Raw genomic sequence first — 144,179 nt, 5'->3', positions numbered from 1 at the left:
GGTAGTTTTCCTCATTTCTCTCTCAGAGGATTTGTCACTGATGTTCAGAAATGCCTTTGATTTATGGGTGTTGATTTTACATCCTGCTACTTTGCCAAATTCATTTATTAGTTCTAGAAGTTTTCTGGTGGAATTTTTGAGGTCTTCTAGGTATAGGATCATATCATCAGCAAACAGTGCTAATTTGAGTTCTACTTTTCCTATAAATATCCTTTTAATTTCTTTCATTTGTCTACTTGCTGTGGCTAGAGTTCAGGAACTGTGTTAAATAGAAGTGGTGAAAGAGAGCATCCCTGTCTTGTTCCAGTTTTAGAGGGAATGCTTTCAATTTTTCCCCATTTAGAATGATGTTGACCTAGGGCTTAGCATAGATAGCTTTTAAAATGTTAAGATATGTTCCTGATATCTTTAGTATTCCTAGAGTTTTGAGCATGAAGGAGTGCTGTATTTTTTTTTCACATGCTTTCTCTGAATCTATTGAGGTGATCATATGGTTTTTATCTTTGAGTCTATTGATGTGATGAATTACATTTATTGATTTCCACATGTTGAACCAACCTTGCATCCCTGGGATGAACCCAACTTGATTGTGGTACACTGTCTTTTTAATGTATTTTTGAATTTGAGTCACCAGAATTTTATTGAGAATTTTTGCATCTATGTTCTTTAGAGATATTGGTCTGAAGTTTACTTTCTTTGATGTGTCTTTGCCTGGTTTTGGAATGGGTAATACTGGCCTCATAGAATATGTTTGGCAGTGCTCCCTGTTTTTTTATTTCATAAAATAATTTGAAGAGCATTGCTATTAGTTCTTCATTAAAGGTCTTGTAGAACTCAGTTGTGTATCCATCTGGTCTTGGGCTTTTCTTGGTTGGTAGGCTGCTGATAGCATATTCTATTTCATTGCTTGAAATTGATCTGTTTAAATTGTGAACATCAGCCTGATTCAATTTGGACAAATCATAAGACTCTAGAAATTTTCTATTTTATATGAGTAAAAATTTTCAAAATAATAATTTTCAAAATACAGAATTATCTTCTGTATTTCTGTAGTGTCTGTTGTAATATTTCCTTTTTCATCACATATGTTAGTAATTTCAGTTTTCTCTCTTTTCATTAGCATGGCTAGGGGTTTGCCAATTTTATTTATTTTTCAAAGAATCAACTTTTGTTTTGTCAAATTTTTCAGTTGTTTCTTTCATTTCAGTTTTATTGATTTCAGCTCTGATTTAATTATTTCCTGTCTTCTACTGCTTTTGGTGTTGGTTTGTTCTTTTTCTAGGGCTTGGAGATGTAATGTTAGGTCATTTATTTGTTGATTTTTTCTGCTTTTAAGGAATGAACTTCTTGCAATGAATTTTCCTCTTAGTAATGCCTTCATAGTGTCCCAGAGATTTTGATATGTTGTTTCTGTGTTTTCATTTACCTCTAATAATTCTTTTAATCACCTCCTTGATATCTTTTGAAACCCATTGTTCATTTAGTGACATATAATATCTCCAGGTGTTGAAGTAGCTTTTATTTCTTATTTTATCATTGATTTCTAATTTCATTCCATTATGATCTGATAAAATTCAGGGTAGTGTCTCTACTTTTTTGTATTTGCTAAGAGTTGCTTTGTGGCATAATATACAGTATATTTTAGAGAAGGATCCTTGTGCTGCTGAGAAGAAAGTGTAGTCACTTGTTGAAGGATGAAATATTCTATATATGTCAGTTAAGTCTAAGTTATTGATTATATTATTGAGTTCTATAGTTTTTTTCATTCAGCTTTTGTTTGGAAGATCTATCCAGTGGTAAAAGAAGTGTGATAAAGTCACCCAGAATTATTGTGTTGTGGTCTATTTGGCTCTTGAACTTGAGAAGAGTTTGTTTGATGAACATAGATGCTCCATTTTTGGGGCATATATATTTATAATTGTTATGTCTTGTTGATGTATGGTTCCCTTGAGCAGTATGTAGTGTCCTTCTTTATCCCTTTTGATTAACTTTAGCTTGAAGTCTACTTTGTTTGATATGAGGATAGAAACCCCTGCTTGCTTTTGCAGTCCATGTGAGTGATATGATTTTTCCCAACCTTTCACCTTCAGTCTGTGGATGTCTTTTCCTATGAGATGAGTCTCTTGGAGGCAGCATATTGTTCGGTCTTTTTTTTTTTTTTATCCACTCTGCTAGCCTATATCTTTTGATTGGTGAGTTTAGGCCATTAACATTCAGGGTTATTATTGAGATATGATTTGCATTCTCAGCCATTTTTGTTATTTAACTTGACTTGGTTTTTCCTTTAGTGTAATACCTCCCTCTGCTGATTATTATTTCCTCTTCATGGAATATTTTGCCGAGGATGTTCTGTAATGCAGGCTTTCTAGTTGTAAATTCTTTTACCTTTATTTTATTGTTTTAATTGATTTTATTTTTTAAATACATGACAGCAGAATGCATTGTAATTCTTATTACACATATAGAGTACAATTTTTCACATCTTTGTATATAAAGTGTGTTCACGCCAATTCATGTGTTCATACATGTACTTTGGATAATGATGTCCATCACATTCCACCATCCTTGATAATCCCCTGCCTCTTACATTTCCCTCCCACCCCTCTTCCCTATCTAAAATTAATCTATTCCTCCCATGTTTCCCCTCCCTACCCCACTATGAGTTATATCCAAAGGACTTAAAAACAGCATACTACAAGGACACAGCCACATCAATGTTTATAGCAGCACAGTTCACAATAGCTAAACTGTGGAGCCAACCTAGATGCCCTTCAGTGGATGAATGGATAAAAAAAATGTGGCATATATACACAATGAAATTTTACTCAGCAATAAAATAGAATAAAAATCATGGTATTTGCAGGTAAATGGATTGCATTGGAGAAGATAATGCTAAGTGAAGTTAGCCAATCCCCCCAAAACAAATGCTGAATGTTTCTCTTTTAACATTTGTTTATTATTTTATCATGAAATCTAAAACTTAATTTGCTGTATTTAAGATTCTTGGTTGACATCCTGTTTGTTTTTTTCCAGAGCTTGGTATATGTTGTTCCAGGATCTCCTGGCTTTGAGGGTCTGGGTTTAAAAATATACTGAGATACGAATTGTTTTCCCCCTATATGTGATCTGATTCCTCTCTCTTTCAGCCTTTAAGATTCTGTCCTTATTCTGTATGCTAGGCATTTACACCACATAGATACACACCAATGTGCCATGGTGTAGATCTATTGTGAGTTTGTACATTTGGTGTCCTATAAGCCTCTTTTGTTTGATTTTCTAATTCATTCTTAAGTTTGGAAAATTTTCTGATATTATTTCATTGAAGATATTGTGCATTTCTTTAGTTTGAAACTTTGTGCCTTCCTCTATCCCAATTAACTCTTAGATCAAAAGTGATACTATCCCATAATTCTTGGATGTTCTGTTCATGGTTTCTTACTATCCTCACTGGGTGGTCAACTTTATTTTCCAGATTGTGTACTTTGTCTTCATTATCTGACGTTCTGTCTTCCAAGTGATCCTGTCTATTGTTGATGCTTTATATTGAGTTTTTTATTTGCTTTATTATTTTCTTCATTTCAAGGATTTCTGATTTTTTTCAGTCTCCATCTCTTTCTTAAAGTAATCTTTTGCTACCTGTATTTGCTCCTTTATCTCTTTGTTGGTGTGATCTATGGATACCTATATTTGCTCCCTTTTCTGTTTATTGGTGTCATCAATGGTTGCCTGTATTTGCTCTTATCTCTTTGTTGGAGTGATCAGTTTTTGCTTGTATTTGCTCATTTAGGTCATTCTTTAATTCACAGATCATTTTAATTATGAACGTTCTGAACTCCTTCTTTGACATTTCATCAACTGCGCTGTCCATGGGTTCTGTTATTGTAGTATCCTGTTTGTTTGGGGCACTTTCCTCCCTTGTTTTTTCATGTTGTCTATGTGTCTTCCTTTCTTGCAGTGTGGATCTGAGATATTAAAATTTCTACCATATAATTTTGTAGTATCCCTGCAGATTATCTGTACCTCACCTTGGTGTTGGGCTTCCAGACCCTACCGGTGTCCCATGATGGATACTACCGCAGCTAAAGATAGGGGTGACAATAGCGGAGGTAACTTGAGATAGCAGTGGAGGTGCCCCAAGATGGATGCAGTGTCTTTCAGAGATACGGCTGACAGGGTGGGCCTTACACTGGCTTTGGGATGCCTGCTCCAGATGCAGCTGCTTTTAGGCCTTGTCTGTTATCCCAAGGTAGAGGCTACTATGTGGTGAAGGCTATGGAGTTGTCTGCAATGTCCCAAGATAGAAGTGGGTTAGGCCTGAGCTCTCAAATATGGTGAGGTGGCAGACCTGGGTCTACACTGGTCCTGGGTTCCCTCACAGGTTGGTGGAGGTGGATCTGTTTCTGAGCTCTGTCTGGTGTCTGCTGGTCGGTGAAGGTGGTCTGGTTCTGTATTGGAGCCAGAGCTCCAGCTGAAGTCTGCTGGTGGTGAAATGGACCCGGGCCTACCCTGGGCCTGGGCTCCTGTGCAGGTTCTTTTCATATTTTTAATTGGTACATTATAATTAAATACAATAGTGGGATTTGTTACATATTCATACATGCACAGTAGAACAATATAATTTGGTCAATTTTGTACCCCAGTATCTCTTCTTTTTCTCCCTTCCTCCTTCCTCCTGTTTCCTTTTCTCTACTTTACTGGTTTCCTTTCTATTTTCATGAGATTCTTCAAACCTTTTATTTTCCCCTTCTATTTTTTTTCTCTAACTTCCACATTTGAGAAAAAACCTACAACTCTTGACCTTCTGAATTTGATATTTCTTTTTCATAATACTTTTAAGTTCCATCCATTTTCCTGCAATTGAAAAGAATTTTATTCTTCTCATTGGTTACATAAAACTCAGTTATGTATACATAACCCATTTTCCTTATCCATTCATCCATTGATAGACACCTTGGCTGATTCCATAGTTTGGCTATAAACAGGATACACACATGTTGTTATGGTATGATGATTTAAATTCTTTAGGATAAATGCCAAGGAGTGATATGGCTGGGTCATATTGTGGTTCTATTCCCAGTCTTTTGAGGAACCTCCATACTGATTTCCAGTGTTTGTACTAATTAACAATTCCACCAAGAATGTAAAAGTGTTCCTTTTCCCCTACATCCTCTCCAGCATCTATTATTGTTTGTATTCTTGATGGCTGACATTCTAATTGAAGTGAGGTGAGATCTCATATAGTTTTGATTTGCATATTCCAGTTAATATGTGGACTATTTTATCATATATTTGTTGTTCATTTGTATTGTTTAGTTCATTTGCCCATTTATTAGTTAGGGTAGTGGTTTTTGTGTGTGTGTGTGTGTGTTTGAGTTCTTTGTGTATTCTGGATATTAATCCTCTGTCAGAAAAGTAGCTAGTAAAGATTTTATCCCATTTCGTAGGTTTTCTCTTTTCACTCTTGTTTCCTTTGCTGTGTACAAGCCTTTTAATTTGAGGCCATCTCATTTATTAATTTTTGGTATTGTTTCCTGAGCTTTAGGAGTTCCATTGAGGAAGTTATTGCTTGTGCCTGTATGTTGGAGTGTTAACCATAGGTTTTCTTATAGCAGTTGCAGAGTTTCTGGTTTAATTCCTAGATCTTTGATTCATTTTGAGTTGAGTTTTGTGCCGGGTGAGAGATAGGATGTAGTCTCATTCGTTTGCATATAGATTACCAGTTTTTGTAGCATAATTTGTTAAAAAGTCTTTTCTCCAATGTATATTTTTGGCACCTTTGTCAAATATAAGATGGTTGCATATTTTTGGATTCGTCTTTGTGTCTTCTATTCTGTTTCATTGATCTATGTGTATGTTTTTATGCCAGTATTATGCAACATTTTATTTTTTTGCTATAGCACTGTAACATAATTTGAAGTTCAGTATTGGGATGCCATCAGCATTGCTTTTTAAAAACTTTTTTATTAGGAATATTTTTCTTTTTTTAAATTTACATACATGACAGTAGGATTAATTTTGACATAATTACAAAAACATGGAATTTGTTCTAATTCAGTCCCTGGCACTTCTGCTTTTCTCTCTTTCTTCCTTCCCCTGTTCCTTTCCCTCTGATTTTTACTGCTATTTGCTTATAGTTTTTTTTTTTTAATTAGTATCTTGTGGATGTACATTGTGGTGAGATTCACTGTGGTATATTCATATATGTACGTAGGAAAGGTAGGTCAGATTTATTCTATTATCTTTCCCTCTCTAATCCCTCCTCTCTTCCCTTCATTCTTGTTTGTTTAGTCTATTGATCTTTCTTCTATCCTTTCCTCTTATTTTAGATTATCTTCCACATATCAGAGGAAATATTTGATCTTTGACTTTTTGGAACTGTCCTTTTTCACTTAGCATGATAGCCTCCAGATCCATCCATTTACTGGCAAATGCCATAGAGTCATTCTTTTTAATAGCTGAGTAATACTTAATTTATGAATACCACTTTTTCTTTATCCATTCATCTGTTGAAGGGCACCTAGGTTGACTCCCTAGCTTAGCTATTGTGAATTGAGCTGCTGTGAACATTGATGTGGCTGGAACACTGTATTATGCTAATTTTTAAGTCCTTTGGATATATACGGAGGAGTGGGATAGCTGGGTCACATGATGGGTTTTTTTTCCTAGTATTCTGAGGAATACTCCATACTCTGCTTTCCAGAGTGGTTGCAACAATTTGTGCCCGTTTCCTTATGTCTTTGCCAAGGTTTATTGTTACTTGTTGTATTCTGAATAATTGTCATTCTGACTGGAGTGAGATGAAGTCTCAGTGTTGTTTTAATTTGCATTTCTCTAATTGCTAGACATGTTGAACATTTTAAAAAAATATACTTGCTATTCATATATGTCACATATTTGTTCTTTTGAGAAGTGTCTGTTCAGCTAATTGCTAGACATGTTGAACATTTAAAAAATATACTTGCTATTCATATATGTCATATATTTGTTCTTTTGAGAAGTGTCTGTTCAGTTCCTTTGCCATTTTATTGGCTGGGTTATTTTTTTTTCCGGTGTTAAGGTTTTGGAGTTGTTTGCATATCCCGAGTATCAATGCCCTATCTGAGAAGCAGGTAAGAAAAATTTTCTTGCATTCTGTAGATTGTTTCTTAACATACTTAATTGTTTCCTTTGGGGTGAAAAACCTTTTTAATTTGATGCCATCCCATTTATTGAGTTTTTATTATACTTCTTGTGTTCTAGGAGTTAAGGAAGTCAGTTCCTGAGGCAACATGTTGGAGTGTTTGGCCTACATTTTCTTCTAGCAGGTGCAGGGTCTCTGCTCTGATACCTAGATCTTTAATCCACTTTGAGTTGAGTTTTGTGCAGGGTGAGAGGCAGGGTTAAATTTCATTCTACTACATATGAATTTCCAATTTACCCAGAACCATTTGTTAAAAAGGCTATCTTTTCTCCAGCATATGTTTTTGGTGCCTTCGTCTAGTATGAGATGGTGGTATTTATGTGTGATTGTCTCTGTGTCTTCTATTCTTTTCCATTGGTCTTCTCCTGCTTTGGTGCCAAAACGATGCTGTTTTTGTTACTATAGCTCAATAGTACAATTTGAGGTCTGGTATTGTGATGCCTTCTGCTTTGCTTTTCTTGCTAAGGATTGCTTTGGCTATTCTGGTTCTCTTGTTTTTTTTAAAGTGAATTTCATGACTTGTTTTTTTCTGTTATGGTTGAGGAACATCATTGGAATTTCAATGAGAATTGCATTTGATAGAATTGCTTTGGCTATTCTGGTTCTTTTATTCTTCCAAATGAATTTTGACTGCTCTATTCTAGTTCTGTGAAGAATGTCATTGGTATTTTGATGAGGATTGCATGGAGTTTATATAATGATTTTGGTAATATGGTCATTTTATAAGTATTAATTCTGCCTATGCATGAACATGATAAATCTTTTTATCTTCTAGTGTCTTCTTCAGTTTCCTTGATCAGTGTTTTATAATTTTCATGGTGGAGGTGTTTTTAACTTCTTGGATAGATTTATTCCTAGTATTTTTTTTAGGTTATTGTGAATGGAATTGTTTTTCTCATTTCTTTTTTGGCAAATCCATTATTGGTGTATAGGAAAGCTATTTATTTTTGGATGCTGATTTTTTATCTTGCTGCTTTCCTGAATTTATTTGTTAGCTGTAAAAGACTTCTGGTAGAACTTCCTGAATGTTCTGAGTGTAGAACAATATCATTTGCAAACAGTGATAATTTGACTTCTTTCTTTATTTTTATCTATTTTATTTTCTTCTCTTGCCTAATTGTATTGGCTAGAATTTCAAGTACTATATTGAATAGGAGTGTGAGAGTGTACATCTTTGTATTGTTCTGAATTTTAAAGACAAGTGTTTTCAGTTTTTTCCTCATTAATTATGATTTTGTCTTTGGGTTTGTTTTATATAGCCTTTATGATGAGGTATTTCTGTTCATAATGCCTTCAGCATTTTTATCATGAATGGGTAATGACAGAGGAAAATTATAAGCTATCTTTAAATAAGCAAACCAATAACTTGAAATGCTTTCAGTTTAATTTTAGTAATTACTAAGCCCAGTTTTCTAATTTAATAGTACTAAAGACAATGAATTATTCATGAAGTGATGATTTTTATTTACAACAGTGATACATTTAATATTGTGTTACATGAAATATTATTTGTAAATGACATTTCAAATTTAGTGATGTAACTCTGGATAGAATCAGTTCAATCTAGAATAAACTGAAAAATAACCATTGTCTGTCATACAAGTATGTTCTCATGTATCTGCATCCTCTTTGGAAATGTAAGTATTTACTTTATTAAATTACCCTTTTACCCTTTACCCTTTTACCAAGAGTAAACTCGAGGAAAGTATGGAAATCAGGGAAATACACTGAATATCATCAAATTGTGTTCCTGATACATTTCTAAGAATATTTGTGTTTACTTTGAGGAAATAATTATAAACAATAAAATTGAATAGAGAATTTTTCAGCTATTTTTAAAAATTGTTACTTTAATTTAAAAAAATGTTTCAGCTGGGGGTGGTGGTGCTTTCCTATAGTCCTAGCAACTTTGGAGGCTTGGTCAGGAGAATTGCAGTTCGAGGTTAGCCTCAGCAACTTGATGAGATCCTGTCTCAAATTAAAAAGCAAAAAAAGGATAAAGCGTCTTTGGGTTGAATCCCAGTACTACCAAAACAAACAAACAACAACAACAAAAGAAAATTATCGAATGCTGGAGTTCCTGTCATGTTCAGAAGATGTTTCTTTATTAGTCAAGGGACAATTACTCTTTTGTATGATTCATAAGTACAAATAAGTAAGGATGGCCTTGTTCTGAGAATAAGGATTTTATGTTGAAATTAATGTTTGTGCATAACTCCTTATAATTCTCACTAAGAAGAATATATTTATAAAATTTTAAATAAGAATAAATAACAGGGATGCTTTCTATAAATAGCTTTAATGTTCCTCATTGATATCCTTATTACAACTCACTGCCTTCTTTCATGAAGGAAAATTAATTACATTTGACAGTTACAGATTGTCACTATGAAGTCAGCATTCTTACTTTTTCCTTGGCAACATAAGATGAGAACTCCTTGGGGAGAAGTGTAATTATGAGGAACTTTGTATTGAGAAAGGTACTTCAGCTCCCTAGCCTTAGTGTTAAAAGAGATCAAGAGCAATGATAATTTTCCAGGCCAATATCTTAGTTTCCTTTGAGTCTTCCAATATATATATCTACTAATATTTGTAATAATGTCTTCTGCCTGGAATTCAGCTGTTTTACTGTGTTTTAGTTAGCTTTCTCACTGCTGTGACTAAAAGACCTGATCAGAACTATTGTAGAGGAGGAAAAGTTTTTTGGGGGGCTCAAGTTTCAGAGGACTCAGTTCATAGACAGTAGGCTCTATTCCTCAGGGCTCCAGGTGAGGCAGAACATCATGGCAAAAGAGTGTGGCAGCGGGTGAGGGGAAGTGGCTCACTTGATGATCAGGAAGCAGAGAGAGAGAAAGAGAGACAGACAGACAGACAGACTCCACTCAGCAGATACAAAATATATACCCCAAAGGCATGCCCCAGTAACCCACTTTCTCCAGCCGCCCCCCATCTGCCTTAGGTTACAAATTAAAGCTCTTATAACCCAGTCATTTCTCCTCTAAAGTTTCTTGCATTGTCTCACAAATGAACTTTTGGGGGGCATATCACACCCAAACTATAACATACAGTTTCATCCAAGTGATAATCAAGAAGTAAATATAATTGAGTTCTGGTTAATCAAAGAAGAGAAACATCCCCATTGATAATGTGAATTTATATATTATCTGTTTGCCATTTGAAACCTGCTAATGTACTTATCTTCTTGGAAGATGAGTGAGGAGCAGAGGGTAAGGAAAGCAGAAAGAAATGGCAGGCAATGTCATTTTGGGGTTAGGTGAGATGAAGGGCTGGTACTCATGACACCCCGTATTTTTCTGGCTAAATTTTTATTGCCCAGGATCACAACCACAGATACCTGTGATGGTGTCTCTTCATTAATATTTTCCACTGAGTCTGCTATTGTTTTTGGCAAGTCCAAAGGCATGGTGCTTTTCCATACTTTGCTTCAAATCAAGGCAGTTCCCCCCAGCAACATGGATTCCAGTCCTTATCCTGCCTAGCCCTGGAAGAACTATCACAGACAAGTGGTGGTGTATGGGAATGGTCCTAGGTTGAAATGCTGCTCCCACTTCTTCCCCAGGTTCATCACTGCAGTCCTTACTACAACTTACTATCTCCTTTCTTGAAGGAAAATTCCATTTGATCCTTATTATGACTGACTTTATGAAGTTTAGCATCCTCATTTTTCCAGCATTCTCACTTTTCCTTGAATCCAAGCTTCTTTATTTCTTATATGCCTTTGGTCATTTTCCAGAATCCTGAAATGTTTGTTTCTTTGACAGTTTTATCATTGTCATTTGAGAAGAATTGCTGAAAGCAATCTGATTATGATTCTATATCCTTTTTTTTAATCCAGAGATTGAATCCAAGGGTGTTTTACCATTGACCTACCATTCCCAGTCCTCTGAGACAGGATCTCACTAAGTTATTGAGGATTTTGCTAAATTGCTGAGGCTGACCTTGAACTGATCCACCTATCTTACCCTCATGAGTCACTGGGATTATAGACATGCACCACCCTGTCTGGCTCAAGATTTCTACTCTGTTCTGTTATTATCATACTGTGATATTAGTATTTTACCCCTTACTTATCAATGAAAACAGGTATATTTCATTCTGTGAACATGATTCCAAGAAATTTGCCCTTTTAGTTTCTCCCATTTCCATCTGTTCATTTGAAAAATATGAACTCCAGATTGGGCTTATTTAATAATTGAGAAAAATAACTAGCTGTTTAAAGGATTCTTTTTATAAATATACTTAAGTGCTTATGATTTTGAGCTAAAAGATATTGGCTTTGCATATGTAAATACTTAACCAAAACTAGGAATTTTCTGGTAGGTGTTGTAGAGCTTGTGTTAAAACCAAAGAAGAAAGATATTTTAAGGTGTATCATAACTTGCTGTAAAGAGTAGTGTAGTAAAGGTGTAAAAAAAGAGATATATGTTATAACCTTCTTGATGATAGTTATCCAGATTGATGACATTATCATCAATGTTAATAGTTGCAAGATTATTTCTTATAGGGCTTCAAAATGAGTAATTGTAAATACCTGACCAGTCCAAAAATTGTTGTTTTGATTGAATAACTTTTATTTTCAAATTCAGCAAAAAGCTTCAGTAAGCTCTTCTAAATAAGTATTCTCATTTATACTACACTCTCTGCTGTTGAAGGTCATAGTTCCTTTTCATAAGGAGCCTTTTAGGGAAGCTGAAATAGCAGAATGTAAAACTGAAAAATGGACCTTTCTTATAAAGGGCACAGTCCGTAAGTTAAAATAAACAGTATGTGCTAACAGTAAGCCAGTATCATTTTTTAAAAAAAGTTCTTGTAATTGCAGGCATTAAAATTGCTATTACATGCATTTAGAAACCAAGACACAAGTAAAAATACCAGTAATTTGTCTTTTAAGCAGCTGGAATCTATTATATGTCTTCACAGTCTTAAAAGATTTCTCTCATGACTCTAGCTGCTTTTGGTGCTAGGGTTTCCTTTCTTTCAGTGTTTTATTTTAAACTAAAAATAGTATTTAAGGTATAAAAAACAAGCCTGCTCTTTTACCTTAAATTTTTAAAAATAATCTGAAGTAATGATTGAGTTAGAAAATGAGTGATATTTTGATTATTTTGAAATAAATTTGAAAAAATTCACTGAAAAGGCAATATTTAAAATATACTCTTTTCTAGAGGACTTTTAAGACATTTTGGATTTTGAGTAATACTTGGTATTTTTAAGATTAAGACTCAGAGACTTATTGGTGAGATTTTGTTTTTAAATCTGAATTTTTGCACCTGTTGACAATCATTTATAGGTTTATGAACCACATGAAACATCATTTGGAACTTGAGAAGCAGAGCAGTGAAAGCTGGGAAAACCACACCACCTGCCAGCACTGCTACCGTCAGTTTCCCACACCATTTCAGCTGCAGTGTCACATTGAAAGTACACATACGCCCCATGAATTTTCTAGTAAGTTGCAGCTTCATTTAAATGTTGAATATTATTGAATTTGAAGATAGAAACTCTGAGAAAACCTGAGTAACTCTGTAAGAAAAATAAGAAATAGACTCTGGAATTTGGGGGCAAAACGGAAAAATTAAGTTTTAACTTTTAGAAATTTTGAAATAAAATTTGTTACTAAAATTAAAGTCCCTCTGGCAAGTAATTCATTATAGTAATTGCCTTGGCATAATCTGGACATTACATATTGGGGATTCAGAAGCCTCAAATCATATATATCAAATGCGAAATCAGTGTTCTTCATTTAAACTTTAAGTAACTACGGTTGTAGTTAAAATCAAATTTTGAAGCTAAGTAGCTTGAGTTTAAATACCAGATCCTCCTTTTGTTATAGCTATAAGAATTGAGACATGAACTCTTGGAAAATGAGGATAATAGAAATGCCTTCCTCATATGCTGTTATAGGAATCAAGTGAGTTAATTTAGGTGAAGTGTTTAGGAATGTGCTTGGCAACCAGTTAACAAACTATATGATTGATCACTTCTGCTGCTGCTGCTGTTACTACCACTATTTATATAAATTTGTAAAATAATTTTTTATATCTTAAAATGTAATACCTTTTCCCCCCTCTCACTTTTAGCCATTTGTAAAATCTGTGAATTATCATTTGAAACAGAACATGTTCTTTTACAACATATGAAGGATAATCATAAACCTGGTGAAATGCCATATATCTGCTAGGTACATACACATTTTTATTGTGTTCTTTTAAGTGGTGTGTTTGTGTTTTAACTACAAGATTTAAGCCCGTTAACCCAGAGGTCAATACATTTTTTTTTTCAGGAAATATTTCAGGTTTTGATGGTTTACTGTCATTGTTGGAAACAAGCAACTCTGCCATAGTAGTACAAGGGCATGTTCCAATAAAAATTTATATATAGACATTGAAATTTGATTCCATAAAACTTTCATGTGTCATAAAATATATCAGTGTTTTATTCTTTAATCATTTAGGTAATTTGGTTACCAAAATTAAAGTCCCTCTTATAAATAATTTATTAGTGGAAGGCATAACTCATTCATTATATGAGGGGTAGGCAGTGAGCTGCATTTGGCCCACAGACTGTTGCTTGCTTACATCTGTGGTAGTCAAAGAAGAGCCCAGCTAGACATACAGATGGACATGTTTTACCATATAGGGAAGAATGTGTATACAAGGGAAATTTGAAATGCTGTTAGTTATAAAGAACCCTAGCTAATGTTTTGTGACCAGTATTTTTCCAGAATTTGAAGGAATAGGAAGACAAAAGAATAAAAGATTGATTGCCACCACCATAGTGAGGGGTCCATTTGCAGTCTAAAAAGAGTGCTGTTTTGTAGCAGAAAAAGCACTTTATAGGACAGGAGGTGCCAAAACTTGAAAATTTCAGTCAAGGCAGTGATAGATGAACGATCTGCTAAAAACCACAAAACCTAGTTATGTTTTGAGAAGAATTCTTTAATTTTGAAAGATAATTTCTGGGTTTTTATTTTGATGCTTCTGTTAGTGGAATTTTTGGGTGTATAGGCATCAGCAAGAGTAGTAGTACACAGTGTTCTTCTAAACAAATGATCCATCATTTGCTTTGTAATTGCACATCAGTTATAAATTTTTGAATCAAACAAAACCTTCTTTCTATTTCTAGGTTTGCAATTATAGATCATCATCATTTTCTGATGTGGAAACTCAGTTTAGAACATCCCATGAAAACACTAAGAACTTGCTGTGTCCTTTTTGCCTCAAAGTTACTAAAATCGCAACACCTATATGCATCATTATATGAAACATCAGGTGAGATTTTCTAATTCCTGTTTCATATTATCTTAATGAAAAACCAGGTTAAGTCTTGAAACACTGATTAGTTTTATTCTGCAAATGAAGCAGAGTTGTTCCAAATAACCCAATTAAATTTATAATTTATGTTGAATTATTTGTGAAACTTCCAGTTCTTTCCTTACCTCCTTTCCAGTGATGGTGTAGACCATAAATAAAGATCATAAATAAAATTGTGAAAAATGATTAGAAATAGGCAACCAAGGATTGAGGGGGAAAAAACAAGAGAGAAGGTGAGTGAAATAAGCAAGTGGCAGATAGTTAGGTCCTAAGAGTAGATCTGGGAATGATTTTGAAGGAGTTTTCAAGAAGCAGGATGGGGGGAATATTACTTTGAACTGAGAAAAAAAAGATTGTGGATACATAACCTTATTTTCCTATTTCTTTTCAAACTTTATTTCCACTTTCAAAGCTCTGTTATTATGAGAAAATGTGTTGTCATTGACCTAGGTTCATCCTTCACAGCTACAAGGCAAAGGAAGCTGTTGATGGATTGATGTATGAATTCTGCCAGAGAACTGTGTTTAGATCCTAACTTCTTTCCTGGATTACTTCTGCCAGTTCTGCTGTGTAATTTTTGGAACTCAGCATTAGTGCTTGGAATTCTGATGTTATGCTTATTGTGTTTTTTTTTCCTGAAGCCCTTAAATTATCCCTGTTTATGCTAGAAATGTTGATACAACAGTGTTTTTGTCAAAATCAGAACCTAATGGATTTATTGCACCTGATCATATAATCAGGTTTTTCCAACTCATTAAGCATTTCCGTATTATGAATTAAACTGGCACACCAATTTATTCACCATTGGTAATCACCTTGCTATGAGATGCAGTTCTTAGATAATCATGAAATCAGGTAGTAATTTTTAATTGGGAAAGATGATAAAAGTAGCATTTCCAAATGAATTTGGGATCGCTGGTGTTGTGACTGGGATACCACTCATCCTTGAGAAGTTCTGGAAAGATCTTTTATTTGATGGTCCCCCAACAGTATTCCAACAGGTGTTAATAGGGGTTCTCCCAGTATTGTCACTGGTAAATCAATTTGGTAAATGCCTGGATTTAAAAAATTAAACAGTTTTCTTTGTCTGTTTTTTTAAAACAGGACTTCTCAGAGCTTTTAATATGCTAATGGACATTGTAAATCTCCAAGCAAAAGATAAAGTATGTATCATTTCCCAAACTTGTTTAACCACTGAACACTTTATTTGAACATACCTATTAACATTTCTTGATAAAGAGTTTGGGAAACATTGTCCTTCGTATTCTGTATTTCATCTTTAGCCTTTAATTTTAAAAGGGAGAGTAAGGTATAAACTATTTTATTTTGAGTCTTTTTAATGTAACTTTCCCCAGATGCTTTACTAAGCTCTACATTGAGTTATAGACATGAAAATAATGATAAGATGTGTGGAGCCAGTGTGTGGGGTGTACAATGTGTTCTATTTATTTTTTGTGGTGTAGGGCATTGAATGCAGGACTTTGCACATGCTGAGCATGTGCTACTAAGTTGTGTCACCAGCCTAGGCTATGTTATTTAAAATCAAACCTTCATGCCTGGAGCCATCTTGACTTGCCATGGGTTCCTAACTTTTAAATTTTTTGTTTGGGTGTGCCTGGGAAGTAGATAGCCAGCAGTAAAGATAGGGCAATCTATTAGTAAGAAAGAAGGATCATCAGGCATCCTCCAATGTATTTATAATATGTATACTTATTTATGAAAGACTGGGAAACCTTCACTGAGTAGAATTATAAACTTTTAACAGATGACAGTACAATATCAGGTAATAAAAATTGTTGATTCTGTGTCTCATTTTATTATGTTGAAGACCTCACTTGTAATTGTTTCTTTAAAAGATTATATTGTTATGTCTTGAGTAATTTTAGAGCAAACAACCCAGTTTATATGACTTTTATGAAATAATTTAAGAATTTCTGATATATTAAAAAAGCTTATTAGATAAAACAATAAGCAGTTAACATATAGTAATCACCATATGGTATCAGGGTACTTAATCCTCACAACCTATATATGTTTTATAAATGAGGAAACAGGGTTTTAGTGAAAGTAACTTGCCTGATGTTGCATTGTCTCATAAAAGGCAAAGACAGGGCTGGGGATGTGGCTCAAGTGGTAGCGCGCTCGCCTGGCATGCGTGCGACCCGGGTTCGATTCTCAGCACCACATACCAACAAAGATGTTGTGTCCGCCGAGAACTAAAAAATAAATATTAAAAAAAAATTCTCTCTCTCTCTCTCTCTCTCTCTCCTCTCTAAAAAAAATTTAAAAAAAGGCAAAGACAGAACATGACTTTAGAGCACTAGTTTTTACTGCTGTCACGGAGTTGATTTTACATTGGCATTAGATCTAAAGGTAGAAATTACATATAGTAAGAATTACCCTTAAATACCTCAAGACTCTCAAAAAATTCAGTACGGTTATTTTTCTATACTCTGAATAGATCATTATATCTTTGATTGAACATTGTTGTTATTAAAAACTGTGATACTGTATTTTCATCACCCTTAGCACATTAAAATGCATATGTACATAACATCAGAGATGTATAAGTCCACCTCAGGGAATTATAGATTGATGTTTTCTGTCTCAGGATTTTGGATAAATGTGCATTGAATGAAGTAGCAGTCATTTGAACTAGTTAAATTGTACCTGCCGCTCATGTATTTTTCTGCATTAGTCTCTTGCTTTCTGCTTCACTATTTAGTCGTCCAACAAATATTTATTAAGGATGCCTTACTGTATGTCAGGAACTGTTTTAGGTATTATATAGCAGTGTGATTTAGGAATTGGTACTGTAATGGAGAAAGATAATAAATTTGTGTGAATGTGTGTTTGTATATGCTGGTGATAAGTATTGTGGGTAGGAAATAAATGTGGAAAATAAGGAGTGCCAAGCACTGGGGAGGAGGGTTTTCTATTTTATATACAGCATGGGCATTAAAGGGCCTCTTCAAAGGAAATTAAGGAGTAAGCCATGTGGGAGAGGTAACATTATGTAGGCAATGAAGTGAGTATAAACCAGAGTTACTAATAAGATTGGCAAGGAGGCCATTGAAGCTAGAGCAGAGTTAACTAACAGAAGGATGAATTGTAGGAGATAAGGTTGTAGCAATAGAATGCAGGCCAATTTGTATGGACCCAGAGTCACGACTTTGGAAAGCTCCTGGAAGGTTTTAAGTGAGAGACCTAGCATATTTCAAGAATTACCAACAACCATGGAGAGAATAGATCACAGGGCAGAAAAAGACATGAAAGGAAGATAGAAGTTTTTTTTTTTTTTTTTTTTTTTTAAATCATAGTCTGGGTGACTTGCACCAGTATGGTAGAAGTGGTTGGAGGTAATGACAAATAGGAATGTTATCAGTAGTCTTGAAAGTGAAGTTGGCAGGTTTTATTAATGTGTTAAAGAGAGAGGGGGGGCAGGAGGGGACACTGAGTTTTTTGTCTTAAGCATTTATAAGAATGGAGTTTTAATATTCTAAGCTATGGAGAAAACTGAGCAAGGAACAGATTTAGGATGGTAGGAGAGAGATATAGGAAACCTAGAGTTTAGTTTGTCCATAGAGAAGCATATAAGATGTCAAGTAATATTGCCAAATAAGCATTTGGGTAGGTGGTATTTAAAATCATGAAGCTGGATGAGGTAACCTAGTAAGTGATTCTAGTAAAGAGTTCTGGGAAATGAATTCTAGTGAACTTTTGTTCTGTCCTGTTGTTCTGGTATCTGTTTCTTGGCCAAGTTTTTCTCTCTTTTTTCCTCCTCTCTTTGAATACTTTATAAGTGAATTTGTGTTAAGTTGCTTATATCTATGATATAAGATAGTGCATTACACTGCTAGTCTTAAGATACAGCTTAAATTATTCTAACATGTTGTTCTTACATATTGCTTTGGACATTGTGAAGAACTATTTTCTATTTTTTTTAAATTTTAATTGACATATAACAATTGTACATATTTATTGGAAATAGAGTTATAATTCAATACATGTTTACAATGTATAAGTTCAAATTAAGGTAATTAGCATTTCCCTCAAACATTTTTATCATTTGTGTTGGGAACATTCACATAACTCTCTTCTAGCTCTTTATAATAATATATAAATTATTATAAACATAGTCACCCTGCCGTGCTGTTGGATACTAGAACTTATTCTTCCTATCAAAGTGTTTTGTTTTCCAGTGTCTGATCTCCCTCATCCATATCCCTGCACCCTTCCTAGCCTCTAGTGACCACTTTATATACTTCCCATGAGATCAACTTTTTTATCTTGAATGTATGAGTGAGAGCATATGATTTTTGCGGGGGGAGGGTACTGGGAATTGAACCCAACTATACTTTACCACTGAGCTATATCCCCAGCCCTTTTCATTTTTTGAGACAGGGTCTTGCTAAGTAGCTGAAGCTGGTCTCAAACTTGAAATCCTCTTGCCTTAGCCTTCGAAATTCTGGGAATACAGGAATGAGCATTACACCCAGTTGAATATGTGATATTGTATTTCTATGTCTGGCTTTTTTTTTAATGAAATGTTTGCTGTGTGCTAGTAACTTTGCTAGATACTTCTCTGTATATTACCTCAGAGAAGTATTACCTTAAATTTTATGAAGAGTTGGTTGTATTTAAAGGGAAATAGTGATGTATCTGGCAGAGATACAGCTTTGAAGAAAATATTTTGCATGTGTTATTTTAAATTTCTATATACTATAAGCATATGTATATGAAATATATTTTTTATATTATTGAGAATAAATGTGTAAAGGTTTCAGTTGATATTATACAGTAGGAAGAACACTGGATCAGGGAGTCTAGCATTGTTATTATCTAGCTATGGGAGAGGGACTTAGATTTCTCTTGGGTTCTATTTCCCATCTGTAGAATGTGATAGGACCAGGATATTAGGAGGAACTCAGGGAGTTTTCAACTGAAACATAGGTTATGATCAGTTATATTTTATGCCTCCGTATCTATGTTGACCAGTGTAGTAGCCACTGGTCACAATTACCTGTGTAAATTAATTAAATAAAATTTAAAATATTTAGCTCCTCACTTTCATTTGCCACGTTTCAAGTGCTCAGTAACCATTATATGGCTAGTAATTACCATGTTGAACAGCAAAGCTCTAGAGCATTTTGTTATTGCAGGAAATTTTATTGGACAACATTGCTTTGTATAACCATTTTTGTAACTTAACCTTTGAAATATCTAGTTAGATTTACTTGAGTTTAGAGGGTGTAATTTACTTTACCAACTTGTCAAATGATTGAAAATAGCAAAATTTTAAAATGATTTTGACATTTTCTAAAATTAAAACATGTTTAGCTCATTTTCATAGTATCATGTTTTTAAATAATTTAAGTTTATAATTAAAAGCTTTCATACATTTGGTATAACTTCTATTTGAACCTGTTAATAGAACTTTTATGTTTGACTCTATATAGTAACAAATACATTTGATAGTAATATAAGTTTTAAAAAATACTATCTATGATAAGAAATTATAAACTTTCATTAAAATTAAGTTAGAGTAGTTCCAGGACACAGAATTTTGTGGTTATAAAAGTTATTTTTCCTTTTTTCTGTTTCTCAATAGAAAAAAGGAATACATCATTGTACAAAATGTAGACTGCAATTTTTGACATGCAAGGAGAAAATGGATCATAAGACACAGCATCATCGAACATTTATAAAACCTAAACAACTAGAAGGATTTCCTCCTGGAACAAAAGTGAGTTCAAATATGTTATATTTTAACATTTTGTATAATAAAAATTAGCTCTAACCTGGTTTTATCTATTAAATATGACTTTTTAAAAATGACTTCAGATTTTTATTGACTAATTTTAGTTTTCATTGTTTTTATGCTTAGAAAGGAAAGCTTTAACCATTGAGTTCAGTGGTGGGTACTACGTTGAAATGGCATTTCTCCATTAAAAGTGTACGTAGTTTAACTGTTCCTTGGGTCAGGGGGTTGTTTCAATATTATATAGGCTATTTTTGAACTATGTCAGTTTTAGCAGTTAACTCTAAGAGACTTGATATCAGGAATCTTATTTTATTTATCTTTGTATCCCCAATGTCTGACATAGTGCCTTGAATGCCATAGGTTCTCAGATGTTTGTTGAAGTTGTTATCATTTAGTCTACTCTCAGAGAAGCAAGTACTGCTGCTGGACAGCATTGCATTTTAAGTGAGCAAACACATGTCTGACTGCATACTGATGATTGTAATTTGCTTTTCCCTTTCTGCCTTATATACATCTGTTTTCTCTAACTTCTTTACATATAGTCAGCTCTTGAATATTTGCTCTAGTGGAGGAAAACAGAGGCATGGATAATCCAAAGTGAAATAACCCCCAAAACATTTATATTTGGCTTTGGGTACTTACCTTTGAATGTGGGTATGTCTGGTACTTGAATTAAATAAAATAATATAAAGCCATGCTCTGAAGACTTAGAGCAAGAGAAGCTATCCAGCATTCTTCCCTGCAAACCATTCATTTCATGCTGGAACTAGACATGCAGAACACTAATGTAAGCAGTGCAGTCCTCTCTCATTTTTCCCCTTAATAATAATAATAATATTAATGATAATGATACTAAATGTTGTTATGACATCTTAGAATGAGGCTTTCAGTGTACTTTTCATACATTGTATTATTTAATCCATACAATCATTCAGTGAGTAGAAAAGGCAAATAGTGCCCTGTATTTTAGATATGAAGAAGTTTAAAGAGGATATCTTATTTACTCAAGATTACATGGCTTGGAAGGCATAATGTGAGATTCAACCTCAGTTCTTTTGATTCCTGACCTAGTGCTTTTGTATAATACCTAAGCACACGTTTCATAGGACTTCATCATAGTCTGTTCCTCACATGCATGAGGAGAGTATAGTCAAGTGATCAATGAGAATGTTGGTAGGCAATTGACCTTTCCATTGTCAACTAACAGATATAATTGAATATTTTCTATTTTGAACACTAAATGATAAATTTTGTGTTAGTTCCCTTTAAGAGAAGTCTCAATATTAAATTCTTCACACAGTGCAAAAAGTTGACTTAACTCTTTCTTATAACATTTTATAAGTATAAATCCAGGATAATGAGCCTGTAAAGGAGAGGTCACATTTACTATAGATCTATTTGTTTTGTAGTTATGAAAGGGTGATATCAGTAGGCCTTTCTAGAGTGATTTTTCAAGCTTTGTGAAACTTAGACCTATATATGAATTTTTAAAAAAATTATGTCACAGCATAAAAATAGCTATGGAATGTGCTCTTTTGATAGTCATACAATTTTTATTAACTCCTAATTACTCATTAATAACTGTGTTTACACATAACTGATTTTACATTAAGTGAATAAATATCAAATTTAACTTTATTTAATTGTTTTGAACATTTGGAGTAAATAAGACTAAATACAATTGTAGTTTATGTGTACTCTTTCAAAATACTTGATGTTTAAGTGGTTTTTGTACAGTGATATTTTAATAGTAATATAGTGATTTTTTTTTGAAGTAAATATATTCTGCATTCTTGTAGGTTACTATTCGAGCTTCAGTTGGACCTCTTCAGTCAGGATCTTCACCTACACCTTCCATTAATGCAAGCACTTCTACCCTTCAGCTCTCACCTCCAAGGACTAAAAATATAACTGCTAAAAATCCCACAAATCGAATACAAGTAAACCTAATACAACCAAATCCAATGCAAATAAACCTAATGGAAATAAGCCTAATGGAAGTAAATCTAAATACAAATCAAAAATCTCTAATATGCAAAAGAAACAAAGCACATTGGCTAATAGCAATAAAAAAATCCAAGTTAATACTGCATTGAGGAACTTAATGTGATGTTTTATTCCTAATATACAATACCAATTTAAATTTAAGTATAAAAACATTATACTTTAGTTAATTAGAATAGTAATATGGCTCTTACTTATTACTTTTGTTTTAAAATATATTTATACCATTTTCTTTGTGTCTCCACAAGGTGTCGTCGGGGCATTCACAAGTGCATTGAGTGCTGTTCTGAAATAAAAGATTTTGCAAACCATTTTCCTACATATGTCCACTGTAGCTTTTGCAGATACAATACTATCTGTAGTAAAGCCTATGTAAATCATATGATGAGGTAAGAAGAGTTAAACCTGTAAATTGACAACTAAAATTATAGTACAGGAAGTTTTTGTTTTGAAGCAAAGTTATCCCTATTAGAAACTAGTTTTTCTCCTCAAAGAGCCAAAAGGACCTAGCAGTAAGGAACTTTTAAGATACTATCTGATGTTATTTTCCAACATAGTAACTCAAGTAATTACTGGTCTTAAATTGTAAGAACGGTTAATTAAACTAATAAAATTAGGATAGGTTTGTTGGGAAAATAATTTTTCTGTTTTTTTATTTTTCCCTATAGGTATTTAAAAATGGTGATTTTCAAATAAAACTTTAAGTGTTTTAAGCTTATTTAGCATACAAATAAATGTCCTCATTAGGAATATCCTCTTCAAATTAGTCACTTTGAGAGAAGCTGTGGTTTTGTGATGAAATCCAGTGATTACTGCTTCTGCTCATAGAGGAATAGCTGTACCTAAATGTATTGATAGTTGAAACTATTAACCTTTTATTCAACTAGTAGCTGTAGCTTTTTAATTAATAGCTAACATTATTGGAGGATTTTCAGTGATGTTAGGAACTTCATTGAATCTGGTTTTCTTTCTATGGTCCTTCATCTGTCAGGCCATCTATACATACATTTGTTCAGTGAAAAGGAGAGACTCTTCTGGTTATGATGCCACCGTTGGAATTCTTTTTCATTAATTCATTTAATTTATGTTGTTTAAGTACCTATCATTACACTATGCTAAGAAACCCCTTCAGAACCCATATTATTTTCATTTGTATTTCTTTAATAGGAGAATATTTTATTCTATCAGGGTGGATTTTTTATCTTTAAAAATAGTTATTCCATTATAAATGTGATATACTGCTTATTCATAGTGAGTTTGTTACATTTAAATAAACATTAGAATTAATGTATAACTGAGTTTCTTGGAGATCATGACATAACCTCTGTTTTGCTTTCTTATCATTATCAGAAACTGCGTTTCCAGAATTCTCCTACCTTTCATGGAAACTTTAGCCCTTCTCTCTCAGTTTTTCTGCCTTGATGATTGGCCTACCTCCTGGTGTTTTGGCTTCTTTAGTGCCAGCACTTCACATCAGCTTTTAAGTTTTGGGTCCTCTTCATTTTTAGTCTCATCCTATATACTCTTCATTCCTTCTGAATTCTTAATACTCTATGATGTTCAGAGTTTTGACTCTTTTTGCCAGTCTAGCAGCATTCATCTAACTTTATAGTCATCGTGGTCCTCTGTTTCGAATCCTGTTCTTTTCTTTGTCTTCTACATTTTTATTCATGCTCACCTAGCATAAAAGCCAGTTTAAGATTTCAGCCTCTTCCCCTTTCCATCTTTATGTATGCTTAATTCTAGAATACAAGAGTTTATTTATTCATTCTGACTTTATAATCTTTAACTTTGATTAAGACCTATCTCTTTATTTTTCTTTTTAAAGACCTCCTTATTTTTACCTACAGTGTTTGTTTAATCCTTTTTCAGTATCCTAAAGAATTTATTTTCATCTTTCAGTTGGTAACCCAACTTATTAATTGCTCAATTGAAGGTCATCTTTTTCATTTTTCCTTAAATTAGCTCTTTTCAACTCCAAATATTTTTCTTCATCCAGATATTAATCTCAGAAATTAAGCTTGTCCCATTTCTCCATAGCCAGTTCTATCTTTTATTTCCTTCAATTCATCATAAACTAATTCAGTTAACTTGTATCTTCATCCCTATGTCACTATTGGTCTTCTGCTTATAAACACTTTCTTTAATTTTAGGATGAGGGAGCTGTGTCCTTCCTGTGTATTTTCTTTATTTCTTGTCAGCCTTTTTCCATCAACATTTTTCAAAATGTTTGTTGCCAGCTTAATTGTGACTCATTTCTTTACCCTTTTGAGTATCATCCCTACCTATCAACTAACACTGACCCTTTAAAGATTATTGTGTCATGTACTTATCACCACACTTTTCCTCTTTTTTCATTCTTTACTCCTTAACTTTATTTTTAACGTTGTTGCCACTCACTTTTGAAACGTTTCTCTTTAGTCTCTATTAAGCGGTTAATACCATTTTTCTTCTTTTTAGGTAACACCTCTCTTTCATTGCCTGTCTCCAACTGTTTATAGTCCCTTTCTTAGTAATTTTAGCACTTGCACTTTCAGCTTTCAACTTGAAATCTTAGAATTTCAATCTTTTGTTTTTCTAAGATCCAAATCTGTGTTTCTAATTATTTTGTAGATGCTTTTACCCTAGACCCACTGGCATCTCAATAGAACAACAATAAAAGCCAAATATTATTATCTGTCTCAGATTCACATTACTATCATCCCAACTTTTTAAGTTCCATCTCTTTCAGGGCACCATTTTGTGTGAATGTTTAGCTCCAGCTAGAAATAATTTACTGCTCCAAGTTTCTGAAACTCAAGAAGTTCTTTGGATTCACTGTGCATCATGGCTTCCTGAGACTGCCTCCCAACCACTGCAGTATCTGATAGACCTATTGCTCTAAACCAGGCCCCATTATATTTTCCCCTAGTATACTTCTGGGTAGAATGCTAATCTCTTATTCTGTTCAAAACACAAAGCTACCTAAGGATGTCTTTTATTTTGCCCTTAATTTCTAAAGGATCAAATTGGAAAGTATTTTGTGTTTCTTAAACTAAGGTTCATCTGGCCTTCCTTCTCCCATTTATCATAGGTTTCCTTCCTGTCCTGAAGAACTTCCAAATCCATTATATCTCCAACCATTTGCAGTTGGCTCAAGACATTCTTCTTACCCTTTTTCAAACCACCCAAACCTGCATTTCATTGTCATCACATATACTCCTTATTCATTGTTAGCTCCTTTCTCCTTTTTTTTGTTTTGTTTTTCCTTCATTGATACTGTTGTTTCCTTTGCCTTCTCACTGAGTAGCACACCCTTATTTCTACTTACTGCAGATACTTGATCTAGGTTTGAAGTTTTTATGAAGGGAAGCTTCATTTCTCCAAAAGATGTGTACATTCAGTTCTTACCCTATACCATACCAACTCTGTAGCCTTTCAAGTAGTCTTTCTTTCTGGTCTCATACCTGCCCAGTCTTCTATAAAGAGAGACTCTGATCCTCATAAGTTGGCTAATCTTTTCAAAAGTATTTTTCTTCCCATACTTATTTTATATAGTAGTTTTTTCTTATTCTTTATTAGTCCCCATGACACCCTGTCCTTCCCTCCCAGTTCATCTTTCAAATGGTCAATTCTTTTGAATTGTGTACCATTCATCTGATCTGCCTTTCATTTTGTTTGTGTATGTAGAATCTCCTTGAGAAGTGGTCTTTGTATTTATCATATCACTTACTACTTTATAAACTATAAATGATAATCATTATTTATAATTAGAAGAAGCCCCAAACTTAATCTCAAAGAAGAGATTAAAAAATCTTGAAGCTGTTGAAACATCTTTAAAGTCAGACTCTTTGAAGGAAACAGATCATTAACTTCATAATTATAAATTATTTTTTAAAAATAGTATTACTGGGGTCAGTTATTTGAATTATTGTACTTTGCTAATAGCTTGTAAGTGGTAATCGAAATCACCTGAGAAAGTGAAAATTAACTACTATATAATATTACTGTTATTCCTCAAAAAGATATATGAGACAACTTTTTCTTCTACATGTAAGAGAATTAAGTTAATGGACATTACTAATATCTCTTTTTAATAGTATTTATATCACCCAGATTCATTTTCACAAATACTGATTATTACATACTAGGAAGGTACAGTTTGTGTTTTAGTCAAAAGACCTGACAAAAACAATTAGAGAAGGAAAAGTTTATTTTGGAGCTCATAGTTTTAGAGGTCTCTGTCTGTAGATGGTTGACTCCATGGGCCTGGGCCTGAGATGAGGCAGAATATCATGGTGGAAGCAAATGGTGGAGGAAAGCAACTGGGAACATGGCATCAGGAAGGAGAGGCAGAGCACTCTCATGATCACAAAATATATATCCAAAGACGAGCCTCCAGTCACACCCTACCTGCCTACAGTTACCACCCAGTTAATCCCTATCTGGGATCAATGCACTGATTATGTTAAGGCTCTCATAAACTAATTGAGTCATCTCTAAACTTTCTTGCATTGCTCACACATGAGCTTTGGGAGGCATATGAAACCATACAGTTTTCTATAAAGTGTGATAGGCAGGTAGTATTGGGGGTCAAGTCCTTGCTGTTAATTTTTGCTAATTAGTAGGAGAAATATGTTTACCTAGGTTAATGTGATAAGCAGATGACTATGAGAGCACAGAGAAGGTAAGAATAAATTCTTTAAATAAGAAGTAGAGAAGACTTTCTATAAATGACATTTCTCTTAGGCTTTGAAGAAAGATGTTAAACGTTTCCAAGTAAAACGAAAGCTGTTGTAATGATTTGTTCCTGTACACAGAGTTCTGTGTCACTGTTGATTTTTTTCTTGCATTAATTTATGAATATATATTCATTCCACATTTATTTATTAGCATTTATTCTGTGTCAAACCATCTTCTTCTCTTTCACTCAACCATGAATTCTAGGGCAGGCGACTTACCACTCTAGTTATTATATCATCATTCTACAGTGTCTTAAATAATAGGTATACCATCAATATTGTTGGATGTTAAGGAAGTCATTCCTTTTGTGTTTCTCAGAAAGTTAAGTTGTTTCTTACATGGAATCAAGACTATTAAGGAAAATATGGTCAAAGAGGGATTTTGTCCTCAATTTCCTTGAGGTATAATTTATACCTAATAAAATTTACCTATTTGTGAAGAACAATTCAATGAGCTTTTGGTAATTATAGTCATGCAGTTGGGTAGCAGGTTTTTTAGACCTACGTCTTAACACTGTATTTTTACTGTATTGAATAAAAGTCTTAGCCTTTTCTGTTTTCTTAGGTGTGTTTCTGTATTTCTATCAACTTTGTGGAAATAGGGAAGAAAGGTAGCTTTTTCCTCCTTTTTATTTGTGAGTTGTGATTCACTTTTCCATTCTTACATTACAAAAAATTGCAGTTGTAGAAGTTATGTAGTAAATACAGATGAGTTACAGAGGCAGTATAAATGCTTTTTTTTTCCAAAGATAGGGAACTCTAAATCATAACTGGATTCAGACAACTAAAAATTTAATTAGGAACATTTGTAGATATTTGGTTCAAGTTATAGATAGATGTGGAAGCCATCAAAAAGACCCTAAAATATAATTTTTCTCTCTCCTTATCAAAGAATAAATAAAAACAGTATACTTATTTGAAGAGAAAAAACTTTAAAATGTCATTAAAAAAATAACTTATTTTGAACTGAACCTGGTGGTACATACTTGTAATCCCAGTGACTTAGGAGGTTGAGGCTAGAGGATTCCAAGTTGGAGGCCAGCTCATCAATTTATGAGAGACCTAGTCTAAAAATAAAAAGGGCTGGAGGTATATTTCACTGGTAGAGCATGCTGGGGTTCAATCCCCAGTAAACCTGCCTCCCAGTCTTGGACTCATTCCTCTAAGGAAACAATGATTTATATAATTTTTTGCACACAATTTCAGGGCTTCCCAACCCCCGATCTCTCTAAAAACTGTGTTTTTGTGATAATATCTTAAATTCATAAATCTCCAAATAATAGTTACCCTAGCTTGAAGAAATGATATTTGAAATCTTCTGAGGCTGTTTTCTAGGGATTATATTTAGCCAGAACATTTCTGTTCCTTTACATACAGGCATCACTGATGTGAGTAGCCATTTATCTAGTTTGTTGGCTACTGCTTTTCAAACTTTAACTTATATAAGAACCACTGAAAAACTTGTTAAGGCAGTTTCCTGGATCCCACTGCCAGAGATTAATTCAGTAGGTTTGTGAAGAGCCTAAGATTTTGCATTTCTAAATAAACTCTCAGGTGATGGTGATACGGTTTTCTGTGACTTTCAGATATAGTGTGCTAAACTACTTCTGGTTTTCTAGTACAGAAAGCTTTCCTTATTGGCTACAATGTTTGGTTAGTGGTTTTTTGTTCTGTGATTAGAGGAAGCATTAAGTTATGAGTTCTGCTTTTTTTCTTAAACCTCTACTAACAATTACAAAGAACTGTCTAGATGTTTGAATTTACAGATGGTAAACAGTAATATTTAGCTGAAATAGTGTGTACTTTCTAGATCAATTGAATTCTGTTCCCCTGCCTCTATACCAGCATGCTAAGATTATTAAAAAGTTATTTTCAAAAAGTTGATTTCTAATAATAATTCAGATTGTAGCAAAATTAATTTGTTAATAAAAATTTAGAATTGTTTTAAATGTATAATAAATGAAAAATTTAGTTTGTTTTTTAACTCTTTGAGCATTTCCTTTTTACATAATGGTGAGGTATTGATCATCTAAGTATATGCTTAGGGAAAAAAGTATGTGTCATTAGGAATTAAAAGCAAAATGGAATATCAGATCAAATGTTAAATTAAACAGAGTTAATGGTTCAGTATTTATTCTATAGTCTTTTAAAAACTAGAAACTTAAGTACAGACTTGAAATATGTTTATAAATTAATATAATTATTATTATGAAATAATATAATTCTATACTAAAATTATTAAAATGTCTTCTGTCTCTCCAGCTTTCACAGTAGTCATCCAAGTAAAAGGTTTTGTATATTTAAGGAGCATTCTGAAGATCTCAGGTAACTAGTTGATTTTTTTTAATTCTTTCTACTAAACAATGGTTATAATTTACATTCTTTCTTGCATAACAAATTTATTGAAATATAATTCACATGCTGTACAATATGCATTTAACAATAAAATTAATAGGTTATGGTATTGTGCTATATTATACTATACAGTATAGTATAGCATCCAAACCTATAATAGGTTATAATATTATACTGTACTGCTGCTGTACAGCAATGACCACAGTTAATTTTAGTACATATTGGTCATTCCAAACAGAAACCCTTTCCCCATTCATTAGTGGTTATCCCCATTTCTTTTCAACTCTCCCCATTACTAAGCAATCATGAATCTACTTTGTGCCTATGTAGATTAGTTCATTCTAGATATTTTCTACAAATGGAATGATAGACTGTGTATGTAGTCTTTTCCAACTGTCTATAAAGGTTTATGTATATTGTAGCATGCATGTATGAATGCTTCATTTTTCAAAGTGCTGAATGATATTCCATATTATGAATATGTCATAGTTTAGCCATTCATTCAGTTCATTTTCACTTTAGGTTGTTATAATGCTACATTGTGAACATTTACATATTAATTTTTTTAAGGACATGTCTTTTTATTTTTCTTTAGTATATACTTAACATTAAATTTGCTGGATTTTATAGTACATTGATCCTTTTGAGGAACTGCTAAATTGCTTTTCAAAGTAGCCTCATTATTTACATTCCCACCAGCAGTGTATGAGGGTTCTAGTTTCTTCACAATCTTTTGTAACATTCTGTATTATATCTTTTTTGTTATAGTCATCCTAGTTGCTAGGAAGTGCTGTATCATTGTGGTTTGCACTTTTAAATTAAACTGTCTGGGAGTGCCAGTTTGGAAATCTGAGTGATTCCTAATGGATATTATATTGCTCCTTATAAGACCTGAGATATGCCATTAATCTCTTGGTAAATTTATTTCATTGGTGACAAATGGTGTCAAGATGAAATTCTCATGCATTTGCATTGTAAAATGAAAGGAAAAATCAGGCCCACCAACAATATTTGAATATCAAAAAGTTACTTAAGATACCTATTAAAGTGACGCTGTTAATTTTTGAAGCACATATATGAAACCACTGAAATTCTTGAAATCAGTAGTCTTCATAATTCTTTTTTGTTTGTTTCTTTTTCAAATAGAAGTATACATCTTAGCTTCTGTAAAGAAACTATGGATGAATGTTGATAATTAGCATTGGTTATACCACACACTGAATTCAAAATCCATTGAGCACCATTTTTTAAAATTCTGATTTCCTTTGTTTCTTTTTCTTTGTTTATTTTCTGCTTATGTTGCTATTCTCCTTGAAATAACAATATCTTTGTTCCACCAAACTAATTTATTGATAAGTATAGCCAAAGACTTGTTTGATGCTTTGGGTTCATGGAAAAGGAGGAAGAGGGAATGGCATTATGTCTTAGGATCTTTGTGTTTATTATCTCCTATGCATAGTTTACTCTTTCCCAGATATTATATGGTTACTCCTTTATCTCCACTCTGACAGTGATCCTTTCCTTAATTACTGCATTTGAAATTGTATCCACTCCCCCCATGCTTCACTCTAGCACTTTTACCTCCTTTTAATATTTTTTTTCAAAGTGCATTTGCAATACTGTATATTTTACTTTTTGTTTGTCTGTGGTCTGTGTTCTCTTACTACATTCTATGTGGCTTGTGTTTTTTTTTGTTGTTGTTGTTCATTTGTTTTTGTTTTTTTAAGCCTAGCATATAGTAGGCATTCAGTAAATATTTGTTGAATAAATTAATGTATATGGAAAAAATATGTATTTGGACAAAAGGTCCCATTTATGATGCTGAGCCAGTAGCTCACAGGAAGATAAAAAATAATGGTTCAATATTAAAACTTTTAGTCTCATTAGAGTGTTTATTGTATTCAGAGAAATTGATTGTTACTTGAGGTACTGCCTTAATAAAGACTTTTATAAGAATGAATAGGATTTATTGCATTTTAAAAATCAGATTTTAATTTGATTTTTACCTCATTGTTGTCTAGCTCAGATGTGTGTTAGTTTTTTAAACAAATTATCTGATTTTTTAAAGGTCTGGAGTGTTTTTCTCTCAACTACCATTATGTCTCACATTGGAATTGGTCAATTTCTGTGAGTGGAACTTAGCATATTTATAAAATTCCATATCCCCCAATCTTTGTAATTACTTATTGAAATGGAATACTTTTTATTGTGTATATTATGTGTATTATGCATTTATCATGTATGTATTGTAGCAGGTTCTGTGTAGATGATAGGGATAAAGCAATCTTGGAACTACCCTTCAGGGAATGTTGTTCATTAGGTGGGAAATAAAGTATGAACAGAAGTAACTATGGATTTTAATAAGTGCAATAAGTTATTTCAGAGAAGTGAGAGATTACTTGGAATGATCTGGATAGGAATTAGGTTTACTTTGTTTTTAAGGATGAGTGTTTTTTTTAAAACTGGCAGAAGAAGCAGAGGGATCTTCTAGTTGGAGAAAATAGCACAAAAGTGCAGAAATGAAAAAGAGAAGACATACAGAAAGTATGGCTAGTAGTAAATGGATGGAACATGATGTTTGTGTGATAGTAATGGATTAAAGTCTGTAGCAACAATTTTGAGCTTACAATCATATTGGAATGCATTGAAAATTAAACTTAGGAAATTTGGACTTAATTCAGAGGGCACTGGAGAACCATTAGTGTTTTGTGTAGATTCAAGTGATACTGAAGGAAAGTTGAATTCAGGGACATGCAAGGTGAGTTGTAGGTGCATAAATCATTTAGATTAGGGATCTGAATTAAGGTGGTGAAGTGGTATTACATTGTGTTTATGATGTAATATGGGCTCTGGAATCAAAGTGCATAATTTTACACCTGATTTTGACCTTTACCAGCTCTATGTCCTTGGTAGGCTACTAAGCTAACTCTGTACTGTATAAAAGGGTAATAATTATAACACTTAACTCTTCAGGTTGTTGTAAGATTTAGATGAGATGATATGTTTAAAAGCAGCCTGGCACAGATAAGTACTCAATAAGTTGTTAATATTATAGAATGCTTGACATATTAAATGTTTTAAGAAAGGAGAAAGTCATAGGTGACTATGGTTTGAGCTTTAGTGTCAAGTGAAATGGGACCATAAGAAAGTCAGGAGGAGATGATTTGGGGAGAAAGCAGATGATTTTAGATTTGATGTGCCAGTGAATTCTCTCAGTGCACACATATATCATGCTATTAAAATAGAACTTAAGGAGGAGAAATCAGTCTGAAGTATCCTGTTTGTTTGTATTCATATACTGGTGTAACATATATATTATGTAATGAACATCAAATATATGAACGTTGAATGTATATACTTTGTATTAAACTGATAATAACAGTGATCAGTTAAATGATCAATTTTTTCACCTAAACAAAATTTAGGTGAAACTTTGATTTATTAGAGAGATTCCAAAGACTCTTATAGACCCTTAAGTAGAGGAGCAACAGGCAGAGCAAATAAGGAAAACAAAAAGTCATCAAGAACTTACTTTAGTTCTCTCTGCTTTGATCTGCTAAGGCAGCACAATGCTGTCTTATTTTCTCTGGACTTGGGTTTCTTTCTGCTTTCTCTGTACAGACCATCTTTTCTCTACTAATGACTCAACTATAATATTCCCAGACTCACATATTTTCCCAAATCAAGAAATTTGATTAAAAATTCCAATTACAAATCCCTGTTTAAAACAGATTGAGTTAGTCATGCCATCCCTTTTTAAATTATCTATATCCAGTGGAATAGGCAGTAGCCTGTTCTTTACCAGTGAAACTCTTTTTAGTATCTATGAGGGCAGTTTGTTCATAGAAAAAATTGTAGTTAGTTATTTAAGCTAAGTATTTTACATTTTAACTTTCTTTAAGCTTTTAAGTCTCCATACTCCATTTAGAATTTTAGAAATACTCCATTTAGAATTTGAGTACTTTTTAGTAATCACTTTCTAGAGGAACTTTAATTTAATGTAAGATAAAGTTCATTTAAATTGAACAGAGTGAATTTTTTTCAACAGTGACATTTAAGTTCAAATTACTTTAAACAATTTAGTGTCATTTATCCATTAAATATACTTGATTTTCTTTTAAACAGCACTTCAAATGCTTGACCCAACTAGCTCCCAATTGCTTAACATTTTAATAAATCTAATAAGTTCAATTATATTGGCTTTCTAAGTTCTCTGAACCATCTCAATATTTTTACAGTCTTAATAATATTTAAGATACTTTTCAATTAAAAGTCACGAGATCAAACACATTTTAAATATGAATCTTAAGGCCATTGACACATAACTTTAACATGCCAATTATGTTTAAATACTTCAGATAGCAAATGTTATTCAGTTTAATTCAGTGAGTATAAGAACTATTCTAGACTCAGAAAAAGTTTTTCATGATTTTGGGACTTGTTTCCTAACTTCCTTTGAAAGTCCTTAATCATTTCATGTGTTATTTAAGAATCAAGAACATATTGGAGTTCTCCCTGCTTTAACCTGCTAAGGCAGCATGATGCTGTCTTTATTTTCTCTGGACTTGAGTTTCTTTCTCCTTTCTCTGTACAGCACTCACAAGTTTTGTTAAAGAGAATGAGTAGTATAGGCCCCATCAGGTAGGCAATAGCATTCACAGTGCTGGGATGATGAGGATTCCAAATTTGTGGACTCCAACATTTTTATTAACTACGTCAGTTAATTCCATGTTAAATAATAACCACCCTTGAAAGATCATGCTAAAACCTTGGCATGTAGTGGCAGGTATCATACTATACTTCTAAATACTTTATAATTTTCTTCTAATTTTGTCCTCAACTAAATAAAACACTAGATTATAAATTTCATTCAAGTACTGACTGGCTTTTTTTGTTGTTGTGGTTCATAATAACAGTGATACAGTTGTATAGACAACCTCAGTAAATATATATTGAGTGAATGAGCTATTCTCACTTTGCAGATGGGCAGGGGAACAAATAGAATGTGACTTGCCTATATTATTGCAAATTGTTAATGGAACCTAGACTGGTTGTAGGTCTTTTGACTGGTACAAAAGATAAATATTTATAAAACATAAATACTCTATGTAAATAAGTAGTAGCAAAATTTGGACATAGCTGTACCATTTTATAGAGAATCATTTCAGTTACATCAAATTTATATAACAAATAACAAGTTACATTTATTACACAAAAAGATAATTTGTGGAAAAATAATCATTGAACTTGTATATAGATTTAAAAACAGATAAAAACTTTTCTTTTATGCTATTTTTTAATAGGGGCATTACTCTAGTGTGCCTTAATTGTGATTTCCTAACTGATGTTTCTGGCTTAGATAATATGGCTGCACACTTAAGTCAACATGAAACCCATACTTGCCAAGTTGTAGTAGAGAAAGGTACGTATATATAACTGTGCGCTTGTGGATTTTGTTATTTATTCCATTATTTTTGGTCAACCACAATATGAACTCTTTACTAAATTGTTACTCTCATCATAGTTCATATGCTGTTGTAAATATAAAACTTTTCTTCTAATTTCAGTTTCTGTCTGTATCCCAAATTCTGAACATCTTTCTGAGTAAGTTTAATTTTTTTCAGTGCATTTTACTTTGATGGATTTTAGCACTTACTGCATTTTTAAGTGTATCATTAATAGCAATGAAAAATATTTTTTAAATGTTTTTTAAACCTGCTTGTTGAAATAGGTTCCTGCTCTGTGGAGCTCATGACCTGGTGCAAGACAAGTTGGAATTTCCTAAGTTCAAAGTTCTGAGATATTTTCTTATACAAAGCCAGTCAAGCAGCCAAGTTTATGACACTAGCTTTCATTATTCAGCTCTGTTCAGCTTGTAAATGGGTTCAGATTCCTGTTCTACTTTATCTTTGTGTCAAGTTGACATGTCTTAACATACATATTTTTTCTCCAGTTGGTTTTCTCTAAAAATAACTTATTGCTATGGTCTTTTCTTACTTTGCTTAAAATAATTTGTGTTTCTCTCTACTGCACTTGCCTTCAGAGTAATACATTCCAAGTGATATGGTTGTTTGTCTTCTGTTTTGTCTGCTTCTTAATTTCATGTCTTAAGTTTTTGGACCAGATGATTGTCCTTTTTCTCATTTGTTGTCTATCATTGTGCTATCTTTTTTATCAGGTGCAGAATCAGCCCAGAGATTTCAAAAAATATCCAGGGTACACCTGGACAGTGTCCCCCTTCGATGGACACAACTGATGACTGTGTATAAACTATATTATCACCTGTAACTTCATTTTTTAAAAATTGGTTTGACTAAAGCAGGACAAAGCTTGCTAATTATTGTAGGTAATTAGTTGAATTTGTGTGACACTAATAGGTTTTAGCTTAAGCCTGATCTTTCTTTACCATCAAGTTATTCTAAATAGTTGATTTGCCTCATCAGCTATTGCCATGTCACATGTTTATGCTTTTTGGTTACTGTTGAATAGGTCTAATTTTTAGATTGAGTCTATTGTCATTCTTAGAAAATGACTCTTAAGCTATAGAAACTTGGATTCTTGCCTTATTGTCACATTTTGGCAAAACATCTTGCCTGTATTTTAGATGATGGTCAATACTTTGAAGAAGAATAAAGTAGGGAAGAGAAATACAGGAATATGGGGTAGAAATTAGGAGACCACCATTTTAAATCTGGTATCAGGGAAAACTTCGCGGACACATGACATTTTGAGTAGAGGCTTTTACCTATTTTTAAATTGAATTATCTCTTACCTATTGAGTTGTAGGTGTTCTTTATGTACTACAGATAAAAGTTCTTTATTTTTACAATATTTTCTCCCAATCTGTTGCCTAATTTTTGAAAACAGGATTATTTTAATTTAGTCTCCTTTATTCTGATTATTAGTATTTATTTATTTAGTTTAAAATATTTATTCTTAAGTTTTAGATGAACACAATATCTTTATTTTACATTTATGTGGTGCTGAGGATCGAACCCAATGCCTTGTGCATGCTAGGCGAGCACTCTACCACTGAGCCACAACCCCAGCCCTGATTATTAGTATTTAACCAGGAGTTGAAAGCTATACTTTTTTTTCCTGACAAGAATCCTGCTTAGGGGCTGGGGCTGGAGCTTGGGCTTATTGGTAGAGTGCTTGCCTAGCACGTGCAAGGCACTGGGTTCCATCCTCAGTACCACATAAAATAAATACATAAAATAAAAGGTATTGGTTCCAACTAAAACTAAAAAAATAACAAAACAAAAACTATTTAAAGAAAAAAAAAGAATCCTGCTTAGGTTGATAGCCACTCCTAGCAAATTATATGTAGAAATATTCAAATAAAGAAACTATTACACTATAACTTCCCTGAACTCAGGGATGTATAGTTGACATTGCTAAGGGTGTATAGACCGTGAATTCCTGTAAGAGTCCACATAGGTCAGCAAGAGTTAAAAAAAAGAAAGCAAATACAGAAAAAGGACAATGGGCCATATTTATTTGTACCTTCTCCTGCATAAGAATTTATAAAAATGTGAGACTATGAGTCAGTGAATGACATTTTAGGAAAATATATTGTGTGGTTTCCAGCTTTGGAAGCAAGTAAGTAAATGGATGAAAATTTGACTGAGTAACATGGTGGAGCTATCTTAGCAAATGTTAAGATTTTTTTGTAAGAATTTCTTGCTTAATGATAAAGGATGCAGACTTTTCATAAAGAGGATAGAGGCCATTGAGAATACTACTTGATCTTTAAGGATATGATTGCATAGAATAGAACTCCTATCTAGTTCTTGTTTTTTGGAACTGTGATGAACTTCTTCTTTAATTGCCTTTTCTACCTAGCACTTGCTGTCATTCCTACTCCCAGACCTCAACCAGAATAGCAATCTTATTTTCAAAATATTTTGCTAGCATTTTTTTTACATATACCATAAAACTCACTATTTTAACGTGTACAGTGAAGTGGTCTTTAATGTATTCACAATGTGTTATAACCATCACTATTGTAATTCCTAAAAATTTCTCCCACTCCAAGAAGAAACTTCACACCTGGTATCAGTCATTCTAAATTTTTCCATATCCTGGAAACCACTCATCTGCTTTCTTTCTCTATGAATTTACCTTTCCTGGACATTTCATGTAAATGGAATCATATAACATGACCATTTACATATGACTTCTTTTTATATAGCATAATCTTTTTGAAGTTCATTCATAACTGTAGCTAGCATATTATGTGAGTTTCATTCCTCTTTATGACTGAATAATAGTCTACTGAATATATGTACCACGTTTTGTTGATGGAAATTTTGGTTTTATGACTTTTTGATTATTACAAATAATGCTGCTGTAAACATTTGTGTACATGTGCTTTGTGTGAACATTTATTTTTAGTTCTTTTGGATATATCCATTCAGGAGTTTGAAGGAGCATACAGTTCCTCTGTATTTAACTATATTAAACTTTTCCACAATGGCTGGCACCAATTTACATTCCCATCAGCAATGTATGGGGGTTCCAGTTTTTTCCGTACTCTCCCTAGGCCTATAATTTTCTTCATCTCTTTAAATTATATCCATCTGCATGGGTGCTAAGTAATTATTTTATGATTCTGATATGCATTTCCCTGATGTCTAATGATACATAATATCTTTTCATGTGTTTATTGGCCATTTTTATAACTTGTTTAGAAATATGTCTAATCATATACTGTGTCTAAAATTGGTCTCTTTTTTTTCCTCTCTTTCTTCATAAGAGTAAGTCTTTGCCTTTTGCTGTCTCAGAAATAGCTTTGGATCTTCACCATTGAGCTTGGACTAGCATCATAAATTCATCCTGGAAAACTCACTCAAGGCCTACCTGCCATTTTTAGATATGATGATAACTGGGCAAGCAGTATTTTCTGTTTTTGATTGGTGGACGGCTTTTCTTTATTTTCCATTTAAAAATGTTTCAAAAGCATATTTTGATGGAGTTATTGTCATGGCTGTAATTTGGATTTGGGCAAATCTCATTGGGAAATGAATTATGATAGAATGATAACGTATCTATGGTTGATATATTATTGGTGCTCACTGGAAGTGTTAAAGTAGAATCTGGACAACTATTTATTGGTTGTTTATAGAAGAAATTAGTGCATAGTAAAGAAAGTTGAATTATGTGCTTTTTGAGATTCTTTGCAGCTCTAAGATTCTGAAATTTGTCCCAGTGAAATGGTATAAAAAGTATCTTATTTCATCATTATTTTGTACAAACTTTTTTTTTGTAAAAAGTTTGATTCTCAGGGTAATGTAGATTTGCCTTGAAAATGTGGAATTACTTCAATAACATAACAAAGTATTATGCACTTTATTGTTTTTAAGAGATTTAATTTGTTTTACTTTGTTGCAGTTGAGATAGTTTGCTTTCAGTTCTAAAAAAAAGTTTTCTTCTTACAGATTAGCAAGACATCTACAAAAAGAGGCCCAAGCTCAACACAACAATTCTGAATTCACAGAAGAGCAAAAGGTACCATCAAATAATATCTAGATATATTCAATTCCAAATGAAATTGCTCTTGAGTCCATTAAGCAGAAAAATAAACAAAAAACTGTTATATTTAAGTAAAAAAAAATCAGATTGATTATGCTTTGCCTAACATTAAGTGAACATTTATACAGATATATAACTTATCACTTAATGAATTACTTTAGTTAACTATTTAGGCCTTATTTAACTCTAATGGAAGTCATCCACACTTTTAGTTGAAAAGCGTGGGTAACCCAAAGACTGGAGATTGTTCCGAGTCACTTGGAAAAACAGAAGGATTGGGAATAAGTGCATTCCACCTCAATGCTTAACTCTGAATTTTCATAACTCTTTATGTATCACCTCTCAAAGCAAAACAGAAAACACACACAAAACCCCCCAAACCAAAAAACAAATGGAAAAAAATTAGCTCAAGTCAAGAAGTTGGCGTACAGATCTGTCAGCTAAATAAATATATAAGATTGCAAAATGTTTCAGTACTGTTCTTTCTTCCTTGAATTAAAATTTTTGTATATCAAGTTGATTCCCTGATAGAGATTATGTAAAAGGGGATACTTTAAAGTAACTTCATTCTAAAAGAAGAGAAGAAATGGGAGGAAACGACTCCCATTTTCTCCTGGCTCAGAGTAACTAGTTTTAAGTCAATTTTTAATCCTGTAGATAGTGAAAAATATGTGTTAGTCTTTTCCTCATCTCTTAAGAAAAGGCAGTGTGAAAATCCTGGTGACCTAATTCACTCTTATTAATACTTTTCTTTTTTTGCACAAGGGGAAATGGGAGTAATTTTTGCATAACTTTTTAATTAAACCTAAGCAAGTTTTTAGTCCATAGGCCTGTGTTTATTAATTCTTAGTTACAGGAGTTTGGGGAGAAAAAGCCCCCAGAGGGTTAGCTGTATTTCTTGCCCAAATATATTTGTATTTTTAAAATATTTAAAGTCTACTTCAAAAAAATTATGTTACTGCAATACAGCACCACACCCTTTTCATTTCCACCTTAGCTATTCATATTCTTATTCTGAATATTGTTTAGACAGTTTGAAATAACTTAAATGATTTTTCCTTCAGTTTTTCCCCTTTCCTTTAAATTATGTATACATTGCATACCTGTATCACAATAGCCAAGGGGTTTTTTGTTTGTTTTTTTAGAAAGAATCTCACCGTGTTGCCCACACAGGCCTTAAACTTTTAGGCTCCTGCCTTAGCCTTGCCAGTAAATGGTACACATAACTATGCCCAGCTCACAACAGTGTTCTTAACGGCATGTCTGTTAAAAAAAAGAACAATAAAAACACACTTCTATGTAACTTATTGTTAAAGAAATCCTAGATTCCTCAGCAAGGAGTTTGTGGAAGGTCCATTTTCAGAATGACTATGCCCTACTTCACTTTACTTTTCAAACCTATCCCTCTGCTTTCAGTTCGGGATTTTAAGTAATTAAACCATGACAATTTTCCAAACTCTTTGATTTGAAAATCCTCATTAGTCTTTGGGACTGGATTCCTAATGTAGATCTTGTTCTTTTCCTTTAGGACATAAAAGGAACTTATTTTGCTGAAGCTTATAGATTGAGTGTCTCTCTTTTTAATATAGTGATTTTGTATATGTTTTATCACACATAATAGAACATGAGCATATTAAAAGCAAGGACTGTGCCCTATCACATCTGTTTTGTAGCTTATTTTATAAAACAGGTAGACTGTAAAATCTGCACCATTCATCACAAATACTGATTTTGTTAATATTGCCTACGTTTTTAAACAAGTCAGAATTGAGCTTTAATCAGAATTAAATTAGACCATTGTGCTATCTTTCAGATATCTTTTAGTAAATTTCAGGCTTTATGAGAAGATGATTGGAAGGGAAGATGTCAAAAATCCCTTTTCATTGCCATCCCCCTTTTTAATTTTTTTAATTTTCTGTTTTCTTTTTTAAAGTTAGTATTTGGGGGCTAGAGTTCTGGCTCAATGGTAGAGTGCTTGCTTGCCCAGAATGTGTGAGGAACTGGGTTCAATCCTCAGCACCACATAAAAACAAATTAATAAAATAAAGGTATTATGTCCATCTACAACTAAAAAAGAGCTATTTTTAAAACAAATAAAGTCAATATTTTAACTTACAGATAACAAAGATAGTACATATAAATGGGGTAACATGTTTTGATACATGTATATATTGTGTGATATTTAAATCCAGTTAACATTTTCTACTCACTTATCATTTCTTATGTTTAAAAACTTTCAAATTTTTCTTTTTTCTTTTGAAATGTAGGATGCATTTATTTATCCCTCCACCCACCCCTACTGGCTCCAACCCCTGGTAACTACTATTCTACTTTCAACTTCTATGAAATCAACTTTTTTGTATTCCACATGAATAAGATTTTTTGGGTCTTGTCTCTGTGCCTGGCTTACTTCATTAATATAATGATCTTGTTCCATCATGTTGTTGCAAAGGATAGGATTTCTTTATTTTTATGACTGAATAGTATTCCATTGTGTATATATAACATTTTTTTTTATCCACTTATCAGTTGATGGACTCTTAGGTTTCCATTTCTTGGCTAATAGGAATAGTGCTGCTATGAGTATGGGAGTGCAGGTGTCTCTGCAGCTTACTGATTTCCTTTCCTTTGGCCATATATCCTGGAGTGGAATTGTTGGATCATATCATAGTTCAATTTTTAATCTTTTGAGGAACCTCCACACTGCTTTCCATAATGGCTATCTTTGTTGCCCTTTAAATCATATCTAGACCTATCACCAAACCAAACTTGATTTAGAATTGGTTATGGCATATTAGTTTAGAGGAGAATATATACTCATCTCTCTCCCACTTCTCAGCCCTTTGTCTTCAGATTCTCTTCTCTAAAATCTGCAAGGTGCTAGAAAAGGAATAATAATTTATTTAAAGAAGTATAGATCTCTTTTGTAAATTTTTTAAATTGTAGATGGACACTATATCTTTGTTTTATTTTTTTTTTTAATGTAGTACTGAGGATCGAGCCCAGTGCCTCACACATGTGAGGCAAGTTTTCAACCACTGAGCTAAAATCCCAGTCCCTATAGATCTCTTATAAATAAAAATTCTTGATTTTAGTAACTGACAGTTAAAATTATCTTGGGATGTATAGCATTTTTTTTTTCCCTACAGAAAACCATAGGCAAAATTGCAACATGCTTGGAATTGCGAAGCGCAGCTTTACAGGTAAATGGATTTTTTTAATGAATTATTCTAAATTGTTATGATAAGATATTAGACATTCATGCCCAAAGCAATATTATCTCAGAAGGGTTTTATAACAATTGTAATTGATCAGTTGAACTCACACATAAATGATTTAGTTCATACTTTGTACACTGTAGAAATAAAAGATATGATTTTAATTTTTTCTGTTTCTATTAGCTTGAATATTCCAAAAATCAGCTTGGAACTTTTCATTTTCTACCTTTAAAGCAAGAAATATCTTTATTTTAATATTTGATTCTTGCCACTTAAAAGACATAGGGTGTAGTGAAATCTTTGTAATGAAAAGATATAATATGCATATTTTAAATTTAGTCCACACAGTCCCAGGAAGAATTTAAACTGGAGGACCTGAAGAAGCTAGAACCAAGTAAGTTTGTTTTATATTTTTTAGTGATATTCCTTTAGAAAGAGTTTTATCTGTTGTGAATATTAAGATTGTTTAGCACAGAAAGTGATTGGATTTATTTCTCTTACTTTTTGGTGCTTTTAAACTCCTACAATATTTGCATTTTTAATTACCATTTGGATTTCATCTTGCAGTATGGGCAAAGGCACAGTGTGAATAACTGAATGAATGTAAGTTAATGTAGCCTTTTTAAAAAATTTTTTTAGTTGTAGACAGATACAATACCTTTGTTTTATTTATTTGTTTTTATGTGGTGTTGAGGATCGAATCCAGTGCCTCACACATGCAAGGCAAATGCTCTACAAACAGAACTATAACCCAGCTCCTGTACTCTTTTTTTTTATTGAGATAAGATTGCACATCTCAGTGCATTTATGTGACTAGGGAATAGTAGATTTTATTTATCCGACTAAGTAAGATTTTTAAGTAGGGAATCATAAAATCAAAGCATTTTCAAACAGAAAGGAGTCTCAGACTTGTGGTCACATTCTCTATTGAGGAAAGAAATGAAATGATTTGTTTGCCCTGTTTCATTTAAATCCCCAGTAACTGAGCAGGGTCTAGATCTCAGAACATTTGTCAGTCTATCTCAGTTCACACTAGTGCAATCCTTTTAATGTAAACATGCTTTGAGTAAGAGGTAAAAAATTAATTTAAGAACTAAAGAGGGCCTTGCACAGTGGCGCATGCCTGTAATCCCAGCGGCTCGGGAGGCTGAGGCAGAAGGATATCAAATTCAAAGCCAGCCCCAGCAAAGCAAGGCACTAAGCAACTTAGTGAGACCCTGTCTCTAAATAAAATATGAAATGGGGCTGGGGATGTGGCTCAGTGGTCAAGTGCCCCTGAGTTCAGTCCCAGTATCCCCTGCCAAAAAAGAACTAAATAGAATGTTCCTATAAATTCCACAAACTGCCAATATCTAATTCATTCATAGCAATTCTAAAAAAGACATATATTATTGAGATAGCTGAAATGTGATTGTATTACAAATCCAGGGTAGAAAAAGGATTCTCAGAGTATACTGAAGGGGATCTGATTTTCTGTTGTTTGGGTTGGAAAAGAAAAGTTAACAACAACAGACAACAACAAAGGAATGCGTAACGGATTTGTTGTGATTCTGGTGGCTTTTCCACAGTTTTAGATGATCATATTTCATTTCTTCAGAACACCATCCTTCTGAATATGGCAAGAATTCTGATGAACTCTGTCATTTTAATAGTTTTGGTTACTTTATGTAATCCAGATCATAAAGTTTTTTTTTTCTTTGTGGTTCTGGGGATCAAACCCATGACCTCACACATGCTAGGCAAGCGTTTTACCACTGAGCTACATCTCCAGCCATAGATCATAAGAGTTGGAGATGTTATAAGAGACACACTTATATTCAGAAATAGTTCTTATGCCTATATCCAATGTATATAAGGATACTAATCAATGTAATATTTCTCACAATTTTTTGGGTTTTTTTGTACCTAAAACTTTATTTTTCAAAAGCATTAATAAATACTTTGTATATGATTGAGATATAATTTATATAAAGCACAGTTCACCAATTTAACATATCTTATTCAATTTTTTAGTAAATTGGAAGAGTTATGCAGACATCACCACAATCAATTTTAGGACATTTTCATCACCACAAGAAGAAACCCTATTCCCATGAGCAGTCATTCACTTCTTGCCATCCCCCTAAAATTCCTTCCAATTCCCAGCCCTAGGAAACCATTAGTTTGATTTCTGTCTATAAATTGTCCTATTGAAGACATTTTATTTAAATGGACTCATATGATATATAATCTTTTATTACTGGCTACATATAAGATTATTTTGAGAAAAACACATTGATGGCTTTAAATAAAATGTTGCAACAGTTGTTTATACAGTGGTTCTACTGAAAATTATGTTTGTGTGTGAGTGTGTGCGTATGTGTGTGTGTGTGTGTGTGTGTGTGAGAGAGAGAGAGAGAGAGAGAGAGAGAGAGAGAGAGAGAGATAGATAGAGAGAGAGAGAGAGAGAGAGAGAGAGAGAGAGAGAGAGAGAGATGATGCTGGGGATTGAACCAAGGGCTTTGGGCATGTTAGACAAGTGCTTTACCAGTAAACTACGTCACCAGCCCTCAGTTTTTTATGATAAAAATAATTAGGATTTTGCCTTCTTATTCAGTCACTATTTCCTATTAGTTTGTTTCCAAACAAAATTTAAGAATCTTATAGATACACAGAGTGGCTGTAAAGACTGTGGATGTTTATTTCATATATTTATTGTCTCTTCCTCTGAGCATGCTCAAGTACTTCTATTGCCTCACAAGATCTTTCATTAATTGCCTTTTTTTTTTTAGAATAGCATCTATATGCTAAGCACTCGAATCCTCTCAGTTTCATTTTGCTAAGGACAACACCGACATTAGCTTGTAAATCCCAGGAATGAGTTTTAGGGTCACCTGGACCGGTTCTTTCACTATGCTGTTATTAATACCTGTAGTGGTGCTGTACTACATCATTCCTAAGTACAGCTCTCCAGTTCAAATTCCAAAGAAATTATTGATCCATGTATTAGTCGAAGATCAGGTTAAAATCTATTACTTTTTCGGCTTTTTAAAAAAGATTTGGAGTAGAAATGGAAAGAGAATTTTGGAGATTCACTTTATTATATTTTTTATAATGTTTTTCATTTGTACTTTTCCCTTCTTGATAGTTATCCTTTTAGATGATTTTAATCTGCTGTTGCTTCTGAAAGAAACATAAATGAGTATTTCAGTAGGGTAGACTCTGTAATTTGGAATTTATCCAAGCAGGGCACTTGTTGTGAGTTAATTATTGAGTTGTAATTAAATATTTTCTACAAATTGGTATTTAGTAATATTTCAGATTAAGTATACTTATTCAAGCTTGCTTTTTAAAAAATTAAGCCTCTTCTAAGGAAAAATAGTGAATTCTAACTTTTAATATGTTAAACTTAGCTGGTTTCCTTTCTTTTAAAAAAAGTTTTTTTAAAATTTAATTTTGTGCATGTGTGTGGTGCTGGGGATCAAACCCAGGGCATTGCCCATATAAGGCAAATGCTCTGCCACTGAGCTACATCCCTAGCTCTTGGCTGGTTTATTAGGCTGATGTATTCTTTACTTCAACATTTTGAAATCTTTTAAATTCTGTCTGAAAATACTAAAACTATGATTCTGAAAGTCTGAGCCATTTTTTCTTATGTAATTGCAGTAATGTACTGCTGCTTACTCAAGCATATCTCCCCACCACCACCCTGCAAAATTCCCTTCTATTAAGTCACCCTTCAAGGCTTCACAGAATCCCACCTCTCCCTGAAAGCTCTCTCTGCTGTCTCTATAGAGGCATAATTAAACTCTGCCTCCTCTCCTGTATAGGATCATTTTAACTATCCATTGTCAGACTCTCACATGTGTTATTTTTCACTTGTATTTGTTTCAGTCCTCAAAGAGATTATGAATGGACTCTTCCCCCACCCCAGCGCCTATTGAATGCTTTAAGTGTAGTATGAACTTTGCAAGATTGTGTTGAGTTAAATAGATTTGAATGTTTTGAAGGAATCTTTTCCTATAATTTAAAAAATACCCTTTCAAAATTGAGGCAGCTGCCCATTTTTCCTACCACAAAAATGAAACACGTCAGTCACAAAAGCAGAATGCATTTTGATATTTGCCTGTGTGTCATCTTTTGAGGGTTAGCTTCAGGAGGTTGGTAGGTCCGTCCTCCAAGAGCAAGGCTGGGAGTGCTGAATTTTCCATGGTGGAGTAGCATCAGATGTCTGCCATGTAGTGATCCAAAGTGTGTAAGACCTACCAAATCAGCCCATGAATCTCCAACCCATGACATGCTTCATACTTATGATAATATCTTTTGTAAAATTCAAGCTCCTCTTCAGATCCTCCTAAGACATCATTGCTAGTATTGGTAGAAAGAAAACTCTATGTAAAGTTTAAGCTATTTTAAAAGAACAATAGAAGCTGTTATTCCATAGTTGTTGAAAATGTAAACCTATACTACAGTTATAGAAAGTAAAACATAATTTGTTTTTTTAGTTCTAAAGCTATTCACATAAATTAAATGTTTGATAATACTTTAACTTGTAAAAATAATATAACAAAGCTATTATTCTAAAGCAAATACTTCCTCTTCAGAGCTTTGATACTAAAGAAAAGAAAATACTATTTAATTATTCTGTTACAATACAAATGCAAGATAACCACTGAGCCACATCCCCAGCCCTATTTTGTATTTTATTTAGAGACAGGGTCTCACTGAGTTGCTTATGCCTCACTTTTGCTGAGGCTGGCTTTGAATTCTTAATCCTCCTAAGCCACTGGGATTACAGGTGTGCACTACCACACTCAGCCAAGATATTCTTAATAACCAAGATATTTTTCAACTTTTTTGTTTGTTTTTGATGTACTGGGGATTGAACCCAGGGGTGCTCTACCACTGAGCTGTATTTCCAGTCCTTTTTATTTTTTAAAACTTTTTTAGTTGTAGATGGACACAATACCTTTATTTTATTTATTTATTTCATGTAGTGCTAAGGATCGAACCCAGTGCCACATGTGCAAGGCAAGCACTCTACCACTGAACTACAACCCCAGCTCTTTTATTGTTTTATTTTTATTTTGAGACAGGGTCTCCCTACGTTGCTTAGGCAGATGAACTTCTAGTCCTCCTGACTCAGGCTTTTGGTACCTAGGATTACAGACACATGCCACCATCACAGGATCAACTTTTAAAAATTATTGTTATATACATTTTTAATGGTTGATTTTTTTGCCCATTTTATTAAACTCTTATTACAATATGATCATTTCTGTGTTTTTGTTTCTGATATAAGTGAGACATGATCTTTTTGTTACCTGCTCCCCATTCTTGGGTATCTATTCCATTGTTGTGTAAGTGATCAATATTTATTAATATTACTTATTAATATTGAGTTGATTTAATAGTTTAGTAACAATGATCATGCAGAAGTATAGAAAAGATGTTCTTGTATTAAAAAATAAACAGTACTTCTTAGTAAGATAAGAAATATTAGGATTCTATTCAACTAGATCAAAAAGGTCATGGAGAGAGTGAATGTCCATTTTAGATTTTCCCTTGCCATTTTGTATACATTTATTTAGGCTGTAATTCTCTCAATAGCCTGTAAAGGAAGTAGCATTCTCATTTTAGAACTGGGGAGATTAGAGTATTTATGTAAATGTTCAAGTTATTGTTGTAATTGTAGGGCTAGGTTTTGATTTAAACCTTCTACTTTGATCTCCTGCTGCTTCCCCTTTGCTTGTCAGACTTAAGTTCTCACAGTCCTTTCTATGCCTTGAATAAGGCAAACTGTTTCCTACTTGGAACCTTTGTTGTTGCTCCATCCTGTTCTCTAATACCTGGGAAGCCCTTATGCTAGAGCCACTTGTGGATGATTCCTCTCATCTCAGGTCTTGGCTCAAATGTCTTCTTACAGTTTAGTTTCGAAAGGCACCCTGTCTACCTTAGCTACTCTACCAAGTTCTCTCTGCTTTTAGACAGCATCCTGTTTGTATCCTTCATACCACTAAACACATCTTACATTATCTAGTTTATTTATTGGCATATTTATTGTCTACTTTTCCTTAGTAAAGTCTAAGGTCCAAATATGAGTTCTTGATTACCGTGTATCTTTAACACCTAAAGCAGTGATTGGAACATTGTGAGTATTCGGTATGCATTTGTTGAGAAGAAGAAAGAGATAAAGGATGAGGAAGAGCTAAAGGGAGAGAGAATTAAGAGTGAGTAATGAGAATCTAGGTACAAGTTTACAACTTCTTTCTCACTTGATGATTGACTCCTATTGGAATAAGTTATGTAATTACAACCTGTTCTTTTTGAATTTCCTTATTTAGGAATCCAATATGCCATACTCCTTTTAACTCAAATCTGCAAGACTCCAAAATTAAAGTCTGAGTAATTAGAGTAAAAATCATGGGTTGCCCAATTAATAATGCTAAATATTCACCTTGAAATAATTGCAGGTAGTCACTAGGAACCCATAAATTGGGAAATGAAACAATGAATTTCTTTTTTTTTTTAAACAGAGTGAGAGGGGGGAGAGAGAGAGAGAGAGAGAGAGAGAGAGAGAGAGAGAGAGAGAGAGAGAGAATTTTTTAATATTTATTTTTTACTTATCATCAGACACAACATCTTTGTACGTGGTGCTGAGAATCGAACCCGGGCCGCACGCATGCCAGGCGAGCGCGCTACCACTTGAGCCACATCCCCAGCCCGAAACAATAAATTTCATAAAATACTTTTCCAGATACAGATAGAATTGTATAGCATCTGTCTGTAGGCTTACATGCCAGAAAGTAATCAACCAGGACACAAGAGGTGATAGCATTATGTTGTTTGATGACTTCCCTGAGGAGAGAGTCTGCTGTGTGTGTGTGTGTGTGTATGTGTGTGTACACATGTGTAAATATATATATATACACACACACACACATATATATGCATGTATATATGTGTGTACACATATATAATAAATTTCATCATAAAAGGAATATTAGAATTATAACGTTGCTGCTACAAACCTTACCAGTGTGATAAGTATTGAGGGAAATCTACTTAGGATAAAGAATAAGATGTGATTATCTATTTCTCTTTAATTAGTCATCTTCAGTATCAATCTTTTAATTAAAATACTTCAGGAGAAGAGGTATTCTCTTTCACCCCATATCACCTAGGACCTTGTACATTGGAGAACTATTTTATGGTTCATTTTCTATGAGGGCTCTGAGACTTTCCTTGGAGATCTTACAGTACTCTGAAAATACTAGTACCTGCAGTCCACTATGGACATTTTTATTTTGCTAAGACACTCAGTAGTCAATTGCATAGTCTTGAAATGATAGTGAAGCTCGGAATTTAAAATACATATATTAATGTGTGGTTAATACACTATAAAATATGATTAAAAGTATCAATTTAAGATATAACATATAAGACTAACTAATATATAAGACTTACATAACATGTAGGACTAAGATATAAGATATAAGACTAATGTTTGTCTATGTCTTTATTCTAGTCCTAAAGAATATTCTCACATATAATAAAGAATTTCCATTTGGTGTTCAGCCTGTCCCATTAAGGTAAATAAATAAGCATCCATATTTTGTCTTCTGATTTTATTATCTATTTTATGCCTGTTTTTTAAATATTTCTGGATTTTTTTCCCTATCAAATTTGGTATTGGTGATATGACTGATACCATTGGTAGCAATGAAATGATTGACATTGACATTTATATCAACATTAACCTAATAATCAGCATCTTATCTGGGAAGTTAGTGGCTTTGAGGGTTAGCTGGTGTATTAAGTGGAGTAGCTCACTAATTTTTCTGTCCTTTTTTATATGGGAGAATTTTAGCCCCTGGTGAGGAAGAGCATTTAGAATTTGAAGAAGATGAAGAAGAAGGTGGTGCTGGAGCAGGGTCTCCTGATTCTTTTCCTGCTAGAGTGCCTGGTGGGTACAAAAAATGTACATTATATAATTCAAGGTCAGGTGTTTGGAACTTACTTTTGTACTTGTTAGTGGCAGGTAAAACATCTCCAAGTTTGCCAATCTTCAGCAAATTATCACGGCCATTCTGTTAGCGGTAGCTATTGGTTTATTGTGAAAGTATCTTACTATTTGTGTCAGGGATCCTCAAAACATCCCATGTTTAGTGATTGGCTAGGAAGACCCACAGGACTCAGCATATAGCTGTACTCACAGTTGTATTCTGAGTCATTACAACAAGAAAACACAAGAACAAAATCAGCAAAAGGTAAAGGCACACAGGCAAATTCCAGAGGAAACCAAACTTCTAAGAGTCCTCTCCCAGCAGAGTCAAATATGTACTTGATTCTCTCAACATTCTTTCACACCTGTGAAATGAAAAATATTGTCTATTGGGGAAGCACTGTAGAGATTCAGTGCACAAGACACTTATTGGGGTTAGCATGAACCAAAACTACAGACTCCAGGAAGAAAGCAAGTGTTCAGCACAAACCATATTGTTTGCATGGACCATTTAGGCACAGTGATCTTCTTAACAGGGCACGATGGGAATCCTGCTGAAATCCAGGTTCCCAGATGCTAGCCATGGACCAACATTGTAAGTAGGCTTTCTAGAGTAACTGTTTGCTATGTTATTTATTTTCTTTATATATCTAGCTGTTCTTTAAATAATCATATATGATTGTGAAACCTGGACCTGGAGGAACAGATACTAAACAGTTGCCCTTAACAGGGAAATAAAGAATACATAGCAAGTCCTTTTTATTTATGAAGATCTTGACAAGGTTGTAAAATACCCTAGTTAAGCACCCTGAGTAAATTTTTTGACTCTTCCACTTCTATACTTTCTTCTGTTCTTATACAGTGCACAGTTTTTACTTCTGATGAACTAGTTCATTTTTGGAAGTGTAGAAATAACACTGTACTATTGTGATGCATTTTTTTAAAAGACTCTATGCTTTATGATATAATTAAATATAATATACTTATCATCCAGAAAACTTTATAATTAAAGTCAGATTCCAGTAATTTAAATACTCTTTGGTAGAAGACGTTTGAAATATAAACAGTATAGGCTTAGACAAACAAGATACCTGCACTTTTGAGTCTAACATCTGCCAATCAGTAGCTAAGTGACTGTACTTAATTCTTTATAAAAGGAGATGTTGACAATGTCTAATTTGTAGGGTTACAGTGAAAATTAAGGCACCACATACAAAGCATTTGGCATGATACTTTTCATTTGCTGGTGTAGTGGTGGCTACTGTATTTTCATTATCACCTCTAAATGGTGCTAACGTCCTACACCATAGGATTATTGGAAAAATTACAGTCACTATAAAATGTTATTGTTAGTGTTTCTTTGGTACAAGGTAAGTATTTCCAATCTGCTTATCCTTATGAAGAAAGAGCTATATTTTACTTGTCATATTTGTAGGAAATTTCAAGATTGCTGAGATGATGAGGTAAATAAATTTGCTAAAATTTTTCTGTATTTTTTATTTTCTTTTCAAACCACATGCTATAATTGAAATAGATTACAGTTCTATAAATTTCTGGTTTGGTTATTTGTTCACTAGCTATACTTCTGTAGCAAACAAGATCCTTGAAGCAGATGATGCAAGTCATGAAATGGACAGATTAAGGTCTTTATGGGGTTCAAGTTGCTGAGTTGAAAAGAAACTCTGTAAATTAAGTCTATTTGCTATGAAAGATTAAGCCCAAAATAATCAGATTTTTGTATTCTGATATAGCATTTTGGTATTTTATTTCAGAGATACAGAAAGCTAACTAAACCCTTCTATTCCCTGAATTATTTTCCTCAAAGTAAGAAAGAGTACATATAGTTCAATTGGCTATATTTGATTTGCGATGATATTTTCCAGGGCCTGTGTCATTATAAAATTGAAAATGTCATTGAAGGACAATTTAACCTTTAACTTAATTGTAGAATGGGAAAAAAATTGTTATACTGTGGACATCCAAGATTTCAGTCGTGATAAGGCTGTTGTGTCTACATTATCATGGCATGGTGCTTCTAAGAATTATAACATTTTTATTACGTTTATTTTATGTAATTTATATAATTGTAAGTTTGTTGTACTTTTTTTTTGGTACTGAGGATTTAACACAGGGTTACTTTACCAGTGAACCACATCCTCAGCCCTTTTTATTTTTTATTTTGAGATAGGATTTCACTTAGTTGCTGAGGGCCTCACTGAGTTACTGAGATTAGTCTTAAACTTGGGATCCTCCTGCCTCAGCCTCCCAAGTCACCTGGATTCCAGGCTTGTGCCATAGCATCTAGCTTATTGTGATCGTTTTAAAAAAGATTTATTAAGGTGTCCCTTACATATATAAAAGGCATCTTTTCTAGTGTGCAGCTTTATGAGTTTTGACAAACACACATGCTAAACACTACTACTGTTAAGCTAATGAGATGAAGTATAATGTATAAATATGGTATGACCAAAAGTAGTTTATTCCCTTTTAAAATTAAAAATGGATTTTTATCCAACGTTTCTTGAAAAGAATAAAAATTGTTAAACCTTTCTTTGACATTAATATCATTTTCAAAGCCTTCAATTCTCATAAGACAAACAGTAAGTTTTGTGTACTGCTTTAAACACTAACTGGCTTAAGTCCAAATAGTAGTTTAATTTTCTTAAGGTATTCTCAGTAGATTTCATTTAAATAGAGGATATAAATTTATGACTTATCATTTGTTACCTGAAAATTTATTTATCATGTTGAATATTAAAGATTCTAAATGATAAACCAAAGTAATACAAATTAAAAAAAAATAGCTGACCAGGATTACATGCTTATAATCCTAGCTACTTGAGAAATTGAGGCAGGAGGATTGCAAGTTTGAGACCAGTGGGGACAACTTAGAGAGAATTTGTCTCAAAATAGAAAGAACTATGGATGTAGCTCAGTGGTAGGGTGCTTGCCTCACCTGTGTGAAGCCCTACATTTGTTTCCTAGTACCACATGCACTAATTGCCATGACACAATTTTAGACAAAATTTTAAAAAACATTTCTGAGTGACCTAAACATAAGCCTAGCAATCTCAACATTATTCTAGATTTGTATTGGTTATTCATCTTTTATATAGTCTTAGATATGTACAAAAAATGTTTTTTTGAAACTCAAAATTAAGAGTGAATCTTACTTCTTTAATATCAAACCTGTACTTGTTTCTTTCCTGCATAAATATTCCATTCAGAGTTGAACTTGAGAGTTAAGCAAATATGGATTTCATTTTCAGCTGAAGTGCAGTTTTTTTCTTACCCATGCATATAGGAAGTTGAACACTGCAATAAAATATTCATTGCTTTTCCATGAATATTAAGGCATCCTTATTTCACAGAATTTCAGAATATATCTAGGGTTAATCAGTAAATTCCACCAAAGTGTGCAGTTAAACTCTGGCTCTCCGAGCACTTCCTTCCTCTCAAAGTCTCAAATTCTCAGACTGAGCCAAACAGTCAGAGCCAGAGTCCCTCATCCAGTCATGTACTTATGTTGAAAGGAAAGGAAAATACCATTCAATGTTATCTGGTAGTTCTCCTAGCTGTTTTTCAATAGTTTAAAGGCTTGTTAATATTCTATTACTCTCAAGCAGTTTTGGAAACATTTTAAGATTTCTTTTTTATAATTTGTTTCTTGTTTGTTTGTAGTACTGGGGATTGAAGTCGGGGGTACTCTACCACCTAGCTACATCCCCAGCTCTTTGATTTATTTTTTTAGTTTGAAACCAGGATTTTGCAAAATTGCCCAGCTGGCCTCTCCTGCCTTAACTTGCCAAGTTGCTGGGATTACAGGCATGCACCACTATGTCTGGCTCAGTTTTTTTTAATCCATGAATCTTGTCACTTGAAGTCAAAAAAGGTTTTCTCCAGAGCTTTGCAGAAATTGGTTCATAGGAAATGTCTATTGAGTAGGCTCTTCATCAAGGCTCTAAGCAACATCTGGCCTGCTTTTTCTTGAAAGTGCTCTGGCCACTCAAATTTTTAACCCAGCACCTGTAGTAACTCTTCCTTGCATGCTAAATAGCATCTGTGTATGAAACATATACCCACTGATTCATCGTAGGTTTTGTGAGAATATTTATTATTTTTTTTCCAGATATGATGGTGACACTTAAGAATTCAGTCATTATCCAAATCACGTATTTCTGAACACAGAAAAATACATATTTCTAGTACCAGTCAATAAAGAAAATAAAAACAAGAACATACTCATATAACCTATATACAAACAACTTTAATCAGGTATAATTTTTGACAGACTTAGAAATATTATTATTTGAAGCTAATGACCACTAAGATTTTTATCAAACTTTTAATGTAATTTCAAAGTGAACAAACTTCTTATGATTTTACTCTTTATTTTGAAAGGTTGGAGCAGTTCCTCAACTACTAATCAGTTACCACCCAAAAGAAATTGTGCATGTGTTTTCATATTTTCACACAATTTTTATGTGTGTACAAATTGCAGATGTGCAGTACAAATTGCAAAATTTTTCTCTTGCTAGATTTTTAAGACCCATTTCATGTTTTGTGCCATCTACAAAATGTTATGACCAAATAATGATTTGATAATACCATTATTTTAAATTATGTTAAAATTATCCCAAAATATTAGAAAATATTATTTTTATATATCCTTTCTATTGCATTTTAAAATTACAAAGAAATGTGCACTTAAAAAAAGTGTGTGACAGACTTTGAATTGGTAGTATCACACATCTGAATTTAATTACAAGTATGATAAATCTAAAACAAAGAAGACATATATAATCACATACATATGAATGCTTAGTTTACATTTTAGATATCAGGTACATCTCTGTCCTAAAAGTATGGACAAAAATTTTGTACTTGTTATTCATGACATTTAATTCACCAAGCACCAAGTTAAAATGAACACTGACTCACCTCTTATTGAAGTAAATGCCTGTGACAAACATTTGTACAATATTATGTAAAAAGCCAAGCAAATGAAATTACTCAATAAGCAAACTCAAATCTGTGTTTTAAAAAAATATATAATCTTTGGTAATTTTTCTCTTTTAATGTTCTGACCTAGACAATAATGTACTATTTTGGACAAAGACTGTCATGCCATTTTCAATTTTGGACTAGAAATTGTCCTTATGGTATGATATGAGATATAAACAATAGCAATTTTTAAAAAGCAAAAATAAAAAGTTGAAAGAAAAAAATGACTTCCCCTTCTGCATGTGAGGACAGGGTCTTAAGAATCCCACTGACCTTCATATCCATGTCACTCCAGATTCATCTTCAGGCTGGTGGCCCTTTCATTGTCTGATTCTCCATGATCTCTATGGCTACAGAAAGACTATTGAATGTGAGGCCATCCTACTTGATACTCAGACCTTCATTTTTCTCAGCATTCTCTTGGAACAAAGAAGTTGCGGTCGGGGAATGGGGGGTTTCAGATGCTCTCCCATTGTTTTTCTGTACCTGTTGCAGGTAGAGTGGTGCTTCATTGCTTGGTCTGTGTCAGTGCTGTGGGGTGCCCAGCAGAGGCAGAGGCCTTACTTGCACAATTCCCTTTCCTCTCCACAGTGGAAGTGGCTGTAACATTCTTGGCTAGGTCAGACGCTTTTACACAGTTTTTAAAACATTCTTGAGTGAACTCGTCTGTGTTTAACAAACAGCCATTTGGGGGATCCATAGCTACCTTCATAAATTGTTTTCCACAGATGAAGCACAATGAAATAGAGCAACTTGAGTTTTTACCCAAGTACTACCTGTTAATAAATAGTTTCCATCAACAAAATGGACTTTTTGGTGTCCCCTATTACAGTAATGTGGTGAAATGGTTCCAAACCTTCTAATTCATTGTCATTACTTTATCAGAGTTGTCTTTAGATTTAGGCTTAGAATCTTCCTCTCGCAGAAAATCACACTGAATTGAGTAATTCCTTCCAACTCTTTTTGACACCAGTGAGAGCATGCTTGCTCTGGTTGGTGCATAAGAGGTGGTTGGGGCAGATAAGTCAGAAAAAGACGTGCTTTCTGTGTTCAGTACAACTTGGGGCTCACCAGCTACCAATGGCTTCCTTTGTCTTGAAGTAAAAACTGAAAGTGGAATTAACCAAATGAACACAGTCCTGCTGCTCACTGCTATTTGAGTGTTAAAGACCTATCATATTGCTATCTGGGCTACTCAGTCTCTGTCCATTCCTGTGAATGTGCATTGCCCAGTGTACAAAGTTCAAATGTTACTCTTTTTTAATCACTCCCTTACTTGGAGTTCTTAGTGACAGCTCAATAACATTCCTGGGATGTTATTGAAAACTTGGTTTGGACAGCTGTAGCCATTTAGAGTTTTCCATATTTAAAAGTATAAGGCATAAATAGTGGCCTCACAAAAATGTCTATATTCTAATCCTGGGAACCTGTGACTGTTATGTTACATGGCAAAAGGAACTTTGCAGAAGCTTGAGATGGGGAGGTTCTCCTGCAGTTCCTTTTAAGGCTTTAGGGACAATTAAAATAAAGATGTTAAAATGGGACATGATGGTTAAAAGCATGGACTCTGTAGCCAAACTACTGTGTGATTATGGATAATTTGTTTTTCTATGCCTCACTTTTCACCTCTGAAAAATAGAACTAAACTATTGTTGTGAGGATTAGATGAGAGGATTAGGACAGTAAGTGGCACATCACAAATACTCACAAGTGTTAGCTATTTCTTATTTACATAGCAATTCCATGTGGAAGAACATTTCTTCTGATCTCTGTTCTAGATCTGAGAGCAGATGATTTAGCTGGAATAGCACAGTTTACACTGGATTGTGTGTAGTGATTTCTTTCTTATCCTTGTTAGTCTTCAGATTTTATGAATGTACTTGACTTGTTCTCATATTACACTATGAAATTGGATATGTTAATTCTTAACTTATAAACCTTCCTTTTAATGCATTGGCTCAATTTACAACTATCATGGTTTTATCTTTGATGCAAAAACATGCAACCTTTTTCATCTTACCTGGGAGCTATAGATGGTATGGTATTATTTTAGTATTTGATCTTCTTTTATGTTTATTATTTCTTCACTTATTGATATAGATTCTCTAGCCATTTGTTTACTAAAGCATGATAACCTCTAGAACGGGAAATTCAGTCATTCATTCAATAAAATATTTCTTCAATAAAGATCTGTTTATTCCTTGTGCATACTACAAAAGGAACAGTTCCCACACCTTTCAGGATGCTTATTGTGTAGTCAGCAAGACAGAGCCAAAAGCACATGATTATAATTAGAGATGTGCACCAATGTCATAGGTTGGCAAAAAGAAGGGCTGAGGGAGTTCAATAAATCTAGCCAGATTTAGGACTCACTGAGTATGTAGGAGTTGACCATGCAGAGAGAGAGCACATCATAGACCATTCTGAAACACCTTAAATAGGCACCTTTGTATGTAATCTATGATCTTAATTACAGTCAGCTTCCTTCATCATGGAGCACAATGTTTGACATTCTACCTTGAATTAAACAAGAAATTCAGACTTGCAATCACTGCCTCCATATTAAATTATTTGAAGCATAATGATTACATTAAACTTACTGTGTAATCTCAGGCAAAAAGATTGTTGGTAAGGAATGTAGCATCAGCCCTACCATTTCAACTGAAAGATCTAGATGATGACAGGTTATAAAATTGACTCACCCCAAAGTAACAACAAGTTTAATATCAACTTGGAAAAAAATAAACTTAACATCAAAAAGACTTTGAAAGTTGTAAAGCAATCGTCTTTTGACTGTCAAAAAAAGGGTAGTAAAGAGGTAAGACATAAAAGAGGTAACATTCTTGGGGGTTTTGGGGGGTGGGGTAGGGTGGGTTCTTTTTTTTTGTCTTTTTTGGAACTAGGCATCGCATCCAGGATTTTGCAAATGCAAGGCAGACACTTTGCCACTGAGCTACATCCCAACCCAACATTCATAATATATAAAGAAAAATTTTAATTGTAATAACCAAAGCAGAATACATGAGAGGAACAGACAACATGAGCGAGTGTGCGCACGTGCGCACACACACACACACACACACACATTTAAAAATACCCGTTAAATATATAAAAAGATACTCAACTATATTTTTAATAAAAAACCTAAATTAAAGCTACTGTTGGTGAGTCTTAGGGGAAATAGGTACTTATTAATCACTGGTGGGAATAGAAAAATGGTAGAGTTCCTTTGGAGGGAAATTGAGCATTCTCTAACAACATATAAGTACATATTTTTGCCTTAGCAATCCCATTCCTGAGAATTTACTCTGAAGGTGCACCCGCAAAATGCAGGAAAAAGAGGGGGAAACACTTGCATATATACCAGATTCTCTGTTGAGGTGTTTTTTATAATGATAAAAAGTTAGAAATAATGTAGCCATATGAAGATTGACTGAATAAACTATGATACATAGGATGGTGTAGAAAATAATTCAGAAAATCTCCATGAACTAATGAGTGATTTTTAAAAATATATTATTAGCAGAATTTATCAAGGTAGTTCACATTAGCAGATTAAGGGGAAAGATTTCATAATGTTGTCAACAATGCAGAAAAAGTTCTCAGTTAAGTTTGAAATACAGCCTTGATTTTAAACAATTCTTGGCAAAGAACAGAAAAACATCCTTAACTTGATAAAACATGGCTACATGACATTTACAACCCAAAATCATTTAATGATGAATTTGAACAAAACAAGAGTGTCTATTACTTCTTTTCATCAGAATTGTTTTGGAAGCCCTAGCTACTGCACTAGGATAAGAAAAATGAAATATAAAAGGGGGGATGTTCTTTATTTGCATATTTATGAATATATAGAGAATATGCAAAAAAACCTATTCATAACTCATTAATAAGATAATGCGGTTTCTGGATATAAAATCTGTACAGACAAATCAATTCTATCTCAAACAAGTAATAGTTGTTAGAAAATGAACTATTATAATATATATAGTAGTATTAAATAATATCAAGGACCTTATTATAAATTCAACAAAAGAAATATAAGAATTTTATGTAGAAAATAAACCTTTGTTGAAAGAAAGAAAAGAATATCAAAAGGAAAAGGAAACTGGAGTAATCTTGAAATTAGGGAAAAAGATGGAAGAGTGACTTAATAATTGTTATGGTTGGTGAGATGTTGAATTGTACGTTCTCTTTTACTTTTTTCATTTCTCTTGATTGAATTGTTTATGAGAATGCATTTTATAAAAACAGTGAAGTCATTATTCTTTTTTTCATTTGTTCATAATAGTTATTCTTGACATTAGATTCATTTGGACTAATTATAAATGCATGGAATATAATTTGCTCCAATTCAGTCCCTTCACCCTCCCCATCCTCCCTCCCACTGTTCCCTTTGATCCACTTTACTGATCTATTTATTTACATTTTTTAAAATTAGTATCTTATAGATATTCAAAGTGATGAGTTTCATTATAGTATATTCACATATGTGCATTGGAAAGTTAGTTTGGGTTCATTCCACAGTTTTTCCCTACCCACTCCCCATTCCCTTCTTTTTCTTTTATTGATTTTATTTGTTTTAAATACAGGACAATGGAGTCTATTACAATTCTTATTACACATATAGAGCACAATTTTTTATATCTTTGTATAAAGCATATTCACGCCAATTCACGTTATACATGTACTTGTTTTTTTTTTGCATTACAATTTTTATTACACATATATACCACAATTTTTCTTATCACTGTTTGTATATAAAGTAGGTTGACAGCCAATTTGTGTCTTCAGACATGTACTTTGGATAATGATGTCCATCACATTCATTCCACATTCATTAGGAGGCTAATCCCCTGCCTCCTCCCTTTCCCTCACTCCCCTCTTCCCTATCTAGAATCCATCTATTCATCCCATGTTCCTCCTCCCTACCCTATTATGAGTCAGCCTCCTTATATCAGAGAAAACATTTGGCATTTGTTTTTTGGGGATTGGCTAACTTCACTTAGCATTATCTTCTCCAATGCCATCCATTTACCTGCAAATGCCATGATTTTATTCTCTTTTTAAAAAGTTCATTGTGTATATATGCCACATTTTTAAAAATCCATTCATCCACTGAAGGGCATGTAGGTTAGCTCCACAGTTTAGCTATTGTGAATAGTGCTGCTATAAACATTGATGTGGCTGTGTCCCTGTAGTATGTTGTTTTAAAGTCCTTTGAGTATAGTCCAAGGAGAGCAATAGCTCGGTCAAATGGTGGTTCCATTCCCAGATTTCCAAAGAATCTCCATACTGCTTTCCAGATTGGCTACACCAATTTGCAGTCCCACCAGCAATGTATGAGTGTACCTTTTTCCCCACATTCTTGCCAACACTTATTGTTGTTTGTCTTCATAATAGCTGCCATTCTGATTAGAGTTGTATCTTAGTTTTGATTTGCATTTCTCTGATTGCTAGAGATGTTGAAAATTTTTTCATATATTTGTTGATTGATTGTATATCCTCTTCTGAGAAGTGTTTGTTCAAGTCCTTGGCCCATTTTTTGATTGGGTTACTTGTTTTTTCAGTGCTTAGCTTTTTGAGTTCTTTATATACCCTAGAGATTAGTGCTCTATCTGATGTGTGAGGGGTAAAGATTTTGTCCCAGGATGTAGGCTCTCTGTTCACCTCACAGATTGTTTCTTTTGCTGAGAAAAATCCTTTTAGTTTGAATCCATCCCATTTATTGATTCCTGGTTTTAATTCTTGTGCCATAGGAGTCTTATTAAGGAAGTTGGGGCCTAACCCATATGATGAAGATTAGGGCCTACCTTTTTCTTCTGTTAGACACAGAGTCTCTGGCTTAATTCCTAGGTCCTTGATCCATTTTAAGTTAAGTTTTGTGCATGGTGAGAGTTATGAGTTTAATTTCATTTTGTTGCATATGGATTTCCAGTTTTCCCAGCACCATTTGTTGAAAATGCTACCTTTTCTCCAGTGCATGTTTTTGGCACCTTTTTCTAAAATAAGCTGATTGTAATTTTGTGGGTTAGTCTCTGTGTCCTCTATTCTGTACCATTGGTCTACCAGTCTGTTTTAGTGCCAATACCATGCTGTTTTTGTTACTATTGCTCTGTAGTATAGTTTAAGGTCTCATATAGCGATACTCCCTGCTTCACTCTTCTTGCTAAGGATTTCTTTAGCTATTCTTGATCTCTTATTTTTCCAGATGAATTTCATGATTGCTTTTTCTATTTTTATGAGGAATGCCATTGAGATTTTGTTTGGAATTGCATTAAATCTATATAGTGCTTTTGGTAGTATGATCATTTTGATAATATTAATTCTGCCTATCCCAAGAGCGAGGTAGATCTTTCCAGAAATAGTAAATGAATTCAGCAAAGAAGCAGGATATAAATCAATACCCATAAATCAAAGGCATTTCTGTATATCAGTGACAAAGCCTCTGAGAAGGAAATGAGGAAAACTGCCCCATTTACAGTAACCTCAAAAAAAAAAATAAGATACTTGAGAATCAACGAAAGAAGTCAAAGATCTATACAATGAAAACTACAGAACCCTAAACAGAGAAATCAAAGAAGATCTTAGAATATGGAAAGATCTACACATTCCTTTCTTAAAAGGAGAAAGGGAGGAAGAGGGAGGGAGAGGGGAAAGGTGGGCAGGGTCAGATCAGAATATGATAGCCCAAAGGGTGGGGTTTTGGCCTGCTGAGAACTTCTAACTGAAGGAGATTGGAATCCCGAAAGCAACCTCAGCAGCAAAGCCTCTGCCCTCCTCCTGCCCTCCTGTCCTCCACCCTTCTCTCCCAAAGCCTTCTCTCATAAAACCTAGAAAGCTCTCTCTCTCTCTCTCTCTCTCTCTCTCTCTCCTCTACCCTCCCTGCTATTCCCTTCCTCTCCCCTTACCCTCCCTTACCCCCTCCCTTAAAAACCCTCATTTCAGACAGGACCTGCCTTAGGTCCAGAAGGAAAGAAGGCTATACAGAGAGGCCAAGAAGAATCTGACCAGACAGGGCTTGCTAGGATCCTGGCAGCCTTTTACCATTAGCTCACACGCCCTTTCCAGTCATTTCTACATGGCCGTCCATTCTTCATGGAACATAAACATAAAAACAGGAGTTTTCCCTGGATCTGTAGGTCTTTATTTCTGAAGGCTTTTAGGTCAAATAAAGTTCTATTAAATAAATGTTATGATTTTTAAAATGTAAAGATATATACTAGTTCATAAATTAGAAGAAGTAATTTAATTTATATAGATAGACTCTTTCTGAAACTCATCTGAATTTTTATTGCAGTTCCTGGACCTTTTATACAGCTATAGAATTAAGATACTGTATTAGTGATAAGAGGATAAACAGTTCGGTAAGACAGAAAACTCAGAAAGTGATTGCCACATGATTTATGATTGAGGTGGGACTGCAGATCAGTGGTGGAAAATGTCAGTCTTTTTAATAAGTAGTGCTGAGACAATTGAGTATGTGAAATTGAATGAAATTAAAGCTCCTACTATACACCATAGACAATAATTCTGTGTGACATATAGAATTAAGTGTGTGGGGCTGGGAATGTGGCTCAAGCATTAGCATGCTCGCCTGGCATGCGTGTGGCCCGGGTTCGATCCTCAGCGCCACATACAAAGATGTTGTGTCCGCCAAATACTAAAAAATAAATATTAAAACTCTCTCTCTCTCTCCCAATCTCTCACTCTCTCTCACTCTTTCTTAAAAAAAAAAAGAATTAAGTGTGAATGGCAAAACAATAAAATGCTTTCAAGATAATACCTTTATGATTTTGGAGTGGGGTAAGTTTTCTTAAATATAACATAAAAAGCACTGATTGTAAAGGAAGATATTAAGAAATTTGATATTACTAGCAGTAAGTATTTATCATAATCAGAAGACACCATGGCAGACAAAAGTCATTCTTAATATTCAAAACTAATACTTGGTGTTAGAAGTTAGCAACGGTTGCTATCTTTTGGAAGAGTGCATTGGATAGGGTGTGGGGAAGGACACTCCCAGGAGGCTGATCATATCTTTCCTAGATCTGATGCTAGTTATACAGGTGTATTCACTTTGTGAAAGTTCAGCAAACTGTGCTAACAATTTGTACATTTTAAAATGTATATGCTCTACTTCAACAAAAAGTCTTTATAAAAGAAAACTAAGAATCTATTTGTAAAACATTTGTCCAGCAAAATAATAGAGACCTCCTACAGCTCAATAAGATAGACATCTCAATAAAAAATCGAGCAAAATATTTGAACACAATTCAGAAAGAGGAAATCATTTATTTGATTTATTTGAAAAGGTGCTCAATCTTATTAATCTTCAGAGGAATGCAAATTAAAATGATTGATCTCTTTATACCAAAATTGGCTAACATGAAGAATCTGAGAAAACAGTACCTAATGAGGAAGTGGAGCAATGAGAACACTACTGCACTTGGGCTAGGAATAAAAATTGGCACAACCACCTTGGGAAATGGATTGTCATTACATAGTAGGTATGGAGGTTGCTGCATTCTCTGGCTGGGCACAAAATCACGAGCCACCACACAGCTTGTAGATTCAAACAGCAATTCTTTATTCCCGAACTCACACCGGCCGTCTACAAACACGTTCTGGGGGAATCCAGGTTCTCTGCCCAAATCCACCACTCCACTGGGCTTCTGTCTCCCAAATATACTGTCTGACCCTAAGAACTCAAGAGGAACTCAGGCAGCAGGATATGCCCTATTCTAAAGGGGGAACACTCTAATCTCCTATTATGCTAAACCGGGGACACCCTAAACACGGATCCACCCTGGTCCTTGAGCAAGGTCACCTTTCAGGAGTCCTTCCACTAGACAGCATGGGAGTAGCTGGCAAGGAAATTGTCATACCTACTTGGCTGATGGCTCCCAGCAGAGGTAACATGCCAGGTGACTTAGTGATTCCGCTGTTTCAGAAATGGGTGCTTATGGGCACCAGAAGATGTTCAGAAGAGTATTTATAATAGCCTTGTTAACTATATCCAAACACTTGGAGTAATTCAAATATCTATCAACACAAGAATTTGTACATAAACTGTAGCATATTTATACAGCCATGTACTACATAATAGAATGAACTTTTCTGCAGAAAAATTCATATATGATATACATACATGTGAATATGTATGTATATAAATATCAACGTATACATATTCACATTTTTCATAAAATTTCAGAGGTGTTTCTTAGCTCTCTGAAGTTCATCCCAGATGTCCAGGTACAAGCCCCCTCTTCTAAAAGTACCCTCATTTGTCAATCAAAGAAGATGCATAAAAAAGGTATTATGTATATATTTAATGATATCAGCCTGAGCCCATTTAGGTTTGTTAATGCAACAGTGGAATGCAGCCTCCAGGCCTTCCCATTCTTGCATTTGTCTGTATTGTCTTCATATTTGTTTAAATTAGAAAGTAATACATTTTTAACAGCATTGTTGAGGTATAATTTGTATATCATAACATTTCCCTTCTGTAAGAATAAAATTCATTGATTTTTGACACCTCTATAGAGTTTTGCATCTGTCACCACTATACAAGTTCAGAACATTCCCATCACCTCCCAAAATTTCCTCAAGCCACATTTGCCATCAATCAAATGTGTATTTTCAAATATAGTGTGTTGATTGCTTCATGTATTTCAAATAACTCATCATTAAAAATAGCATAACACATTGATGAATAGAAACTTGAAAAACATCAACCAAAATCTTTTGTTAAATGTATTTTGAGGTTCTGTATACATACTTGATTAAAATCAGCTTATTTGCATCTGTTCTCTACTGGTAGTTTCAAAAAAGGGAACATACTGAACAGTTGATTTCTTCCTTCATATGTTCTTGGTGGGTGAATGTTGTCATGTTGTTCTGGGTGGGTTTTAGTTTTAAAAATTTTACTTGGTTTTGGGGAAAATGTTCAGTTATACAAATGGCCCTTTTATATGGCAGTCTGTATATTACTACTTTCTTAGAATAAATCATACAAAATAGAATGAAGAATAGAAGTTAGACTATATAGTTAAATTAAAACATAAATATCAAATTGTAAATTATTCTTTATTAGGAGTAACTAAAGGAAAGAATGTATTGATCAACTCTGATATTAAATGTCTCAGACTTTAGAACAGAATAACAAGTATTTTAAAAGCTTTTCTTGTCTTTGTTCTACCACTTCATATTAAGATGCTGAGTATAATATAGAAGTACATATGGAATATAAATATTATGTGAGCATATTATACTATTATGTATAATTGGGCTTCCTCAAGTGATGTTTTTAACAAACTTTTATTGTACATACTATACACTATTATTATAGAAATTATTATTTCTGCTTAAAGGTGATTGTATGGTTGGGAAATGCAGATATATTATGTGTAAAATTAAATATTTTTCTAAAAAAGTATAAATCAGATGTTCATGAATTTTGGACATAAAAATACATAATGCCTAGCTAGTTCTTAAGAGGTAGGCTATATCTTCTGTTTGTCAAAGTATTTACTCTGAAATATTGGTGGAGCTATCTTTTATTGAGGTTTCTCTGTTGCCAGGTACTTTATTACCAAGGTTGCCATCAGAACCAGGAATGACATTACTCACTATCAGGATTGAGAAAATTGGTCTGAAAGACCCTGGACAGTGCATTGATCCCTATATTACAGTTAGTGTAAAGGGTAAATAACTGGCAAATTGCATTATGTTTTTTCTCATATGGGACAAAGTTTTTGACAGGGTTGTATATGTGACAACTTACTTTAATGCATTCTATAATGAGGCAAAATCCTAGAAGAGATCATAACAGAACATAGTTCTGAAAGACTTACAAAATATATTTCCTACTTGCTTTTGAGTTTGTATAGATTTTTGCTCTTCAGATTCCAGCTAACGTGCGGACTAAACATACACATTGTCCTTAACAGCAGCTACAGCCTTCAGGATGTAGATTAACAATAGCACTCCTCACATTCCATGGGTGTGTAGTTTTCTACACAAAGCCCCATGTCCTGTTTTCCCATCTCTCCTGCTTCAGCCCCTCTTCTTCCTGTGCTACTGAGGTATCTACATAGGTGAGTCCTACAGAGGCAGATGAAAATCAGGGGACAGGGAAGTAGGGTGCGTCCATAACATCCATGCCCTGAGAGCAATCCCGTGGGATGAAGATGTGATTAAGGAATAAATGATACCATTTTACAGAAATAACTATAGTTAGTACAAATGGCTTATTTTAATCTGTAGTTTTGCACCAAAGGAACAGATCGGTGCTGAAATTAAATGGAGGAACTTTTATCAATTGCAGAAATAAAGTCAGATCCATGGGTTCATTAGTGCTAATTAAAAGAAAAATATGACCACAAAGAAAAAGATTTATTTAAAGAACCTAATCCACAGCACTAATACTGGTACACTTTTAAATTCCGATGTTACTAGTTATCAAATATATAGTATACTGGAAAATATTTACATTGTTTGATAGACCATTTGTAAAATGGCATACTCATTCAGAAAGCATACTTAAAACACAAAAATATTTAATGATGTTGTAAATGTTAAGTTACCTTTGCATATGTTAAACTGAAATATTTTTATGTAAATATTTTTTAATTATTAAATGTACTAAATTGTTTTTGAGCTTTTTGAGACACATAAATGAATAACACATAAACACTGAGGAGTTATTAAATGAGTCCATGTTGAATTTGATTAAACTGAGATTTTAAAACCCAGAAAATTAAAACTATATATAACGTACCATCTGGTTGTTGTAAATTCAGGGTATGTTGTAAACAGTATAACCAGAATTTAGATTATATGAAAAATTATTCATTAACCAAAGGGTTTTTGTTGGCTGTTCTCATCCATTTTGGGTTCTTAACAGGGAAATTATGATAAGGTTAGGTTTAAAGGCTTTTCTAAATAAGCCATATACTTGATCAAAGTTAGAAATTGGTGGCAGAGCTCCATTGTGGCAAATTATATACTCCAGATTTTTTTTTTTTTTTGCATAGAAAAATATAGTGGACTATTCCCTAAGGAAAACATGTTTGTTCTTTTTACCACTTCACTATGAAGATCAAGTTTTGTCCACTTGGCCATGTAAAGGCTTCCTTGTCCCCTTCATGAGGTCTCCTATCCAGTCTATATTCATTTCTCTCCACATACCCCATGAACTTCAACAACTCTCACATACTTGCTCACACCAAATAGGAATCTCTTAGCCTGAGAATCTCCTCTCAGCTCTTTCCATGCCTCTTTAGGAACTGTAACCTTTGCAGTTTCTAGATTTTCCGTCTGTATATGTGAATGCTCATAAGCAGAAACTTATTTGTTTCTCCAGATCTGAATGGCATAGATTTAACTCCTGTGCAAGATACTCCTGTGGCTTCAAGAAAAGAAGATACATATGTTCATTTTAATGTGGACATTGAGCTCCAGAAGCATATTGAAAAATTAACCAAAGGTTTGTAATTATCAGTTACTGACTTCTTAAGGACTTCTTAAGGACAGTACTTATCTGGGTTTGTGTTGATAGTGTACTTAAAACAAGATCTTATGTCACATAGTTATGAATATTGACTTAAAGAAAGTCAAATCAACATTTTTTTAAATTATGAGAATTAGCAGTTGCATTATCTAGTTGTGTAATAATGTGGTTAAATATTATTTGACAGGGAAGTATTTCTCATAATACAGAGTTAAGGAAGCAGGTTCTCTAATAATTACCTTAAGTCCTTTTAGGAACCTAATGATTACTTTCTAACAGTTAAGGAATTATTTTTTTTCTTTCAATAAGATGCTTTGGGTAAAAAGATACTATAACTGGCAGTTAGTTTGTAAGAATATGGAAAGGACAATCTGGGCATGGTGGTTTCAGGAGGGAGAGAAATAAAATATCAAAGGAACTCTTTTAAATTTCTATTCTAATATAGGTGCTTATTGAAACCATTTTTATAGGTACTGCTGATACTTAAGTAACTTCTGTTTTTCTTGTGGTATTTAATATTTTATATTCTTTGGTAGTTTATGATTCTACCTGTGTACATAGCTTACATTCTTGCTATACAATTTTGTTGTACTTTGTAGAATTAAATGATATGGAGAAATGTCACTCAGACATGGTAGATGAGCTTGGAGTGACAGCCACAGTGAGTTATCAACAGTTGTGTCATCAGACTGTTTGACACATGTTACTTTGTAAAATCATAGGCTTCTGGTGACACATAAGAAATGTGTGGTCTCTGGCTTATGTGGTTTGTTTTAATTCCTTAGGTGCAGCTATCTTCTTTGAATTCAAACACTACAAGCCTAAAAAAAGGTTTACCAGCACCAAGTGTTTTACTTTCATGGAGATGGATGAGATTAAACCTGGGCCAATTGTAATAGAACTGTAAGTGATATACACATAGGATTCATACTGTACTAATGGTTACTAGTTCATGTTTCTTCTTAGTCCCTCTTATCTAGAATGTAACATTGGAGTAAATCAATCATCAAAGTATTTTAAACAATCATCTTTCTATTGTGGTTACAGATACAAGAAACCCACTGACTTTAAAAGAAAGAAATTGCAGTTATTGACCAAGAAACCACTTTATCTTCATCTACATCAAACTTTGCACAAGGAATGATTCTGACATGAGTAATGTGGAATTTCTGTGAATTTTACCACTCAGTACAAACCATCATAGCTCTGGGTAGCATATTCATCCTTCAGGAGGCAGGAAGTGAGCCGTACCTATAGGCCAGTGAGTCCTTTGCAAAGCTGTACCACAGAACTAAAGTCCAGCACCTCATTGTTATGACTCCTTTGGATACAAGGTTTATTGTAGATTTTGAAACATGTTTTTACTTTTCTATTAATTGTGCAATTAATAGTCTTATTCCTAATTTACCACTGTTCCTACCCTGCTTCCTGGAACAATACTGCTGTGGTACGTATGCTCATCTTCAAACTTTAAAATACAGCAATAAGAATGTGCTAGAGTTTACACATTTGCTCACTTTTGCTCCAATATGGTCTTTTGATTTGAATTAACTTCAAACTTTTGAATTGAAGTGGGTAGGATAGTACCAGATTGCTTTGAAAGGAAATTGGATCACTTATGGTCTATCTTATAGGCTGTTCCTTAGAGCTGGCCTAAATTCACCCTCATCTGATAGTTCTACTTAGAAATAGTGTGCCTTGACCAGATCAATATCTTATATGGGAGTGCCCCCCAGATTGTAGCTGTGATTTTTTTCCAGATGACCAGATTGTTTTTCTGAAAGTGAGCATATTTTTAGTCATGTTGATTAGTTGTTCTACATCACATTGCTATTGATTCTAGGGTTAACATTAATGATTCCAGGGTTAACATTAAAACCATCTCTCTCAGAATAATTACAAATTTTGGGGTGGGTTTAAATCATGTTATCTAAAAATAATTGAGTCAGATGCTAATGAGATACTGCAGGAACAACTGCTGTTTTTCTGACAACTGACTGTGAAACCTTAAAACCTGCATACCTTGTCTTTATAAAGTGATGAGTATGCAAAATCTGGAAAGATATTCTATTTTTTAATATAGGTAGATACAACTGCCATTTATTTCCTATTTAGATATATTGACATTCATATGAAAATATGCAGGCCATTAGCCTATTATAATTTCACCATTTACATTACTTTTAACTTAATGATGAGACATAAATAAAACTTTCATAGTACACAAGGTGGATATTTGATACACAGAACATAAAGATTTGTGAGGAGCTTTTTTGTAGGTTACATGTAGAACCCATGTATTTTAATATTCACTATTTTAAATGAACCATGCATGAAGGGAATGCAATACTTGGCCTATTTTTAAACTAGTGTAAACCCTAATCATACCATCTGTTTGCTTTTTAAAATGAATAACAGTAATTTTAGCCCTTGCACTTCAAGAGATCTAGTCTTTAATTTTTCAGTTGTCTGTTAGGTCAATTTTGTTTACTAGATGAATGTTAATAAAACGATATGAGCCTGAAAGAATTCTCAACCAAATTTAGTCTTTTCTTTCATCTGGATTGGGTTAATTTCACAAGTGCAAAAATAGTTCAGTCTACAGTAGTTCTAGGAAATGAAGAATTTGCCTTAATAAAATGTTCACTCAACTGAAACTCTGAGTAGTCAAAATTTCCAGACTGTAAACTTCTCAAGAGAAGGGCCTCATCTTCTCCATGTCATGTAAACTTTCCAAGGTGCTTGGCAGCACTCTGTACCCTGTGGAGTACTCAGTACCTTTTTGTTTGATGTTACTGATGTTGAAGTTGCTCCCTTAAAATCTACTATTAAAATGTAGCAAAACTGATACATTGTTCTTTCTGTTTTTTTCATAGACTATAAAACATGTATATCAAAGTGATAATTTAAAAAAAAAAAAACCTTTTTTTTTGGGGTTGTAGATGGACACAGTACCTTTATATTTATATGTGGTGCTGAGGATCAAACCCAGTGCCTCACACGCAACCCCAGCCCCTCAAAGTGATAATTTATATGAAGAAACATTTAGCATCCTTCACATAAGAATGCTTTTTTTTAACCTCTATTTATTTATGTGATGCTGAGGATTAAACCCAGGGCCTTGCCTGTGCTAGGCAAGTACTCTACCACTGAGCCACAACCCCAGCTGCCACCAAAGAATGGGGTTATATGAAAAAAAAGAGGATGCTTTGTATGAATGTCTTTCATCAGCATTAAACAAACTTAAATTGAACATTGTCATTAGCTTAGCTTTAATTCAGACCTGAATGACCAAACCTCCCCTGCCAAAAAAGGTGGTTTTATCTTGAAGCAATTAACACAAAACAATCTGTATCTCACAAATTAGTTGTTTAAATTTACTTTCTAGTGTGGGAGGGGATGAGTCACTGGACAATAATTACAACTATAGCAGTAATACTTTCAGGTTGAAACACTACTGCTTCACAAATGAAATGATTTTAGTAACTAAACTCAAACACAATTTGCTGGAGAGGACTTCTAAAACTTTTGAGATACAAAAGTATAATTGAATCAAGGGACAGTATTCTCTCACAACCGGTATATGGGCAGCTACCTTGGGCTTTGCTACAGAAGTGGTACAATCAGATGGATATAAGGAGAGGAAATTATGGGTGGGCTCAGAACTGCTCAGATAAACTACGTAGAACGCATTATAGCTTACTAATAGAATAAATACAAAAAAGGCTTTAGAGGGAAAACTACTGTTGCTTTGAATAAAAAAATAAATCTGCCTTTCCTTGAAAATCTATCTTCTTAGCTGACATCACCTTTATTTAAATGCTATTTTAAAATTAGAAGTTATAGTAACTTCAGCATTGCCATGTGTCCTGTAGAGGTTGAAAGATACATTCAAAATTGGTGTTTGTGACTTAAATTTTATTTTACATGGCTAAAAATGGCATAAGGTATTATATGGTTTTTCTCTTACACACAGCTGCTGCTTCTGATATTAAATGGAAGCTATGTAGATTGAATTCTTCCTAACAGACTCAAATTCTTTTTGATTCTGAGTCATCTTCAGTAGTTTAGAGATTTTGTTTCACAGAGATTTTGTTTCACACTGAAGCTTTTGCCCCTATTTTGAGAATACTTAGGGGACATAAAAAGAACAATGATATGTTCTAGGTTCCAACAATCCTATTACTTTCTAGAACTTTAAAGAATGGAAGAATATGGTCTAGCAGTAAACAAAAGTACCAGGCTTTTATAATTTTATTTAAATCTTAAACCTCTTAAAATGTACTGTTAAAATTGCTGTAATTAAAATTACAGCTCTGGAGAGCTAGTTCTTAGGAACATTGTTTTAAAGACAGTAGTTACAGATTCAGGACTTGCTTTAATTGATTTTTAAATAAAATATATTTGAGTACCTAAAAAAAAAGAATTTAATTCAGCCCATAGTTGCTGATTAAGGACATTATAAGCCTTAGGGTTTCATTCATTCTTAGAGGATTATACTTTTCTAATTTTTTTATCATATTCCTTGAAAATCAGTGGCAAGGTATGGGAAAGAGAAGAGTGTGTGTGCACATTTTTTTTTAAAAGAAATTTCCTTATTTTTTATAGACACAACATACCACCCTATATTTTACTGTTTTAATGCAATACTGGCAAAAGCAGTAGAACTTCAGGTCAAACAACTCTTGCTACTAATGTAAACTCATTCTCAGAAAACCATTCTCACATGGACAGTGGTTAGAAAAAAGTACATGAATGTGCTACAAAAATAGAGCCACAAGACTTCTCACAAGTAAAAGAAATTCCTCTGTATAAGTCCACAGTTGACCAAGGTCCAGCCTCCTTAACAGTGAGCAACAGGAAATATGCTGCCAAGTCACCATCTTCAGTTCTGAGAGTGAGTTTACATGCTTCCCCAATGGCACAAAGTCTCATGACGATCCAATGAATCAACAGACACTTGGGAAATATTAATAAACAATTTTTTATGAACTATTACAACAAAGAACTTCAGCAAGAAGGAAAATGAAGTTTATGATCTTTGAGTAAACATTTTTAGCGTAACAGTCTCTGCGACCAGATATTTAAAGAGAAAAATCAAGCTTATAAAACACCATTTCTCTGTTATCAACTGGAATACACTAAAAATAAGATACTGGAAATACATGTTCTTAAAGCATTTCCACAGGAAATGTCCATAATTATGACATTCTAAACCATTTAGCAATTGTATATGCTACATTAACTAAAACAAAGGTATTCCTTATTGCATATTTTAAAGTTGGAAGGATACTCTAGTTTAAGTGGGGGATATTTAGGGGGAAAATATTTTGGCTCCAAATGTATACTGCACCAAGGCAGCTTCATTCTAAAAACATAAACCATTTAAAATAAACTTTTATATTTTGAAGCCAATAATCCTTCAACACAATGAATAGTTCATAGTCCACTTTCTGAGTAAGTGTCAGAGGTTAATTTTATGGGCCCTGTTTTAAGGCCTGTGAACAGCCCTCACTACTCTGAGAATCGGGTGTAGGTGGAGGTTCATCTTTAAAGCCTGAAGACATTAAGTCTTTTGCAGCAGGTGGTGGCCCATAGTCTTGGGGACCATGAGTTGGAGGTGGTAATGGGGCACCAGGAATGAAGTACTCTCTTGGGCCAAATGAGCCTAAAGGTCTAAATGGTGCAGGTCCTGGAAAAAAATCACGAGAATCAAAAGGCAAATCCCATTGTCCAGGTGGAACACCTGGTGCATATTCTCTGAAGCCTATTGGTGGACGGATACTAGGACCTGGAAAATAAAAAGGAAGTTATGTAAATACCCAGAAATTTCTGAACTTGGGTGATTTCAAGTATGTTAATATAGTCTTTAATTTCTCCCAAGCCTAGAACATCAACTGGTGAACATCCTGACTTGCCAGATGAGGCAAACTGAAATGGAACAAGTTTAGGTTATAGCCTGGCCAACCAGCCATGAAGCAACATATTAAGGATTTAAACATGGCTCTACCTAGCTCCAGGCTTATCTTTTATCTTTCCCTACTATATAATTGCAGAATTATTTCTATCTCACAAGAGCTCCATTTATATTTGGAAGTACTATATTACCATGACAAGATGATAGATTATGAAAAAAGAACTTTACTACATCAAAGAAATTTTGATAAAAGGAAATCCCACTATTTATTACTGTATCCATTAAAAATTCATGAAGTATTTCAGCATGGACTTTACACATGCCATCAGAATCAAGGTGCATGTCCTCCTGGAAAAGGCCTTCCACAGCCACCTAATTAAATCAGCAACATTTATTAGGTCACTGTTAAATCCTCCTCTTTAACACTTCCCTCTGACTTTTCTCAAGGTAAGAAGGGTTTGACTTTTCCTTTTCTATATTCTATAACCTACTGCCTATGATTCCATTATGGGTGATTACAAACTTTATGTTATAGGATTTTCATATCTGTGACAAAATTTTAAGTTATGGCATGTGTCTCATCCACCTTTTCATCTATTGCAGTGCATATCAACATATTTTCAACAAACATCTGCAGAAGTAATATTTCTGGCTTTTCTCTATATAGCCCCTTATCCTTGTCTATGAGATAGCTATTGCCTATCTCAGTATAAGATTATGTAGTGTCCCATATGTCCCAAAAAACTGGAGGAAAAGTTAAAATGTACTCAGCTGTATCCTTTCATTGTTAAGACCTGAGATAGCAACCAACTGTTTTAGCAAGCAATAGAAATGAAAGATGAATGTGATTTATAAGTCAATCACTACTGTTCAGATCATCATACCAAATGGTGGAGGAATTGGCCGAGGCCCAAAAGGCCCACCGAGCTGAAATGGCGGTCCATACCAAAAGGGAGGTGGTGGAGGCCGTCGCATCGGGGGTTCCATAGGGGGGCCCATGAAGGGTACCCCTGAGAAAGGAGGGGGCCCTTTCATAGCCATATTAACCTGCAATTTAAGATTTTAAAGAAGTTAAAAGTTTTAAAATTCCTATGTATTAAGACAAAGTACCAACACCGATAAAAGCTAAAACCAAAACAGGCACCTGTCCAGAGAACACCATCAGTGCAACAAAACTCTACCCACCCCTCCTGTGTATTCCCACTGACAGCTTACAGAAGTTAGAAGGATTCCACAAGAGGGAGCAGTTTGTTAGTGATTATATCTGCTCAGGAAAGGGAAAAGCAAGAGGACTGGCAGAGGTTATTAACAGAGGTGATTTCTGACCAGTATGTCATGCTGTATTCACTACAACCTATTTCAAAGGGAGTCCCCCTCCTTCCCATCACTTCCCTTTCATCACAATAGCTCATTACTTCCATATTAAGAATGAACAGAATAAAATGAAAAATACATTCTTTACCCATGTAATAATAGCTACTATTCAGAGTATCTTCAGTAAGTCTTTCATAATTATTCAACCTCTGAGATCTTTAAGTAGACTGTCTTGTTTTAAATAAGAGGGAACAAAAGCAAATGGATTATGATAATTTGTTGAAGGCCACACTGCATATTAAAGGGTCTCAATCCCAGGTTTGCCTGCAAGCCATGCTTTTCCCACCTCTACTCCTCTATAACAACGGGTCTTTGCTCTCTTTTAAATCTTCTACTACAAAGGGGTTGGGGGGTCTTATCTAAGCTGCCCTTAGATTGCTCCAGAGATGTATATTCCTGGAATATGTATACACTGGAACTTGAGAAGTATTTTCCAACACAATGCTATATACACAAATTAGGAAGACAAGGCTTTAATATTTACTTTCATTTACTGTACACCATTTGAGATATTGATTTATCATTTCCTATGAGTAGGGAGTTTGAAACTAAACAATTAAAAATTTATTTTATTATAGAGCTGCAGAAGACCTACCAGATATAATAGCAACACAGTTACAAGAAAATGCACTTATGTGAACAAATGAGACCATTGCTTGGGACTGGCTCAAGAGGTCATTTCAGATTATCATTGTTGCACTGAAACAGTATTTCACTTTCAGAAAATCTGATACCAATCTAATTCAAATCACTCAAAATAGGGTTTGCACAAATGGAGGAATTCTTAAATAGCATTCTTCCAAACAAAAATAAAAATGATGAATTATATAATTTATAATGAATTTACTTTGCCTTAGAACATTCAACACAAAACACCATATAAAGTTAGAGTGATAACTTTTCACATTCTGTAGTTCATTATAGTTGTACACACTTAAGCCACATTTCCAAGGAGAAAAGTAAGCTCAATATTGCATGCAGTTTAAAGCAAACAAGATTAGTGTCATGCTCTGAATATCCTTCCCAGAAATGCACAGAATAAAACCCAATTCAGTTCTCAACCTCTAAGTACTTACTCCAACTGGATGCTCAGTTAAAGAAGTAATGGTAGAAACTGAGGGGGTCTCAGGTTCTTGGGGAACAGTTTGCTTTTTAAAAAACAAATGGGATGGTACAAATAGAACACAAAGAAGGATAAAGCAAAGAGCAAGTACTGTAGGAAAGCAACATGTTCCTGCACCACCACGTGATTCACAGTAACTACAGAACTTACCTTGCCCTCATCCGTCACCTTAGCTGGAGAAGAACTTTTGGAGCTGCTGTTCATGTGAGCTGGACCACATCCTGGGTCTGTTAGAGATCAAAGAATGGATTCAGACTTATTCTAACATGAAGAGAATAAAAATCCTGCATCCACAATTACAGATTCTTTGAAATTACTTGGTCTCTTTACCAGAGGCAACGGGTTTCCCAGATGCCTCAGAAGACCATTGAGTACGAGGTAAAGGTCCATCCATTGACCCTTGGGAAAAAAGATCAGAGCCCTTGTATGTATTTTTCAGAAGAAATAAACCACTGGTGGACAGGTCAGGGTTCAACAATAACTAGAAAGCAACATTAAAATGGGTTGCTCAGGGGCTGGGGTTGTAGCTCAGTTGCAGAGTGTTTGCCTAGCATGTGTGAGGCACTGGGTTTGATTCTCAGCACCACACCATCTACAATTAAAAATATTTAAAAAAATGGGTTGCCCAATACATAAATCACAATTTATGAAGAGACTTAAGTAAAATAAAGAACTGCCTTGGGTTGATAGAACAGCAAATTAATACGTACTGGTCCTAAACTTTAAGCTACAGACTTGAAGTATGTGTAAGTTGGCTTTTCTTTAGTCTGTATAACCTGACTTCCAATCTTACCAAGACTACAGTCCTATTTAGAATTGGAAATAAGACTAAGTATTTCATATTGGAAATATGTGTGCTACATAAAGTTTAAGGCTACTTTTATAATATGTGGAAAAGGAACACCATAGAGATTTAATTTAAAGATAAAGGTTTACACTTCACAGTGTAAAATTTAAAAGAAAAAACAATACAGGGACCTCCAGGGGAAAAAAAAATGTTTTCTATTCTAGAACAGATTTTACAGAAAACATTCACTAAGATAAAGTAAGAAATTATCTTCTATATATTGTACAGGCCCAAATTCTATGTTTTCATTAGAATATTCAAAAGGGAAAAAAACCAAAACCTTGAAGCAGTTTACTATAAAGCAACATGTGAATGCTCACCAAATCCATTTCTAGGCATATCTCTTTGATTAAGAGTAGCAGAAGGAGGTCTCCCAGCTGGCTCTGCTGTCAGTGAAGGGGAACAGTCTCCACCACTCACGGGGGATGGACCAAAAGAGCCATTATGGCTCAGTGGACCTAAAGACAACAATGCCGTGTTACTACTTTAAGGCAGCCTTCTCCCTGACACCAACCCCCACACCTCCCGCTTTAGCAAATCATTCAGATTATTTCATAACCATTACACACAGAAATAAAAAGTAATTTACATACATTCTGCACCAAGAAATAAAATAGCTCCTTTTACAAAGTGCCCCCTACCTCTCCGAGGAGGATTTTGTAAATTTGGTCTCTCCGGCATTGGTTTTACAATCACAGGTTCATCTTGCCGCATTGCCATCTTTTGGGTCATTTCCAGTAGTCTTGAATATTGAGAAAGAATGGGCTGAATTATGAAACAGCAATCATAGATAATATCTAGCATAACCTTAAAACACTATAAAACATACAGTAAGATACCAAAAATCACATACTTCTGTCTCAAATTAGCAGCTTCCCTTTTCTCTTCAGCTATAGCTCTTTCTGCAGAACGAGCTTTGAGCTATTAAAGAGAAAATATTCAAATTCAGTTGCGGTAGGCTGTGCAAAAAATAAAGAAAAGGGGAAAAAAATCTTACCCAATTATCATGAGCTTTCTTCTCAAGCATAGCAATCTGAAAAAGGCAACACATTAAAAAAATGTTTTTAGGGATTCATTATTATAGCCTATAATTGTCTGTATTAGATATCAAAGAATTCTGCAACTACAGGACAGTATTAATTACTACCTGGTTTTTAAATGAGCGTTCGGTTTTCTGTAATTCTTCTTCCATCTCTTCAATTCTCCGCCTAAGAATTACAACAATTGAATAAAATTTGAAACATTCTGACCATTTTCTCTTTATTCCATCAGCTATACTTTTAAAGACTTTTATCATACATAAGAAAAACATTTCTAAAGTTATATGAATCCAGTGTGTTCAAAACTAATACTACAGACCAGGTGCAATGCCACATGCCAGTAGTCCCAATGATTGGGAAGCTGAGGCTGGAGGATCACAAGTTCGAGGTCAGTCTCAGCAATTAAGTGGGAACCTATGCAACTGAGACGCTGTCTCAAAGTGAAAAAAAGGTCTAAGGATGTAGCTTAGTAGTAAAGCACCAAAAATAAATAAATAAATAAATAAATAAATAAATAAATAAAATAAAAACCTAATACTAATAACTTCTTTATCATTTAATTGCTAGAGATTCTGAATTGATAAATTATAATTTCCTTAACTGTTCATCAGTGTGTTCTCAAGTAATTCTGCTAGAAATATCTTCCTCCTTAAAACTTTTTCTTTTTTTCAAATTATATCCATAGAAGATTTCCAAGGTCTATCAAATGCCACACTTTTGTGGGTCTTGATATAACACACAGCAAACTGATTTCTTAAAGAATTACTACAACATACAAAACCCCCAGAACTGTTTGCATTGACCAAGTTCCCTATGGTCTTGCCCATTGGGTACAAGTAAATTTTTGTTAACATTTTTCATTTGTTAAGTTGAAATTTATTTTTTCTCCTGTGTGAATTGAATGTGTTCATATCCTCTCGTTATTTATACTTCCATGCTATTTTCTTCTATCTACATAATGTAAAAAAAAAATTAAAAAGAAAGCTAACACTAATTCATGAGACATTGACACCCTCCTTTAGAAACTGAACTCACTTGTAATTTTTAACTTCCTGTACAGCGGAAACCACCTTTTCATCTGCAGCTGACAGCTGCTGCTCTTTTTCTAGTCTCTCACATTCTTCTTGACTCTGTTTCCTAAAAGAAAACCAGTTATCAAATCAAAAGTTTCTCTTTGTGAATATCACTTCCCACAATTCTATAAAATGCTTAGGCACATAAAATAGGAATTCAAACCTGCAATTTCATAAATCAAACTCTGGCAAATCACTTACATTTTCTAACTTATCCTCTTAATTCTCTACTTACCAGTAAATAAAATAAATGTGAAAACAACATGTGCCCCAAGGGCAAGTCTCCTGTGTGTAAGATAATAAAAACTCACTTTACTTCAATGTGGAAGATCAGGACTGATCAACCTAACATAATTAAACATATTAGGATAAAGCAGGGGATAATTCTTTTCTCGTTTCTGCCATGGGTAGGACACTAAGTATATCTTTGTCATGGAGGAACTCTTTTCTCAATCCAAGACTGGTACCATATAGTCAGTCAAAGAAAAAATCTTCTAGAATATATCTTTTAGCTATGCAATTAACCACAGAACATTTTTCACACTTTAGATATTTATTTCAAAAGAATTGTAAATTAAGCAAAAAGACAAATCTGAGTTTTGATAATGTCTATCAACCAGAAAAAGAAGCCAAAGTGACCCACTATCAGAGTATTATCTACTGACAAGTTTTAACTCTGATCATGAAACTCAAGATGTTCATCTACTGACACAAAGGTAGCCACATTTAATGATTTAAAAAATACTATTTTCTGCTATCTTTGTACTACTTTAGCCATATTTCCAATTCAAAAGATAATTAACTTGAAACTTAATTTTCCATAAATCAGAAGAACTACAGTAAAAAAGGATTACTGGTACCAAATAGAAAAAGGGGATAATATATTCTTATATAGCTTCTCATTTAATTCTTCAGCAAGTATTTTATGAGTGGCTATAATATACTAGTTACCTTGTAAGATGCTAAAGAATAAAAGAGCTCACTGTTTCAGGTATAAATGATGCCTAAAGGAATATAATAATTTTCCCCACTGGCTTAAGAAAGAATATGGAGAAAACTGAATCTTGAAGGACAGAGAGAATTTTGTTTCCAATTATCAAAGAGTTAGTCCGAGAGCACTAAGAACAATCAAAACATCTTTATAAGAATATAAAATTGTGTTTGAAGGGATCCAAGCTAAAAAGTCAGTGAAGATATATGTATGTGGCCAAGATCCATTAGAAAAAGGAATCTCAGAATTACAAGTAAGGCTGGCACTTTAAGATACTTTTCTCCTATTGAAGATAACACAAAGATATGAGTCTGAACCAAGCCTTCATTAAATTCCTGGGCTTAGAGGAAAAATGAGGCTACCAATAAAGGGACCCTTAATAAAAGCCCTAGCCTTTGAGTTTAGATTAGAAAGTACTGCACACTTAAGTGATGAACAGGCAAAAAAATCCAAAAGGAACAATACTGAAAAACATTGAAAAGACAAGTCATTTTTTAATTATCTTAATTGCTGACTAAGTTTAAAGTGACAATCTTACTCAAGTAACCTCAACACTTTTCTATAAGAAGATAACTTCGTCTTAGTCCTCAAATTTCATGTATAATTATCACAACAATGTTGGCCAATCAAAACTGACCAGGCACTCCATAAGAGAAAATTCTGTGAGAAAAAATCCCACAGAAAAGGAAACCAGCTAATGGGGTTATCCGCACATGTTTTAAAATCACTGTGCTTTATATAGTCAAAAAAGTAAAGTCAAGATTATGAATTTCAGGGCTGGGAATATAGTTTAGTTGGTAGAGTGCTGCCTTGCATGCACAAGGCTCTGGGGTTCAAACCCCAGCACCACAAAAGAGGGAAAAAAAGATTATGAATTTTGTCAAAGGATTAGAAACTATAAAACCAAGAAATAGTTGGGTGTGGTGACCTACCTACAGTCGAAGATACTCAGGAGGCAGAGGCAGAATTATGAGATTAAAGATAGCTTGGAAAGCAGTAAGACCCTAGTCCCTTATGAGAAAGAGCAAGGAGTCTGGGGAGGTAGCTCAATAGTAGAGCACATGGCTCAAGGTCCTGGGTTTGAGCTGTAGTACTGAAATAGGACTGGGGTTGTGGCTCAGTGGTGAAGCACAGGCCCCACATGTGTGGGGCACTGGGATCAGTCCTCAACACCACATAAAATAAATAAAATATTGTGTCGGGCTGGGGATGTGGCTCAAGCGATAGCGTGCTTGCCTGGCATGTGTGCGGCCCCGGGTTCAATCCTCAGCACCCCATGCAAACAAAGATGTTGTGTCTGCCAAAAACTAAAAAATAAATATTAAAATTCTTTCTCTCTTAAAAAAATCCTATAAACAATAAAATATTGTGTCCATCTACAACTAAAATAATATTTTAAACCCTGAATTTTTTAAAATCCTAAACTCAATGAATGATTTTAACAGCAGATTTGGGAAGTGAAATAAATCCTAGAGCTTTTAACATAGGTCAGAAGAAAATATCCAGAAGAAGTAAATCCAGAATGTAGGAGGCAGGGGAAATCAAATTCTAATATACATTATTATAATCAGAAGAGAGAATGAGGTAAAATCAACATTTAGAAAAAGACTCGAAAATTCAAGAAGTGTTTAATGGTCCCTAGCAACATAACTGCAAGAGGAAAAGTGGGTGGGGTGGGGAAAACTACACCTAGGCACTTCCCAATACAACTGTTAAAAAAAGAGAAAGGACTACAGAAACTAGAAGAGGGATAAGACCAAACAACAATGATAATGGACTCCTTAAAGAAAAAATTTAAAACAGATGGTAATTAATTGGATATTTTTAAATTGCTAAAACTAAGTAACAGTCAAAATTCAGTAGCCAAAAGAAAGATCCTTTAAAAATGGAAACTGGTTTTAACTCTAATCATGAAATTCATGTCAACCTAATACAGATTATAAAGGTAGCAATATTTAGTGAATAAAATACTATTCTCTGTTTATCCTTGTATTACCTTTGATACACTAATCAAATCTATCATTAAAGGACAATGTTCAAATAGAATGAAAATAATTTCAAATAAGAAACCAACAGTGTAGAATGCAGAACTACAGAAACTTTAAATATGTGTATAAATTGAATGAATGTCTTGTGGAGTTCACAGTATATGAAGTACTAACATACAATGCCACAACAGTTATCTGATTCAGGAGCTACTTAAAGCCCATAAAAAAAAATAATAAACCTATTAATCTATGTCAGGTTTTTATTAAATCCAGAATATATACCATGGCCTTTAAATTATGAGAAGATGAATAAAATTATAATTATATAATTATAATTCCATTATAATTTATGATTACATCAAGCTTATACAGGGGATGAGGAAAATAATTAAAAATATTTAAACTATTAAAAAGATACAAGGAAGAAAAAAAGAACAGGTCATCAAATAGAAAGCAAATTCTTCATAAACTACACGCACATATTGACATGGACAGACTTATATTTTAGAAAGTCCACTCAAGCGGCTATAGAGAAAACTACTAAGAATTTGAAATAAGTTATATACAAATATAAAAAATGTAGAATGAAGACAGATGATCTAGGTTAGAAACAGAAAAGATGACACAGGCATGAACTAACATAGTACCTGGGGATCAGTAAAAAGAGTAAAAACCACAGATGATGACTGAATGAATTTTGGAGGAGTTGAGAAAAATAGTGCTACAATTTAACTGCATTACAAAAAAATTAATTGCCATTTAGGTCATTCAGATTACTAGTAGGGACAGAGAAAACAAGTGTTCTTTTAAAAAAAAAAAGTGATAAAATGAGAAATGTTTCTTTGAAACAGGCCAGGAATTTAGAACTGGCCTGAACAAAAATTTGAGATTCTAAAAAGGTCAATTGGAGATCACAGAATTTTAGAAAAGTTAATGGAAAGGTTTCAATATTTAATGCATTAATTAGGCAACAGAAGTCAAAATACCTAAAAATAGTTAGGTCTGTAAGAAGGTCTGTCTTTGCTTTACAAGATATATATATATATATATCGAAGAGTAAAATCAGGTGCAAACAAATAAAATCTGACACAACCTATTTTTAGAGAATCCAAGTATTTTTGTGGATTAAAAACTTCAAATGAACTTTCAAAAAATAACTAGCTCCACACTAAGAAGATTAATATATAAATATATTCTACAAACAAGTACTTCTGTAATCATAACTCCTAAGGTCCTTGCCACAGTTCAATTTTGTGTGAACATCTGAGATATTCAAGTCCAAAACTTGTACCATCAATAAGTAAATATTATCCCTTTTTGAAGTTTTTATTCTACTAAAACATGTCATTCCAAATCACTCAGTATTTTTAAAGGTCCAGAGTTAGAGATACAAGTTCAAAACATTAGAATTACATAACTGATCACAATGAAAGGTAATTAAAATAAATAGGGAGATCATAGAAAGGGTCTAGAACTTTGAGAGGTATTTCCACATCAGTGACTGTTAATACCATTTTACCACTTCCTGCCTTCATATGAATTTGACAATTGATTACGATGTCCTCACAGCCTTAGTTTATGGTTCCAACTACCTCAGGACTCTTAAGACTGACAATGGAAAGAAAAATGCAACTTATAGGAAACAAAACACAAAGGAAAAAAGACAAATCTCTACTTATTACAACTAGAAGAAATTGTAAATAATCTTAAGAAAACATAAAATTATCTATTAGTTCACACAGTGATAACAATAACAAACAATGAAAATCTTACTTTTGTAGTGCCATCTCATTTTTCTGGTAGAGTTCATTTAAAATCTCCACTTTCTGCCTTAGAGTTTTGCATTCCTCTTCCAGTCCAACTTTAGAAGACTGTAGTGAATTGCAGTCACCTTCTAATTTCTTTATTTGGTCTGTAAAGGATAAAACAGCTTATCTCTATATGTGTACAAGGACTTAAGAACTTGTTTGAGGGAGTAGTGCCAAGAAAAGTAAGAAGCATGAAAGCAAGAAGCCATTCTTTATCTTTCCAATAAAATTTTAAGTCTTTCCAACATGGCAATTTCTTCTCAAAAAGAACCCACCTTTTAGATTACATTTTGTGGGCATCGAGGCTCTTAGCATAAGTTGTAAAAGTTTTAGATCCTCTTCAACTACTGATATTGTAGTTTGTGTCTAAAAATTGCAGAAAAGAGAGGTATTCTTAAAAGTGAGGCACAGGAAGAATTCACAGGCACTATGGGATTCTTACAAAGAACTATACCCGAGAGACATCCATCATCTGCTTAATTTGATCTTTGATCTTCTCGTTCCGATCACCTAAAAAACAAAAGACTTTTGCTTTTTCTTTCCTTACTTTTAACTCTATATTCTCCTAACTTCCCCAAACTAAATAATGATTGTGTTCAAACACCAGAAGAAAAAAAATCAATTAAATAACTAAACTGATTAGACTAATGACTTTTAAGAGAATTGCAAGCTTAGATTTAAAAAAAAGAGAGAGACAGGTGAATTTCAGGCTGGGGTTGTGGCTCAGTGGTAGAGTGCTCACCTAGCATGTGTGAGGCACTGAGTTTGATCCTCAGCATAAAAATAAATAAAAGTACTGTCTGTCTTAAAAACAAAACAAAAAAAGGTGAATTTCTAGTTTGCACAACTAAAATGTTATCTATGCTATTCTTGTAAGATAAAAGCTTTTCTTCTCTCTCAGATCTATCTTCACCTGGGCAAGTAAGTGTCTTATTTAGAAAGATTCAATCCTCTATTTTCTCCCTGAATCTACTACCAGGTGTGGTTTGAAATACTTGCTATGTAAGCAATATCCAACTTGGGAGAAAACATCTGAAAATATTTTCCTCATCAGTAAACACTGTTACACTCCCTCACTCTAGCTTTCTGATAGTCTCTAGACTCTGTTCTCACAGCCTTAGTTTATGGTTCCAACTACCTCTGGACTCTTAAGACTGACTGTGGACCTTAAAACCACAGAGCCATAGAGATGATGAGTATCAAAATCAACTATCATCTGCATAAGAAATAAATTTCTCTTACTGTACAATGTTCAATACTCTAAGTATTGTACAGGATGTGACTATTGTAGCTGCAGTGTACTTACTAGTTTTCAATGGGATAGAAAAGGTCAGTGTTCTTCACATGCCTATTGCTACATTATACCCCAGCAACCCACCTCTGCCAATGCAACAGACATATCTATAGATCCAGTGATATGTGTCTACAACCCTGAAGCTTAAGAAGAAAATCAGCTAGCTGAAAAGTGGCATCTGTATAAATACTTAATTAAAGACAGGAAAGCAAAAAAAGGATTCAACCTCCCTGAGACTGATCTTACCTGCTACCTCTCCGTTGGTTAATTCATCTGACTCATCTTCTCTATTTTGATCCTCAGATTCAGATTCACATTGTAACCGATTCAACTGTGTGATATAATTAGTCAAAGTCTAGAAAAGAAGCAAAAGGTTGGAAGACTCTCGATTTTAATTCAGAAGATTTCAGGAGAAATCATGAGATGAAACATGTATTTGGAGTATAAACTTACATTAATAGTATCATCTTTGTGATTAAGAAATACAAGTAAATCTTTCTGGGACTTCTCAAATGATTTGATGTGTTCACTGAGCTCAGCGTGTGATGTACACCAGTCTTTGACTTCCTGCTGCAACTGAAAAGTCAAAACACATGAATTCCTGTGGGTTAGGGAGGGGTTTCTGCACTGGATACATCAGGACTACAAGACTTAGACAAAGAAATAGAGAACCATACTCCTCGGTGGCCTGCCTCAATCGAGGGGGTTGAGACCTTGGTTAAGGAAGAGGGCAGAGTGGCCCCAACTCTCACAGCTGCAGTAAGAACATCAGAGTTCTCAGGAAGTTGACCCTGTTTATTGCATTCCCCAGAAAATTGCTGCCAATTCAAATAATTTACCTCCAGCAGGAATGGCTGGGCACATATGACTGTCTCCTAAATTTAGACTCCTTATCATGTAATCTTCCCTTGGCCAGTGAATCAGTAACTACTCAAAAGAGGATCATAAAATACTTAATTTTCTGGTTTAAAAAGTTTCTTTGAGGCTATGCAAGTTAATAACTGATTGACATTTGATAAGAAAAGCAATAATCCAAAAATCCAAAACAGATGGAGAACATATACATGCACTCAATTTAGGGAGCATGTTTAAACTTTGCATATCTAGAAAAGGTCGTACATGAATATTCCTTACCTCAGAAACAGATCCAAGAAAGATACAAGATAATGATATTCACTTCTCTAGTTTACATTATGTATGACATCAAATTTTCTTTACCTGCTCTTTCGTCGTCTTAAGTATGGTATTTTCTTTCTGAAGCTGACAGCATTCCAACTTCACCTTCTCTTCACGAAGCTTAGCTTCATTAAAGACAATTTGAAGCTAATGCAAAACACTAGAGTTAGTGAATTAATTCCAAAGAAAAAACAAAGTTATACTTTCCCAAACCAGACATCATATAGTTCTCATTTTTTGCACATTTTAGCACACTTCAAATTTTTGGTCCGCAACAAAACTAAGATATAGTATTAATATCCCATTATGCCAACTATCCCATTAGCAAGAGTTGGCAGCTTTACCTCTGAAAATTCAGAAGTATTCACTGAAATGACATCTTCAAGCTTCTCTATAGATTTCTTATTTTCAATTATCTGCCAGGTGAAAACAGAACACAAAATATGCATTAGGATTTCAGTAGAAATAGTGATATGTGTGTGTGTGTGTGCGTGTGTGCGTGTGTGTACACACATATATATACTAAAAAAGATAAACACAACAAAATATTTGTCAAGCCATCCCATTACATTTCAGTAATGCAGGGGATCCAGCTTTGGACTAAGCAAAAAATCAAGAACTGAAAGAGATGAGGGAAAATGAAGTCATAAATATTTCATGGCATCCACAACCTTACTGTTTATGAGATAACCAGAAAAAGAGGTCAAAGTATAGAAAATCATAATGCAATAATAAAATGTTTTAAAGCATAGAAAATTAACTAATTACTGTTTTAAATAAATCAGTTCAAATTAGTAATTTTTTTTTCTAGTGATAGAGAAAAAAAATTTCCCAAGATCATTTTTAAAATTTTCTTATCTGAAGTAAAAAATGATAAAATTTAAGGGAGAATAGACTAATCTCACATACAGAAGAATTCCCAAAAATTTATAAAGATATTCGCTCCTTAAGGAAGTGGACATAACTCCCCAATCTTTGTTTGCAATGCCTGGGATTGAATCCTGGGCCTCATGCATGCTAGGCAAGTGCTCTACCATGAGCTGCATCCTGAGCTCGTAACTCTTCATACTTTAACTGTGGGCTGTGCATGGTAACTTCCAAAGAATATAATATGAAAAGGACTGGAAAGAATTTTTACAGTGACGAAATCTGATAAATACTACCTCAGCTAGGTGATCAAGCTTACTTGGGGGTAGGATATTTCAGAACACACTCTCTACTATCTTTTGCAACTTTTATGTAATTACAGAAACTTATAGAAATTGAAAATGAAATATGTAAGTAAAATTTTTTTAAGTACAGAAAATTGATTAATTCATTACTCTTTCAAGTAAAAAGTAAACAAATACTGTTCAATTGGACAATAGTTTTTTAGTTGATCTGCATGTTTCCAAGGGCAGAGCAAAGCAATATGAAAATTATCCAAGGTTGAGAATAAAAATATTTCCTAGGCCCATAAAAATAATTTGTTGTATCAGTACTTAAAAGTTCCACAAAATGGGCACAGATGTGGGTTCAACTTCCTTGACTCCTAATCTTACTTTAGTTAACAGCTGGACTAAGTTCAACTTAACCAATTTTACAAAATATTTCAAAAGCCAAATTAAAGCAACACTTAGCAGCAAAACTCTTACCAAGTCGTGATTCTTAGCATTCTGTTCTCTTTCAGATTCTAACATAACATGAAGACTTTTAGCTCTCTCATCCAGAAATTCTTTAGCTTTTTCAAGAAGCTTTATTTTATCCTGGGAAAAAAGGTGTCAAGATTACTCACTCATTACATTTACTTTTGATTTAGAATGTAATTCCCCCCAAAGAAGGGATTTTTACCTTATATTTAGTTGCTTCATCAGAAAGAATCATATTTTGTTTCATGGTTTCTTGGATCTGTTTCTCTGATTCCTTTATCTATGTAAATAAAGCATTCAGAATTAAGATACACAAATTATAGTGCTACTATACAAGTTACTTCCAGACAAGTGACCCTTTCCAGAAGAAAGCAGTACTTAATACATATGACTGCTTAGAATTTGGATGATTTGTAGGAAATAATGAAATAAAAACTTTAAAATATGATTTTTAAATTAAAACAGGTAGAAATGATTCAAGCTAGAACCAAGGGAGAAAGAAACAAAAAAATAATTATACCTTCTGTTCATACTTTGAAAATTTCTGTATCAATTCTTCATCTTCTTTCATGAAATTGATTATCTTTTGGGCAATTTGCTGTTCAGTGACTAAAAGGGGGAAATACACAAGATTATTACAATCACTAAATGAAATCCAATTACTCAATCTACTAAAAGTAAAGACATGTTATATGGTACTATGAGGAAATACTTCTTAGCATAACTAGTATGCTTTTAAAAAGCAATTTATGCTTATTAGCAATAAGAGTATAAAATTATTAAAATTTAAGAAAAATATAAGAACAATGATATTTTGCTGGGTGTGGTGGTGCACACCTGTAATCCCAGTGGCTCAGGAGGCTGAGCTAGAAGGATCCCAAGTTCAAAGCCAGCCTCAGCAAGAGCGAGACACTAAGCAACTAAGTGAGACTTGGTCTCTAAATATAGGGGGTTTGGGATGTGGCTCAGTAGAGTGCCCCAGAGTTCAATTCCAGGTACCCTTCACATCCAAAATGATATTTCAATTTAAGCTTATTTCACAGATGGGAAATACAGTAAAGTGTTGTAGCTTGATATTCCTCCCTTCTCAAAACACTTTCTTTTCAGAAAATGGAATCATTTAATTCTTTGCAAAGAAAAACAGAAATGAAAGCATACTGATTCACATTACCATTCTTTAAATTATCTACTCAATTACTTAATGCATGATTAAATCATTAGCATAGAAATACTCTTCAAATGTAATACATCTGCATTACATCAATATTCAAAGTTAATCTGCCCCAAATTAAAACTTATGTTCTCCCTATCCACAATTTGTTCCTCCTCTTTATCTCCTATCTCAGAGTTGGAACCAGCATCATCTACTCAGTTATCCATGCTAGCAACCTAGGAATAGTAAAATTTTCAGGAGGTAAAAAAAAGTAATAGACATTAAAAGTCACTGTATCTACTTCTATCATACATAAAACACACATCAAACACCAATACAATACAAGTTTAAGAAACCTAAAAATTTACCTTGATATACTCTATCTTTTACCTAGAAGAGAGAAAAAAGATTAAATTTGATGTCAAACATCTGCTCAATAGAAACAGCATTCCTAAAACAACAGTCAGAATCATAACCAAGTGAGAATTTAATAACATTCTGGTTCAGAATAATAAATTTATAGGATTAAAAATAAGTAAAGGTTAACAAGAATTTTAAATTTAATTGGTAGTTATATTTCATAAATAGGCTCTGACATAAACACACTAAGATATGTACCTTATTTCACAGTAAAGATGTGTGTGTGTATTTGTGTGTGTGTGTGTGTACTCAAAATCATTTACTTGAGAATTCTAAATAACCAGGATAAAGTCTAGAAACAATCAAAAGGAATCTGAGGAAACGATATTAAGGCATAGCATAATCTTTGTACTAAGATATGCCACTTTCACTCACCAGAAAACATCTTAGAACTCCAATTTAAATTTGCCTATTGGCTGAATTTAGAAACTAATAGGCTACATCATCTTATTTCTACAAACCACTAAATATATAGCAAGAAATCTGAAAGGGAAGACTGCTAGAAGAAAATGCACAAGCAACAAGAGAAATGACAATTAACATATTCTGGAAAGGACAAAAACAATCATTTCCTAAAGACAGCAATAAACTGCCTGATAATAAAACCTAAGCAGAATTTTTTTAAAAACATCACTAAATTTCTTTGTAACTTAGCATATACTTGTCCTTTCAAATGTTATAAATGGTGATGGAATACTCAGATGTGTCCATGGATCATCCATGGGATCTTCGTAATAGGAAATTGCATTCAGAAAACTCCAACACAGAAAGAAATGGCATTTCTTTAATGACATAGCCTTGCTAACCTTTTACTCAAAATGACAACAGAAGAAAATGGGAAGTAGCATAAAAGCAGTCATCTAAGGAAGAGACTAAAGCTCCAAAGTCAAATGCTGAAACTGAGGAGCAACAGCTAGGAACCAGATCCCACATAACCTAGTGAAAAGAGAAACAGGTATTGTTTCTTTCTTGAAATGAAAGAAACAAGAGAGAAATATAAAGTGTTTTCATGTTTTTCCCTTCTCTTTATCCTTCTATTTCCTTTTTCCTTTTAGCTGAGAAAAAGTTCAATGAGATTGAACTGTGAAAATTCCTCACAGGAATCCAGGCAAATGATTCTTCTATTTAAGAAGGGAATGCTTTTTAAGAGATTTTACACTCAATTGTACAAGGAGAGGAAACTTACCTTAACAATGATATGTCTGATATAATTAAGAAATCAGAAAAAGAACACTCAGATTTGAAAAGATTTGTATCCAATGCTTTTGGCCTCTTTAACTGTTAGGCTTTTCATATGCAAAGTCCATTTACCTAAAATAATTTTCTTCCAATTATGTTAAATAACTATGAAACAGAATGACCTACAGTACAAACATATGTATGTATAAGCTTATATATATATATACGCTTATACATATATGTACACACATACACAGAGATAGACTAATTCTGCTCAGAAAAAAAAGACTTAATGAACAAAACATTTAATGGATTTTTGGACAACACATAATCTATACTTCCAAATAAAAAGGTATTTTCTGAACATATGATCAAATCATAAAATCTGGGAATAATATATATAAAAGACTGGAAAAATTATCTTATCTCCTTTTTCTCATATTACTGTATTTCTTTGTAGCATTTCCCCCTGTTTATATGTGTTTATATTAACATACAGTTCATCAACATTTAAATCTTAGTTTCTGCTTTTTTTTCCACTTCACATTTAATTGTGAGCATTTTGTGTACCTCAAAGCTTTGAAATAGATAAATCTGCCTACTATTCCATTAAGCGAACATACAATATCCCCTAAATGAATTATGTTGTGCTAAGTCTTCAATCTAATACACTGTTCCACTGAAAAACATTACCAAAATCTTCAAAGCATAGTTATTTCTTTAATATAGATTACTAGACATATATGCTACATAAAAGGATATTTATCTAACCTATCCCATCTTTTATCCCACTTTTAAGACTTCTGATACGTATGAAACTACTGGTCAGGATGGCTGTAAGAATTACCAGTTCTACCAACTGCACCCACACTAAATTATTTTATAAGGTTAGTTTGACTTAAACCACTAATTTGTGTTTTAGCAACTGAAAAGGAAAAAAAGTGGGGGGGCAGTGACTATATAAAATAATCCTTGTGCTTATGTGCTAAGGTATAAGTAAGTTAATTTACTCACAACAAGAACAGTTCTCCAAAAGAAAATGACAAAGGATACCAATCCAAAGAAAACAGTGAAAACTACAGGCTCCCATGGTAGTCCATAAAAATCAGGCCCAGGTTGATACTCATCAGGCAATGTAGTAAACAGCTGAAACAGACAAATTAGAAGAAATGGGAAACCTTAAATTTATAACAAAACAGTCACAAAGAATCATGGCAATTCTAAACCAACCTCCTCGTCAGAAATCCACCTCCTCAATATTTTCCAATAGTTTCTTCAAGAGAAAGGATACTGACAGTCTCATATTTTTTGTTCACTTGCAGTGTTTTCAAGTATAATGAATCTAAATACTTTTTTAAAAAATTTATTTATGTATCTTTAGTTTCAGGTGGACACATTATTTTGTTTTTATATGGTGCTATGGATCGAACCCCTAACCATCTAACCATCTAACCCTAACCATCTAACCCTAACCCTAACCCTAACCCTAACCCTGTGCCTCATGCATGCTAGGCAAGCGCTCTACCACTGAACCACAACTCCAGCCTGAATCTAAATACTTTAAATTGAGCATACTTTAAATTTTCCAGTTTGTAACAGGCCCTATATCATCACATTGTCTAACACCTGGCTAGAATCCCTCTGGATCATTCTTTTCTCTTAGATAACCTGGTTTTTATAATTTAAAAAATTCATTTAAGACAAAAACTTAAATATATGAAAGAACTAATTAATTTTATGGCAACAAATAAAAACAATGAAACAATAAAAAGATTTCAAGCCCCTTTGGGTATCATTTGATAAGCTAGAAGAATACCTTACTATTCTGAAAAGTGTTTAAATAAAGAAAAGGAATCAAATATTTATCTCCTGCCTTAACTATACAAACCAAATATCTGTGTAAAGAATAATCAATCATAGCCAGGCGCCGTGGCACACACTTGTAATCCCAGTAGCTAGGGAGGCTGAGGAGGGAGGATAGCAAGTTCAAAGTCAGCCTCAGCAAAAGGGAATTGCTAAGCAACTCAGTGAAACACTGTATATAAATAAAATACAAAATAGGGCTGGGGATATGGCTCACTAGCCAAATGCCCCTGAGTTTAATTCCCAATACCCCCCCCCCAAAAAAAAAAGAATAATCAAATTTTTATTTGTGTAGGCATCCCATCCTTTAAATGAAGAAAGAAAAATCCAGCAACTCAGACCATTGCTATTTTGCAACCTATAATATATTAGCAAATCTCACCAACGTCACTGTTGACTAGTAGTCAACATCAAAGGAGAGGATATGCATATGTCAATGCAATATTTCCTATTAAGTTTTCATAAGAAAAAGAATTGAACCTAAACCTGACTATGAATTTCCAAGAAATATAAAGCAACAGAGAGAAGCTGAGGTTGTTAGCTCAGCACTTGCCTAGAATGCATGGAGCCCGAGGTTCAATCCCAGCACCACCAAAAAAAAAAACAAAAAGGCAATAGAGAAAACAGGTTAAATTGTTGTACCAGGGGGATGTCATTTATTCACCAAAACTACAATATATCCTAGAAGTCCCACAAACGTATTTTTTTCAATTATTGCAAAAAGTTACAACAAAAGGAGAAATCAATTAACTTATATGAGACTTGTTCTCCCACTGAAAGCAACCAGAAAGTTGGAATATATATATTTTTGGTACCAGGGATTGAACTCAGGAGCACTTGATCACTGAGCCCCATCCCCAGTCTCAGCCCCATTTTGTATTTTATTTAGAGACAGGGTCTCACTGAGTTACTTAGAACCTCACTTTTGCTAAGGCTGGCTTTGAACTCATGATTCTCTCTCAGCTTCCTGAGCCACTAGGATATTAAGGCATGTGCCACCATGCACAGTCAAAATATATTTTTAAAGAGCTATTTTTCAGATAGAAAGCCACAAGGGACATGCAACTGTCACCCCTAAGAGAAGGAGAACAAATAGGTGAGCATTCTACCTTGAGGCACCCTCTAGACCTCAGTTTGGGAAGGGGAACCCAAATGGGGCCTAACAGTCTCACTGAGGAGAAAGAGACCAGAGTTCCAGGAGATTAAGCAGCCAAAAACATGTAGAGAAAACTACCAGAAAGATGGGAGCCACAAAGAAAAAGAGTTCCAGAAATCTGCATGGAGGTGGTCTTCAGTTTGGGGCTACATTCTAAGCAGTACCTGCGAGGGCCAAGAACAACTATAAGCTAACCAATCCCACAGTTGGCACTGAGCTGGGAGAAGTCTGGATTCCAGCTAACCAGAGAGAGTTGACATACAAAACCAGTATGGTCAACAAGCTCATGAAGAAGTATTTGATCCAGGCATGATAGCACATGTCTGTAATCCCAGCATCTCAGAAGGTTGAGGTAGGAGGATACCAAGTTTGAGGCTGGCAAGTTAGTTTGAGCCTAAGCAAGTTAGTAAGACCCTATCTCAAAAAAAAAAAAGTTCACTCAATATCATTAGTTATCAGGAAATAAACTCACAAAGACATACCCACTAGAATGGCCCAAGTGCTAGTGAAGATGAAGTCAAGTGGAAGTCTCCTAAATTGCTGGTGGAAGTATAAAATGATTGTGGTCATTTATTAGCATGGCTTGACAGTATCACATAAGATAAAAACATACATTAAACATAGGAGGCAATTGCACTCCTAGATATGAGTCCACTTATAGGGGCATATATATGAAAAAGTACTGTAGGAAAAATGAACCTATAGTTTAAAAAAAAAAAGTTATCAGTGGTTGCCTGGAACAGGTGGTGAAGGAACTCACTGGGAAGGATCCCAAGGAAACCCCCTTTCTAGTGAAAAAAACTGTTCTATATCTTGATTATGGTAGTTTTTACATGGGTATCTACATTTGTTAAAACTCAGAGTGTGATTGCTTTGGCAGCACATATACTAAAATTGGGACAATACAGAAAAAATTAGCATGTATCCCTGAGCAAGGATGACACCCACATTTGTGAAGCATTCCTTAGTTTTGTGGAAACAACCCTTCAACAGATGAATGGATAAAGAAACTGTGGTACATATACAAAATGAAATGTTACTTATAGCATTAAAAGAGAAAAAAATTATGGCATCTGCGGGTGAATGGGAATATCAGGCTAAGGGAAGTAAGCCAATCCCCAAAACCAAAAGCTGTATGTTCTCTCTGAAAGTGGATGCTGACCCATAATGGGGGTGAGGTGGGTGGCAAGGGGCATGGAAAGAATGGAGGAACTGTGATTGGGCAAAGGGGAGGTAGGACAGGCGAGAGGGCATAGGGATAGGAAAGATGGTGGAATGAGATGAACCTCATTACCCGAGGTACATGTAGGACTACTACATGTGTTGTGTACAACTAGGAAAAGTTTTGTTCCATTTATGTACAATGAATCAAAATGCATTCTGCTATCATGTATAACCAATTAGAACAAATTAAAAAAAAAACTCACTGATATTGGCTATCAAGGAATTACTGTTAAGTTGGGTGATGGCCCATGGGTTCATTATACTATTCTCTATGCTTTTCTTTAAAGCTTTTCTAATTAAATTTATTTTTTAATTAGTACATAGAAATAAACATTATAATTATTGAAGTAGGTAACATGACATTTTGATGCATGTATACACTATGTAACGTTTAAATCAGGTTAAATATATCTACCTCCTCAAACATCATTTATGGTAAAACTTTCACAATCTTTTCTTCTAGTATTCTGAAATGTACAGTATGTTATGATTACCTATAGTCCCCTACTATTCTCTCTGCTCTTATTTGAAAGTTTCCATGATAAAAATACTAAAAATAATTTTTAAATTAAGATATAACTTCAAATATTTAAAGGATTTCTATGTAGAAAAGAATTCAATTTTATAGAGGAAATCATGTGGAGGAAAATTTGGAGTCAATACAAGGATGAACTAGACAACAGAAGAACATATAGCCTTGTAAGAGAGTGACTCCTGCTAGGAAATACTGGTGTACAGGCCTCATAACTACTCGTCAGGGCCACAGTAAAGAAAATTACAGCAATGAGTGAGAAACTAGACTAACAGCCTTCCAAGGTTTCTTCTAACACTAAGATTCTACTAAGATTCCATTGATCAATGAATCTGATTGGTGCACATCTCCCAAACACATCAGAGCCTATTACTCTCCAGTCCTATCAGATATCATACTACTTGTTTAAGATTTTACATTGACTTGTTCATAATTTTTGCATATATTTGTTAAGTCCTTTTCTTAAGGCTTTCAAAAATCACAATCACGCCTTACACCTGTTAGACTCTTTTAGTCCTCGCACAATGTCCTGTACATACTGGGCCATCAAAATGCCTTTTTGAAGGCTCCTTTCAAATCAGTCTCGTAACATTGTGCCTCTTCTTTGCCACTCACGTCAATGTCTTACCTATCACCGCAAAATCACTGACCATACCTGCACCACATTCGTGTACCCCGACCTAGACCTAGAGGAGGGCTCTGTGCATACCTAAAAATACGAATAAAGAAATCCTTCCCATATCATGAGGCTGTAAACTTTCCAAGTGATGTTGATTCATTCTGATAATCAAATTATGACTGTGGAAGACTGGGCTTTAATCACTGGAAATATCATTATTCTAACTGCCTGGCTTGTACATACTACTTACCCAGGTGGCTGCCACCACCATGAACAAACATGGAGCCAAATGAAAACTGATTCATTTCTCCCCATCACATCTTTTCCACCCTGGTGGTCTCTCCTCCCCAGGTATTCATTGTCTTTATACCACCTCTGACTGCATACATGAGAATTAGGGGGTGCGTGGGGGTAAAACCCTACAAAATGCCAGACATCTCACCAGACACTTTACCTTGTCAAATCATTTAATTCTTATGATTGGAGTAAGCATTATCTACATTTTTCAGATGGGGAATCTGATATTCAAAAGTTTAGTTATTTGCCCAAACTTCTAAATGATAACCTTGGGATTTGAAACCAGATCTACCTGGCTTCAAAATCTATACATTTTACAAGGAAAAAAACAACATCACTTTTCTTAAACAAGTCTTGAAATAACACAACTTACAGGAAACAACTTCAGTTGAGAAGGATTACTGTCACAATGGCCCTAGGACCATCTTATCCTCCAAGCTCTAAAAGCTTTCTCATTCCTATAATTAAACTCTAAAAGTCCAACATCAACAAATACCATGACGGGGAGGTAAGTCCTAAAATGCTTAGATAAGCTTCTAGACAGATTAAATGTCTTGTTTGGATCATGATTTTCTTTAGAAAGGTCAGCCTTAAGTGACTCTTTCTAAGAAACAGATCTAACCTAATTCCTTTCATTCTTAAAACTTTCTAAGGATCCCCACTATTAATGGTCTAATGCTACTTTGGCCCAAAACTTCCTTTAAGATTTGCTGGCCTCTCCAACAGACCATCCCCCTCCAACTTCACACGTTATACAACACCAACTATTTACATTCTCCTGGCCTCCCCAAATATCCTTTTCTTCATGTTTCCATTTCTCTGAACACATTTCTTCTGACTGCCAGCTTCCCCCACCATCCTCCACCCCAGCCTGTCTAATCAACAACAAACCACATGTCACACTCCTGTTTGCCCTTTGCCTGTGCTTCAAACACATCTCAACTACTTTCTGACCTTATTGATCACCCTTCCAACCATAATAAATGCATTTATGGACAATAATGTTGTACCATCAAATAAATACCTCTCTTTCTGCCATTATCTTACTGTGTTTCAAGTGAATGCTATTATCTCCCTGCCAGAATGAAAGGTTCTGAGGGGAAGAACCAAGTTTTTACAGGTGTACAAATGTCCAGCCTTGGTAGACAGCAAATCTTCCTCATATGCTAAACTAAGTAGCCATTAAGCCACACCCCTATGGCTTTTGTTTTAGGAGCTATCTACTCAAAGGGTCAGGAGTCATTTTCATAAAGACATTTTAAGTTCTTCACTTCATGACCAGAAGCCACTTAAAAACTAATAAATAATCAACATTCTAATTGAAGAAACTATGTCAAACTTACCATCTTAGTGAAATAAAGCAAGTATGAATATAACAAGGAAAGCACGTTGTCCAAAAGGGTGGCATCTGCTGGCTCTTCCAACTTTATGTCCTTTAGTTGTTTTTCTGTATCAGCATCATCAACAGGAGTACCTTCTGTTATAAGTAGCTCTAAAATTGAAAGGGGAAATGGCTATTTTATTTTATGCTATAGAATAAGAATTGTCTCTCTTCAGTTTCAATATTCATCAGTGTTTCACTAAATATATGAATCACAGTGCCTGGAATATGTGGCTCTCCTAAAGACAATTAACACAGAGAAGAAAACTTCAAAATCCTAATTAGAGCTGTCAGACCCTTCAATTATAAAATGAACAATCTCCAATCTACTCTCCACTACTTCCATGGCCATACAACTGCTATCAGAACAATATTTACTAAAGGAAAAATTTTAAAACCAGAGATATATAGACAGGGTGACATTCAACAAACATGGATTTAGTGCTGGTGAAACTTTGTGTTAAAAATTTTAGGAAAGCTGAAAGAGAGGGAGTCTTGGTTTGCAGATTTACAGGTGGAATGAGCCAAGGCTTAACGCAGCATCTGGCACCTGGCAGAGATACTCAACAACTATTTATTGAGTGGACAGATGACAGCTATTTAAAAAGAACACAGTAATATCAAGAGAGACTAAAGGATATTGGGTACAGACCTGCATTGAGGCTCTGTGAATGAGGTAGAATTCCAATTAGACCTGAGAGCTTGTAGGGGTGGAATTTCAGTATGAGTTACATGAGCCTGGGGTACATTTGATTAAACAGCTAGGAGTCCAACGTGCAGTTATTAAGAAGTTGGACCAGTTGGGCTGGGGATGAGGCTCAAGCGGTAGTGCGCTCGTCTGGCCGTGCGGCCAGGGTTCGATCTTCAGCACCACATAAAAAAAAAAAAAAAAGATGTTGTGTCTGCAGATAACTAAAAAATAAATATTAAAACTATCTCTCTCTATCTCTCTCTCTCTCTCTCTCTCTCTCTCTCCCTCTCTCTAAAAAAAAAGGAAGTTGGACCAGTTGCCTCTAAGGTCTTTCTCAACCCTGAGATTCCATTCACTACTATTTTTTTAAGCTTTTGCCTAATTTTTAAATTTTTTTTTTTAGTTTTTGATGGACCTTTATTTTATTTATTTGTATGCAGTGCTGAGAATCAAACCCAGTGCCTCACATGTTAGACAAGCACTCTACCACTGAGCTACAACCCCAGGCCCTCCAATCACTATTGGTCTATGAATTTGACTGCTGGTGAAGTCTGCCCATTGGCTCAGCATCTCAGCACTTGAGACACATTAAATGACATTTGGGAAGATTTTACATATAAAGGTGATTGACATCATTTTGTGGTGGAACCTAAAAGGCCAGGGAAATAATTCATGCTTAATTTTGTAAGCCAAGTTTTCCCTAATCTTGAAAGTTTTGGAGCATGAAAATAACAAATCTTAATGGTGCGTGATTCATTTTCAGAACCTTATGGAGTTAAAGACAGTTCAGAAGTCAGTAGTGTTCATATATGAATGAAATGTCTTCTGGAAAATGGAAGAACTGATATGTTATTCCTTCTCAAATTAACTGAATCCCCCCTGCCATGAGTTCTCCTACACTCTGTGTGTGCAGATGGGGGCGGGGTCAGGATCAGTGCTGCTAAGCCCTGCACTGGTGCAGGATAATGCTATAGCTATGCTTACAGACCAGAACCTTTAAAAACACAAAATACAGTAATTATGGCTTCATAGCACCATACTGGATGGATAAAATAAAACAATTAGTCATAATGTAATTTACTGATAAAATGAGAGTGAGCAACACAAAAGTAGAATGCTATTGATGCCATTATTGGGGATCTTTTTGAAAAATTGTTTCTCATCTCCCACTGGATACTGTGCACTATGATGAAGTATTCATTAGTGTCAGTCTAAAATGGATTGCAGTTCTGTACTGCTTCCTGTAAGTATAAAGATCTGGACGATTGACTGCATTTGAAAAAGTTTAATTACCATGTCCAGGAAGCAAGTCAAAACAGGACTTGAGGTATAGTACATTCCATTTAGAAGAAAAGGGAAAAAACACAGAATTTAAGAGACTATGAACAGTGATTCTCAAGCTAACTTGTACCAGGCCAGACTTTCCTGGAAGGCCTGCTAAACACAGATTGTGGGTCCCACCCCCAGAGTTTCTGATGCTGTTGGTCTGGTTGAAAATTACAGTTTTAGAGCATAAGGCCTTTGAAGAATAATATTTTAGTTGTAAATGGTTTACACAAGCTAGTCATAGCTAAACATTTGCTTTTAGGTGAGTTACAGTCTCTGGCCTATTTTTGATTTCTAGTCATCTTTATTCTTGATTTTCTCTCACTTAAGAGATTTTGTTTTTTGAACTCACATGTACCTATATTACTCTCTGCTCTATTTTGTACCTTTGGCAACAAATATCCTTGAAAGCCTTCATTATGATAATGCCTCTACTTTGTAGAGAAAAATTGGCAAGCTTTACCTGGGTCTACTTTCTCAGTATTTGGGATCTGAGACATTTCTAAGACACCCATGTCCTCAGTCACAGGTTGACTCAAGAGGCTGGGCTCTTCAGGATGGTTCATATTTAAATGATGACTCAGGAGGCGAGGCTCTTCATGAAGATTTCTATTAAGATGATTTGTGTTCTCTTTAGGAAAATCATCTTCATGGGGTGGCTGCATCTCTACAGGGGAGAAGAATGCATTGAGCCAGCTGGATGACACTATCTACCCCCACTTAAGCCCAATGATCAGCACTCCCCCTCAGCACACAGCTCCAGATACCTCAACACTGCCCTCCTTGTCCTGGCATGCGCCCATGAGAACAACTGGGCAAGGATACGGGAGGGTTCATTGTTTTCATCCCACTTAAAGGATGACTGAACTATACAGTCAAATTTATAAAGAAGCCTTTAATCCAAAGTATTTCATAAACAAATACATTTATGATAGAGGCTTCAATAACTTAACTTCCCTTGGCAAACCAACATACACCCACATGAATAAATGTGCAGAAGAGAATTCTGGTCCAGAACAAAAATGTGAAATGTCTATTCTGCTCAGAAATAACAGGAACTCTTTCATCTACAAGTGTGCTGGTCTCACCGAGCCAGTATAGAGAAGGGAATTCCGTAAGTCTAGCTTGCTAATGTGACTTTCAAATATGTTCCAAGTAACCTAGGAGCCAAATGGTGAACCTATCTCCTTCCTGAGCTCAGGACATAGACCAATAGGATCCAGAGCAAAGATTATCTCTTCACAGCTTCATATTCTACCCTGAACATTCACTTGTACTTTGCATTCTTATCCAAAATATATCTGCTTTGATTAAATGTACAACTGTTTTCTTCCCCAAATTATCAGGTAAAATTAGCATTCTTGGGATGTAAATTTTCCAATGGCTTTATGTCCTTCTGGAATTCTTATCATATACTCTCAGTTGAAATATTTCATTTTGAAAAACAATGGATAGAGATGATCAAATATGAAACCAGGAAACAGAAAGCTTTTATCAGGATATTGGGGCTCATTGTCAGTTTGAGGAATATTTAATTGAAAGGCTTCTATGTGTCAAGCACTACATTATAAGGCTTGTCATCCTGGTTCCATCCTTGATTAATATGAATGCAAGGACCTTAGAACCCAGAGGAGTAAAACCAGAATAAGTGACCTCTCCCCCAAGAGACTGGAAATAGCATGGTATCCACAAATATAAATGCTGGGGAGGGGAATTCAGGCAAGCTATCCATTAAAAGTTATTCCAGGGCTAGGCTTGAGTGACAGAGCACTTGCCTAGTGCAGGTGAGGCACTGGGTTCGATCCTCAGCACCACATAAAAAGAGATTAAATTCTAAAATAAAAAAAGTTATGCTAGTAACTCCACACCCACATGATCTAGTACAGATATTTTATGATTAAGAAATTATGTTAAATAAAGCCCTTTTATAATTTTAACATAAAATCTGTACTGTTAACAGGTCTACTTTTGTGCATTAGTTTCTCATTTATATCTTTCTCTTTAACTTTTTATAAAATTTCTCTTTGAACATGCTAACCAATCCCAACTGTCCTAAAGGAAAAAAGAATAAGCAATGTCCTTTCATGCTCTAGCCCAAAAGAATGAATAAAGGAATATATGGGGCTCCTGAGTCAGCCTTCTTTCTCCTTTAGGCACATGGAAACTGAACAGAACTTTACAATAATACACAAAAACACCTGGATGGAACAACTCCTTTTCTCCAGCTCAAGCCGCAAGCAGGTATTTACCTTCAGCTTTAGTCCAGATTTCCTGTAGAGGAGGCACTGTTATCAATGGAGCAGTCTCCTCCACTGTGGAGTGCTTGTACCTCACAAAATAGATCAAGTATTGGATATCATCAAGCACTGCAGCCTCTTCAAATATGTTACTTTCCTTTATTCCTATGTCTCTAATATCATTTACACGATTATCAAGCATTTGCTCTGCTACGCTCAAAATGTGTGACTCAGAGGCACGGAAGACCTTATCTAGAACTTTTTCCACGTTATAGGGCAGGCTCTCCTGCTGTGCCGACTTCAGCTTTAATGACATTTCCTGCAACATGGCTTCCAGTTCTTGGACATCAAAGTACTTCAGGAAGCGTTGCAAGGACTTTTGTTCTGTAAAGAAGCTGCGGATTATGGGCAAGTCTTCCTCCTGATCGCTAAGCTCTGGCTTTAGGGCTATATGTGGACTCTGTGGGAGTATATCATCTTCAAGATCTGCAGAAGCAGGACCCTGGCTTTCTGCATCCGTGATATGCCCTATGTCCTCAAGGTCCTCTTTTGAGATTTCTTTTCCAGTAGCCTTTTCTGTAGACCCTGAAGTGTTCAGATGTTCCTTAGGGTTGTCTTTTTCAAGATCATCAGAATTTTTATCCTGAAATACTTCACTTATCCCTGAAGTCTGAGTGTTTTCCTCATCACTTCCGTCAAAGAGTCCTTGGGCTTCCTCATCTGCCAGAGGACTTTCCTCCTTTCCCATTTCCATATCACCTCGTTCCTTGTCCATCATGTCTACCCTTTTGGCTGTGGTTTCACTTTTCTTAAAAATCTCCCAAATTATACTCATTTCTTGTTTGTTTTCTTTGGTTTCTAGATCAGGATTGATAGTCTCTAAAATTGCTTTCTCAAGAACGTGCTGGTTAACATTCTGAATCCCAGAATGTTTTTCTTTTGACTGTTTTGCACTTACAGCATTTTCATCCTCCAGTAGCTCTTCAGGGGGATAATAATCCTCCTCTACTGATGCTGGCCTTTCGGTATGGAGACCCGGTACTTCTACCTCGTCAGTTTGCTCTGTTTTTTTAATTTCCTGTGTCCCCTGTGTTGCCTTATGCTGAATCAATTCTTCAGCCAAGGACTGCTCTTTACCCTTGTGCTTGGAAAGCCCTATCTTCTCATTTACATGACTAACTGTAACAATCACATCTCTTTCTTGTTGCCAAGAAAAATTTTTTCTGGGACTGTGGACTTCTTCTTCTGGTCCTCTTAACAAACCAATTCCATCTGGAGAGGAGAATCCAGATTGATTTTCAGTTTTCAGAACTAGTCCCTCTTTAATTTCCTGAGGTTGATGCTCCACTGAGTCTATGTGCAGGGTTGGTGTATTTACTGAACCTGGCTCCTCCATTCCATCTTTGGATGTATCATTTTGATTATCTCCCAGGAATGTTGCAATGCCCAAGGATTCTGGTGGTTTACTCTGTTCTTGGGTCATCAGACTCCCTACAGCTTTATGTAGAGATTTATTCTCTAAGCTATCTTCCAAAATCTTCTCTTCAGGTGAAGAGAGTTCTTCATTCACTTCTTTTGAGTCTTTTGAGATATGGATAACTGCTTCTTTTAGGTCATTCTCTTTGTTTTCAAAGGCTGATTTTAATGTGTCCTTGCCCTTTTCAACAGCTGGCAATGAGCTGAGCTTATTGCTTTGGGGAGAAGTATATGCAATCATCCCTTCTATCTTCTCATCCTCTAATTCTGAAACATCTTGCATCAGGTGCTTCTTAGGCTCCTGAACATCTGTCTCTTTTCCTTTAATATGAAGTTCGATGTCCACTTTTGGCTCTTCATCATTATCTGTCTTAGAGGTTTCCACAAAAAGACCATATTCTGCACTTTCAGGATAAATATAATCTGTTGCTGCTTGTGGTTTCTTCTGTTTTCTATCTGGAACTAAAGCTTCCTCATCTTCTTTTTCTTCTTCTGAATAAGAATTCCCCAAATCCATCATATCTGTTTTCTCGTCACCACCTGTGCCAAAAAATAAAGTATCCTCCAAGGTTGTCAGTATATTTTTGTCATCATCCTTGATGCCTGGGGGCAGAGTTACCTCAACCTTATCTTCTTCATTTGAATTCTGCTCTTCACCTATTGAATATTTCTCCACTCCAAACTCTACTGGGAATTTCATGCCTTCTTCACTTATAAAGGTTAGTAATGGGAGCTCCCCAAAGCTTTCCTCATTCTCCTCTTCTTCCTTATCAAATGCATAATAATCAGCATCCAATTCCTCATCATCAAAATCTTCGTCTAATGAAGTCACCAGTCTGGTCGTCTCATAATCAGACACAAGTGCATAAGCAGTATAACCAAATTTGGTTTTCAAGTCTAATGTCATTTCTTTTTTCAAAAGTGTATAAGCATTAGTCTTCTGTTCATTTGAGACCTGAGAACTGTTGCTGGTTTTGTTGTTTTCACTTTCTGGCACTTTCAATTCATCTTGTAGTATTTCTTCAAAGGGTTCAAATGAAGTTTGTTCACCTTGAGCATTATCTGTTTGACTATCTGCATGAGGATGGTTCTTCTGAGCCAGAAATTGTTCCTCAAGATCCATAGTGTTTTCTGAGAATGCACTTTCAATTTGCTCTGAGTTTGCTACTACTGGTTTAGGTTCAGGTTCAACATCCTGGGAGACTTCAGGAAATTGTTCCACTTTTTCTATAGCTTTCTCAGAATCTTCATTTGCAGAATCATACAATTCCAAAAATCCTAGAAGTTCTTCTACACTATAATTATCAAAATCATCTCTTCCACCATCAAAACAGACAAAATCTGTCTCCTGTAAGGAAAAGGAAAACATTAGTGTGTCAATAACAAAGTGTCACAAAAGCAAACTCATCCATGCTCCCAAATTCAGGATTGGTTCTAAAGAATCTTTGGGGTCAACCAGATTACCCTCCTCCAACCCCCATTGGCTAACTCCTTCTATGGCTGAGTAAATCTGTCTTTTTCTAGACTACAGTGTTAGAAAGTCTATTCTTTCTTTCTTTTTTTTTTAACATGGGTCATATTCTTTAAAAAGCATAATGAGTAAAAATGGTGACAATTTGGTCTCCAACAGCCTGACTCTTGGGTCTCTCTCAATTTGCTCTGAGCATAAGTAGGGAAAGGCAAGGTATCACTTGTAGGATCCTCAAGCTCTAAAATCTACACCTATGTTTCAGGAATTTAATTCTTAATCATTTGCTCAGGAGAAGCTGGAAGATCCTGCAGCATTGAGAAAGATGAATCAGTTTTAAAGCATCTTACTGAGATACAAGTACATTTGATGGAATAAAGAATGATATTAAGGAGGCTCCTCACATTATTATTACCACAAGAACAAACTGAAAACAAGATTCAACAAGTTATACACCTTCCTCTTCATCAGGGTTTCACAGTCACTAAGACCTCTCTCAGGACTATCTATATATTTATTTAGTCTTCCTTCTTGCCACTAGTAAGCAAATTGACATATAAAAGGAGCCATAGTATGAATGGAAATTTTTTTAAAAATTTCCATCTCCTAATTAAATCTTCATAATATTCTGTGGGGGTTCTGGGGGTGGGGGAGGCAGTTCAATGTAGTAGGGATGAGTGATTTCCTCTCCCCATCACATGCATTTCTAAGCCATGAGGGATGCATGTAATGGGAAACATAATGAAAAGGCAGAGTTCAAAACAAATGAGTTCTCTGTAATCAGTGAACTGCTGTCACAGCTTAAATCCCAAGAACTAACTCTCTTTACCAACAATGAAGTCCAACAAGCAACAGAAGTGATTTTATGGCCCCTGAGATTATGAAGAAATTTTAGGAACAGCAACAACAAACAGGATGACTTTATCCATTCACCCCATCTAATCTAAGAACTATCCTAGCCTAGCAGCTTGCATATTCTACAGCCACTACAAAGAGCTGCCCAAAGATGTTTCAATGTTGGTGGGCATCAATTACTACACAATTTAAAACTCTAGAAAATAATCAGCTGAAGTGAGAATTCTAGAACACGAAATCCTTTCAGTCACAAAATCAATTTAAGTCAGAGCACAATACAGGAATGCTGTATAAAGGAAGCAGTTGGGGCCTTAAAAGATCTGAGACTGAACATCACCTGAAACACTCAGGTCCCCTTTTCCAAATCTATAACATGACTAGGATCCCATATATGACTAAGAATAAGAAAACCTTTGTAAGTACGTATTTCTAGCCTAGTATAAAAGTTAGAGTTTATTAATTTAACCTAAATATACTTAAAATGTCTAATAACTATCCAATGAGTAGTTTTCAAGTTGGAATACCTCCTTTTGCCTGTAAAATGAAATTATTTACCTCTTAAATTTAATAGCCAAGTACAAATATATTACATTATTTATTTTTCACATATAAAACAGAAGAGAAAAGCCCTATAGTTGAGTAAACAGCCTTCTATAAGAATATCTGTTTCAATATATTAGAAAACTCTCAGATTATAATATAATCACCCTTGAATGCCTTTCAAACTTTTTTTTATAGGTAGTCTGATTTCAAATGAAAATCTGATACACAAATGTTATAAACACATTATAAAACTTTCAGAAGCAGTTAACTGAATATAATGGGTGGATTTATAAGCCAGTTTACAATTGAGAACAAAAAAGAAATCCATAACTTACATCTGTTGAAATTTGTAGCTCTTCTTTAGTATATTCACGAACTACTTTGATGAAATCTTTCAGAAAATAACCAAAAATATGGCCAACCTATAGTGCAAAGGAGACAAATATAAAATAAATTCTGTACAAGAAATATAAATAAGAGATTCTCAGAAGTGGCAGGAAATATACACATAATAGATAGGTATATGGTATAACCAAGAAAGAAAGTTGCTATAACAATTACACTGAGATTATTATTCCAAATACAGAACTGTTAAAACAACATTTCCAACCACTGAAGTTTTCTTTTTTACATTTAGCTTAATTCTCAACACAGAGCATATAAAGTTAAGACTTCTGAAGTAAATAAAAGATTTGCATAGGAGATTATTGTATATTATATGGTTAAAACTATATAAATCAAAGCTGGTTATAAATGCAATTCCAAATAACCTCTAGCAAGAATTTACCTGTACATTTTGTAGCATTGCTCATAAACCAATATTTATGTCTTTCTTAACCAATACATAACAGTCATGAAAATTAATAAGTAAAAACAATACAAAATCTCTAAAATGTATTACCACTATAGCAAATGTATTGATAGTATATGCTTTCCTAGCTTTTTCCAAATCTACTTTTACAAGTACTTGGGGAGAAAATAAAATTACAATATAATGCATACTAAACCACATATCAAGCTTCAGTTTCACCCAAAATAAATCCTCTGCAGAAAAGAACCCCATTTATTTTCAGCACCAACAGCTAAATTATATGAAGTTACATAAAGTGTACAAAAGGTATATAAAGTTCCCCTTGAGAAAGACACTCTTATTACTAACTACTGACTAAAAGGAACAGAAGATTCTTGCCAATAATTAAAGGAAACTGATAGGCAAATCAAACGCCCAAAAAAGAAAATTAAAAAAGGCATCTTATCACTAACTCTAAAATATCCCCATTCATGAATGTTCTTGTTATATCTAGAAACCATCTGAGAGCCAGTATTAGTGGTAGAATACTGCCATGAAGATTAGATAAGACAGAGCAATTAAAAGCTTCATCACTGGCAGATAAAGTCTGAGACTCTAGAAAATCAACAACATTGCAGAATGAAAACTAAAAACTCAAAAGGAGAATCATTTTGAAAACTAAAGAGTTTTTAATTTCCTAAGTATAACATTCATGACATGAGAGGCGAGTCTGAGGGGAAATACACTTTTCCCTTCTGTTGAAAATTCTATTAAGGTTAAATTTGGAAAAGGAAAAAAAAACCAGAGATGTATGGAGAAAGGAAACACATTTATCTCTTATTAATCTGTGTCAATTGAGACCATAGATTATATAAAGCTCCATAATTACACACTGGGTGGTATCCCATTTCTTGTGATATGAAAAAAAATGATGCAGAATCATGGAGGCTCATGACTGGAAATAATTTTTATACCTAATTTTGCTCCCATACATCATCCCTGCTGAGGTGCTGCTGATTTGATTTGTGGGTGGGGAGCAAAGAACTGCCAGAAGAGAACAAATTCTGCATAAGCTACTATCAGAACAAATGTACTTAAGTGCCACTGCCCTGAATGGAAATATTCAAAAGGAAGATGGATTAGACAGGGGTCCTTTCCTAACTGAGTTTTTCACTTTATAGGGAGCTAAGATAAAACACAACCTGACTGAAGGCAAAGAAGACAAATGAATGCCACAGGAGCAATGCAAACAAAGTGCCACCCAAACACTCATCAGTCGGCAAAGATCCTTTCTGGTCAGGTGCTGAAAGCAGGGCTCCTCAGGAAGACAGGATGAGTGCTGCCACCCAGAATGGCAAGAGTCCTAGGGATGAACATAGTTAACAGGCTACAATGTGACAGGAGAAAATGTAAATCAAGCCCATTTATCCAAAAGTTCAAAGAAGGGGAGAAAGACGACTACTGTATGAAAAATGCCACTTGGGTACATGGAAAAACAGTTCCAAGTTTAAAGATTACGAATCCTATTTGGTATACTTGAAAGAAACAATAGATGGTTCTTTATATGGAGTACTGCAACTGGGACTCTGTCTAAATATAAAGTTTGTACCTAAAGGCACCAAGTTTCAAGATCATTCCCTAAGAATCAGAAATGGCAACAAAATGAAACTAGTTTTCCCATAGGGATTACTCTTATTTTCTGCTGTGTGGTATTTTATTTAGGGTGAGAACTTTCAGGGATGCAACCCGGAATGTCTCTAAACTGGAACATTCCTACAGTCATCAAAGACCTTTGCTACTATTTTAAGTAAACAATCCACATATCACATTTAAATGAAAAGGACAATACTCATAAGTCTCTCAATGAGGTCACTCCTTGTGAATCTCCCCATTTAAAATATCAAAGCATGATATAAACAATGTCATGTCTTTCATCAGAAGATCCATACAACTGGCTAGAAGTAGAACCCCTGGGGGAACCTTCAGGCATAGATTATAGGAAAAGCAGGAAATGGATGACCCAGAAGTTGCAAAAAAGAAAAAAAAAGCACATAATGAACATAATATTCTGCTTTTTTAGAGTAAAAACAGCACAAATGATTAGGTAAAATACACAAAAAATCAACTTTAAATATGCATGCCTGAGTTACTATCTCAGACTTAATTTACAGGATTAACTCTAATGTCCTTGAATCCTTCCCTTTTGAAGCAGCAAAGCTAAGAATTGTCAGGTTTTCACCATGACAACCTTTATGATGTGTAGAGCCTTCTGGAACTTGATGTGAGGGGTAGCAACCACAACCAGTTCAGTTCTGTTTCAGAAAGTCTACTGACTTTCTATGCTGTGCCAGGCCTAAGGCATGTTAGGAGCACAGGGCCTGGCAGAGAGTTTAGGTTAACTCTACAAAGACCCCAAGAAATCAGTCATTTAAATCTACACTGCTGAAAAACGCATCAAAAGTAAGAATATAACACCTGTCAAACTTTTACTTACACTTCTGGCCCAAAGTTCTGGTGATACCTCTGCCAGTTTATAGTAGACATATACAGGGTCACCTTTTTTAAAATTCACAAAACGACAATCTGGGCCTCTGAAATCTTCAAGAGCTTCACCTCGGTACATTAACACTGTATATGAACATTGAAAAAAGAAAAACAAACATTAGAATTTGATTTTTCACGATCCACATTGACCCATCAGGAAATATGAATCCCACTATGAACAAAAATCAAATTTTTCCAGTACTCTCTGGAATCACTTTTAATTCACCTGCTCAAAGTATCTAAAATTCTTCGAGATTTTATTGCTATAAAATACAATATTCCCTGCAATTAGACAAGGGAAAAGGAAGCTTCTCTATTTTTCTCTGTGCTGAGAAATAAAAAGCAATGTGGCTACCACCAATCATGGCTGGTTTCAGTGAAACTCTTGGTTCTTGCAGGCCTCAATTTTTTTCTGTTTCATAATCATAAAAAGCTTCATTTTGCAAATATGTAAATCCAAGTGTAGACACGGACAGGCTTAAGTATGGCTTCATGCAGAGGTAATAGGGAGGGAAGAGGGAAGAATATCCAGGAACCTCCAAGGGGTTAATTAACTTGAACTAACCGCTAAAAGACATTACCTTTAAGTGGCTGCAAGTGCTACCATGCAACCATAAACACTGTCAATTTCATTTGCAGAAGAGTTGCTGTCTCTGTGTTCAGGATCTGGGTAAATTACCAGGAAATGTATTTTCTCTGAGCAAATATTGTTGACTATATCCAACATTAAGATTGTTTCAAAACATCCTCATTAATATCAAAAATCAAAAGTGGGTATCCTATCTGACAAGGAACAAGTTTAACCATGAGAAAAGGTCAGGCAATACCTTCATGCTTAAAATGCAGGACTAGAATCACAATTGATCTAGAAACTGGTAGAAGCAACATTTTTCTTTTGGTTGACCAAATACACAGTTTCTGATTTAAGATGAAATGGACAATAGATGTATGTAAAAAGCACAAAGAAGAAATGGAAATAACACTTTTTCTAAAGGCCAATTAGCAGTAAAATACACAAGAATGTGTGTTTTATAAAAATATATGTCTGAGGAACAAACACAGATTTGGAGAGGGTAACTTGTTATTTTGAAGCTAAAATAGGACTATTTTCAAAACTGTCAGCATCCTAATTCATAGATAATTAAGAGGCCAAGTTGAAGGTGAGAGACACTTTAAGGTGGGGAATTCTCATCACAAGTGGAAATGGCAATGTTTCTCTTGTTCCCCCTTAGGTCATAGAGGATTTACAAATCAGTAATATATTAGGTGACAACATAATGCATACTATGGAGCACCTATTTAGTTATTTTTTTTTGGAGCACTTATTTGGAAGGCACACAAGGACACCTGATATACACACCTCACTACTTCCTACAACACAACACAGACCCACCTGTTGTGTTTGGTCACATCTGTTTGGACACAGGCCATTTCTCAAGCTATGTTACCCCACTGAACCTTACCAACACCATGTCTTAGTACTGAGGAAGCATCAGTGATGAGATTGTCCAGGTAGCCCACATAGGATAGCGCTTGACAGCAAAGAATAGCAAACATTCTACCATGCTGGAAGCCTGATTTTGTTCACCCAAAACTGAAAGGAAATATCATGGCAGCTGCTTTGCTTTTCTGAGTGTTTATTTACTCCAGCCTTAGGGTTACCTCTAGGAACAGCTTAACATATATTGGAAACATCTTTTTTCTTTATGGGAGTGGAACAAACAATTCAAATTATAAAATTTGTTTTTGGTAACACCAATTTAGGCATAAAGAGCTCAATGGTAAACTTCTTGGCCTTTTCAGCATGAATATTTTAAAATATGTACTGCTTACAATTTATGGACAACATGGTCATCAAGTTACAAGGTTACTAGAAACCAAGCAGGAGGCCAAAAGAAGAATTCTGGGCCAGTAAATATATAGAGGAAAGAGGTTCCAACAACACTAGCAACTGAGTCTAAAACTGAATTGGCTTATAAAAATCTTGGAGTATTTATTATTGTTATTGCAACAAACCTCTTCATCTGAATCTGAATGGCTACATCCTCCCCACCGCCCACCTCCAATCCAGGACTGGGAAGCAATTCTGTCCGCTTCCTGCACACAGAAGAGGCTGCAGTTCCCAGGTGGCCAGTGCAGATCCTTGGCCTCTTTCAAAAGCAAAAGATTACTGGCCCACCTGCTACCCTACCTCAAATATGAAGGGAGGCTTCTATGCACAGAAATGACAGGTTGAAGCAGAGACGGGGCCGAGACCTCGGAACACATTGCGTGCCTGGACTTGGTGCTCTTCCCAAGCCTAAACTCTAGTCCCTGTTAAAAGGCAAAACCAGCCCAATCCCCAGTGCAACAAAAAAAATGAAGGGGCCAGTGAGCCTTTCCCAAGGAGCCCCACCATCAACCTGCCACTGGGATTAAGGCCACCTAGCCCTGGAGAGCATCTGCCCTGATACCGCACCGGCCCAGGTCCCTGTGGCGGGGGCAGAAAAGCGCTCTGCTACAGTGTGGGGAGCCCCGGGCGCGTGGCGCGCAACCCCATCACCCATTGAGATCCTAGGCAAATCCTGGAAGGGAATGAACTGAGAGCTGTCCCGGGGGAATCGTGTTTCCCAACCCCCGCCTCAGTCAGTAGAGAAAAATAAAACGCTGGCAACAAGTGGGAGTCCAAACCCCCGCAACCCGAGCGGGCTGGCGGGGGCGCAGGCAGAGCCGGAGTGGGCACACGCAGGGTCCCGAGGCTCTTGTCACTCCTGCACCCCACCCGTCGTCCTTCGACCCCCTAGCCCAGCCCGCAGGGCTGGGGACTGGGAGATCAGAGCCCCATGCAGCCCTGAAGAGCCACCGCGGAGACCCCGGGCCGCCCACCCGCCTGCGCACTCACTGCTGCATTCGTCCTCTGCACAGAGTTTGTGCTTCCAGAAGCGCTGGCCAGTGCTCGGGTCCGGTTGGCCCAGTACTCGCCAGGTCGGACAGAGCACGAACAGCCAGAAGAGCAGCCCCGGAGCCGCAGCCATGTTGTGGTCACCTCGGGGAGCCGGTGACGCGGTGGAGTAGGCTGCGGCGGGCATCGGGGCTCAGGGGGCAGGGTGGGTAGCAAGGCGCAGAGGGGCGGCACCCGGGAAGGCTTCAGCCTTTCCTGGTTGACACGTCAGCAGGGATATATGGGGGTCGATGCACTGGCTCTACTGGGGAATGCAGGGAGCCGGAGCTCCCCGTCCTTCTCTAGTGGAGACCTGCTCCTCAACTGAAGACCTTCTCCTCTAGTCGCTGCCGTGGCAACTAGGACTCTCTTTCTCGTCCAATCACCTGCCTTTGCTTCGGTGCCCTCACAAGCGACCCTCCGCATGATTCCATTCGCCACCCACCATCCCCCGCCACTCCGCCAACCGGTCTTTTCTGGCTTTCATCAACTTCTCATTTGTGGTCCATCCTGAACTAGCCTACTCCACTTCACCATCACTCCCATCCCCCATTCCTGGTCTGGTACCACCTTTTCTGAACTACCAAATCCCACCCATGACTTGTCACAGCTAGTCTATGGTTCCAAGCTCCCTCCCCTTCAAACTCCTAGAGGTTCCTTGAAGCCCCACCCCAATCCCTCTGATTAGGAAAGGAGAAAGTGGGAAAGTGAATGGAACTGTGAGTGAGGGTGTAAACTGGAGACTATGGCCTGCTTTTTTTTAAGGCGGGGACAAGTGAGGGCAGAGAGATGGACAGTAGTCTTCGGGCTAAGATCTTGAGATTCTTATCTTTATCCATAAGGGAAGAAATCATTTAATTCAACAGCATATTTTTAACTTTCATTTTGTGCTACCATTCATGCCAGATGCTGGACAAAGCCCTAGCACGGTGTGGGAGTGGATGAAAATCAAAAGACAAGATATCTGGTCCTGGTCTGAAAAAGTCCACAACTTCGTGGGAACCAACTGTCAAAACTGGTTGTCAGAGAAGAAAGCAATTAGCTAACATTTCTTGAACACTTTCTTTATGTCCAGTTGTTATTCTGAAGGTTTTATACATATCAATTCATTTAATCTTCATAACAATAGTACCTTACAGTAGTAGTAGGTCCTATTCCAATCCTTATTTTAGAGTAAATTGAGGCAGTCACACATCCAGTTGAAAGGTTAATAAAACAGGTACTTGTTACTCTGTTTTTCTGTATGCTCAACAAAACACCGTTGAAATCTTAAAAAAACTGTCTGCTAATCTTGTTCCCAGAATGTGCTGTCCCCAACTGCCAAACTGTTTGCTAATCTTGTTCCCAGAATGTGCTGTCCCCAACTGCCAAACTGCAGAATGTAACTTCCCTCCCTGCCCTCTTCAAGGAAAGTATATAAGCTCTGCTTAAGCTGTTGTCAGGGCTCTTTGCTCTCTCTTTGCTCTGTTCAAGTGAGCTCTGAGCCCCAGCATGCTGGTCAATAAACCCTTTGCCATTGCATGAGATAGTCTCTTGGTGGTCTCTTCCTCCGACGCTCGCCTGACCTTTACACAGTGAGTAATGGAGCTAAGTTTCAAACCCAAGGAGTAGACTCCTTTTCATCACAACCCATCAACTAACAAGCAAATGTTGTACTTTCTGACAAGAGGAGCAAAATATGATTTAAATCATAATATAGCTGAATTACTGATATGTACAGTTAAGGGGGGGAAAGGCACAAGCTAGCCAGCCTTCTTTCCAAGTAAGCATTTGAAACATGCCCAGAATCTGACCACTCCTCTGCATCTGCTAAGCCAATATACAGGCCAAACCCACATCATAAGTCACCTGAATGATTTCCATAGCCTTCTTCTGTCCTTGCTTCTGCCCTCATTTTCCCCAATATCTACTGTCCTGATGGCAACTAGACTGATATTTTTAAATATAAATTTGATTGTGTCTCTCTGTTCAAAATCTTCCTATAGCTTCCCATTTCCAAATAAAAGGCAATGACTTTAGCCAGGCCTGGTCGTACTCATCTGTAATCCCAGAAGCTCAGGAGGCTGCCAGGAGGATCCTGAGTTCAAAGCCAGCCTCAGAAATGTAGTGAGTCCCTAAGCAACTCAGTGAGACCCTACCTCTAAATAAAATATTTTAAAAAGGACTGTGGGTGTTGCTCAGTATTTAAGTGCCCCTGGAGGTTCAATCTCTGGTATCAGGAAAAAAAAGGAAAAAAACCATGACTTTATTATGGACTGCCCTGCCTTATTATGGACTGCTCTTAATCAATGTGACTCCCCTCATCCTTTTCTCCCCATTTCCTAGCATTCTTCTCTTGCTCTGTTAGTTCCATTTAAATACACCAAGCCCACCCCTGCTTCAGAGCATTTACACTTGCAACTTTGCCTCAACCTTAACTCCCCAAATCATCTGACTAGCTAACTACCCCCCTCACTTTATCATGTCTTTGCAACAGTGGCATTTCATGTGATAAAGGCCTTCCCTACACAAAATAGAGCCTCTTGCCATGACTATCAAGCCCATCACCCTGCCTTTCTTTCTCTTCATACTTGCCTTACCACTTTAGACTTCTATTACTACTTGCCTTACATTTGTTTATCTACTTGACTGCTCCAACCCAACCTCAAACACAATTTCCAAGACAAGCAGGAAATTAGTTGTTTTGTTCACTACTGTTATATCAGTGACTAGGGAAATGCCTAGAATGTATGAGAGAGTTAACAAATGATTTGTTGGATAAACTCATGGTTCCAATGATATTATAAATATACTACACTATTAACCTAAACACATATATTAACTATTAAGCCCCCATATATAAACAGTACTGAGAGGAAATAAGCTATGGGAACAAGGCATTTAAGGTCTACCTCTCAGCAGCATGCATCCTCAACTCCAGGAATGAACCCCTGAATGTTTGTATTGAATAAAAACATAGTTGTTGTGGAGAGTAATTGTTTGGTTACATGATACTGGAATATTTAAGTAGATCTTTAAAAACTAGTTTTAATTTTTTCTTATTTTTCTTATTATAGAATATGGTATGTTGTAGAATTTTTCTTATTATAGAATAGAGATTAATGATAATTCATTGATGGAAAAATCAGAATAGCAAAATGATCTAATTGCATATTATCTTCTTGATATTTACTTTGACTCATAATCAGATATAATTTTATATGCATAGTTAGTGCTTCCAGTTACTGAAGAACCAGCTGCTTAGTTTGTAGAGTTTTCAATATTTTGATTTACCAGTATTATTTTTTAAACTTATTGCCTTAAAGACATATTAACTAGTCTGGTGGATGAGAAGAAAATTTCTCAACTGGCCACAATAAGGTAGTGGGAGTTCTTTCTACCAGGATACATACAATTAGTGGATGAATCAGCATTCACTTTTACTCATAGCATTTAAATATGTTGCATTGATGTTTAATATAAGGTTATGTTAAAAACCTTCAGAAAAGTAACAGGATAGAATGTGGTGGTGATTGTTGGCATGGAGATAAATAATCTTAAGTGCATTATTCTTTAATACCTCAAAGGGAATTCTTATGGGGTAAGGGTTGAGTAATTGTTAAAGGTAAATGTATCCAGTTTGGGTGGAGGGGACATAAAATTCTAAGTATGAAGGGTTCCGAATGTCAGAGTACAATCTAAATGAGTCAAGAAAAACATATCTGAAACAAATAATTGGCAGCATAATAACATATACCATTGGAAACTTGTGAAGGCACTTGCCTAGGAGCATTCAGAAGGCCTAACACTGCCGTTACCAGGAAGAACCTCATCTATTGTAAATGATGTGCCAGAGAATAGTGTTAAACATTATGGAGGACTAAATCTCTCCAAGAGGGGCAACAGATTTACCCTCGCATATGAAACATTGGAAAAAAGTGGACAAAATACAAACAACAACAGTTCTCAGATATTAGATAGTAAGCAGCATAAGAGTGACCTCTAAGATAAAGTTAAGCATGAGAGATGAGTGCTAGGATTATCCCAATTTACTCCCTGGAAAGAATTTTTCAGGCCACATTCAGAGAAGGAAAACTCAAATAGAAAATCTCCTGAGTTGAAGAGATGGATTTTAAAAGTCTGAAGAGACTGATGCAGGTAGAAGTCACAGATCAGAGTAAAGGAGAGAGTAGAGAACTGCAGAGGGAGAGAGAGTGTGTACATGTACTAGCTCTCTAGACATCTATGAAGGGTTCCCTTGAAGTCTGTGGTTAAGTAAGAATGGGCACACATGTAAGGCCAGAGAAAGAATCTTCAGAAAGGAACAGGATGGAAGGTGGTGGTGATTGTTGGCATGGAGATCAATTTTTGTAATCACCAGCTGGAATGGAAAATCTATAATAAAAGGGCATCAAGTAACATAGTCAGTAAAAGGCAAAAATTAGCCCAAAATTGAAGGTAAATCCTGTCTACAGAATCTTAAAAAGATAAAAATGTTTCCTAGATAGTTCAGAAAAAAGCTGTACACAGCTCAAGAATATTTAAAAGAATACAAAATATGTTTCCAAGATAGTTCAGCAAAAAGCTGTACACAGCTCAAGAATATTTAAATGAATACAAAATATCCAATACTCAACAATGTAAATTCACAATGTTTGGAATCCAATAAAAATGTATGAGGCATGCAAAGAGGTAGGAAAATATAACCATGTTGAAAAGGAAATTAAGAGAAATGATCATTAATTACACTGTGATAGAGTTATTATACAAGGACATTAATACAGTTGTATACCATATGTTCAAGATGCTATGGAAAAGCATAAGCATGTAAAGGAGAAAAAAGAAGATATAAAAGTGATCTAATTCAAACTCAGATAAAACAATGGCTAAGGTGAAAATTACACTGTATGAGATTAACAGCAAATTCTACATTGAAGAAGTCAATGTCAGCAAACTGAATATGCAGTGATAAAGACTCTCCAAAATGAAACACAGAGAAAGAGACTGAACTGAACAGAGCATCAGTATGCACAGCTTCAACCAGTCCAATATATGTGTTATGGTAGTTCCTAAAAGAGGTGAGAAAAACACATTTGAAGAAATAATAAATAAAAATGTTCTATATCTGATGAACACTCAGATTCAAAAAGCTCAATGAACAAGAAAAATGATAAAGATGACACAAATATACACTAAATGCTTAAAACCAGTGCTAAGAAAAAAACTGAAAAGCATCTACAGAAAACAGATACCATTATGTACAAAGAAGTGAGAGTAAAATGTCAAAATTCATTCAAGAACCATGCAAACCAGAAAACAGTACATCAATATTTTCAAGTTCTGAAAGAAAAAAAACACTGACATCCTAGAATTGCATTTCAAATGAAAATATATTTCAAAATGATGTAGTCTTTAATGCAAAAGAATTAAGTTAAACCCTAACTAACCCACATAAAAATTACCTCAAAATGGACCACAGACATCAATGTAAGAACTCAAAATGGACAACACATATATGTGTATGAACCAAAACCAAATGTAAGAAAGCATAAGGAAATCTTGGAGTAGACAATGACTTTGTAGTTAAGACACCAAAGGCCCAAGCACCAAAAGAAAAAAATAATAAAGTAATAAACTTCATCAAATTTAAAACTTTTAAAGGCTACCATCGAAGAAAGTGAAAATACAATCATAGAAGAAAATATTTACAATTCATGTAGTTAGAATATAACTACCTAGAATATATAAGCAATTCTTATTGTTCAATATGAAAAGACAAATGGCAAGAAATTAGAATAGACATTTCTCCAAAGAAAATAAGCAAAAGCCAATAAGCAAATGAAAGGATACCCAGCACCATTAGGGAAATGTACAACCTCAGTGAGATACTACTTCACATCTATTAAGATGGTTATAATCAAAAAGGTAATAATAAGTTGGCAAGGATGTGGATCAATGGGAGCCCTCACACACTACTGGTAGGGATAGACTACAGACCTAAATGTAGCAGCTAAACCTATACAACTTCTGGAAGAAAATATAAAAAGCTGCTTGGCAGAGACTCTCTCTGCCTCATGCTCTCTTTTTTCTCTCTCTCCTCTCAGAAATAGATCAGACTTAAAAACTTTGTCTCATGCTGGGCGTGGTGGTACATACCTGTAATACCAGTGGCTCAAGAGGCTGAGGCAGAGGGATTGCAAATTCAAAGCCAGCCTCAGCAAAAGTGAGGCACTAAGCAACTCAGTGAGACCCTGTCTCTAAATAAAATACAAAATAGGACTGGGGATGTGGCTCAGTGGTGGTATGCCCCTGAGTTCAATCCCCAGTACTAAAAACAACAACAACAACAAACTTTGTCTATTCTATATTCATTGTTATGGAAATGGAAAGGTAAGCTGACAGACTAGGACAAAGTATTGGCAAAACATATATCTCTCAAGAGAATGATATCTAGGATATACAAATGATTCTTGCAACTTATTAATAAGAAAAATTACCCAATTTGAAAAGATGGGCAGAAGATTTTTTTCTTCACCAAAGTAGATACAAATATGGTGAATGTGCACATGAAAGGATATCCAACATAATTTGAAATGTAAATCAAAACTGCAGTGTTATTACACATACAGTAGGATGGACAAAATTTAAGACTGATCATAACAAATGTTGACAAAGATGAAGACTATGGTATCTCTCTTAGAACTGCAGACTGTAACATGTAGTACAAACAATGGCACAAACTGTTAGAAAACTGTTTGGCAGTTGCTTTAAAAATTAAATCACATCTGTCGAGATATTTACTCCAGAGAAATAAAAGCATACATCCACACTGAGACTTGTGCACAACTATTCATGGTGGTTTTATTTGTAATAGTAAAAAAGTCCCCAATGTTGGACTGTGGGAACATGTCATGCCTCAGAACCCTTATACTCATATTAACCATATAGTAGGCATTTGATTACTAACTATTCCATGAATGTAGAGATTGATTTTTTTACTGTTAATAGAACTTCTCTTTTATTAAATATAACAGCCAAAAGAAAATCACGTATAGCACAATGAATTATCACAAAGTAAACATATCCATTAAACCCTAACCCAGGTCAAGAGATTGGACATCAAATGCACCTTCATGAGCCCTCTCTCATTGCTCCCCTAATTATTCCCTCCGCTCCCCCAGAGTTAGGCACTATTTTAACTTCTAATGACAAGGATTAGTTTTGCCTGTTTTGTTACTTTATTCAGTGTAATCATACACATGTGTTCTTTGGTGTGTGGCTTTTTTAGCTCCATATGTATTTTTATAAGATTTATCCAAGTTGTTGAATATGAATGTACTTCTTATTTTCATTGCTTAATAATTTTCCACTGTATAAATATAACCTGGTTTTCTTAAAAAAAATCCCCAATGTATATCAATAGGAAAATAGATAATAAATTTTGGAAACATACTTAGCAAGAATAAAGAACTATTGATAATAGCAAAAACAGGGAGATTCTGAATGAAATAAACTAGACAAAAAGTAATATGCATTGAAAAATTCTTTTTTTTTGTACTCCCTAGTACAAATATCCAAGGGTGCTCTACTGCTGAGCTACATCCCCAGCCCTTTTTATTTTATTTATTCTTTTATTATTATTATTATTTATTTTTTTAATTTTTTTTTTTTTTTTTTGCTATCAGAGATGGAACTCTTGGGAACTCAAGCACTGAGCCACATCCCCAGCCCTCTTTTGTATTTTATTTAGAGATAGGTCCCACTGAGTTACTCAGGGCCTCATTAAGTTGCTAAGGTTGGATTTGAACTCCCAATTCTCCTGTTTCACCATTCTGAGCCGCTGGGATTACAGGTGTGTGCCACCATGCCCAGTTTAGTTTTTATTTTGAAACAGAGTCTGGCTCAGTTCCCCAAGTTTACCTCAAACTTTTGATCCTCCAGCCTCAGCCTCCTAAATATCTCGGATTACAGACTCTGCCACCACCTCCCAGCAGATTCAGTTATATTTAAAGGTAGAAAGTTATAAACCAGGTGAATCCTAGTAAAGGTCTTAGTAAAAACTTAATAAAAATAAGAGCACGATGCTTGGTCACAATATGGTAAGTCAGAAAATGACAACAAATATCCATTTTCTCTCAGGTTGACCAGAACAATATCATTTCTCAATGGATTTCAAAGGGTCTCCTTCCTTCTTTCCTTGCCCTCCCTCCCTCCCTTCCTTCCTTCCTTCCTGAGTTTTGGCGTGTGTGTGTGTGTGTGTGTGTGTGTGTGTGTGTGTGTATGTACTTCATCTTCTGTGCCAGTGTAAGAGGTTTAGGCAATGGATCAACCTTTACACCTGTGCCTAAGGACCCCAATCTTGGATCTATCTCCAAGGGTGGAGGTGAATCTAGATCCTCATTATAATCTCGAAAGTGGGAACTCCTAAAAAATAAACAGGTCTTTATTGGTAACACCAGTTTCCTCTTTGGTAAAAGTTAGTGCAGTGGGAGGGTGGCAAGGGCCCTACCCTGCCACAAAATAAATGCTAAAATGCATTTTGATACAAATCATAAACACTAAAGAGTTAAAAGTAAGAGATGAGTCTTGGGATTTGAGTTAGACCTGGATAAGTACATAAGATTCAGATTCTAAAAAGAGAATAAAAAGCAAGTGAATTAAACAGCATAAGAAAGACTCAGCAGAAAGAAATATGTTTAAAGGACAGTAAAGACACCTCATTTTGCTAAGAGGAAAGGATTCTATAAAGGATGACATATTTGTGTGCTTAGGTCAGATTATGAAATTCCTTGAAAATCAAGCATAAGGATTTAGACTTAATAGAATAAAAATGCAGAAAATATTAGACTTTAAGTAAAGGGATCATATAACTTCAGTGGAATTTAAACAAGTATCTTGTCCTTAAATCCAGGGAAGATGGAGGTTTAGGCTGGGCATGACCACTAGGGCTGAGGCATTCCCCACAATTAAAAAGTCATGTCGAAGTGTACTGTACTAATGGGAGTGAGTCATATACAAGGCAAGGTCTTCTGCCAGCATCTACTGTTTGTCTAGCCCTGACAAATATTATTCCACTTTCAATTGTACAAAGAAAGAAACTCAAACATCTGAAATTGCCACTAATATATGGCATGTATATGAGTTCCTGTTTCTGGTTCTCCCTAATTTACCTTGGCATTCTTTTCATGGAGGTCAAATATTTGGTGTGTTGAAATAAATGCAGAACAGATATTGGGGACATGTGGTCTATACATCTCAATTTCCACAGTGCACTGTTTGGCTTTTTTTAATATTTATTTTTTAGTTTTCAGCAGACACAACATCTTTGTATGTGGTGCTGAGGATCGAACCCGGGCTGCACATATGCCAGGCGAGCACGCTACCACTTGAGCCACATCCCCAGCCCCGCACTGTTTGGATTGATACATTTAGTTTTCAGAAATACAAGTTACTTCCTTACCAGAATAACAGCAGAAGTAAGGAATATAGCCTAAAGGATTGTAGTAAGAGTCAGAAGTCTAATTGTGTGACTATAGGCAAATCATTAACTTTTCTGAGTCTCAGATATTTCATCTATACAAATATGGGTCAAAGTTAAAATTGTATAGTTCATTTTTTAAGAAGAAAATGAGATAATATATGAAAGATTGCCCATTTATGTGATTTAAATAATTAAACAGCAAAATCCTGGCTGTTACAGCCAATATAGACAATTGACAAAGCAACAAAAGTCTTGGCAATAAATGCTTTCATCACTAAGGAGCCATTTTTAGATAGTGCCTACTCTGGAAACTGTTCTCTTCTCACTGAAACAAAGTAAGGCTGATAACATCCTCCCAAAGTGTGCTTGGAAGATCACAAGCACCTCTTGGAGGAGACAGGGAGAGTGGAGGAGAAAATATGTTCTTTGGGATAACATATAGTCTACCAGAGCATACACTGAAGCAAAGCAAGCCCTCCTGAATCTTCAGCATTTTAACTGATGCATGCAGTATAAAATTAGAAACAGGATCATAAACACTATTATGAAGACTATACTCAGCAGGGGACACTGATCAAACATATGGGAAAGTAAGTTCTCTGCGACAGTATGAAAGCTCAGTGTTACCCAAATCCACATGAAATTTGAAATGGTTTGGAATACATAAGAGGATCAGTGAATGACATCAAACCCAAATGATGACATAGAGAATCTGAACATGATCTTTCTCTTATTTCTCACTGATCCCTTAGAACCACCAATAGAAATATAATATTAACTCTACATGTAAATTAAATTTTCTAGAAGTCATATTTTAAAAAGTAAGAGAGATGAGCTTCATTTAATAATACATTTTACATAATTCAATATATTCAAAATGTCATCCTTTTAACTTGTAATCAAAATAAAAATATAACTGTTATTTTACACTCTTCATAATAAGTCTTTGATATCTGACTTATGGCACATCTCAGTTCAAACTGGGCACATTTAAAGATAGTCGCAGCATAAGAAAGTAGGGATTGTAAATTAACACTAGGCCATATCATATATTTGCACTTATTTTAAAGAAAAGCCAAGTTTAAAAGTATGTTTAAGGTTTTAAAATATTTTTGGCCAACCTCTCTTGGTACTTACGCAGAAGTGAGAAAAGATGATTGAAGGTATCTCAACATCCCTCTTTTTTTTTTTCACTCAGAGGTTAAGATTTCTGTTGCAATAGCTAGGGATTGCATTGTCATTTCAGATGAATCTCAAGTCTGTAATCAAAAAGTGTAAGTCATCATTAGGTTCCTACACTTGTCATTCTTTTATTATTTTTCATTTTTATCTTAAATATATTTACTTCTTGACAAACATAAAGAAATAAAGAATTATATTTAAATGGATAATAAAACAATTTGACTGCATAAAATCCCTTTTCGTTTTAGGTAGACCTACAAACAAGTCACCTGGGTGGTCTATTTTTCTTTGGTAACAGGGATTGAACTCAAGGGCTCTAGACCACTGAGCCACATCTCCAGCCCTATTTTGTATTTTATTTAGAGATAGGGTCTCACTGAATTGTTTAGGGCCTTACTTTTGCTGAGGCTGGCTTTGAACTCAGGATCCTCCTGCCTTAGCCTCCAGAGCCACTGGGATTACAGGCATGCAGCACTGCACCCAGTACCTGCTCTGTTCTCTTACTTAACTGCAACTGTGTTTTCCTTGCAGTTAAGTAAGAGACCTTGGTAGATTACTTCTTTGCACCAGGGTTTCTTGATAGAACTCTATTGGTACTTTGGTTTGAACTCTTCCTTCTATCTGAAGGTTATATACTATCTATGGGCCTGGCCAAAAAATGTTACTAGTTTCCTCAGTCATGGTGAAACAACAACAAAATGCCCCCAGGCATTTCTAAATTTCTCTTGATAAAATAGTATCACTCTCCCAGTTTGAGAGTCACTGCTTGAAACTTAAGTTAAACTCTGATCATTTAACAAAGCACCTTTAGTTGTAAGTATCCTATATTTTGTAGTTTGCAAGTATTCTGTATTTTGTAATTTCTCTTATCAGCTAAAAAGAAAGGATTCTAAAATCAACATTTAAGGCCGGGCTTCATGATGCACACTGTAATCCCAGTGGCTCTGGAGGCTGAGGCAGGAGGATCTTGAGTTCAAAGTCACCCTCAGCAATTTAGCAAGGCCTTTAGTAATTATGGATTCCCTATCTCAAAATTAAAAAATGTAAAAAAGGGCTGGTGATGTGGATCAGTGGTTAAGCACCTAGATTCAATCCCCTCTGTCCATCCTCCACAAATCAACATTTTAAAAACCAGAAGCACTAAAACAAAAAAGAAACCCAAAGGCCCTTGTAAACACAACTGACTTTGCTTCAAAGGTTTTTTGCTTTTTGTTTTCCACTTCAAGTTAACACTACCTTTAAAAAAATCACATTTTTGAATTTAGTTTTTCTGACATCTAAGAGGGATCTTACATTTTTCTACTTCCCTTTCCAAGACTATTCCCTCTTTTGCACTGTGTAATCTTAAATCTAAATCTGAATTAGTTGCACTGATTTTCCTTTGTGTTAATAGTCAAATTATGATACAATTTGAATTATTGAAATGCATATGGAGGGGTTTATTTTCTTATTTTTAATGAAAACTCATGTTTTTAAAATTAGCACCTAGGGGACTACAGGTGGAGACTTAATATGTAGAGTCATCAGCATGATAATTGTAATTAAATAAACACAAATCAGTTCATGATAGCTGATTTCATTTATCATTATAATCAACTTTCTCCTCTATAAAACAGCACAATTAGTCCTAAATTGACATTCACTAATTGTATATTAGAATTTCAAGGAAAACACTGAAGAGTTAGTGACTATCATAATGATTGAGATGTGTTTTGACATCAGTTATTATTATTATTTTTAAGATGGGTGTTTTGCTATGTTGCCTAACCTGATCTCTAGCTCCTGGACTCAAGCAATCCTCCTGGCTTGGCCTTCTGAGTAGTTAGGACTACAAGTCACCAAACCAGCCCAGTAATTATTGTTTAGTAGATCTCTTTTTGGACACTAAAATCACTACTAATATGATTGTATATGTTTGAAATTGGTTTTATGAGCAACAGACAGATTTGATGCAATTCCCATCAAAATACCCACGAATTGGTGTGAACATACTTTGTATACAACCAGAGATATGAAAAACTGTGCTCTATATATGTAATATGAATTGTAATGCATTCTGTTGTCATACATATATTTAAAATAATAATAATAATAATAAATGTCATTTTTCCAGAACTAGAAAAAACAGTCCTGAAATCCATTTGGAAGAATAAAATATTCAGAATAGCCAAAAGCTGGAGGCATCATCACAATACCTGACTTCAAATTATACTACAAAGCTATTGAAATAACCATTGCATGGCTCCGACATAAAACCAGATACACAGACCAATGGGAGAGAAGAGAAGACACAGAAAAAGATCCAACACAGTTCATAGTCATCTGATCCTTGACAAAGTTGCCAAAACATATTGGGAGAAAAGACAGGCTTTTAAACAAATGGTGCCAGAAAAATTGGTTATCCATATGTAGACAAATAAGACTAGATCCTGTACAAACTTGAAAGAGATCAAAAGCCCAGGAATTAGACCAGAAACTATGCAAATCCTTGGAAGAAAATATAGGTTTGAGACTCCAGCATATAAGTACAGGCAATGACTTTCTTATTAGAACTCCTAAAGCTCAGAAAATAATGACAAAAGTTAATAAACAGAATGGCATCAAATTAAAAAGCTTCTGCACAGCAAAGGAAACAATTAGTAACATGAAGAAAGAACCTACGGAATGGGAGAAAATATTTGCTAACTACTCTTTTTTTTTTAAAGAGAGAGAGATAATTTTTTAATATTTATTTTTTAGTTTTTGGCAGACACAACATCTTTGTTTGTATGTGGTGCTGAGGATCGAACCTGGACTGCATGCATGCCAGGCAAGCGCGCTACCACTTGAGCCACATCCCCAGCCCTGCTAACTACTCTTTTGACACAGGATTAATATCCAGACTATATAAGAAACTTTAAAAAACTTAACATCAAAACCTCAAATAACCTATCTTAATTGGGCAAATGAATTAAACAGATACTTCTCAAAAGAAGAAATAAAAATGGGCAACACATCTATGAAAATGTTCAGCATCATTAGCAATTAGGAAAATGCAAATCAAAACTACAGTGAGCCTTCATCTCACTCTAGTCAGAATAGCAGCCATCAAGAATGCGAAAGATATGGGGCTGGGGTTGTGGCTCAGCAGCAGATCGCTTGTCTAGCACGTGCGAGGCTCTGGGTTTGATCCTCAGCACCATATTAAAAATAAATAAATAAAAATAAAGGTATTGTGTCCAACTACTTAAAAAAAAGAATATGAACAATAATAAATGCTAGAGAGAATGTGGAGAAGAAGGGACAGTTTTTTTTCTGTTGATAGGATTGTACATGGATATAACCACTATTGAAATCAGTATGGAGGTTCCTCAAAAGACTAGGCAGGAAACCACCATATAACCCAGCTATACAACTACTCAATGTTTATCCTAAAGTATTAAAGTCATAATACTAGAGTAGTACATGCATACCCATGTTTATAGCAGCACAGTTCACAGTTGCCAAACTATGGAACAAACTAGGTGCTTATCAAGGATGAATAAATAAAGAAAATTTGGCATATACACACAATGGAGCTTTATTCAGCCATAAAGGTGAATTATGTCATTTGCTGGAAAACGGATGAAACTTGAGAACATTCTGTTACACAAAATAAGCTAAACTCCTAAGGTCAAGGGAGCATATGTTTTCTCTCGTATGTGAAAGCAAGAGAGGAAAAGGGAAAAGAAAAGTGAAAATAAAAAGGAGATCAGTAGAGTGTAGGAAAGGGACCAGGAGAGGGAGGAGTGAAGGGAAAATACTGGGGAATGATATTGGCCAAACTGTAGTGTTATATTGTGCATGTGGAAATATGTAACGACAAATACTGCCATGATTTACGACTATAATGTATCACCAAAAAAATGGAAAAAATAAAAGAAAGCAAACAAAAAGAACAAAATTGCTTTCATGTATGTATGTATGTATATACACAGCTTAGCCAAACATTTGTTGTGAGCATAAACATTAATTAATACTCTGGAACAGTGATGAGCAAATCATAGCTGTCAGCCTGACACTGTTTTTTTAATTGTTCTCTTTTTTCCTTTTTTCTCTTTCTATTTTTCATTCTTCTCTCTCACCCTCCCTCCCTCCCTCCCTCTCTCTCTCTCTCTCTTTCTTTCATATTTCCCAGGCTGGCCTGAACTCCTAGGCTCAAGTAATCTTCCTGCCTCAGCTTTCTGAGTACTTGCGACTGTTGGAGTACACCACGGTGTCCAACAATAACACTTGCTTTTGTAAACAAAGTTTTATTAGAACACAGAAGCTTATATTATTTACCCACAGTCTAGGCTGTTTTTGTGCTACACTGGCACTTGAGTAGCAATGAAGACTTGCCTACAAAGTCTAATATATTTATTATCAGTCTCTTTTCAGGAAAAGTTTGTTGATCCCTGATTAGATTATAGATTAAAGTCAGCAGAACAAATACATAAACATTTCTTTTCTTACGAAGAAAACTGGCTGTATGAAATGAGATAAATGAACTGTTAATTGCCAAGATAAATGTCTCTTCCCTATAGAAAGTGTGTATTCAGGACTAGAAATCTTGACACTGTGTCATGTCAAATGTAGGAAAAAACCAGGCAGTTCATTTTGATGAGAGTTAAGAAATTTCTTTTCCAGGACATTTTGAGGTGTATCTAAACTTTGTAGATAATACAGGGAAGAACATTTTAATCTGCAAATAGATTATGTTCATTATTAATTTGTAATCATTTCACAACTATCATATAATATTAAAGCATCATAGGAGACTGCCTATTGGATTGTAATAGAAACTTTTATGACTCTAGACATTAACTTGTATTTTTCTAGTTAATGTAGACCCATACTTTTAAGCTAGTGCTATTGGTAAAATATATGATTACTTAAGTCTGACTGCCTTACTAATTTTGACCAGTTTATTATTCAGATATCCATTTTGGGGTTTACTCTTTCAATTAATTTTGGGTTCCATGGGCAATGAAATTGTTGTTGAGTATGTAAGATGTTGTAGTTTCTATGTAAGTTCACCTAAGTGCCTCTACCACTATTGATGGGCAAGGATATAAGTAATTTAGTACTTTTACTTGAAACTGTTATAGATCTACTGTACTGGATTTGTTTTCCTGACACAAAAGAGTATAAAACTAGAAAAACTAAACACTTTCAGGTATTAATTTCAGACATGACTGTAGGCCTGGTGCACAAAACACACTTATACAGGGAGATGAAGCTCAAGTAAGATGGTGGTCATACTGAGTTAAGGAGAAAATTATCAAAGTGCAAGATTATCATAGTGGTTGGAATTTTGTGGACAAGAATGTCTTGAGTTATGTATGGTGGGTGCAATGTGATTATGTGTGCGTGTTAGAGAGAGAATACTAAAAGCCTGGAGGAAATTCATTTTTGAAATGAATGTACCAGATGAGACTCTTTAAGGCTTAGCAGAGTTTGACTGCTATAAAGACTGAAGATGATGCTAAATGGCAATGTTGGAAGAAATTAGGTTTCCAGCAGAGTCAGGTTGCAGCAGCTTCACTAATATATCAGGTAATTAATTAAGAGTTCAGAAATAAGCCTTAGCAAAAAGAACCACACACAAAAGAGTAAAGGGAAAATGGTAGACCTACATTTGAAACCAAAATTGACTCATGCTAAAAATGTATGTGGCAGCCAGAAAAGAAAAAGGAAAAGAAAGGTGTGTGTGTGTGAAAGGAATCTCACAACAATCAAAGGGAGATCAGTAGAATAGAGGAAAGGGATCAGGGGAGAGAGGAAAGCAGGTAAAAGAGAAATACTCAAGAATAATATTGGCTAAGTTTTATCACTATATTGTACATATGTATGAAAACATAACAACAAATCCCACCATTATGTACAAGTATAATGCACCATGAAATATGGAAAAAAAGAAAAATACCAAACCTAGCCGGGCGCGGTGGAATATGCCTATAATCCCAGTGACTCAGGTGGTTGAAGCAAGAGGATCATGAGCTCAAAGCCAGCCTTAGTAAATCAAGGTGCTAAAGCAGGACAGTAAGACCCTGTCTCTCAAAATACAAAATAGGTCTGGGGATGTGGCTCAGTACTTGAGTACCCTGAGTTCAATCTCTGGTACCAAATAATAATAATAATAATAATAATAATAATAATAATAATAATACCAAATATAATATGATCAAAACAATTCACCAGTAATTAGCCTGCATGACACATAAAACAGAATATCCTTTATAGGAAGACAACATAATCCAGACTTCCTATGATGTATCATCTATAAATGACCAGAATATAATTAAAAAATTTTTTTTTGCTACCAGGGATTGAACCCAGGGGTGCTTAACCATTGAGCCAGAACCTCAGCCCTTTTTTGCATTTTATTTAGATACAGGGTCTCATTGAGTTGCTAAGTGCATCCCTTAGTTGCAGAGGCTAGCTTTGAACTCTTGATCCTCCTGCCTCAGCAACTCCTGAGTTGCTGGGATTATAGGCATGTAGAATATCATTAAATTTTGCCAGAATGCAAAGCAGATAGAAAAATGAGAACCACAAGAGAAAATATCACATATAAAAAAAGTTCCGTGAGCTGACACAGATGTTAGGATTAGCAAAAAAAAAAATTTAAATAGTTTTTATAACTAATTTCAAAGAGTGAGGCATGGTGAGTTAATGTATCATAGTGCACAAAATCTGGTGTTTTGGAATATACTGACCTTGGTTCAAATCTCTTTCAACTCATATCAAAAATAATACTGACTATGCAGAGTCGATATGCAAAATAAATGAGATGAGCCATGTGAAATCATAGTTACTGCACTGCCTAATAAATGTTACTTTATTTTCCTTTTCTCCGATTCTTTCCTTCTTGCACAGACATTAACTACCTGTCTCCATCAATCTAATTCACACTCTCAAGTTGTAGTCTGTAAAACTTTCTAATATATTTGTTTTTTTTATTGGTTGTTCAAAACATTACAATGCTGTTGACACATCATATTTAATACATTTGATTCAAGTGGGCTATGAACTCCCATTTTTACCATGTGTACAGATTGCAGAATCACATTGGTTACTTTCTATTATATTTGTATATATGTGTCTACACACACACACACACACACACACACACTGCATACTGTATTTCTTACTTGACTATAAATACCTCAGAGGATGTTCCAACTCCTTCATGGTGTGTATTATAGCTTCAGGATTCTTCCCCAACATCTGCAACATAGAATAACATATATTATACTATTTTTTGTCAAAAAATAGTATCACATATGCCCCCCAACACAAAGTACCCAGCATGGCAGTGATACATCTGACTGTTAGATCTCTGGACCCCTGAAGGTTTTTTTGTTGTTGTTTATTATTCTAGGGAATAGGAAATTTTTGCTTATATTAATGCAAATGAAGAGATGACCAAAAGCATATTAGAGACACTCCCCTTCAATATGTGTACTAAAAATATAACTAAAAGTTCCTTTGTAGGAGATTTGCAAAGGATCACTGGAATGTTTTAATGTTCATGTATTATAATTCTCTGCAAATGATTTCTGGATATTCCCATCTAAATAATGAAGTTCGAACTCAAGTTGAAAATATGTCAACAACCAAATATAATAGTTTGAAGCAAAACCAAGGAAGGTTTTCTTTAAGAAAGGAGGAGAAGAAGAAGAAAAATAAAACCAGAAAATGTGCAGGCCTTTTGACAGTCTAAAAAGGAAAATCCATATTATCTTCTATGTTTAGTTTTAGAGATTTATGTTCTGAGTCTACAGTAATTCTTCTAGCTTAAATAGTACATTGTGCACAAATATGCACTTAAATAAACTCTGACTAATCTAATGATCGTGAAAATATTTTTTCACATTATAGAGAATAAAAAACTTTCAAAAACTTAGTAAATGCATTTACTATTACTTATAACATCTTAGGAACTTGAACTGCATTTGGCACGTGGCTTAGAACATTGTTTGGGTTCCCATAACACTCGATAACAAAATGTTACCGAATAGATGCTGAAACACAAGAAAATATCTTCAGGACTTGATGGGTTCTTAACTTTTCCACTGGCTGCATTATTGTATTACATGGATCTCACCATGGTGGCTGGATGCTAACTTATTCCCAGGCACTGAGGTGGGATGGTGTGGGCAAAAGAAAACTAAGAAGCTTCCAGGAAACTTCATGCTTGACCAGTCCTGGACCACAGGGGGAAAAAATTACAGAGAATTTTGAACCTTTAGGAGTCACATGAAATCTTTTTAAATGCTGCCATCTTAAATTTTCAATAAATGAAAGATTCATGTCATGGATCTGGTTCATTCCTGCATTTTGCTTTAACTTGGATTGGTTCCTGCTTTTCAGTTCTTGATGGTTCAAGGTCAAATATGTTTTCTTTTAATGAGAAGTAGAGAGACTGGCTTGTATAGAACTTTGCCAACTTAAAAACAAGGATTTTTTTTCTTGTGAATAGAAAATTGTGACCTCAAGTGGTTATAATTATAAATGATAATAGAGTATTGTGCTAGGTGACAGGCAGTTATTTAAGTTTGAATCCTTATGAACTTATTTATTCCTAAGAGCAACACCATGCAATAGATATTATTATTTGTATTTTATAGATGGGAAACCCAAGGCAAATATATGTAATTAACTTGGTCAATATCATATAGTAAGCAGTTGAGTTCAGAGTTGAAGTCAGTGACCAGAGGATGGATAACAATCATGTGTGTTTTGCAGAAGAAACTCTTGGAGATGCAGGATATGTATTAGTTTCCTGTCATTATAATGAGATACCTGAGAATTAATTTTTTAATATTTATTTTTTTAGTTATAGGTGGACACATTTTATATTTGTGTGGAGCTGAGGATCAAATCCAGTGCCTCACGCATGCTAGGCAAATGCTCTACCTCTGAGCCACAACCCCAGCCCTGGTAATTAATTTTTAAAGGAAAAAAAAAGATGTATTTTGCCTCATAGATTTAGAAGATTCAGTCCAGGTGCATTATACTTGCTGAATGAATGTGTTTGAATGGATTTTCTCAAATGTCATCATTGGATTATAGCAAGGCAAACACAGGGCCATGTTCAGCTCCTCAAAGGCCACACTTCAACCTGCACTCATTTGGAATTTGTGCAGGCAGAGATGGCACAAAAAACAGCTGAAGTTAGGATTCAGAAACATAAGTGAAAACTGTGTAGTGAGGAACATTTCACAGGACTGTTACTGTAAAACACAGGCTTACCAGGATAAAACAGTATTTAGCATGTGAAAGATGTTTTCATACATCATCATAAAGTCCTATTTTTTTCAACTATGCAGATTGATTTAGTGAAAAGTAAAAAAAAAATACATGTGTAGATTTTCAATAATCTGGTTAACTGTGGTCATCAACAGTCACAATAATTACTGGAATTTTTTAGAATATCATATATTTCAAGATGAGACCTACTCAGATTGAGGTAATTGGGAAGTTATTTTATCAGTATCTGAGATTTAGAGCACTAACTTCAGTGGTTCTTAAAAAAATTGTTATATCTTAAAACAACACATGTTGGGGTATGTTATTCTCCACTATGTACTAATTCTATATTAAATCATTTTTGTATTGTATTGAATAACTTTACATATAGTATTTTAAGCAATCTTATGGACAATATTGAAGGATACACAGATTTAATTTTTTAAAATTTTCAGACTTTTGTCAAGAATCTTTTAATCCTCATTTTAAAGTGACAATTTTTTGTCATCCCGAGAGTTCTATTCATCAATACTCAAAAGAAAAAAAAATTGACAAAAGTGCATTTGTATGGTACTCTGTATTTCAGAGTGTTCTATATACCTTAAATTATAGACAGATAGATAGATAGATACGTAGATAGATAGATACACACATAGATAGATAGATACATACATACATACATAGATAATTTTTCAGAAAACATTTAGGGTCCCCTTCCTTTTTGTATTTTGATATCATTGAGAAAAAGCATTCATTTTTCACTAGGTAAAACGTGTGTTCTTAATTTGCAAGGATGGGGAGCTTTTTGTTTTCAGGGGTCTTTGATTTAAAAAAAACAACAGTGAATATCCTTTTTCTAGAAGGTTGATCAGGATGTAAAACAATTTGCCAAAAGAATGCCTTAAGGTACTGAGTCCCTCTAACAAATTAAGTTTTTATTTTACAAAATTTGGCATGATATTGAGGTTACAGAAATTCAATGACGACATTCAGCAAAATAATCAGTATAATTATAAACTGTTCATGATTACTCATTTTAAAACAAGTGATATCTGTTTGTAATAACTTTATTTGGGTTGGCAATATAATTTTAGTTTTATATAATTATGAGCTAAGGATGGAAAGCATAAAGCATGACTAATGTTTTAATTTTTACACATCTCTGGAATGTGACTATTAGATATATGCCTCAGCACCAATTATAAGAAAGCCTAAAAATTTTTACAAGTAATCTTTCATAATAAAATCTGTAGAAAGCTAGTTATCTGTCAAATATAATTCTGAGGATTTAAAAAATGAATAAAAATCAGAATAAATCACATGGAAAAAATCAAACACATAATAGCTATTTGAGTTTCAACTAAAATAAGATGATAAATTCATGCAATGTAATAAAAATGGGCTCATATTTACAAACTGAAAAATCTTTTAAACTAATAAAGCCCCTCAAAATTTTCTTTAAGAAGAATGGAATAAATATAATTTTTATAAATTACTTTTTTTCTATCATGACACCTTTTCACCATATTTTCAAAAAAAACTGATTTCAATACATCTTTTTTTAAAAATTGGTACCAGGCATTGAACCCAGAGGCACTTAACCACTGAGCCACATCCCTAGCCCTTTCTATTTTTTTTATAGTTTGAGATAAGGTCTCACTAAGTTGCTTAGGGTCTTTCTAAGTTGCTGAGGATGTCTTTGAACTTGTGATTGTCCTACCTCAGCCTCTTGAATCACTGGGATTATGGGCATGCACCACCATGCCTGTCTAGATTTTAATAATTTTTAAGAAAAATTCTTAGTAAAATATTTTACTCATTGTGGCCATTAATTGCCAACATAAATATTTAATAATGTTTTGCATTTGTGGTTGAGAACTACATGGTTTGATGTTACATGTCAGATATATTATTCAATGTCTCATAATTACAGAATCAATTTCCAAGGTGTTTAAAACTGTTGTGTATTAAAATTCTACAAGTTTGGCTATTTTATTACCTGATAGGTAGCATTAATATTACATTAACCTACTTTTGTACTATGCATTTATAGACAGTATTTAAAACAATCTTACAGAGAACACTTATTCTATTTTAAAAATTATAGATGCCATATATAATATTTTCATATACCTAAAACAGTTAAAAAAGAAATCCACATATATACAATTAAACAACTGAGTAATTAACTATTAATCAATAATATATTAACAATGCTAGATATTTTCATGGCTGAAATAAGAATCACCACTTTTACTAATATCTACTAGTACAAGTAAAAAATGTTTCCCTTTATATCAACCTATTTTATTGAGGAATAATCATTGTTTATATTAATATTAGGTAATAATTATACCTTTGACTTATGCATTACCTCATAAGGTTTACAGAGTGCTTCCCATGCATGATAAATTAAATTTTAGCCAGTTATAGCCTGATATACATAACAAGTTAAACCCTTAAAAACACATAAGTTTTAGCATACTCATTCTACAACATATCATAGATTCAAGAAGATATTTGAAATACCAAATGTCTCTCTTGCATCTTACAATAGTCCTATGACCTAAAATTTGATATCACATAAATTTTCAAGAACTTAACATTTGTATTTTGCATGTTACTCTACAAACAGTTTCAAAACTAAGAAAATGTACATCACAGGGAAACTTTATAACTTAGAAACCAACATTATTATTCCACCACAAACCTATGCTGAGATGTGTGGAATTACAAAGAGAAAGTCCAAACTGAAATATTAAACTTGCTCAGTACACAGACTAAACTGTCTAAATGAAAAAAAAAAGAATTAACAAAGGACAATTATGAATTGCTTATCATTACATATTCTCCAAAACCCAATCCTCTAGTTGGAAAACAAGAAATGTCATAACAGAGCAGTTGAGATGTAGGAGATACCAGCACTGAGAAGTAACCTGTGTCTCATTTAAGAATCCCTTGGTCTCATCCCCCCTCACTGTTACTGACCAAAACAGAGGACCCGTCACAGAAGAGCCCATATCTCTGTGAACAAACCTACAGGAGTAATGACAACACGACACCCAATAATCTTATTCCTACTTGTCCTTCAGGACTAACCAGGGGCATCAGCATGTCTAAGACACATTCTCTGATCACTGTCCCTCACTTCTGGATTAAATGTCACCTTTATATGCAAGTGGGTGTTAGCCCAATTATTGCAGGTAGAAAACACCACTAGAGTGATGTATTTACATTTTTAGTTTGAGTGCTTTGAGTGCAAATTTCCTGCAAACAGACAATTATTATTTTATTTTTATATCCCTGGGACCAAACCCAGCCTAGCACATAAATGCTCAGTAAATGTTTATTGAATGTTGAATGGAAGTTGAATGTAGATACTGTGACTACATCTGGCACATCTACAACACTAATGATTTAGAGGGAAGGAGAAAGAGTTAATTGCTTTAAAATGCAAAAAAAAAAAGAAATATTATTAATTGCATGTAGTAAAAATGCCACTATACAGTTTCCCTAATGGTGGAACTAAAGCAGTTATTATACCAGGAACCATTTTGAACCTACCATTATTGACTATGTAACACCTCTGAAGTATAAATATGGAGACATGCATCATTTATTATAATGAAAGTACTTTACTACCATTGACACTTTAAATCAAGATATGTGATTTAGAAAAAAACTATTTTTAGAACATTTCTTTTTCTCCCTGGGACTCCATATTTTATATGTAAAACTTATGTGAAGCTTTCAAAGTATTACATTATTTTTCTCTTTCCAGTTAAATATAGTAGTATCTTGTCACAAAAAAAATCAGAAATTATTTAAAATATTTATATGGAAAAACTGATATCACTGAATTAAAAACACATTGTGTTACAGATGGCTAACTCTCTAAAATAAAATTTCATTTTCTTCTTTTGAAAACATGATTTTCCAAAGTGAGGCTCAATTTAAAAACTACCTATGTGTTGGGGAGTTAGGGGTGTATTTCAGTGGTACAGCATTTGCCTAGCATGCACAAGGCCCTGGGTTCAATCCCTTATGCCACAATAAATGAATAAATAAGAGAAATTTATACAGGAGCAAAATATAAATATGCTTCACTAAGACATATGAAAAGATATTCTATATATACAAGATTTCTTTTCTTGCTTTCATTGTCTGTAATGTAGATTATAGTATTGCCTATTATATAGACAATTTGACAACTTAAAAGGGCTAATATTTGTAGCACTATGGAAAGTAGCTAGATTAATATGCTTGTTGAATAGAGCAACTGAAGTTCTCATTTTGATTTTGCATTTTATACTGTAAACTTAAATGACAACAAAATATTTTATTGAATAATATCATATGCTTAATAAAATTACTTTGTTTTTATGCAAAAATTCAATTATAGTTCTATAGATATTTTCCCCTTTATTAATAAATAATAATTCTCCAAGTAATACTGTTTGAAGCAGGTGTTTTATGAAGATTCTGACAAGTTTATTTATTATTATCTACCTAAATTATATACAATAACTAGAAATTACATGTTTTATGCAAAATTAAGATATATACTATCTTAAAGATGTTATTTGATACAAATAAACATAACGCCAATGTTTATTTTCATTCCCATAAAATAACATTGTTTTGTAAAGCTAATATATGATCAAAACATGCCTAGTTACAAATAAATTTATCTTCCTGAATGTAATCTTAGATTTCTACTCCAGGTCCATAACTGTTTTTCTAGATTCCTTGGGGCTGGATGTGCTCAGCTGCATAAACTGTATTTTATGTGACACCTCCAAGGAGGGTCTGAGGCTTGACTTTGCTATCAATTACAGTAGTTCTCTATGTCGTTATGTATCAGCATCACCACTGAGTAGGTTAAATAAAGAATCTACGGTGTTCAGATCTGGTTTTGCTGTCATGAGTTATGAAAACCATTTCAGTTTTCTGAGCAGCTTGAATTTCATAATTACAGATAAGGACTGTGAGGAACACATCAGAACACACAATTGATAGGTTCCCAAATGCTGCTGTTAGGTGGGGGCTGAGCCTTGATGAGCATTGATGAGTCTTGATGCTGGAATTTCAGAAGGCAGAAGTTAAGTCATTGGAATGACAATGGGAGACATTAAAAGCCTTCTGGTTGACATTGATAAAGGTGGTTTCAACAGATGGTGGAAATAAAATTCTTTTGGGAAAAGATTACAAGTAGAGGGGGATAGTGAACAGAAAATAATGGCAGTGAGGAGCCTGGCTGTAAGAACAATGAAAAACAGAGCATTGACAGCTGTGGCCAGGAAGGAGGCTTCCTTTTGTAGAGAGGCATCCCATCAGAGTTTTATGGTGATGGGAATGATCTAGCAGAGAGAATAGAGGCAGACACAGGGAATAAGCAGCTTGCATAGTGGCTGAGACTACGCATCTAGAACTAAGTGAGGGGCTTGTTTTGGGTGGGAGTGTGGGCTGCACCCATTTGGGCACAGGTGAAATAAGCCCACCCATGGTGCTGGGAGGGTGATTGTGGAGGAAGAGTCTTTGAACCTATTTCCTCCATGAAACAGAAAGCAGCATCATCATTAGAGAAGAAGAGGAGGAGAAGAGTTTGGGATTTGAGGAGAGAAGTGAAGACGTGAAATCATTTCTGAGGAAAGTGGATATGTGGATTCTTCAGCCACTGGCAACAACTTTGCCAAGCAGCTCCAGCGTGCACCTGCATTTGGGAGGTCATGAGTTCAGTGACGCCAGCCAGTGGAGCCACAGGTTCTCCAGCCTTTGCTGGTTTCACCACAGAAAGAAGAATTGGATTGTTAAAAGGAAACTAAGACAAAGGAAACGAGAGTCTAGTGAGTTGAAGGTATCTTTAAGAGACTGACTACAATAGTGGGCCATGGACAAAAGCTGAATAAGGAGAAAAACAAGGAACCAGGTGGTGGGTCAGGAGCAATGGAAATTTAACACAATCAAAAATTATCAGGATGGAAACTTGGCACACTCAAAAGTTGGGTGCCAGAAGGAATGAACAAGGACAAAGGCTGAGAGAGGGTGAGATACCTAAAATTGACAATAGCAATGGCAGATAATGATAATGAGAGGGTCCAGGATATGATAGAGCGAATGAGTGGGTCAGACAAGGTGGAATTCAAAACCAATAATAAAGAGCAGGTGAAGGAAAGGAGGGATCAGATTTGGGAAAGAATCACTGATGTTTATATTGATTTCACCAGGAAGATAAGGATTTAGGGAAAGTGCCTAAGTGGGAAGGGGAAAAGACCAGGGGATGGTCAAGCATGGCTTCAAGAACATGTGGATGAAGATCAGGCTGAAAACATGATATTCTGGAAGCCACAATTCTAGGGAGAATTTTTTTGAGGGGTGGTGGTGTGGCAGGTAAATTGATAGATCAAAATCTGTAAGCAGCAGAGAAGCAAAGACTGGTCCTGCCTCTTCTCTGGCCCCACAGGCTGAAGATCAAAGAAGCAAAAAATAGCATAATTACAAGAAAATAGCCTCAAAATAAAAACCTTCTTCTCAGCAAAAGAAACAATCAACAAGGTGAATAGGGAGCCTACCTTTTGGGAGCAAATTTTTGCCACATGCAAGTCTGATAGAGCATTAATCTCCAGGATCAGAACTCAAAAAAGCAAACAACCCAATCAATAAATGAGCTAAAGAGCTGAACAGACACTTCTCAGAAGATGATACATAATTGATCAATAAATATATAAAAAAGTTTAACATCTCTAGCAGCTAGAGAAATGGAAATCAAAACTACTCTAAGATTTCATCTCGCGCCAGTCAGAATGGCAGTTATCAAGAATACAAACAACAGTGTTGGTGAGGATGTGGAAAAAAAGACACACTCATACATTGCTGGTGGGACTGCACATTGGTGCTACCAAACTGGAAAGCAGTTTGGAGATTCCTTAGAAAACTTGGAATGGAACCAGCATTTCACCAGGTATCCCACTCTTGGCTTATACCCAAAGGACTTACAAATGGCATACTATGGTAATGTGGCCACATTAATGTTTACAGCAGCTCAATTCACAATAGCTGAACTATGGAACTAATCTAGATGTCCTTCAATAGATGAATGGATAAAGTGTGGTATATATATACACAACGGAATAGTACTCAGCATTAAAAAATAAAATAATGGCATTTGCAGGTAAATGGATGAAGTTGGAGAATATCATGCTAAGCAAAATAAGCCAATCCCAAAAAACTAAAGGCCAAATGTTCTCTCTGATGAGTGGATGCTGATGCATAATGGAGGGGAGAGCATGAGAAAAATGGAGAAACTTTGGGCACAGGGGAAGGTGGGGTAGGGTGGGGGTATGGGGGAAGGAAAGATGTTGGAATGAGATGGACATCACTACCCTAAGTGCATGTATGACTGCATATAAGGTGCAACGCTATATTGTGTACAACCAGAGAAATGAAAAGTTGTGATGCAATTATATACAATGAATCAAAATGTGTTCTGCTATCATATATACCTAATTAAGATTTAATTAAATAATTAATAAGAGAGAGAGAGAGAGAGAGAGAGAGTGAGAGAGCACGAGAGCACAATGTTGTGGGCAGCCAGAATGCAGAGAGCAGTGTTGAGTGAAATAAAAGGAAGAGAGGACTGAGGTCTTTCGAAGAGCATCTAAGGGTTCTCAGAGCCTTCATCTGGCCCTCCCTTTTCCAGCTCTCAGTCCTGGAACTCTTGTGCAGAGAGAGGCTGTAAATCATTTAAGGGCACAGAATTTGGACCAAGAGAGTCCGGTAACCAACCTTGGAACAGAGAAACAAACACTCTGGGACTTGGTTTCCTCATTGCTACAATAAGGATAATAATAATGCTTTCATAAAGATAAAGCAAATCTTAGATTTCATCTCATTCCAGTCAGAATGTCAGCTATTGTGAAGACAAAGAACAATAAGTGTTGGTGAGGATGTGGGAAAAAATGATACACTCATACACTGCTGGTGGGACTGCAAACTGGTATAGCCAATATGGAAAGTAATATGGAGATTTCTTGGAAAATTGGGAATGAAACCACAATTTGACCCAGCTATCCCTCTCCTCAGTCTATTCCCAAAGGACTTAAAAACAGTATACTAAAGGGACACAGCCACATCAATGTTACATCAGCACAATTCACAATAGCTAAACTGTGGAACCAAATTAAATACCCTTCAGTAGATGAATGGATTAAAAAATGTGGCATACGTACAAAACGGAATATTACTCAGCAATAAAAGAGAATAAAATCATTGCATTTTCAGGTAAATGGATGGAGTTAGAGAAGATTATGCTAAGTGAAGTTAGCCAATCCCAAGAAACCAAATGTTGAATGTTTTCTCTGATATAAGGAAGCTGATCATAGTGGGATAGGGAGAGGAAGCATTGGAGGAATAGACAAATTCTAGATAGGGCAGAGGGGTGGGAGGGGAAAGGAGGCAATAGGAGGTTAGAAACAATGGTGAAATGTGATGGATGTTATTATGCAAAGTACATGTATGAAGACACGAATTGGTGTGAATATGCTTTGTATACAATCAGAGAAATGAAAAACTGTGCTATATATGTGTAATAAGAATTGTAATGCATTCCACTGTCATATATAAATTAAAAAGTTGATTATAAAAAAAGATAAAGTGAATCAAGATAGAATGCACAGAGCAGTCTCTAAGTGGTAATTTAATAGATTATGTGTTCAAAGAACACCAGGTGGCATCCTGAAGATTTGCATGGCTTCCAACATAACAAGAAAGGGAACATTTTGGGAGACCTTATGAAAAAAAGCAGCAGTCAATATTTCCATTTGGTGTTAATATATTCAAAGAATCATTTTGCTTTGGTTTAGAAGGGTAACTTCAAAACTGGATTAAATGAAAACATAAAAGTTTAAATTTAGTGGCCAACCTCCCCTACCTCAGCCCTCGTGGGCCTATCAGTTCTGGTGAAACCCCTTCCAGCTCCTCCACATATCCCACCTCCTGTCTCCAGTCTCTCCCGTGTTTCCAACCTTGCTCCACTCTGCATCATGCTCTGTCCCTGAGCACAGATTGGTAAAATTCATTTAATCTGGCCCATTGTCTCTGTGTGGTAGAAATCTGGATGATGTCTCTCGAGAACTAACTCTTGAGCTTGTAGAGTGCACCTTCATGGCATTTGAGAAAGAATCTATCTCTTTTCTTAACTACAATTAGAAATTAAGTGGCTGCCTTCATATTAAAGCCCAGGGAGTTGAAGAGATCATAAAGTTTCATGCTTAGCTGTTGTACTTAGGTTTTTATGTAGAAGAGCTTAAAAAAGCTAAATACTATGTTTTATAATCAATTTAGTGAATGTTCACTTATTAAATGCTTATTATGTGCCTAGCAGTGTGGGAGCTGAATTGCAGAAGTAAGACTCTTCTTTTTCTTTTCCTTACTTTCTTTCCCTCTTTCTTTCTCATTTCCTGAATGTTAAAGAAGCAAATGTTTTGAATACAGTATTTTTTTTCTTTCACATTACTCTTACCCAGTATCTAGCACATTATCTGCTATTAATGTTCAATAAATATTTAGCAAGTTGACTTTTTTCTTTTTGAACTACTTTTTTCCCTCTTACAAACACATTAAATAAATTCAAAATTAAAGGGATCCATATGTCTTCAACATGAGAGATAAGAAAATCCAGGTAAATAGGAAGATTGATACTAAAAAGAAGAAAAAAAAACACATAGATAGTAATGTTGAAGATGAAGAATAAAAGTTAGATTATAAATGCATAACTTCTATGCATCAACCTGCAATTATCAAGATGATTTCAGGAGGGTTGAAGCAAGTATTTTTTTAATCTCATGAAAACACATGGTGTTGACATTAATATAGCACAGGTCTGGAAGACCTAGATATGGAGTAAGCCTCAAATGTTGCTTAACACACATGAAGTCTATGGATAACTAGTACTGTGTTTTGCAAAATAACATGGTTTTCTACTCAAATAAATTAATGTATTGCTAAACACCTTAAAATAAATTTTAAGCCATATGAAAATAAATTCATTGATATTCTGGAATAAGTGTGTGCTTTATATTTCTAGTTTTAAAACAAATTTATTAGTCATGAGGTACAAATTTTGTATATTTTGGATATTAAGGCTTCTCTTTTGGATTTCTTTGACAGATTTACCACTATTAATCAATATTTTATACCCTTAAAATTTTCATGTTAGAGTATATCTAAATTACTTAAGTTTGACTTTTCTTTGTTGTTTTTTACATTTTTTGTATGATGTCCACAATAATCAAAATATGACAGTAGTAGGGCAATTTCTTTGCTCTCGGTCTTTGCATGTAAAAGAGTACCCTCTCTTTGATCTGCTTTGTTCTTCTTATCCTGCTTCATTTCCCATCATATGACCTAATACCTCTTAAATTTATGTCACACATTTGTAAGTTGCCTGGTCTATTTCTCTGGAAAGGGAGCATTTCCTAGCTTTATTCACTGGCATATCAGAAGTCATTTTGAACTTTAAAGAAAGGGAAACTTCTTAACAGGAAGAAAATTTAGTTTCTATAGAGACATTTAACCTATATTTTTAAATAATAAGATTTAGATTAATTATATGGCATGTTTAAAATCAAATAGCAGTGCTAAGTTACAAAGCCATTTCACCAGATCTATAATATTTATGGATATTATTCTTGTTTTAGTAAGGTGGTTCAGCTTCAAAGGAGCCTCATTAGGTTTTCAAGGCTTGATGAGCCTATTTACAAATTAACATTAAGATTTAACAAGTTATTTTAGGAAATTCATTACATAGCTATTGCAATGTCTAATTAAGATGGTTTAAAGTAAGATTATATAAGATTATGAAAATTTTTGTTTACATTTATTTTTGTTAACATGTGATTATTTTTTATAACTCTTCATGTGCAGTAGGTATATATGCTTTCCGACTAACTGTCCAGACAAGCTACAGCTTGTCTGTAATAGGTGGTATCTGACAAACACAGGAAGTCTTGAAGCATTCCCCAACACATCCCCCTCACTTTTATAAACACCCTTTCTTCTCTTGTTTAGGGGTTTTTTAATTTCTTTTTTTAAAGCTCTCTCAATTATGAATTTGAAAGTCAAAGAAAGAATAGGTGGAAAAAGTCCATCAACACAAAATACAAAATTTTGCATGGAATTTAAGAGATTTACAGAGCTCTTAAGTCCCATCCAGAGACTGGCTAGGGGTCATGGATGTCATATTAGTGTCTCCTGTTCTTTTCTGTTAGTTTCCCCATAGTACCCTTGCAACTGCCTTCACTTTAACCAGCACTGAACCATTAGAGGTGTCAGTTACACATTTCAAAATTGTTGAACCTTTTTGTACAATGCCATACTTGGGGGAGGGGGGCTAAGGAAAAAAGTTTAATTGAAATACATTATTTTAAAAAATTCTCTAGGAAAATATTTCAGGTAAGTTTCTACCCATAAGACTCTCAAGGTTTAGTATAACATCTATTTAATTCTCTTTAAGAGTGACAATTCAGCCTGTTATGTTTCTATCATTCTGCATGAAAGGGAAAGTTGGCTACTTGCTAAATATGGAGTATTGTAATAACAACAATTCAGAGAAAAATATGAACAATAGATGTAGGAAAAAATGTGCAAGGGATATGGGCAACAACTAAAGATAGACAATAAGTTAATAAGCTGGTGAATAAGTTTTACCTTGCAGATGTCTAGTAACAGTCCTTAC

The 144,179-nt window shown here is 34.7% G+C and overlaps 3 protein-coding genes and 1 non-coding gene across 4 annotated transcripts in view; 2 read left to right on the top strand and 2 right to left on the bottom strand.

The window, feature by feature from the left end:
- Nucleotides 1–36,015: 36,015 nt before the first annotated feature.
- On the top strand, nucleotides 36,016–68,759 carry LOC143389218 (axin interactor, dorsalization-associated protein-like). The gene is made up of 10 exons (XM_076842419.1): nucleotides 36,016–36,020; nucleotides 38,799–38,868; nucleotides 42,042–42,095; nucleotides 42,450–42,504; nucleotides 49,618–49,681; nucleotides 49,952–50,055; nucleotides 65,685–65,807; nucleotides 67,469–67,591; nucleotides 68,401–68,518; nucleotides 68,663–68,759. The coding sequence occupies exons 1-10, from the start codon at nucleotides 36,016–36,018 to the stop codon at nucleotides 68,757–68,759; spliced, it is 813 nt and encodes a 270-aa protein (XP_076698534.1).
- A 3,650-nt stretch (nucleotides 68,760–72,409) lies between these two features.
- Nucleotides 72,410–112,174, bottom strand: LOC143389210 (transport and Golgi organization protein 1 homolog). The gene is made up of 27 exons (XM_077108340.1): nucleotides 112,087–112,174; nucleotides 109,579–109,712; nucleotides 106,630–106,716; nucleotides 101,965–104,776; nucleotides 100,179–100,382; nucleotides 97,661–97,809; nucleotides 91,707–91,772; nucleotides 89,396–89,408; nucleotides 88,395–88,483; nucleotides 88,077–88,154; nucleotides 87,881–87,991; nucleotides 86,591–86,662; nucleotides 86,289–86,393; nucleotides 85,524–85,646; nucleotides 85,317–85,425; nucleotides 84,231–84,286; nucleotides 84,052–84,142; nucleotides 83,742–83,880; nucleotides 78,952–79,053; nucleotides 78,024–78,084; nucleotides 77,874–77,909; nucleotides 77,730–77,797; nucleotides 77,518–77,618; nucleotides 77,197–77,334; nucleotides 76,180–76,256; nucleotides 74,417–74,579; nucleotides 72,410–73,406 (listed from the first exon to the last, which is right to left on the bottom strand). Exons 1-27 carry the CDS (start codon nucleotides 112,172–112,174, stop codon nucleotides 73,093–73,095), a joined length of 5,586 nt encoding a protein of 1,861 aa, XP_076964455.1. The 3' UTR covers nucleotides 72,410–73,092.
- LOC143389221 (U6 spliceosomal RNA) lies at nucleotides 94,510–94,617 on the top strand. The gene has a single exon (XR_013090118.1). It is a non-coding gene; the product is annotated as a U6 spliceosomal RNA (small nuclear RNA).
- Nucleotides 112,175–130,378: 18,204 nt separating the features above from the next.
- Nucleotides 130,379–144,179, bottom strand: part of LOC143389209 (uncharacterized protein C8orf34-like) — a 22,680-nt gene continuing 8,879 nt past the window's right edge. Inside the window, exon 3 of the mRNA XM_076842416.2 lies at nucleotides 130,379–130,420. Within this exon, the coding sequence (XP_076698531.1) occupies nucleotides 130,393–130,420 (28 nt within the window). The 3' untranslated portion in view covers nucleotides 130,379–130,392. The remainder of the gene's footprint in view (nucleotides 130,421–144,179) is intronic.

Source organism: Callospermophilus lateralis, unplaced genomic scaffold, assembly GCF_048772815.1.
Source record: "Callospermophilus lateralis isolate mCalLat2 unplaced genomic scaffold, mCalLat2.hap1 Scaffold_550, whole genome shotgun sequence".
Classification (NCBI taxonomy): domain Eukaryota; kingdom Metazoa; phylum Chordata; class Mammalia; order Rodentia; family Sciuridae; genus Callospermophilus; species Callospermophilus lateralis.
The sequence above is the reverse complement of the archived record's forward strand: the minus strand, read 5'-3'. Positions and strand labels throughout refer to the sequence as shown.

What these genes read in the sequence shown, in the direction of transcription:
- LOC143389218 (XM_076842419.1), top strand. An exon ending in CCTGAAGAAGCTAGAACCAA is followed by an intron (nt 42,505 to 49,617) that starts GTAAGTTTGTTT and finishes TCTTTATTCTAG; the next exon opens with TCCTAAAGAATATTCTCACA. An exon ending in TATTACAGTTAGTGTAAAGG is followed by an intron (nt 65,808 to 67,468) that starts GTAAATAACTGG and finishes TTGTTTCTCCAG; the next exon opens with ATCTGAATGGCATAGATTTA.
- LOC143389210 (XM_077108340.1), bottom strand. Translation starts at nt 112,174, where the DNA reads ATGGGTGATGGGGTTGCGCGCCACGCGCCCGGGGCTCCCCACACTGTA. An exon ending in AATCTGGACTAAAGCTGAAG is followed by an intron (nt 100,383 to 101,964) that starts GTAAATACCTGC and finishes TCTCCCCTGTAG; the next exon opens with AGATGCAGCCACCCCATGAA. An exon ending in GCTGCTAATTTGAGACAGAA is followed by an intron (nt 77,619 to 77,729) that starts GTATGTGATTTT and finishes TCAATATTCAAG; the next exon opens with ACTACTGGAAATGACCCAAA.